The sequence below is a fragment of the Dromaius novaehollandiae genome, chromosome 10, assembly GCF_036370855.1.
Source record: "Dromaius novaehollandiae isolate bDroNov1 chromosome 10, bDroNov1.hap1, whole genome shotgun sequence".
In the NCBI taxonomy this organism is placed as follows: domain Eukaryota; kingdom Metazoa; phylum Chordata; class Aves; order Casuariiformes; family Dromaiidae; genus Dromaius; species Dromaius novaehollandiae.
The window spans coordinates 27,084,067-27,218,358 of record NC_088107.1 but is presented as its reverse complement, the minus strand read 5'-3'; positions in this window follow the sequence as shown (position 1 = coordinate 27,218,358).

Below are 134,292 nucleotides of genomic sequence, written 5' to 3'. Positions count from 1 at the left end.
CTCAGTGCCTCATAGGCCAGTGTCTGGCTCCTGGTTGCTGGCTGTGCTTGTGAGGTCACAGCAGACTCAGTGCCTCATAGGATAGTGGTAACCGCCCTTGCAGGCTATGCTTGTGAGATCACATCAACATCACGGCCTCCTAGGCCAGGGGCAGGCTCCTGGCTGATGGTTGTGCTTTGGAGGTCACAGGAAACTTAGTCCCTCCTAGGGCAGTGGCAGGCTCCTGGCTGCTGGATGTGCTTGTGAGGTCACAGCAGCCTCAGTGCCTCCTAGCTTACTGTTTAGCGCCACCTGCTGGCTGTGCTTGTGAGGTCACAGCAGCCTGAGTGCCTCTGAGGCCAGTGGAAGGCTGATGGCTGCTGTCTGCCCTTGGGAGGTCACAGCAGCCTCAATGCCTCCTGGGTAACTCTGCAGCGCCCCCGGCTGGCTGTGCTTGTGAGGTCGCAGCAGCCTAAGTGCCTCCTAGGCCAGTGGCAGACTCATGGCTGTTGGATGTGCTTGGGAGTTCACAGGAGCCTCAGTGCCTCCCAGGCCAGTGGCAGGTTCACGACTGCTGGCTGTGCTTGTGAGGTCACAGCAGCCTCCGTGCCTCCGAGGCCAGTGCCAGGCTCCTGGTTGCCGGCTGTGCTTGTGAGGTCACAGCAGCCTGAGTGCCTCCTAGGTAACTCTACAGCTTCCCCTGTTGGCTGTGTTTGTGAGGTCACAGCAGCCTGAATGCCTCCTAGGCCAGTGGCAGACTCATGGCTGCTGGCTGTGCTTGTGAGGTCACAGCAGCCTCAGTGCCTCCTAGGCCAGTGTCAGACTCATGGCTGCTGGCTGTGCTTGTGAGGTCACTGCAGACTCAGTGCCTCCTAGGCCAGTGGCAGGCTCATGGCTGCTGGCTGTGCTTGTGAGGTTTCAGCAACCTCAGTGCCTCCTAGGCCATTGGCAGGCTCCTGGTTCCTGGCTGTGCTTGTGAGGTCACAGCAGCCTCAGTGCCTCCGAAGCCAGTTGCAGGCTCATGGCTGCTGGCTGTGCTTGTGAGGTCACAGCAGCCTCAGTGCCTCATAGGCCAATGGCTGGCTCCTGGTTGCTGGCTGTGCTTGTGAGGTCACAGCAGCCTGAATGCCTCCGAGGCCAGTGGCTCATTCATGGCTGCTGGCTGTGCTTGGGAGTTCACAGCAGACTCAGTGCCTCATAGGATAATGGTAAGCGCCCTTGCAGGCTATGCTTGTGAGATCACATCAACATCACGGCCTCCTAGGCCAGGGGCAGGCTCCTGGCTGATGGCTGTGCTTTGGAGGTCACAGGAAACTCAGTCCCTCCTAGGGCAGTGGCAGGCTCCTGGCTGCTGGATGTGCTTGTGAGGTCACAGCAGCCTCAGTGCCTCATATCTTAGTGTTTAGCGCCCCCTGCTGGCTGTGCTTGTGAGGTCACAGCAGCCTGAGTGCCTCTGAGGCCAGTGGAAGGCTGATGGCTGCTGTCTGCCCTTGGGAGGTCACAGCAGCCTCAATGCCTCCTGGGTAACTCTGCAGCGCCCCCGGCTGGCTGTGCTTGTGAGGTCGCAGCAGCCTAAGTGCCTCCTAGGCCAGTGGCAGACTCATGGCTGTTGGCTGTGCTTGGGAGGTCACAGCAGCCTCAGTGCCTCCCAAGCCAGTGGCAGGTTCACGGCTGCTGGCTGTGCTTGTGAGGTCACAGCAGCCTCCGTGCCTTCTGGGTATCTCTGCAGCGCCCCCTACTGGCTGTGCTTGTGAGGTCACAGCAGCCTCAGTGCCTCATAGGTTAGTGGCAAACGCCCGTTCTGGCTTGGCTTGTGAGGTCATAGCAGCCTGAGTGCCTCCTAGGCCAGTGGCAGACTGCTGGCTGCTGGCTGTGCTTGTGAGGTCACAGCAGCCTCAGTGCCTCCTAGGCCAGTGGCAGGTTCATGTCTGCTGGCTGTGCTTGGGAGGTCACAGCAGCCTCAGTGCCTCTGAGGCCAGTGACAGGCTCATGGCTGCTGGCTGTGCTTGGAAGGTCACAGCAGCCTCAGTGCCTCCTACGTTAGTCTACAGCGCCCACTGCTGCCTCTGCTTGTGAGGTCACAGCTGCTTGAATGCCACCTAGGCCAGTGGCAGGCTCCTGGTTGCTGGCTGTGCTTGGGAGTTCACAGCAGCCTCAGTGCCTCATAGATTAGTGGCAAGCGCCCCTGCCGGTTATGCTTGTGAGATCACATCAACATCACGGCCTCCTAGGCCAGTGCCAGGCTCCTGGCTGATGGCTGTGCTTGGGAGGTCACAGCAGCGTGCGTGCCTCCTAGGCCAGTGGCTGGCTCATGGCTGCTGGCTGTGGTTGTGAGCTCACAGCAGCCTCAGTGACTCCCACGTTAGTCTACAGCGCCCCCTGCTGGCTGTGGTTGTGAGGTCACAGCAGCCTCAGTGCCTCCTAAGCCAGGGGCAGCCTCATAGCTGCTGGCTGTGCTTGTCAGGTCACAGCAGCCTCAATGCCTCTTAGCTTAGTGGCAATCACCCCACCTGGCTGTCCTTGTGAGGTCACAGCAGCCTCAGTGCCTCTGAGGTCAGTTGCATACTCATGGCTGCTGGCTGTGCTTGTGAGGTCACAGCAGCCTGAGATCATCTGCGGCCAGTGGCAGGCTCATGGCTGCTGGTGGTGCTTGTAAGGTCACAGCAGCCTCAGTGCCTCATAGGTAAGTGTCTAGCGCCCCCTGCTGGCTGTGCTTGTGAGGTCACAGCAGCCTGAATGCCTCCTAGGCCAGTGGCAGGCTTATGGCTGCTGACTGTGCTTGTGAGGTCACAGCTGCGTCAGTGCCTCTGAGGCCAGTGGCAGGTTCACGGCTGCTGGCTGTGCTTGTGAGGTCACAGCAGCCTGAGTGCCTCATTTGCCAGGGGCAGGCTCCTGGCTGCTGGCTGTGCTTGTGAGATCACAGCATACTCAGTGACTCCGGGGTCAGTGGCATGCTCATGGCTGCTGGCTGTGCTTGGGAGGTCACAGCAGACTCTGTGACTCCTATGTTAGTCTACAGCGCCCAGTGCTGACTGTGCTTGTGAGGTCACAGCAGCCTAACTGCCTCCGAGGTCAGTTGCATGCTCATGGCTGCTGGCTGTGCTTGGGAGGTCACAGCAGCCTCAGTGCCTCCTACGTTAGTCTACAGCGCTCTCTGCTGCCTCTGCTTGTGACGTCACAGCTGCTTGTGTGCCACCTAGGCCAGTGGCAGGCTCCTGGTTGCTGGCTGTGCTTGGGATTTCACAGCAGCCTCAGTGCCTCATAGGTTAGTGGCAAGCACCCCTGCTGGTTATGCTTGTGAGATCACAGCAACATCACGGCCTCCTAGGCCAGGGGCAGGCTCCTGGCTGATGCTTGTTCTTGTGAGGTCACAGCAGCCTAAGTGCCGCCTAGGCCAGTGACAGGCTCATGGCTGCTGGCTGTGTTTGGGATTTCACAGCAGCCTCAGTGCCTCCTAGGCCAGTGGCAGGCGCCTGGCTAATGTCTGTGCTTGTGAGATCATAGCAGCCTTGGTGCCTTCTAGGTGAGCGTCCAGCGCCCCCTACTGGCTGTGCTTGTGACGTCACAGCAACCTCGGTGCCTCCGAGGCCAGTGGCAGGCTCCTGGCTGCTGGCTGTGCTTGGGAGGTCACAGCAGCCTCACTGCCTCCTAGGCCAGAGGCAGGCTCCTGGATGCCTGCTGTGCTTGTGAGGTCAGAGCAGCCTGAGTGCCTCCGAGGCCAGTGGCAGGCCGATGACTGCTGGCTGTGCTTGTGAGGTCACAGCACCATCATAGACTGACAGTTCAGTGGCAGGCTCATGCCTCCTGGCTGTGCTTGTGAGGTCACAGCAGCCTGAGTGCCTGCAAGGCCAGTGGCAGGCTCCTGGCTGCTGGCTGTGCTTGTGAGGTCACAGCACCCTCAATGCCTCACACCTTTATGGCAGGCGCCTGGCTGCTGGCTATGCTTGTGAGGTCACAGCGCCCTCAGTGCCTCCTAGGACAGTGGCATGCTCCTGGCTGCTGGCTGTGCTTGTGAGGTCACAGCAACATCACGGCCTCCTAGGCCAGTGGCAGGCTGCTGGCTGATGGCTGTGCTTCGGAGGTCACAGCAGCCTGAGTGCCTCTAAGGCCAGTGGCAGGCTCCTGGCTGCTGGCTGTGCTTGTGAGGTCACAGGAGCCTGAGTGCCTCCTCGGCCAGTGGCAGGCTTATGGCTGCTGGCTGTTCTTGTGAGGTGACAGCAGCCTCAGTGCCTCTGAGGCCAGTGTCACGCTCCTGCCTTCTGGCTCTGCTTGTGAGGTCAGAGCAGCCTGAGTGCCTCCCAGGCCTCTGACAGGCTCCTGGCTGCTGGCTCTGCTCGTGACATAACAGCAGCCTCAGTGCCTCATAGTTTTGTCTACAGCGACCCCGCTGGCTGTGCTTGTGAGATCACAGCAGCCTTAGTGCGTCCTAGGCCAGTGGCAGGGTCATGCCTGCTGGCTGTGCTTGTGAGCTCACAGCAGGCTCCGTGGCCTCCTAGTTTAGAGTCTAGCACGCTGTGGTGGCTGTGCTTGTGAGTTTACAGCAGCCTGAGTGCCTCCAAAGCCAGTGGCAAGCTCCTGGCTGTTGGCTGTGCTTGGGAGGTCACGGCAGGCTGAATGCCTCCTCGGCCAGTGGCAGGCTCCTAGCTGCTGGCTGTGCTTGGGAGGTCACAGCAGCCTCAGTGACTCCTCGGCCAGTAGCACACTAGTGGCTGCTGGCTGTGCTTGTGAGGTCACAGCAGCCTCAGTCCCTCTGAGGCCAATGTCAGGCTTCTGGCTGCGCTTGTGACTTCACAGCACCCTGAGTGCCTCCGAGGCCTGTGCCAGGCTCATGGCTTCTGGCTGTGCTTGGAAGGTGACAGCAGGCTGAGTGCCTCCTAGGCCAGTGGCAGGCTCATGGCTGCTGGCTGTGCTTGTGAGGTCACAGCAGACGCAGTGACTCCGAGGACAGTGGCAGACTCCTGGCTGCTGGCTGTGCTTGTAGGTAACAGCAGCCTCAGTGCCTCCTAGGCCAGTGGCAGGCTCCTGGCTGCTGGCTGTGGTTGGGAGGTCACAGCAGCCTCAGTGCCTCCGAGGCCAGTGGCAGGCTCCTGGCTGCTGGCTGTGCTTGTGAGGTCACAGCAGCCTCAGTGCCTCCTAGGCCAGTGACAGGCTCCTGGCTGCTGCCTGTGCTTGTGAGGTATCAGCAGGTTGAGTGCCTCCGAGACCAGTGGCAGGCTCCTGGCTGCTGGTTGTGCTTGGAAGGTCAGAGCAGCTGAGTGTCTCCTAGGCCAGTAGCAGGCTAATGGCTGCTGGCGGTGTTTGTTTGGTCACAGCAGCCTCAGTGCCTCATATGCTAATGTGCAGATTCCCCTGCTGGCTGTGCTTGTGAGGTCACATCAGTCTCAGTGCCTCCTAGGCCAGTGGCAGGCTCATGGCTGCTGGCTGTGCTTGTCAGGTCACAGCAGCGTCAGTGCCTCCTAGGCCATTGGCAGGCTCCTGGTTCCTGGCTGTGCTTGTGAGGTCACTGCAGCCTCAGTGCCTCTGAGGCCAGTGGCAGGCTCATGGCTGCTGGCTGTGCTTGTGAGGTCACAGCAGCCTCAGTGCCTCATAGGCCAGTGGCAGGCTCCTGGCTGCTGGCTGTGCTTGTGAGGTCACAGCAGCCTGAATGCCTCTGAGGCCAGTCGCTCATTCATGGCTGCTGGCTGTGCTTGTGAGGTCACAGCAGCCTCAGTGCCTCATAGCATAGTGGTAAGCGCCCTTGCAGGCTATGCTTGTGAGATCACATCAACATCACGGCCTCCTAGGCCAGGGGCAGGCTCCTGGCTGATGGCTGTGCTTTGGAGGTCACAGCAGCCTCGGTGCCTCCTAGGGCAGTGGCAGGCTCCTGGCTGCTGGCTGTGCTTGTGAGGTCACAGCAGCCTCAGTGCCTCATAGCTTAGTGTTTAGCGCCCCCTGCTGGCTATGCTTGTGAGGTCACAGCAGCCTGAGTGCCTCTGAGGCCAGTGGAAGGCTGATGGCTGCTGTCTGCCCTTGGGAGGTCACAGCAGCCTCAATGCCTCCTGGGTAACTCTGCAGCGCCCCCGGCTGGCTGTGCTTGGGAGGTCACAGCAGCCTGAATGCCTGCTAGTCCAGTGGCAGACTCATGGCTGTTGGCTGTGCTTGTGAGGTCACAGCAGCCTCAGTGCCTCTTTTGCCAGGGGCAGGCTCCTGGTTGCTGGCTCTGCTTGTGAGGTCACAGCAAACTCAGTGCCTCCGAGGTCAGTGGCATGCTCCTGCCTGCTGGCTGTGCTTGGGAGGTCACAGCAGCCTCAGTGCCTCCCAGGCCAGTGGCAGGCTCCTGGCTGCTGGCTGTGCTTGTGAGGTCACAGCAAACTCAGTGCCTCCGAGGCCAGTGGCAGGCTCCTAGCTGCTGGCTGTGCTTGTGAGGTCACAGCAAACTCAGTGCCTCTGAGGGCAGTGGCAGGCTCATGGCTGCTGGCTGTGCTTGTGAGGTAACAGCAGCCTCAGTGCCTCTTTTGCCAGTGGCAGGCTCCTGGCTGCTGGCTGTTCTTGTGAGGTCACAGCAAACTCAGTGCCTCCGAGGCCAGTGGCAGGCTCCTAGCTGCTGGCTGTGCTTGTGAGGTCACAGCAGCCTCAGTGCCTCTGAGGCCAGTGGCAGGCTCATGGCTGCTGGCTGTGCTTGTCAGGTCACAGCAGCGTCAGTGCCTCCTAGACCAGTGGCAGGCTCGTGGTTGCTGGCTGTGCTTGTGAGGTCACAGCAGCCTCAGTGCCTCCTATGTTAGTCTACAGCACCCACTGCTGCCTCTGCTTGTGAGGTCACAGCTGCTTGAATGCCACGTAGGCCAGTGGCAGGCTCCTGGTTGCTGGCTGTGCTTGGGAGTTCACAGCCGCCTCAGTGCCTCATAGATTAGTGGCAAGCGCCCCTGCAGGTTATGCTTGTGAGATCACATCAACATCACGGCCTCCTAGGCCAGGGCCAGGCTCCTGGCTGATGACTGTGCTTGGGAGGTCACAGCAGCGTGCGTGCCTCCTAGGCCAGTGGCAGGCTCATGGCTGCTGGCTGTGGTTGTGAGCTCACAGCAGCCTCAGTGACTCCCACGTTAGTCTACAGCGCCCCCTGCTGGCTGTGGTTGTGAGGTCACAGCAGCCTCAGTGCCTCCTAAGCCAGGGGCAGCCTCATAGCTGCTGGCTGTGCTTGTCAGGTCACAGCAGCCTCAGTGCCTCTTAGCTTAGTGACAATCACCCCACCTGGCTGTCCTTGTAAGGTCACAGCAGCCTCAGTGCCTCTGAGGTCAGTTGCATACTCATCATGGCTGCTGGCTGTGCTTGTGAGGTCACAGCAGCCTGAGATCATCTGCGGCCAGTGGCAGGCTCATGGCTGCTGGTGGTGTTTCTAAGGCCACAGCAGACTCAGTGCCTCCGAGGTCAGAGGCATGCTCATGGCTGCTGGTTGTGCTTGGGAGGTCACAGCAGCCTCAGTGCCTCCTACGTTAGTCTACAGTACCCACTGCTGCCTCTGCTTGTGAGGTCACAGCTGCTTTAATGCCACCTAGGCCAGTGACAGGTTCACGGCTGCTGGCTGTGCTTGTGAGGTCACAGCAGCCTGAGTGCCTCATTTGCCAGGGGCAGGCTCCTGGCTGCTGGCTGTGCTTGTGAGATCACAGCATACTCAGTGACTCCGGGGTCAGTGGCATGCTCATGGCTGCTGGCTGTGCTTGGGAGGTCACAGGTGCCTGAGATCATCTGCGGCCTGTGGCAGGCTCCTGGCTGCTGGCTGTGCTTGTGAGGTCACAGCAGCCTCAGTGCCTCCTAGGTAACTCTACAGCGCCCCCTGCTGGCTGTGCTTGGGAGGTCACAGCAGCCTCAGTGCCTCATAGGTTAGTGGCAAGCGCCCCTGCTGCCTATGCGTGTGAGATCACAGCAACATCACGGCCTCCTAGGCCAGTGGCAGGCTGCTGGCTGCTGGCTGTGTTTGGGAGGTCACAGCAGCCTCAGTGCCTCCGAAGCCAGTGGCAGGCTCCTGGCTGCCAGCTGTGCTTGTGAGGTCACAGCAGCCTCAGTGCCTCATAGGTTAGTGTCTAGTGCCCCCTGCTGGCTGTGCTTGTGAGGTCACAGCAGCCTGAGTGCCTCCTCGGTAACTCTACAACACTCCCTGCTGGCTGTGTTTGTGAGGTCATAGCAGCCTCTGTGCCTCTGAGGCCAGTGGCAGGCTCATGGCTGCTGGCTGTGCTTGTGAGGTCAGAGCAGACTCAGTGCCTCCGAAGCCAGTGGCAGGCTCCTGGCTGCTGGCTGTGTTTGGGAGGCCACAGCAGCCTCAGTGCCTCCGAGGTCAGTGGCCGGCGAAAGGCTGCTGGATGTGCTTTTGAGGTGTCAGCAAACTCAGTGCCTCGGAGGCCAGTAGAAGGCTCCTGGCCGCTGGCTGTGCTTGTGAGATCGCAGCAGCCTCAGTGCCTCCGAGGTCAGTTGCATGCTCCTGCCTGCTGGCTGTGCACTGGAGGTCACAGCAGCCTCAGTGACTCCTACGTTAGTCTACAGCGCCCACTGCTGCCTGTGCTTGAGACGTCACAGCAGCCTCAGTGCCTCCGAGGACAGTGGCATACTCATGGCTGCTGGCTGTGCTTGTAGGTAACAGCAGCCTCAGTGCCTCCTAGGCCAGTGACAAGCTCCTGGCTGCTGGCTGTGGTTGGGAGGTCACAGCAGCCTCAGTGCCTCCGAGGCCAGTGGCAGGCTCATGGCTGCTGGCTGTGCTTGTGAGATCACAGCAGCCTCAGTGCCTCCTAGGCCAGTGACAGGCTCTTGGCTGCTGCCTGTGCTTGTGAGGTATCAGCAGGTTGAGTGCCTCCGAGACCAGTGGCAGGCTCATGGCTGCTGGTTGTGCTTGGAAGGTCACAGCAGCCTGAGTGTCTCCTAGGCCAGTAGCAGGCTAATGGCTGCTGGCTGTGCTTGTGTGGTCACAGCAGACTCAGTGCCTCATATGCTAATGTGCAGATTCCCCTGCTGGCTGTGCTTGTGAGGTCACATCAGTCTCAGTGCCTCCTAGGCCAGTGGCAGGCTCATGGCTGCTGGCTGTGCTTGGGAGGTCACAGCAGCCTCAGTGCCTCCTAGGCCAGTGACAGGCTCCTGGTTCCTGGCTGTACTTGTGAGGTCACAGCAGCCTCAGTGCCTCCGAAGCCAGTTGCAGGCTCATGGCTGCTGTCTGTGCTTGTGAGGTCACAGCAGCCTCAGTGCCTCATAGGCCAGTGTCTGGCTCCTGGTTGCTGGCTGTGCTTGTGAGGTCACAGCAGACTCAGTGCCTCATAGGATAGTGGTAAGCGCCCTTGCAGGCTATGCTTGTGAGATCACATCAACATCACGGCCTCCTAGGCCAGGGGCAGGCTCCTGGCTGATGGCTGTGCTTTGGAGGTCACAGGAAACTTAGTCCCTCCTAGGGCAGTGGCAGGCTCCTGGCTGCTGGATGTGCTTGTGAGGTCACAGCAGCCTCAGTGCCTCCTAGCTTACTGTTTAGCGCCACCTGCTGGCTGTGCTTGTGAGGTCACAGCAGCCTGAGTGCCTCTGAGGCCAGTGGAAGGCTGATGGCTGCTGTCTGCCCTTGGGAGGTCACAGCAGCCTCAATGCCTCCTGGGTAACTCTGCAGCGCCCCCGGCTGGCTGTGCTTGTGAGGTCGCAGCAGCCTAAGTGCCTCCTAGGCCAGTGGCAGACTCATGGCTGTTGGATGTGCTTGGGAGTTCACAGGAGCCTCAGTGCCTCCCAGGCCAGTGGCAGGTTCACGGCTGCTGGCTGTGCTTGTGAGGTCACAGCAGCCTCCGTGCCTCCGAGGCCAGTGCCAGGCTCCTGGTTGCCGGCTGTGCTTGTGAGGTCACAGCAGCCTGAGTGCCTCCTAGGTAACTCTACAGCGCCCCCTGTTGGCTGTGTTTGTGAGGTCACAGCAGCCTGAATGCCTCCTAGGCCAGTGGCAGACTCATGGCTGCTGGCTGTGCTTGTGAGGTCACAGCAGCCTCAGTGCCTCCTAGGCCAGTGTCAGACTCATGGCTGCTGGCTGTGCTTGTGAGGTCACTGCAGACTCAGTGCCTCCTAGGCCAGTGGCAGGCTCATGGCTGCTGGCTGTGCTTGTGAGGTTTCAGCAACCTCAGTGCCTCCTAGGCCATTGGCAGGCTCCTGGTTCCTGGCTGTGCTTGTGAGGTCACAGCAGCCTCAGTGCCTCCGAAGCCAGTTGCAGGCTCATGGCTGCTGGCTGTGCTTGTGAGGTCACAGCAGCCTCAGTGCCTCATAGGCCAATGGCTGGCTCCTGGTTGCTGGCTGTGCTTGTGAGGTCACAGCAGCCTGAATGCCTCCGAGGCCAGTTGCTCATTCATGGCTGCTGGCTGTGCTTGGGAGTTCACAGCAGACTCAGTGCCTCATAGGATAATGGTAAGCGCCCTTGCAGGCTATGCTTGTGAGATCACATCAACATCACGGCCTCCTAGGCCAGGGGCAGGCTCCTGGCTGATGGCTGTGCTTTGGAGGTCACAGGAAACTCAGTCCCTCCTAGGGCAGTGGCAGGCTCCTGGCTGCTGGATGTGCTTGTGAGGTCACAGCAGCCTCAGTGCCTCATATCTTAGTGTTTAGCGCCCCCTGCTGGCTGTGCTTGTGAGGTCACAGCAGCCTGAGTGCCTCTGAGGCCAGTGGAAGGCTGATGGCTGCTGTCTGCCCTTGGGAGGTCACAGCAGCCTCAATGCCTCCTGGGTAACTCTGCAGCGCCCCCGGCTGGCTGTGCTTGTGAGGTCGCAGCAGCCTAAGTGCCTCCTAGGCCAGTGGCAGACTCATGGCTGTTGGCTGTGCTTGGGAGGTCACAGCAGCCTCAGTGCCTCCCAAGCCAGTGGCAGGTTCACGGCTGCTGGCTGTGCTTGTGAGGTCACAGCAGCCTCCGTGCCTTCTGGGTATCTCTGCAGCGCCCCCTGCTGCCTGTGCTTGTGAGGTCACAGCAGCCTCAGTGCCTCATAGGTTAGTGGCAAACGCCCGTTCTGGCTTGGCTTGTGAGGTCATAGCAGCCTGAGTGCCTCCTAGGCCAGTGGCAGACTGCTGGCTGCTGGCTGTGCTTGTGACGTCACAGCAGCCTCAGTGCCTCCTAGGCCAGTGGCAGGTTCATGTCTGCTGGCTGTGCTTGGGAGGTCACAGCAGCCTCAGTGCCTCTGAGGCCAGTGACAGGCTCATGGCTGCTGGCTGTGCTTGGAAGGTCACAGCAGCCTCAGTGCCTCCTACGTTAGTCTACAGCGCCCACTGCTGCCTCTGCTTGTGAGGTCACAGCTGCTTGAATGCCACCTAGGCCAGTGGCAGGCTCCTGGTTGCTGGCTGTGCTTGGGAGTTCACAGCAGCCTCAGTGCCTCATAGATTAGTGGCAAGCGCCCCTGCCGGTTATGCTTGTGAGATCACATCAACATCACGGCCTCCTAGGCCAGTGCCAGGCTCCTGGCTGATGGCTGTGCTTGGGAGGTCACAGCAGCGTGCGTGCCTCCTAGGCCAGTGGCTGGCTCATGGCTGCTGGCTGTGGTTGTGAGCTCACAGCAGCCTCAGTGACTCCCACGTTAGTCTACAGCGCCCCCTGCTGGCTGTGGTTGTGAGGTCACAGCAGCCTCAGTGCCTCCTAAGCCAGGGGCAGCCTCATAGCTGCTGGCTGTGCTTGTCAGGTCACAGCAGCCTCAATGCCTCTTAGCTTAGTGGCAATCACCCCACCTGGCTGTCCTTGTGAGGTCACAGCAGCCTCAGTGCCTCTGAGGTCAGTTGCATACTCATGGCTGCTGGCTGTGCTTGTGAGGTCACAGCAGCCTGAGATCATCTGCGGCCAGTGGCAGGCTCATGGCTGCTGGTGGTGCTTGTAAGGTCACAGCAGCCTCAGTGCCTCATAGGTAAGTGTCTAGCGCCCCCTGCTGGCTGTGCTTGTGAGGTCACAGCAGCCTGAATGCCTCCTAGGCCAGTGGCAGGCTTATGGCTGCTGACTGTGCTTGTGAGGTCACAGCTGCGTCAGTGCCTCTGAGGCCAGTGGCAGGTTCACGGCTGCTGGCTGTGCTTGTGAGGTCACAGCAGCCTGAGTGCCTCATTTGCCAGGGGCAGGCTCCTGGCTGCTGGCTGTGCTTGTGAGATCACAGCATACTCAGTGACTCCGGGGTCAGTGGCATGCTCATGGCTGCTGGCTGTGCTTGGGAGGTCACAGCAGACTCTGTGACTCCTATGTTAGTCTACAGCGCCCAGTGCTGACTGTGCTTGTGAGGTCACAGCAGCCTAACTGCCTCCGAGGTCAGTTGCATGCTCATGGCTGCTGGCTGTGCTTGGGAGGTCACAGCAGCCTCAGTGCCTCCTACGTTAGTCTACAGCGCTCTCTGCTGCCTCTGCTTGTGACGTCACAGCTGCTTGTGTGCCACCTAGGCCAGTGGCAGGCTCCTGGTTGCTGGCTGTGCTTGGGATTTCACAGCAGCCTCAGTGCCTCATAGGTTAGTGGCAAGCACCCCTGCTGGTTATGCTTGTGAGATCACAGCAACATCACGGCCTCCTAGGCCAGGGGCAGGCTCCTGGCTGATGCTTGTTCTTGTGAGGTCACAGCAGCCTAAGTGCCGCCTAGGCCAGTGACAGGCTCATGGCTGCTGGCTGTGTTTGGGATTTCACAGCAGCCTCAGTGCCTCCTAGGCCAGTGGCAGGCGCCTGGCTACTGTCTGTGCTTGTGAGATCATAGCAGCCTTGGTGCCTTCTAGGTGAGCGTCCAGCGCCCCCTACTGGCTGTGCTTGTGACGTCACAGCAACCTCGGTGCCTCCGAGGCCAGTGGCAGGCTCCTGGCTGCTGGCTGTGCTTGGGAGGTCACAGCAGCCTCACTGCCTCCTAGGCCAGAGGCAGGCTCCTGGATGCCTGCTGTGCTTGTGAGGTCAGAGCAGCCTGAGTGCCTCCGAGGCCAGTGGCAGGCCGATGACTGCTGGCTGTGCTTGTGAGGTCACAGCACCATCATAGACTGACAGTTCAGTGGCAGGCTCATGCCTCCTGGCTGTGCTTGTGAGGTCACAGCAGCCTGAGTGCCTGCAAGGCCAGTGGCAGGCTCCTGGCTGCTGGCTGTGCTTGTGAGGTCACAGCACCCTCAATGCCTCACACCTTTATGGCAGGCGCCTGGCTGCTGGCTATGCTTGTGAGGTCACAGCGCCCTCAGTGCCTCCTAGGACAGTGGCATGCTCCTGGCTGCTGGCTGTGCTTGTGAGGTCACAGCAACATCACGGCCTCCTAGGCCAGTGGCAGGCTGCTGGCTGATGGCTGTGCTTCGGAGGTCACAGCAGCCTGAGTGCCTCTAAGGCCAGTGGCAGGCTCCTGGCTGCTGGCTGTGCTTGTGAGGTCACAGGAGCCTGAGTGCCTCCTCGGCCAGTGGCAGGCTTATGGCTGCTGGCTGTTCTTGTGAGGTGACAGCAGCCTCAGTGCCTCTGAGGCCAGTGTTACGCTCCTGCCTTCTGGCTCTGCTTGTGAGGTCAGAGCAGCCTGAGTGCCTCCCAGGCCTCTGACAGGCTCCTGGCTGCTGGCTCTGCTCGTGACATAACAGCAGCCTCAGTGCCTCATAGTTTTGTCTACAGCGACCCCGCTGGCTGTGCTTGTGAGATCACAGCAGCCTTAGTGCGTCCTAGGCCAGTGGCAGGGTCATGCCTGCTGGCTGTGCTTGTGAGCTCACAGCAGGCTCCGTGGCCTCCTAGTTTAGAGTCTAGCACGCTGTGGTGGCTGTGCTTGTGAGTTTACAGCAGCCTGAGTGCCTCCAAAGCCAGTGGCAAGCTCCTGGCTGTTGGCTGTGCTTGGGAGGTCACGGCAGGCTGAATGCCTCCTCGGCCAGTGGCAGGCTCCTAGCTGCTGGCTGTGCTTGGGAGGTCACAGCAGCCTCAGTGACTCCTCGGCCAGTAGCACACTAGTGGCTGCTGGCTGTGCTTGTGAGGTCACAGCAGCCTCAGTCCCTCTGAGGCCAATGTCAGGCTTCTGGCTGCGCTTGTGACTTCACAGCACCCTGAGTGCCTCCGAGGCCTGTGCCAGGCTCATGGCTTCTGGCTGTGCTTGGAAGGTGACAGCAGGCTGAGTGCCTCCTAGGCCAGTGGCAGGCTCATGGCTGCTGGCTGTGCTTGTGAGGTCACAGCAGACGCAGTGACTCCTAGGCCAGTGGCAGACTCCTGGCTGCTGGCTGTGCTTGTAGGTAACAGCAGCCTCAGTGCCTCCTAGGCCAGTGGCAGGCTCCTGGCTGCTGGCTGTGGTTGGGAGGTCACAACAGCCTCAGTGCCTCCGAGGCCAGTGGCAGGCTCCTGGCTGCTGGCTGTGCTTGTGAGGTCACAGCAGCCTCAGTGCCTCCTAGGCCAGTGACAGGCTCCTGACTGCTGCCTGTGCTTGTGAGGTATCAGCAGGTTGAGTGCCTCCGAGACCAGTGGCAGGCTCCTGGCTGCTGGTTGTGCTTGGAAGGTCAGAGCAGCTGAGTGTCTCCTAGGCCAGTAGCAGGCTAATGGCTGCTGGCGGTGTTTGTTTGGTCACAGCAGCCTCAGTGCCTCATATGCTAATGTGCAGATTCCCCTGCTGGCTGTGCTTGTGAGGTCACATCAGTCTCAGTGCCCCCTAGGCCAGTGGCAGGCTCCTGGCTGCTGGCTGTGCTTGGCAGGTCACAGCAGCCTCAGTGCCTCCTAGGCCATTGGCAGGCTCCTGGTTCCTGGCTGTGCTTGTGAGGTCACAGCAGCCTCAGTGCCTCCGAAGCCAGTTGCAGGCTCATGGCTGCTGGCTGTGCTTGTGAGGTCACAGCAGCCTCAGTGCCTCATAGGCCAGTGGCTGGCTCCTGGTTGCTGGCTGTGCTTGTGAGGTCACAGCAGCCTCAGTGCCTCATAGGCCAGTCACTCATTCATGGCTGCTGGCTGTGTTTGGGAGTTCACAGCAGACTCAGTGCCTCATAGGATAGTGGTAAGCGCCCTTGCAGGCTATGCTTGTGAGATCACATCAACATCACGGCCTCCTAGGCCAGGGGCAGGCTCCTGGCTGATGGCTGTGCTTGGGAGGTCACAGCAAACTCAGTCCCTCCTAGGGCAGTGGCAGGCTCCTGGCTGCTGGCTGTGCTTGAGAGGTCACAGCAGCCTGAGTGCCTCATTTGCCAGGGGCAGGCTCCTGGCTGCTGGCTGTGCTTGTGAGATCACAGCATACTCAGTGACTCCGGGGTCAGTGGCATGCTCATGGCTGCTGGCTGTGCTTGGGAGGTCACAGGAGCCTGAGATCATCTGCGGCCTGTGGCAGGCTCCTGGCTCCTGGCTGTGCTTGGGAGGTCACAGCAGCCTCAGTGCCTCCTAGGTAACTCTACAGCGCCCCCTGCTGGCTGTGCTTGTGAGGTCACAGCAGCCTAAGTGCCTCCTAGGCCAGTGACAGGCTCATGGTTGCTGGCTGTGCTTGTGAGGTCACAGCAGCCTCAGTGCCTCATACGTTAGTGGCAATCGCCCCACCTGGCTGTCCTTGTGAGGTCACAGGAGCCTCATTGCCTCCTAGGGCCAGTGGCAGGCTCATGGCTGCTGGCTGTGCTTGTGAGGTCACAGCAGCCTCTGTGCTTCGGAGGCCAGTGACAGGCTCCTGGCTGCTGGCTGTTCTTGTGAGGTCACAGCAGCCTGACTGCCTCCCAGGTACCTCTAGAGCACCCCCTGCTCGTTGTCCTTGTGAGGTCACAGCAGCCTCAGTGCCTCCCAGACCAGTGGCAGGTTCCTGGCTGCTAGCTGTGCTTGGGAGGTCACAGCAGCCTGAGTGCCTCCAAGGCCAGTGGCAGGCTCCTGGCTGCTGGCTGTGCTTGTGAGGTCACAGCAGCCTCAGTGCCTCATAGGCCAGTGGCAGGCTCATGGTTGCTGGCTGTGCTTTTGAGGTAACAGCAACCTGAATGCCTCCTAGGCCAGTGGCAGGCTCATGGCTGCTGGCTGTGCTTGGGAGGCCACAGCAGCCTCAGTGCCTCCGAGGTCAGTGGCCGGCGAATGGCTGCTGGCTGTGCTTGTGAGGTGTCAGCAAACTCCGTGCCTCCGAGGCCAGTAGAAGGCTCCTGGCTGCTGGCTGTGCTTGTGAGATCGCAGCAGCCTCAGTGCCTCCGAGGTCAGTTGCATGCTCATGGCTGCTGGCTGTGCTTGTGAGGCCACCGCAACCTCAGTGCCTTCTAGGCCAGTGGCAGGCTCATGGCTGCTGGCTGTGCTTGTGAGATCACAGCAGCCTGAATGCCTGCTAGGTCAGTGGCAGGCTCATGGCTGGGGGCTGTGTTTGTGAGGTCACAGCAGGCTGAATGCCTCCTAGGCCAGTAGCAGGCTCCTGGCTGTTGGCTGTGCTTGTGAGGTCACAGCAGCCTAAGTGTCTCCTCAGCTGGAGGATAGATCATACCTGCTGGCTGTGCTTTGGAGGTCACAGCAGCCTCAGTGCCTCCTAGGCCAGTGGCAGGCTCCTGGCTGCTGGCTGTGCTTGTGAGGTCACAGCAGACTCAGTGCCTCCGAGGCCACTGGCAGGCCACTGGCTGCTGGATGTGCTTGTGAGATAACAGCAGCCTCAGTGCCTCCCAGGCCAGTGGTAGGTTCGCGGCTGCTGGCTGTACTTGTGAGGTCACAGCAGGCTGAGTGCCTCCTAGGCCAGTGGCAGGCTCCTGGTTGCTGGCTGTGCTCGGCAGGTCACAGCAGCCTCAGTGCCTCCTAGGCCAGTGTGAGGCTCCTGGATGCTGGCTGTGCTTGTGAGGTCACAGCAGCCTCAGTGCCTCCTATGGCCAGTGGCAGGCTCCTGGCTGCTGGCTGTGCTTGTGAGGTCACAGCAGCCTCAGTGCCTCCTAGGTAACTCTACATCGCCCCCTGCTGGCTGTGCTTGTGAGGTCACAGCTGCTTAAATGCCCCCTAGGCCAGTGGCAGGCTCCTGGCTGCTGGCTGTGCGTGGCAGGTCACAGCAGCCTCAGTGCCTCATAGGTTAGTGGCAAGCGCCCCTGCTGCCTATGCGTGTGAGATCACAGCAACATCACGGCCTCCTAGGCCAGTGGCAGGTTGCTCGCTGCTGGCTGTGCTTGGGAGGTCACAGCAGCCTCAGTGCCTCCGAGGCCAGTGGCAGGCTCCTGGCTGCCAGCTGTGCTTGTGAGGTCACAGCAGCCTCAGTGCCTCATAGGTTAGTGTCTAGCACCCCCTGCTGGCTGTGCTTGTGAGGTCACAGCAGCCTGAGTGCCTCCTAGGTTACTCTACAGCACCCCCTGCTGGCTGTGTTTGTGAGGTCACAGCAGCCTCAGTGACACCGAGGTCAGTGGCCGGCGAATGGCTGCTGGATGTGCTTGTGAGGTGTCAGCAAACTCAATGCCTCCGAGGCCAGTAGAAGGCTCATGACTCCTTGCTGTGCTTGTGAGATCACAGCAGCCTCAGTGCTCCAAGGCCAATTGCATGCTCATGGCTGCTGGCTGTGAATTGGAGGTCACAGCAGCCTCAGTGACTTCTACGTTAGTCTACAGCGCTGACTGCTGCCTGTGCTTGAGATGTCACAGCAGCCTCAGTGCCTCCGAGGACAGTGGCATACTCATGGCTGCTGGCTGTGCTTGTGAGGTCACAGCAGCCTGAGAGCCTCTGAGGCCAGTGGCAGGCTCATGGTTGCTGGCTGTGCTTGTGAGGTCACAGCAGCCTGACTGCCTCCCAGGTACCTCTAGAGCTCCCCCTGCTCGTTGTCCTTGTGAGGTCACAGCAGCCTCAGTGCCTCACACACCAGTGGCAGGTTCCTGGCTGCTAGCTGTGCTTGGGAGGACACAGCAACATCACTGCCTCCTAGGTCAGGGGCAGGCTCCTGGCTGCTGCCTGTGCTTGTGAGGTCACAGCAGCCTCAGTGCCTCTGAGGCCAGTGGCAGGCTCATGGCTGCTGGCTGTGCTTGTGAGGTCACAGCAGGCTGAATGCCTCCTAGGCCAGTGGCAGGCTCCTGGCTGCTGGCTGTGCTTGGGAGGCCACAGCAGCGTCAGTGCCTCCGATGTCAGTGGCCGGCGAATGGCTGCTGGCTGTGCTTTTGAGGAGTCACAGCAGCCTCAGTGCCTCCTAGGTCAGGGGCAGGCTCATGGCTGCTGGCTGTGCTTGTGAGATCGCAGCAGCCTCAGTGCCTCCAAGGTCAGTTCCATGCTCATGGCTGCTTGCCGTGCTTGTGAGGTCACAGCAACATCACTGCCTCCTAGGTCAGGGGCAGGCTCCTGGATGCTGGCTGTGCTTGTGAGGTCACAGCAGCCTGAATGCCTAGTAGGCCAGCGGTTCATTCATGGCTGCTGGCTGTGCTTGTGAGGTCACAGCAGCTCCAGGGCATCATAGGTTAGTGGCAAGCACACCTGCTGGCTGTGCCTGTGAGGCCACCGCAACCTCAGTGCCTCCGAGGCCAGTGGCAGGCTCATGGCTGCTGGCTGTGCTTGTGAGATCACAGCAGCCTGAATGCCTGCTAGGTCAGTGGCTCAATCATGGCTGGGGGCTGTGCTTGTGAGGTCACAGCAGGCTGAATGCCTCCTAGGCCAGTGGCAGGCTCCTGGCTGCTGGCTGTGCTTGTGAGGCCACAGCAGCCTCAGTACCTCCGAGGCCACTGGCAGGCTACTGGCTGCTGGATGTGCTTGTGAGATAACAGCAGCCGCAGTGCCTCCCAGGCCAGTGGTAGGTTCACGGCTGCTGGCTGTACTTGTGAGGTCACAGCAGCCTCAGTGCCTCCTAGGCCAGTGGCAGGCTCCTGGATGCTGGCTGTGCTCGGCAGGTAACAGCAGCCTCAGTGCCTCCTAGGCCAGTGTGAGGCTCCTGGATGCTGGCTGTGCTTGTGAGGTCACAGCAGCCTCAGTGCCTCTGAGGCCAGTGGCAGGCTCATGGCTGCTGGCTGTTCTTGTGAGGTCACAGCAGCCTCAGTGCCTCCTAGGTAACTCTACAGCTCCCCCTGCTGGCTGTGCTTGTGAGGTCACAGCTGCTTAAATGCCACCTAGGCCAGTGGCAGGCTCCTGGTTGCTGGCTGTGCTTGTGAGCTCACAACAGCCTCCGTGCCTCCTAAATCGGTGTCTAGCATGCCGTGGGGGTGGTGGTTGTGAGGTCACAGCAGCCTCAGTGCCTCCGAGGCCAGTGGCAGGCTCATGGCTGCTGGCTGTGGTTGTGAGGTCACAGCAGGCTCAGGGCCTCGTAGGCCAGTGCCAGGCTTCTGGCTGCTGGCTGTACTTGTGAGGTCACAGCAGCCTCAGTGTCTCCTAGGCCAGTGCCAGGCTCCTGGCTGCTGGCTGTGCTTATGACATCACAGTAGCCTCAGTCCCTCAAAAGTTAGTCTATAGCGCCGCCTGCTGGCTGTGTTTGTGAGGTGCCAGCAACCTGACTGCCACGGAGGCCAGTGGCAGGCACATGGATGTTGGCTGTGCTTTTGAGGTCACAGCAGCCTCAGAGCTTCCAAGGCCAGTGGCAGGTTCATGGCTGCTGGCTGTGCTTGTGAGGTCACAGCAGCCTCACTGCCTCCTAGGCCAGTGGCAAGCTCATGGCTGCTGGCTGTGCTTGTGAGGTCACAGTAGCCTCAGTGCCTCTGAGGCCAGGGGCAGGCTCATGCCTGCTGGCTGTGCTTGTGAGGTCACAGCAGCCTCACTGCCTCCTAGGCCAGTGGCAAGCTCCTGGCTGCTGGCTGTGCTTGTGAGGTCACAGTAGCCTCAGTGCCTCCGAGGCCAGTGGCAGGATCCTGGCTGCTGGTTGTGTTTGTGAGGTCACAGCAGCCTGAGTGCCTCCTAGGCCAGTTGCAGGCTCATGGCTGCTGGCTGTGCTTGGAAGGTGACAGCAGCCTCAGTGTCTCTTAGGACAGTGCCAGGCTCCTGGCTGCTGGCTGTGCTTGTGAGGTCACAGCAGCTTCAGTGCATCTGAGTGCAGTGGCAGGTTCATGGCTGCTGGCTGTGCTTGTGAGCTCACAGCAGCTTCAGTGCCTCATAGGTTAGTGGCAGGCACATGGCTGCTGGCTGGGCTTGTGAGGTCACAGCAAACTCAGTGCCTACTACGCCAATGGCAGGCTTCTGACTGCTGGCTGTACTTGTCAGGTCACAGGAGCCTCAGTGCCTCGGAGACCAATGGTAGTCTCATGGCTGCTGGCTGTGCTTGTGAGGTCACAGGACTATCAGAGAGTGACACTTCAGTGGCAGGCTGATGCCTCCTGGCTGTGCTTGTGAGGTCACAGCAGCCTGAGTGCCTGCAAGGCCAGTGGCAGCCTCCTGGCTGCTGGCTGTGCTTGTGAGGTCACAGCACCCTCAATGCCTCACACCTTAGTAGCAGGCGCCTCGATGCTGGCTATGCTTGTGAGGTCACAGCGCCCTCAGTGCCTCCTAGGCCAGTGTCAGTCTCCTGGCTGCTGGCTGTGCTTGTGAGGTCACAGCAAACTCAGTGCCTCCTAGGCCAATGGCAGGCTCCTGGCTGCTGGCTGTGCTTGTGAGGTCACAGCACCTTGAGTGACTCACAGTTTAATGTGTAGCGCACCCTGCTGGCTGTGCTTGTGAGGTCACAGCAGCCTCACTGCCTCTTGGGTCAGAGGCAGGCTCATGGTTGCTGGCTGTGCTTGTGAGGTCACAGCAGCCTGAGTGCCTCCTAGGCCAGTGTGAGGCTCCTGGCTGCTGGCTGTGCTTGTGAGGTCACAGCACCCTCAATGCCTCACACCTTAGTGGCAGGCTCCTGGCTGCTGGCTCTGCTTGTGAGGTCACAGCGCCCTCAGTGCCTCCTAGGACAGTGGCATGCTCCTGGCTGCTGGCTGTTCTTGTGAGGTCACAGCAGCCTCAGTGCCTCCCAGGCCAGTGTCACGCTCCTGCCTTCTGGCTCTGCTTGTGAGGTCAGAGCAGCCTGAGTGCCTCCCAGGCCTCTGACAGGCTCCTGGCTGCGGCCTCTGCTTGTGACATAACAGCAGACTCAGTGCCTCATAGTTTTGTCTACAGCGGCCCCCGCTGGCTGTGCTTGTGAGATCACAGCAGCCTCAGTGCGTCCTAGGCCAGTGGCAGGGTCATGCCTGCTGGCTGTGCTTGTGAGGTCACAGCAGCCTCCGTGCCTCCTAGTTTAGTGTCTAGCATGCCGTGGTGGCTGTGCTTGTGAGGTCACAGCAGCCTCAGTGCCACCGAGGCCAGTGGCAAGCTGCTAGCTGCTGGCTCTGCTTGTGAGGTCACAGCAGGCTCAGGGCCTCGTAGGCCAGAGCCAGGCTTCTGGCTGCTGGCTGTACTTGTGAGGTCACAGCAGCCTCAGCGTCTCTTCGGCCAGTGCCAGGCTCCTGGCTGCTGGCTGTGCTTATGGCCTCACAGCAGCCTGAGAGCCTCATATGTTCGTCTACAGCGCACCCTGCTGGTTGTCTTTGTGAGGGCACAGCAGCCTCCGTGCTTCCGACGACAGTGGCAGGTTCATTGCTCGCCGCTGTGCTTGTGACATAACAGCAGCCTCAGCGCCTTTTACATTAGTCTACAGTGCCCTCTGCTGGCTGTGCTTGTGAGGTCACAGCAGCCTAAGTGCCTCCTAGGCCAGTGTCAGGCTCCTCGCTGCTGGCTGGGTTTGTGAGGTCACAGCAAACTCAGTGCATCCTAGGCCAGTGGCAGGCTCCTGGCTACTGGCTGTGCTTGTGAGGTCACAGCACCCTCAATGCCTCACACCTTACTGGCAGGCGCCTGGATGCTGGCTGTGCTTGTGAGGTCACAGCACCCTCAGTGCCTCCTAGGACAGTGGCATGCTCCTGGTGCTGGCTGTTCTTGTGAGGTGACAGCAGCCTCAGTGCCTCCCAGGCCAGTGTCACGCTCCTGCCTTCTGGCTCTGCTTGTGAGGTCACAGCAGCCTGAGTTCCTCTCAGGCCCCTGACAGCCTCCTGGCTGCTGGCTCTGCTTGTGACATAACAGCAGCCTCAGTGCCTCATCGTTTTGTCTACAGCGGCCACCGCTGGCTGTGCTTGTGAGATCACAGCAGCCTCAGTGCGTCCTAGGCCAGTGGCAGGGTCATGCCTGCTGGCTGTGTTTGTGAGGTCACAGCAGCCTCCGTGCCTCCTAAATCAGTGTCTAGCACGCCGTGGTGGCTGTGCTTGTGAGGTCACAGCAGCCTCAGTGCCTCCTACGTCAGTTGCATGCTCATGGCTGCTGGCTGTGCTTGGGAGGTCACAGCAGCCTGAAAGCCTAGTAAGCCAGTGGCTCGTTCATGGCTGCTGGCTGTGCTTGTGAGGTCACAGCAGCCCCAGGGCATCATAGGTTAGTGGAAAGCGCACCTGCTGACTGTCCTTCTGAGGTCACCGCAACCTCAATGCCTCCTAGGCCAGTGGCAGGCTCCCTGCGGCTGGCTGTGCTTGTGAGATCACAGCAGCCTCCATGCCTCCTAGGTCAGTGGCTCATTCATGGCTGGGGGCTGTGCCTGTGAGGTCATAGCAGCCTCAGTGCCTCCGAGGTCAGTGGCATGCTCATGGCTGCTGGCTGTTTTTGGAGGTCACAGCAGCCTCAGTGCCTCCGAGGCCAGTGGCAGGCTCATGGCTGCTGGCTGTGGTTGTAAGGTCACGGCAACCTCAGTGCCTCCGAGGCCAGTGGCAGGCTCCTGGCTGCTGCCTGTGCTTGTGAGGTCACAGCAGCCTCAGTGCCTCATAGCTTAGTGTTTAGCGCCCCCTGCTGGTTGTGCTTGTGAGATAACAGCAGCCTCAGTGCCTCTGAGGCCAGTGGCAGGCTCATGGCTGCTGGCTGTGCTTGTGAGGTCACAGCAGCCTGAATGCCTCCTAGCCCAGTTGCAGAGTCATGGCTGCTGGCTGTGCTTCTGAGGTCACAGCAGCCTCACTGCCTCCTAGGCCAGTGGCAGGTTCACGGCTGCTGGCTGTGCTTGTGAGATAACAGCAGCCTCAGTGCCTCTTTTGCCAGGGGCAGGCTCCTGGCTGCTGGCTGTGCTTGTGAGGTCACAGCAGCCTGAATGCCTCCTAGGCCAGTTGCAGACTTATGGCTGTTGGCTGTGCTTGTGAGGTCACAGCAGCCTCAGTGCCTCCCAGGCCAGTGGCACATTCACGGCTGCTGGCTGTGCTTGTGAGGTCACAGTAACCTCAGTGCCTCCTAGGCCAGTTGCAGGCTCCTGGCTGCTGGCTGTGCTTGTGAGGTCACAGCAAACTCAGTGCCTCCTAGGCCAGAGGCAGGCTCATGGCTGCTGGCTGTGCTTGGGAGGTCAGAGCAGACTCAGTGCCTTCTAGGCCAGTGGCAGGCTCATGGCTCCTGGCTGAGCTTGTGAGGTTGCAGCAGCCTCAGTGCCTCCTAGGGCAGTTGCATGCTCATGCCTGCTGGCTGTGCTTGGGAGGTCACAGCAGCCTCCGTGCCTACTAGGCCAGTGGCAGGCTCCTGGATGCTGGCTGTGCTTGTGAGGTCAAGCAGCTTAAGTGCCTGCTCGGCTGGAGGAAAGCTCATACCTGCTGGCTGTGCTTTGGAGGTCACAGCAGCCTCAGTGCCTCCGAGGCCAGTGGCTCGTTCATGGCTGCTGGCTGTGCTTGTGAAGTCACAGCAGCCCCAGGGCATCATAGGTTTGTGGAAAGCGCACCTGCTGACTGCCCTTGTGAGGTCACCGCAGCCTCAATGCCTCCTAGGCCAGTGGCAGGCTCATGGCTGGGGGCTGTGCTTGTGAGATCACAGCAGCCTCAGTGCCTCCTAGGCCAGTGGCCGGCTCCTGGCTGCTGGCTGTGCTTGTGAGGTCACTGCAGCCCCAGTGCCTCTGAGGCCAGTGGCAGGTTCACGGCTGCTGGCTGTGCTTGTGAGGTCACAGCAGCCTCAGTGCCTCTTTTGCCAGGGGCAGGCTCCTGGTTGCTGCCTGTGCTTGGGAGGTCACAGCAGCCTCAGTGACTCCTATGTAAGTCTACAGCGCCCACTGCTGCCTGTGCTTGTGAGGTCACAGCAGCCTCAGTGCCTCCAAGGCCAGTGGCAGACTCCTGGCTGCTGGCTGTGCTTGTGAGGTCACAGCAGCCTCAGTGCCTCATAGGTTAGTGGCAATCGCCCCACCTGGCTGTCCTTGTGAGGTCACAGCAGCCTCAGTGCCTCCTAGGGCCAGTGGCAGTCTCATGGCTGCTGGCTGTGCTTGTGAGGTCACAGCAACCTCAGTGCCTCCTAGGGCAGTTGCATGCTCATGCCTGCTGGCTGTGCTTGTGAAGTCACAGCAGCCTCAGCACGCCCTAGACCAGTGGCAGGCTCCTGGATGCTGGCTGTGCTTGTGAGGTCACAGCAGCCTCAGTGCCTCCGAGGTCAGTGGCCAGCAAATGGCTGCTGGCTGTGCTTGTGAGGTGTCAGCAAGCTCAGTGCCTCCTAGAGCCGTAGAAGGCTCATGGCTGCTGGCTGTGCTTGTGAGGTCACAGCAGCCTCAGTGCCTCCTACGTCAGTTGCATGCTCCTGGATGCTGGCTGTGCTTGGGAGGTCACAGCAGCCTGAATGCCTAGTAGGCCAGTGGCTCGTTCATGGCTGCTGGCTGTGCTTGTGAGGTCACAGCAGCCCCAGGGCATCATAGGTTAGTGGAAAGCCCACCTCCTGGCTGCCCTTCTGAGGTCACCACAGCCTCAATGCCTCCTAGGCCAGTGGCAGGCTCATGGCTGCTGGCTGTGCTTGTGAGATCACAGCAGCCTCCATGCCTCCTAGGTCAGTGGCTCATTCATGGCTGGGGGCTGTGCTTGTGAGGTCATAGCAGCCTCAGTGCCTCCTAGGCCAGTGGCAGGCTCATGGCTGCTGGCTGTGCTTGTGAGGTCACAGCAGCCTCCGTGCCTCCGAGGCCAGTGGCAGGCTCCTGGCTGCTGCCTGTGCTTGTGAGGTCACAGCAGCCTCAGTGCCTCCGAGGTCAGTGGCATGCTCATGGCTGCTGGCTGTTTTTGGGAGGTCACAGCAGCCTCAGTGCCTCTGAGGCCAGTGGCAGGCTCATGGCTGCTGGCTGTGCTTGGGAGGTCACAGCAGCCTGGGTGCCTTCTGGGTAACTCTGCAGCGCCCCCTGCTGGCTGCGCTTGTGAGGTCACAGTAACCTCAGTGCCTCCTAGGCCAGTTGCAGGCGCATGGCTGCTGGCTGTGCTTGTGAGGTCACAGCCTCCTAAGTACCTCCTAGGCCACTGGCAAGCTCCTGCCTGCTGGCTGTGCTTGTGAGGTCACAGCAGCCTCAGTGCCTCCTAGGCCAGTGGCAGGCTCCTGGCTGCTGGCTGTGCTTGTGAGGTCACCGCAGCCTCAGTGCCTCATAGGTTAGTGGCAATCGCCCCACCTGGCTGTCCTTGTGAGGTCACAGGAGCCTCAGTGCCTCCTAGGGCCAGTGGCAGGCTCCTGACTGCTGGCTATGCTTGTGAGGTCACAGCAGCCTAAGTGCCTCCTCGCCTGGAGGAAAGTTCATACCTGCTGGCTGTGCTTTGGAGGTCACAGCAGCCTCAGTGCCTCCGAGGTCAGTGGCCAGCAAAAGGCTGATGGCTGTGCTTGTGGGGTCACAGCAGCCTCAGTGCCTCCTACGTCAGTTGCATGCTCCTGGATGCTGGCTGTGCTTGTGAGGTCACAGCAGCCTCAGTGCCTCCTAGGCCAGTGTCAGGCTCCTGGCTGCTGCCTGTGCTTGTGAGGTCACAGCAGACTCAGTGCCTCATAGCTTAGTGTTTAGCGCCCCCTGCTGGCTGTGCTTGTGAGATAACAGCAGCCTCAGTGCCTCTGTGGCCAGTGGCAGGCTCATGGCTGCTGGCTGTGCTTCTGAGGTCACAGCAGCCTCAGTGCCTCCCAGGCCAGGGGCAGGCTCCTGGCTGCTGGCTGTGCTTGGGAGGTCACAGCAGCCTCAGTGATTCCTACGTTAGTCTACAGCGCCCACTGCTGGCTGTGCTTGTGAGGTCACAGCAGCCTGAAAGTCTCCGTGGTCAGTTGCATGCTCATGGCTGCTGGCTCTGCTTGTGAGGTGATAGCAGCCTCAGTGCCTCCTAGGCCACTGGCAGGCACATGGCTGCCGGCTGTGCTTGTGAGGTGTCTTCAAACTCAGTGCCTCCTAGGCCAGTGGCAGGCTCATGGCTGCTGGCTGTGCTTGTGAGGTCACAGCAGCCTCCGTGCCTCCGAGGCCAGTGGCAGACTCCTGGATGCTGCCTGTGCTTGTGAGGTCACAGCAGCCTCAGTGCCTCCGAGGTCAGTGGCATGCTCATGGCTGCTGGCTGTTTTTGGGAGGTCACAGCAGCCTCAGTGCCTCTGAGGCCAGTGGCAGGCTCATGGCTGCTGGCTGTGCTTGGGAGGTCACAGCAGCCTGGCTGCCTTCTGGGTAACTCTGCAGCGCCCCCTGCTGGCTGCGCTTGTGAGGTCACAGTAACCTCAGTGCCTCCTAGGCCAGTTGCAGGCGCATGGCTGCTGGCTGTGCTTGTGAGGTCACAGCCTCCTAAGTACCTCCTAGGCCACTGGCAAGCTCCTGCCTGCTGGCTGTGCTTGGGAAGTCACAGCAGCCTCAGTGCCTCCTAGGCCAGTGGCAGGTTCCTGGCTGCTGGCTGTGCTTGTGAGGTCACCGCAGCCTCAGTGCCTCATAGGTTTAGTGGCAATCGCCCCACCTGGCTGTCCTTGTGAGGTCACAGGAGCCTCAGTGCCTCCTAGGGCCAGTGGCAGGCTCCTGACTGCTGGCTGTGCTTGGGAGGTCACAGCAGCCTCAGTGCCTCCTAGGCCAGTGGCAGGCGCATGGCTGCTGCCTGTGCTTGTGAGGTCACAGCAGCCTCAGTGCCTCCAAGGCCAGTGGCAGGCTCCTGGCTGCTGGCTGTGCTTGTGAGGTCACAGCAGCCTCAGTGCCTCCTAGGGCCAGTGGCAGGCTCATGACTGCTGGCTGTGCTTGGGAGGTACAGGAGCCTCAGTGCCTCCTAGGGTAGTTGCATGCTCATGGCTGCTGGCTGTGCTTGTGAGGTCACAGCAGCCTAAGTGCCTCCTCGGCTGGAGGAAAGCTCATACCTGCTGGCTGTGCTTTGGAGGTCACAGCAGCCTCAGTGCCTCCGAGGTCAGTGGCCAGCAAAAGGCTGCTGGCTGTGCTTGTGAGGTCACAGCAGCCTCAGTGCCTCCTACGTCAGTTGCATGCTCCTGGATGCTGGCTGTGCTTGGGAGGTCACAGCAGCCTCAGTGCCTCCTAGGCCAGTGGCAGGCTCCTGGCTGCTGCCTGTGCTTGTGAGGTCACAACAGCCTCAGTGCCTCCGAGGCCAGTGGCAGGCTCCTGGCTGCTGGCTGTGCTTGTGAGGTCACAGCAGCCTCAGTGCCTCATAGCTTAGTGTTTAGCGCCCCCTGCTGGCTGTGCTTGTGAGATAACAGCAGCCTCAGTGCCTCTGTGGCCAGTGGCAGGCTCCTGGCTGCTGGCTGTGCTTGGCAGGTCACAGCAGCCTGAGATCTTCTGTGGCCTGTGGCAGCCTCATGGCTGCCGGCAGTGCTTGTGAGATCACAGCAACATCACGGCCTCCTAGGCCAGTGGCAGGCTGCTGGCTGCTGGCTGTGCTTGGGAGGTCACAGCAGCCTGACTGCCTCCTAGGGCCAGTGGCAGGCTCATGGTGGCTGGCTTTGGTTGTGAGGTCACAGCAGCCTCTGTTTTTCGGAGGCCAGTGGCAGGCTCATGGCTGCTGGCTGTGCTTTTGACGTCACAGCAGCCTGAGATCATCTGCGGCCTGTGGCAGGCTCATGGCTGCCGGCTGTGCTTGTGAGGTCACAGCAGCCTCACTGCCTCCTAGGTAACTCTACAGCTCCTCCTGCTGGCTGTGCTTGTGAGGTCAGAGTAGCCTCAGTGCCTCCCAGGCCAGTGGCAGGCTCGTGGCTGCTGGCTGTGCTTGTGAGGTCACAGCAGCCTCAGTGCCTCCTAGGGCACTGTCAGACTCATGGCTGCTGGCTGTGCTTGTGAGGTCACTGCAGCCTCAGTGCCTCTGAGGCCAGCCTCTGTGCCTCCCAGGCCAGTGGCTGGCTCCTGGCTGCTGGCTGTGCTTGTGAGGTCACAGCAGCCTCAGTGCCTCCCAGACCAGTGGCAGGTTCCTGGCTGCTGGCTGTGCTTGTGAGGTCACTGCAGCCTCAGTGCCTCTGAGGCCAGTGGCAGGCTCATGGCTGTTGGCTGTGCTTCTGAGGTCACAGCAGCCTCAGTGCCTCATAGGCCAGTGGCAGGCTCCTGGCTGCTGGCTGTGCTTGTGAGGTCACAGCAGCCTGAATGCCTCTGAGGCCAGTCGCTCATTCATGGCTGCTGGCTGTGCTTGTGAGGTCACAGCAGCCTCAGTGCCTCATAGCATAGTGGTAAGCGCCCTTGCAGGCTATGCTTGTGAGATCACATCAACATCACGGCCTCCTAGGCCAGGGGCAGGCTCCTGGCTGATGGCTGTGCTTTGGAGGTCACAGCAGCCTCGGTGCCTCCTAGGGCAGTGGCAGGCTCCTGGCTGCTGGCTGTGCTTGTGAGGTCACAGCAGCCTCAGTGCCTCATAGCTTAGTGTTTAGCGCCCCCTGCTGGCTATGCTTGTGAGGTCACAGCAGCCTGAGTGCCTCTGAGGCCAGTGGAAGGCTGATGGCTGCTGTCTGCCCTTGGGAGGTCACAGCAGCCTCAATGCCTCCTGGGTAACTCTGCAGCGCCCCCGGCTGGCTGTGCTTGGGAGGTCACAGCAGCCTGAATGCCTGCTAGTCCAGTGGCAGACTCATGGCTGTTGGCTGTGCTTGTGAGGTCACAGCAGCCTCAGTGCCTCTTTTGCCAGGGGCAGGCTCCTGGTTGCTGGCTCTGCTTGTGAGGTCACAGCAAACTCAGTGCCTCCGAGGTCAGTGGCATGCTCCTGCCTGCTGGCTGTGCTTGGGAGGTCACAGCAGCCTCAGTGCCACCCAGGCCAGTGGCAGGCTCCTGGCTGCTGGCTGTGCTTGTGAGGTCACAGCAAACTCAGTGCCTCCGAGGCCAGTGGCAGGCTCCTAGCTGCTGGCTGTGCTTGTGAGGTCACAGCAGCCTCAGTGCCTCTGAGGGCAGTGGCAGGCTCATGGCTGCTGGCTGTGCTTGTGAGGTAACAGCAGCCTCAGTGCCTCTTTTGCCAGTGGCAGGCTCCTGGCTGCTGGCTGTTCTTGTGAGGTCACAGCAAACTCAGTGCCTCCGAGGCCAGTGGCAGGCTCCTAGCTGCTGGCTGTGCTTGTGAGGTCACAGCAGCCTCAGTGCCTCTGAGGCCAGTGGCAGGCTCATGGCTGCTGGCTGTGCTTGTCAGGTCACAGCAGCGTCAGTGCCTCCTAGACCAGTGGCAGGCTCGTGGTTGCTGGCTGTGCTTGTGAGGTCACAGCAGCCTCAGTGCCTCCTATGTTAGTCTACAGCGCCCACTGCTGCCTCTGCTTGTGAGGTCACAGCTGCTTGAATGCCACGTAGGCCAGTGGCAGGCTCCTGGTTGCTGGCTGTGCTTGGGAGTTCACAGCCGCCTCAGTGCCTCATAGATTAGTGGCAAGCGCCCCTGCAGGTTATGCTTGTGAGATCACATCAACATCACGGCCTCCTAGGCCAGGGCCAGGCTCCTGGCTGATGACTGTGCTTGGGAGGTCACAGCAGCGTGCGTGCCTCCTAGGCCAGTGGCAGGCTCATGGCTGCTGGCTGTGGTTGTGAGCTCACAGCAGCCTCAGTGACTCCCACGTTAGTCTACAGCGCCCCCTGCTGGCTGTGGTTGTGAGGTCACAGCAGCCTCAGTGCCTCCTAAGCCAGGGGCAGCCTCATAGCTGCTGGCTGTGCTTGTCAGGTCACAGCAGCCTCAGTGCCTCTTAGCTTAGTGACAATCACCCCACCTGGCTGTCCTTGTAAGGTCACAGCAGCCTCAGTGCCTCTGAGGTCAGTTGCATACTCATCATGGCTGCTGGCTGTGCTTGTGAGGTCACAGCAGCCTGAGATCATCTGCGGCCAGTGGCAGGCTCATGGCTGCTGGTGGTGTTTCTAAGGCCACAGCAGACTCAGTGCCTCCGAGGTCAGAGGCATGCTCATGGCTGCTGGTTGTGCTTGGGAGGTCACAGCAGCCTCAGTGCCTCCTACGTTAGTCTACAGTACCCACTGCTGCCTCTGCTTGTGAGGTCACAGCTGCTTTAATGCCACCTAGGCCAGTGACAGGTTCACGGCTGCTGGCTGTGCTTGTGAGGTCACAGCAGCCTGAGTGCCTCATTTGCCAGGGGCAGGCTCCTGGCTGCTGGCTGTGCTTGTGAGATCACAGCATACTCAGTGACTCCGGGGTCAGTGGCATGCTCATGGCTGCTGGCTGTGCTTGGGAGGTCACAGGTGCCTGAGATCATCTGCGGCCTGTGGCAGGCTCCTGGCTGCTGGCTGTGCTTGTGAGGTCACAGCAGCCTCAGTGCCTCCTAGGTAACTCTACAGCGCCCCCTGCTGGCTGTGCTTGGGAGGTCACAGCAGCCTCAGTGCCTCATAGGTTAGTGGCAAGCGCCCCTGCTGCCTATGCGTGTGAGATCACAGCAACATCACGGCCTCCTAGGCCAGTGGCAGGCTGCTGGCTGCTGGCTGTGTTTGGGAGGTCACAGCAGCCTCAGTGCCTCCGAAGCCAGTGGCAGGCTCCTGGCTGCCAGCTGTGCTTGTGAGGTCACAGCAGCCTCAGTGCCTCATAGGTTAGTGTCTAGTGCCCCCTGCTGGCTGTGCTTGTGAGGTCACAGCAGCCTGAGTGCCTCCTCGGTAACTCTACAACACTCCCTGCTGGCTGTGTTTGTGAGGTCATAGCAGCCTCTGTGCCTCTGAGGCCAGTGGCAGGCTCATGGCTGCTGGCTGTGCTTGTGAGGTCAGAGCAGACTCAGTGCCTCCGAAGCCAGTGGCAGGCTCCTGGCTGCTGGCTGTGTTTGGGAGGCCACAGCAGCCTCAGTGCCTCCGAGGTCAGTGGCCGGCGAAAGGCTGCTGGATGTGCTTTTGAGGTGTCAGCAAACTCAGTGCCTCGGAGGCCAGTAGAAGGCTCCTGGCCGCTGGCTGTGCTTGTGAGATCGCAGCAGCCTCAGTGCCTCCGAGGTCAGTTGCATGCTCCTGCCTGCTGGCTGTGCACTGGAGGTCACAGCAGCCTCAGTGACTCCTACGTTAGTCTACAGCGCCCACTGCTGCCTGTGCTTGAGACGTCACAGCAGCCTCAGTGCCTCCGAGGACAGTGGCATACTCATGGCTGCTGGCTGTGCTTGTAGGTAACAGCAGCCTCAGTGCCTCCTAGGCCAGTGACAAGCTCCTGGCTGCTGGCTGTGGTTGGGAGGTCACAGCAGCCTCAGTGCCTCCGAGGCCAGTGGCAGGCTCATGGCTGCTGGCTGTGCTTGTGAGATCACAGCAGCCTCAGTGCCTCCTAGGCCAGTGACAGGCTCTTGGCTGCTGCCTGTGCTTGTGAGGTATCAGCAGGTTGAGTGCCTCCGAGACCAGTGGCAGGCTCATGGCTGCTGGTTGTGCTTGGAAGGTCACAGCAGCCTGAGTGTCTCCTAGGCCAGTAGCAGGCTAATGGCTGCTGGCTGTGCTTGTGTGGTCACAGCAGACTCAGTGCCTCATATGCTAATGTGCAGATTCCCCTGCTGGCTGTGCTTGTGAGGTCACATCAGTCTCAGTGCCTCCTAGGCCAGTGGCAGGCTCATGGCTGCTGGCTGTGCTTGGGAGGTCACAGCAGCCTCAGTGCCTCCTAGGCCAGTGACAGGCTCCTGGTTCCTGGCTGTACTTGTGAGGTCACAGCAGCCTCAGTGCCTCCGAAGCCAGTTGCAGGCTCATGGCTGCTGTCTGTGCTTGTGAGGTCACAGCAGCCTCAGTGCCTCATAGGCCAGTGTCTGGCTCCTGGTTGCTGGCTGTGCTTGTGAGGTCACAGCAGACTCAGTGCCTCATAGGATAGTGGTAAGCGCCCTTGCAGGCTATGCTTGTGAGATCACATCAACATCACGGCCTCCTAGGCCAGGGGCAGGCTCCTGGCTGATGGTTGTGCTTTGGAGGTCACAGGAAACTTAGTCCCTCCTAGGGCAGTGGCAGGCTCCTGGCTGCTGGATGTGCTTGTGAGGTCACAGCAGCCTCAGTGCCTCCTAGCTTACTGTTTAGCGCCACCTGCTGGCTGTGCTTGTGAGGTCACAGCAGCCTGAGTGCCTCTGAGGCCAGTGGAAGGCTCATGGCTGCTGTCTGCCCTTGGGAGGTCACAGCAGCCTCAATGCCTCCTGGGTAACTCTGCAGCGCCCCCGGCTGGCTGTGCTTGTGAGGTCGCAGCAGCCTAAGTGCCTCCTAGGCCAGTGGCAGACTCATGGCTGTTGGATGTGCTTGGGAGTTCACAGGAGCCTCAGTGCCTCCCAGGCCAGTGGCAGGTTCACGACTGCTGGCTGTGCTTGTGAGGTCACAGCAGCCTCCGTGCCTCCGAGGCCAGTGCCAGGCTCCTGGTTGCCGGCTGTGCTTGTGAGGTCACAGCAGCCTGAGTGCCTCCTAGGTAACTCTACAGCTTCCCCTGTTGGCTGTGTTTGTGAGGTCACAGCAGCCTGAATGCCTCCTAGGCCAGTGGCAGACTCATGGCTGCTGGCTGTGCTTGTGAGGTCACAGCAGCCTCAGTGCCTCCTAGGCCAGTGTCAGACTCATGGCTGCTGGCTGTGCTTGTGAGGTCACTGCAGACTCAGTGCCTCCTAGGCCAGTGGCAGGCTCATGGCTGCTGGCTGTGCTTGTGAGGTTTCAGCAACCTCAGTGCCTCCTAGGCCATTGGCAGGCTCCTGGTTCCTGGCTGTGCTTGTGAGGTCACAGCAGCCTCAGTGCCTCCGAAGCCAGTTGCAGGCTCATGGCTGCTGGCTGTGCTTGTGAGGTCACAGCAGCCTCAGTGCCTCATAGGCCAATGGCTGGCTCCTGGTTGCTGGCTGTGCTTGTGAGGTCACAGCAGCCTGAATGCCTCCGAGGCCAGTGGCTCATTCATGGCTGCTGGCTGTGCTTGGGAGTTCACAGCAGACTCAGTGCCTCATAGGATAATGGTAAGCGCCCTTGCAGGCTATGCTTGTGAGATCACATCAACATCACGGCCTCCTAGGCCAGGGGCAGGCTCCTGGCTGATGGCTGTGCTTTGGAGGTCACAGGAAACTCAGTCCCTCCTAGGGCAGTGGCAGGCTCCTGGCTGCTGGATGTGCTTGTGAGGTCACAGCAGCCTCAGTGCCTCATATCTTAGTGTTTAGCGCCCCCTGCTGGCTGTGCTTGTGAGGTCACAGCAGCCTGAGTGCCTCTGAGGCCAGTGGAAGGCTGATGGCTGCTGTCTGCCCTTGGGAGGTCACAGCAGCCTCAATGCCTCCTGGGTAACTCTGCAGCGCCCCCGGCTGGCTGTGCTTGTGAGGTCGCAGCAGCCTAAGTGCCTCCTAGGCCAGTGGCAGACTCATGGCTGTTGGCTGTGCTTGGGAGGTCACAGCAGCCTCAGTGCCTCCCAAGCCAGTGGCAGGTTCACGGCTGCTGGCTGTGCTTGTGAGGTCACAGCAGCCTCCGTGCCTTCTGGGTATCTCTGCAGCGCCCCCTACTGGCTGTGCTTGTGAGGTCACAGCAGCCTCAGTGCCTCATAGGTTAGTGGCAAACGCCCGTTCTGGCTTGGCTTGTGAGGTCATAGCAGCCTGAGTGCCTCCTAGGCCAGTGGCAGACTGCTGGCTGCTGGCTGTGCTTGTGAGGTCACAGCAGCCTCAGTGCCTCCTAGGCCAGTGGCAGGTTCATGTCTGCTGGCTGTGCTTGGGAGGTCACAGCAGCCTCAGTGCCTCTGAGGCCAGTGACAGGCTCATGGCTGCTGGCTGTGCTTGGAAGGTCACAGCAGCCTCAGTGCCTCCTACGTTAGTCTACAGCGCCCACTGCTGCCTCTGCTTGTGAGGTCACAGCTGCTTGAATGCCACCTAGGCCAGTGGCAGGCTCCTGGTTGCTGGCTGTGCTTGGGAGTTCACAGCAGCCTCAGTGCCTCATAGATTAGTGGCAAGCGCCCCTGCCGGTTATGCTTGTGAGATCACATCAACATCACGGCCTCCTAGGCCAGTGCCAGGCTCCTGGCTGATGGCTGTGCTTGGGAGGTCACAGCAGCGTGCGTGCCTCCTAGGCCAGTGGCTGGCTCATGGCTGCTGGCTGTGGTTGTGAGCTCACAGCAGCCTCAGTGACTCCCACGTTAGTCTACAGCGCCCCCTGCTGGCTGTGGTTGTGAGGTCACAGCAGCCTCAGTGCCTCCTAAGCCAGGGGCAGCCTCATAGCTGCTGGCTGTGCTTGTCAGGTCACAGCAGCCTCAATGCCTCTTAGCTTAGTGGCAATCACCCCACCTGGCTGTCCTTGTGAGGTCACAGCAGCCTCAGTGCCTCTGAGGTCAGTTGCATACTCATGGCTGCTGGCTGTGCTTGTGAGGTCACAGCAGCCTGAGATCATCTGCGGCCAGTGGCAGGCTCATGGCTGCTGGTGGTGCTTGTAAGGTCACAGCAGCCTCAGTGCCTCATAGGTAAGTGTCTAGCGCCCCCTGCTGGCTGTGCTTGTGAGGTCACAGCAGCCTGAATGCCTCCTAGGCCAGTGGCAGGCTTATGGCTGCTGACTGTGCTTGTGAGGTCACAGCTGCGTCAGTGCCTCTGAGGCCAGTGGCAGGTTCACGGCTGCTGGCTGTGCTTGTGAGGTCACAGCAGCCTGAGTGCCTCATTTGCCAGGGGCAGGCTCCTGGCTGCTGGCTGTGCTTGTGAGATCACAGCATACTCAGTGACTCCGGGGTCAGTGGCATGCTCATGGCTGCTGGCTGTGCTTGGGAGGTCACAGCAGACTCTGTGACTCCTATGTTAGTCTACAGCGCCCAGTGCTGACTGTGCTTGTGAGGTCACAGCAGCCTAACTGCCTCCGAGGTCAGTTGCATGCTCATGGCTGCTGGCTGTGCTTGGGAGGTCACAGCAGCCTCAGTGCCTCCTACGTTAGTCTACAGCGCTCTCTGCTGCCTCTGCTTGTGACGTCACAGCTGCTTGTGTGCCACCTAGGCCAGTGGCAGGCTCCTGGTTGCTGGCTGTGCTTGGGATTTCACAGCAGCCTCAGTGCCTCATAGGTTAGTGGCAAGCACCCCTGCTGGTTATGCTTGTGAGATCACAGCAACATCACGGCCTCCTAGGCCAGGGGCAGGCTCCTGGCTGATGCTTGTTCTTGTGAGGTCACAGCAGCCTAAGTGCCGCCTAGGCCAGTGACAGGCTCATGGCTGCTGGCTGTGTTTGGGATTTCACAGCAGCCTCAGTGCCTCCTAGGCCAGTGGCAGGCGCCTGGCTAATGTCTGTGCTTGTGAGATCATAGCAGCCTTGGTGCCTTCTAGGTGAGCGTCCAGCGCCCCCTACTGGCTGTGCTTGTGACGTCACAGCAACCTCGGTGCCTCCGAGGCCAGTGGCAGGCTCCTGGCTGCTGGCTGTGCTTGGGAGGTCACAGCAGCCTCACTGCCTCCTAGGCCAGAGGCAGGCTCCTGGATGCCTGCTGTGCTTGTGAGGTCAGAGCAGCCTGAGTGCCTCCGAGGCCAGTGGCAGGCCGATGACTGCTGGCTGTGCTTGTGAGGTCACAGCACCATCATAGACTGACAGTTCAGTGGCAGGCTCATGCCTCCTGGCTGTGCTTGTGAGGTCACAGCAGCCTGAGTGCCTGCAAGGCCAGTGGCAGGCTCCTGGCTGCTGGCTGTGCTTGTGAGGTCACAGCACCCTCAATGCCTCACACCTTTATGGCAGGCGCCTGGCTGCTGGCTATGCTTGTGAGGTCACAGCGCCCTCAGTGCCTCCTAGGACAGTGGCATGCTCCTGGCTGCTGGCTGTGCTTGTGAGGTCACAGCAACATCACGGCCTCCTAGGCCAGTGGCAGGCTGCTGGCTGATGGCTGTGCTTCGGAGGTCACAGCAGCCTGAGTGCCTCTAAGGCCAGTGGCAGGCTCCTGGCTGCTGGCTGTGCTTGTGAGGTCACAGGAGCCTGAGTGCCTCCTCGGCCAGTGGCAGGCTTATGGCTGCTGGCTGTTCTTGTGAGGTGACAGCAGCCTCAGTGCCTCTGAGGCCAGTGTCACGCTCCTGCCTTCTGGCTCTGCTTGTGAGGTCAGAGCAGCCTGAGTGCCTCCCAGGCCTCTGACAGGCTCCTGGCTGCTGGCTCTGCTCGTGACATAACAGCAGCCTCAGTGCCTCATAGTTTTGTCTACAGCGACCCCGCTGGCTGTGCTTGTGAGATCACAGCAGCCTTAGTGCGTCCTAGGCCAGTGGCAGGGTCATGCCTGCTGGCTGTGCTTGTGAGCTCACAGCAGGCTCCGTGGCCTCCTAGTTTAGAGTCTAGCACGCTGTGGTGGCTGTGCTTGTGAGTTTACAGCAGCCTGAGTGCCTCCAAAGCCAGTGGCAAGCTCCTGGCTGTTGGCTGTGCTTGGGAGGTCACGGCAGGCTGAATGCCTCCTCGGCCAGTGGCAGGCTCCTAGCTGCTGGCTGTGCTTGGGAGGTCACAGCAGCCTCAGTGACTCCTCGGCCAGTAGCACACTAGTGGCTGCTGGCTGTGCTTGTGAGGTCACAGCAGCCTCAGTCCCTCTGAGGCCAATGTCAGGCTTCTGGCTGCGCTTGTGACTTCACAGCACCCTGAGTGCCTCCGAGGCCTGTGCCAGGCTCATGGCTTCTGGCTGTGCTTGGAAGGTGACAGCAGGCTGAGTGCCTCCTAGGCCAGTGGCAGGCTCATGGCTGCTGGCTGTGCTTGTGAGGTCACAGCAGACGCAGTGACTCCGAGGACAGTGGCAGACTCCTGGCTGCTGGCTGTGCTTGTAGGTAACAGCAGCCTCAGTGCCTCCTAGGCCAGTGGCAGGCTCCTGGCTGCTGGCTGTGGTTGGGAGGTCACAGCAGCCTCAGTGCCTCCGAGGCCAGTGGCAGGCTCCTGGCTGCTGGCTGTGCTTGTGAGGTCACAGCAGCCTCAGTGCCTCCTAGGCCAGTGACAGGCTCCTGGCTGCTGCCTGTGCTTGTGAGGTATCAGCAGGTTGAGTGCCTCCGAGACCAGTGGCAGGCTCCTGGCTGCTGGTTGTGCTTGGAAGGTCAGAGCAGCTGAGTGTCTCCTAGGCCAGTAGCAGGCTAATGGCTGCTGGCGGTGTTTGTTTGGTCACAGCAGCCTCAGTGCCTCATATGCTAATGTGCAGATTCCCCTGCTGGCTGTGCTTGTGAGGTCACATCAGTCTCAGTGCCTCCTAGGCCAGTGGCAGGCTCCTGGCTGCTGGCTGTGCTTGGCAGGTCACAGCAGCCTCAGTGCCTCCTAGGCCATTGGCAGGCTCCTGGTTCCTGGCTGTGCTTGTGAGGTCACTGCAGCCTCAGTGCCTCTGAGGCCAGTGGCAGGCTCATGGCTGCTGGCTGTGCTTGTGAGGTCACAGCAGCCTCAGTGCCTCATAGGCCAGTGGCAGGCTCCTGGCTGCTGGCTGTGCTTGTGAGGTCACAGCAGCCTGAATGCCTCTGAGGCCAGTCGCTCATTCATGGCTGCTGGCTGTGCTTGTGAGGTCACAGCAGCCTCAGTGCCTCATAGCATAGTGGTAAGCGCCCTTGCAGGCTATGCTTGTGAGATCACATCAACATCACGGCCTCCTAGGCCAGGGGCAGGCTCCTGGCTGATGGCTGTGCTTTGGAGGTCACAGCAGCCTCGGTGCCTCCTAGGGCAGTGGCAGGCTCCTGGCTGCTGGCTGTGCTTGTGAGGTCACAGCAGCCTCAGTGCCTCATAGCTTAGTGTTTAGCGCCCCCTGCTGGCTATGCTTGTGAGGTCACAGCAGCCTGAGTGCCTCTGAGGCCAGTGGAAGGCTGATGGCTGCTGTCTGCCCTTGGGAGGTCACAGCAGCCTCAATGCCTCCTGGGTAACTCTGCAGCGCCCCCGGCTGGCTGTGCTTGGGAGGTCACAGCAGCCTGAATGCCTGCTAGTCCAGTGGCAGACTCATGGCTGTTGGCTGTGCTTGTGAGGTCACAGCAGCCTCAGTGCCTCTTTTGCCAGGGGCAGGCTCCTGGTTGCTGGCTCTGCTTGTGAGGTCACAGCAAACTCAGTGCCTCCGAGGTCAGTGGCATGCTCCTGCCTGCTGGCTGTGCTTGGGAGGTCACAGCAGCCTCAGTGCCTCCCAGGCCAGTGGCAGGCTCCTGGCTGCTGGCTGTGCTTGTGAGGTCACAGTAACCTCAGTGCCTCCGAGGCCAGTGGCAGGCTCCTAGCTGCTGGCTGTGCTTGTGAGGTCACAGCAAACTCAGTGCCTCTGAGGGCAGTGGCAGGCTCATGGCTGCTGGCTGTGCTTGTGAGGTAACAGCAGCCTCAGTGCCTCTTTTGCCAGTGGCAGGCTCCTGGCTGCTGGCTGTTCTTGTGAGGTCACAGCAAACTCAGTGCCTCCGAGGCCAGTGGCAGGCTCCTAGCTGCTGGCTGTGCTTGTGAGGTCACAGCAGCCTCAGTGCCTCTGAGGCCAGTGGCAGGCTCATGGCTGCTGGCTGTGCTTGTCAGGTCACAGCAGCGTCAGTGCCTCCTAGACCAGTGGCAGGCTCGTGGTTGCTGGCTGTGCTTGTGAGGTCACAGCAGCCTCAGTGCCTCCTATGTTAGTCTACAGCACCCACTGCTGCCTCTGCTTGTGAGGTCACAGCTGCTTGAATGCCACGTAGGCCAGTGGCAGGCTCCTGGTTGCTGGCTGTGCTTGGGAGTTCACAGCCGCCTCAGTGCCTCATAGATTAGTGGCAAGCGCCCCTGCAGGTTATGCTTGTGAGATCACATCAACATCACGGCCTCCTAGGCCAGGGCCAGGCTCCTGGCTGATGACTGTGCTTGGGAGGTCACAGCAGCGTGCGTGCCTCCTAGGCCAGTGGCAGGCTCATGGCTGCTGGCTGTGGTTGTGAGCTCACAGCAGCCTCAGTGACTCCCACGTTAGTCTACAGCGCCCCCTGCTGGCTGTGGTTGTGAGGTCACAGCAGCCTCAGTGCCTCCTAAGCCAGGGGCAGCCTCATAGCTGCTGGCTGTGCTTGTCAGGTCACAGCAGCCTCAGTGCCTCTTAGCTTAGTGACAATCACCCCACCTGGCTGTCCTTGTAAGGTCACAGCAGCCTCAGTGCCTCTGAGGTCAGTTGCATACTCATCATGGCTGCTGGCTGTGCTTGTGAGGTCACAGCAGCCTGAGATCATCTGCGGCCAGTGGCAGGCTCATGGCTGCTGGTGGTGTTTCTAAGGCCACAGCAGACTCAGTGCCTCCGAGGTCAGAGGCATGCTCATGGCTGCTGGTTGTGCTTGGGAGGTCACAGCAGCCTCAGTGCCTCCTACGTTAGTCTACAGTACCCACTGCTGCCTCTGCTTGTGAGGTCACAGCTGCTTTAATGCCACCTAGGCCAGTGACAGGTTCACGGCTGCTGGCTGTGCTTGTGAGGTCACAGCAGCCTGAGTGCCTCATTTGCCAGGGGCAGGCTCCTGGCTGCTGGCTGTGCTTGTGAGATCACAGCATACTCAGTGACTCCGGGGTCAGTGGCATGCTCATGGCTGCTGGCTGTGCTTGGGAGGTCACAGGTGCCTGAGATCATCTGCGGCCTGTGGCAGGCTCCTGGCTGCTGGCTGTGCTTGTGAGGTCACAGCAGCCTCAGTGCCTCCTAGGTAACTCTACAGCGCCCCCTGCTGGCTGTGCTTGGGAGGTCACAGCAGCCTCAGTGCCTCATAGGTTAGTGGCAAGCGCCCCTGCTGCCTATGCGTGTGAGATCACAGCAACATCACGGCCTCCTAGGCCAGTGGCAGGCTGCTGGCTGCTGGCTGTGTTTGGGAGGTCACAGCAGCCTCAGTGCCTCCGAAGCCAGTGGCAGGCTCCTGGCTGCCAGCTGTGCTTGTGAGGTCACAGCAGCCTCAGTGCCTCATAGGTTAGTGTCTAGTGCCCCCTGCTGGCTGTGCTTGTGAGGTCACAGCAGCCTGAGTGCCTCCTCGGTAACTCTACAACACTCCCTGCTGGCTGTGTTTGTGAGGTCATAGCAGCCTCTGTGCCTCTGAGGCCAGTGGCAGGCTCATGGCTGCTGGCTGTGCTTGTGAGGTCAGAGCAGACTCAGTGCCTCCGAAGCCAGTGGCAGGCTCCTGGCTGCTGGCTGTGTTTGGGAGGCCACAGCAGCCTCAGTGCCTCCGAGGTCAGTGGCCGGCGAAAGGCTGCTGGATGTGCTTTTGAGGTGTCAGCAAACTCAGTGCCTCGGAGGCCAGTAGAAGGCTCCTGGCCGCTGGCTGTGCTTGTGAGATCGCAGCAGCCTCAGTGCCTCCGAGGTCAGTTGCATGCTCCTGCCTGCTGGCTGTGCACTGGAGGTCACAGCAGCCTCAGTGACTCCTACGTTAGTCTACAGCGCCCACTGCTGCCTGTGCTTGAGACGTCACAGCAGCCTCAGTGCCTCCGAGGACAGTGGCATACTCATGGCTGCTGGCTGTGCTTGTAGGTAACAGCAGCCTCAGTGCCTCCTAGGCCAGTGACAAGCTCCTGGCTGCTGGCTGTGGTTGGGAGGTCACAGCAGCCTCAGTGCCTCCGAGGCCAGTGGCAGGCTCATGGCTGCTGGCTGTGCTTGTGAGATCACAGCAGCCTCAGTGCCTCCTAGGCCAGTGACAGGCTCTTGGCTGCTGCCTGTGCTTGTGAGGTATCAGCAGGTTGAGTGCCTCCGAGACCAGTGGCAGGCTCATGGCTGCTGGTTGTGCTTGGATGGTCACAGCAGCCTGAGTGTCTCCTAGGCCAGTAGCAGGCTAATGGCTGCTGGCTGTGCTTGTGTGGTCACAGCAGACTCAGTGCCTCATATGCTAATGTGCAGATTCCCCTGCTGGCTGTGCTTGTGAGGTCACATCAGTCTCAGTGCCTCCTAGGCCAGTGGCAGGCTCATGGCTGCTGGCTGTGCTTGGGAGGTCACAGCAGCCTCAGTGCCTCCTAGGCCAGTGACAGGCTCCTGGTTCCTGGCTGTACTTGTGAGGTCACAGCAGCCTCAGTGCCTCCGAAGCCAGTTGCAGGCTCATGGCTGCTGTCTGTGCTTGTGAGGTCACAGCAGCCTCAGTGCCTCATAGGCCAGTGTCTGGCTCCTGGTTGCTGGCTGTGCTTGTGAGGTCACAGCAGACTCAGTGCCTCATAGGATAGTGGTAAGCGCCCTTGCAGGCTATGCTTGTGAGATCACATCAACATCACGGCCTCCTAGGCCAGGGGCAGGCTCCTGGCTGATGGCTGTGCTTTGGAGGTCACAGGAAACTTAGTCCCTCCTAGGGCAGTGGCAGGCTCCTGGCTGCTGGATGTGCTTGTGAGGTCACAGCAGCCTCAGTGCCTCCTAGCTTACTGTTTAGCGCCACCTGCTGGCTGTGCTTGTGAGGTCACAGCAGCCTGAGTGCCTCTGAGGCCAGTGGAAGGCTGATGGCTGCTGTCTGCCCTTGGGAGGTCACAGCAGCCTCAATGCCTCCTGGGTAACTCTGCAGCGCCCCCGGCTGGCTGTGCTTGTGAGGTCGCAGCAGCCTAAGTGCCTCCTAGGCCAGTGGCAGACTCATGGCTGTTGGATGTGCTTGGGAGTTCACAGGAGCCTCAGTGCCTCCCAGGCCAGTGGCAGGTTCACGGCTGCTGGCTGTGCTTGTGAGGTCACAGCAGCCTCCGTGCCTCCGAGGCCAGTGCCAGGCTCCTGGTTGCCGGCTGTGCTTGTGAGGTCACAGCAGCCTGAGTGCCTCCTAGGTAACTCTACAGCGCCCCCTGTTGGCTGTGTTTGTGAGGTCACAGCAGCCTGAATGCCTCCTAGGCCAGTGGCAGACTCATGGCTGCTGGCTGTGCTTGTGAGGTCACAGCAGCCTCAGTGCCTCCTAGGCCAGTGTCAGACTCATGGCTGCTGGCTGTGCTTGTGAGGTCACTGCAGACTCAGTGCCTCCTAGGCCAGTGGCAGGCTCATGGCTGCTGGCTGTGCTTGTGAGGTTTCAGCAACCTCAGTGCCTCCTAGGCCATTGGCAGGCTCCTGGTTCCTGGCTGTGCTTGTGAGGTCACAGCAGCCTCAGTGCCTCCGAAGCCAGTTGCAGGCTCATGGCTGCTGGCTGTGCTTGTGAGGTCACAGCAGCCTCAGTGCCTCATAGGCCAATGGCTGGCTCCTGGTTGCTGGCTGTGCTTGTGAGGTCACAGCAGCCTGAATGCCTCCGAGGCCAGTTGCTCATTCATGGCTGCTGGCTGTGCTTGGGAGTTCACAGCAGACTCAGTGCCTCATAGGATAATGGTAAGCGCCCTTGCAGGCTATGCTTGTGAGATCACATCAACATCACGGCCTCCTAGGCCAGGGGCAGGCTCCTGGCTGATGGCTGTGCTTTGGAGGTCACAGGAAACTCAGTCCCTCCTAGGGCAGTGGCAGGCTCCTGGCTGCTGGATGTGCTTGTGAGGTCACAGCAGCCTCAGTGCCTCATATCTTAGTGTTTAGCGCCCCCTGCTGGCTGTGCTTGTGAGGTCACAGCAGCCTGAGTGCCTCTGAGGCCAGTGGAAGGCTGATGGCTGCTGTCTGCCCTTGGGAGGTCACAGCAGCCTCAATGCCTCCTGGGTAACTCTGCAGCGCCCCCGGCTGGCTGTGCTTGTGAGGTCGCAGCAGCCTAAGTGCCTCCTAGGCCAGTGGCAGACTCATGGCTGTTGGCTGTGCTTGGGAGGTCACAGCAGCCTCAGTGCCTCCCAAGCCAGTGGCAGGTTCACGGCTGCTGGCTGTGCTTGTGAGGTCACAGCAGCCTCCGTGCCTTCTGGGTATCTCTGCAGCGCCCCCTGCTGCCTGTGCTTGTGAGGTCACAGCAGCCTCAGTGCCTCATAGGTTAGTGGCAAACGCCCGTTCTGGCTTGGCTTGTGAGGTCATAGCAGCCTGAGTGCCTCCTAGGCCAGTGGCAGACTGCTGGCTGCTGGCTGTGCTTGTGACGTCACAGCAGCCTCAGTGCCTCCTAGGCCAGTGGCAGGTTCATGTCTGCTGGCTGTGCTTGGGAGGTCACAGCAGCCTCAGTGCCTCTGAGGCCAGTGACAGGCTCATGGCTGCTGGCTGTGCTTGGAAGGTCACAGCAGCCTCAGTGCCTCCTACGTTAGTCTACAGCGCCCACTGCTGCCTCTGCTTGTGAGGTCACAGCTGCTTGAATGCCACCTAGGCCAGTGGCAGGCTCCTGGTTGCTGGCTGTGCTTGGGAGTTCACAGCAGCCTCAGTGCCTCATAGATTAGTGGCAAGCGCCCCTGCCGGTTATGCTTGTGAGATCACATCAACATCACGGCCTCCTAGGCCAGTGCCAGGCTCCTGGCTGATGGCTGTGCTTGGGAGGTCACAGCAGCGTGCGTGCCTCCTAGGCCAGTGGCTGGCTCATGGCTGCTGGCTGTGGTTGTGAGCTCACAGCAGCCTCAGTGACTCCCACGTTAGTCTACAGCGCCCCCTGCTGGCTGTGGTTGTGAGGTCACAGCAGCCTCAGTGCCTCCTAAGCCAGGGGCAGCCTCATAGCTGCTGGCTGTGCTTGTCAGGTCACAGCAGCCTCAATGCCTCTTAGCTTAGTGGCAATCACCCCACCTGGCTGTCCTTGTGAGGTCACAGCAGCCTCAGTGCCTCTGAGGTCAGTTGCATACTCATGGCTGCTGGCTGTGCTTGTGAGGTCACAGCAGCCTGAGATCATCTGCGGCCAGTGGCAGGCTCATGGCTGCTGGTGGTGCTTGTAAGGTCACAGCAGCCTCAGTGCCTCATAGGTAAGTGTCTAGCGCCCCCTGCTGGCTGTGCTTGTGAGGTCACAGCAGCCTGAATGCCTCCTAGGCCAGTGGCAGGCTTATGGCTGCTGACTGTGCTTGTGAGGTCACAGCTGCGTCAGTGCCTCTGAGGCCAGTGGCAGGTTCACGGCTGCTGGCTGTGCTTGTGAGGTCACAGCAGCCTGAGTGCCTCATTTGCCAGGGGCAGGCTCCTGGCTGCTGGCTGTGCTTGTGAGATCACAGCATACTCAGTGACTCCGGGGTCAGTGGCATGCTCATGGCTGCTGGCTGTGCTTGGGAGGTCACAGCAGACTCTGTGACTCCTATGTTAGTCTACAGCGCCCAGTGCTGACTGTGCTTGTGAGGTCACAGCAGCCTAACTGCCTCCGAGGTCAGTTGCATGCTCATGGCTGCTGGCTGTGCTTGGGAGGTCACAGCAGCCTCAGTGCCTCCTACGTTAGTCTACAGCGCTCTCTGCTGCCTCTGCTTGTGACGTCACAGCTGCTTGTGTGCCACCTAGGCCAGTGGCAGGCTCCTGGTTGCTGGCTGTGCTTGGGATTTCACAGCAGCCTCAGTGCCTCATAGGTTAGTGGCAAGCACCCCTGCTGGTTATGCTTGTGAGATCACAGCAACATCACGGCCTCCTAGGCCAGGGGCAGGCTCCTGGCTGATGCTTGTTCTTGTGAGGTCACAGCAGCCTAAGTGCCGCCTAGGCCAGTGACAGGCTCATGGCTGCTGGCTGTGTTTGGGATTTCACAGCAGCCTCAGTGCCTCCTAGGCCAGTGGCAGGCGCCTGGCTACTGTCTGTGCTTGTGAGATCATAGCAGCCTTGGTGCCTTCTAGGTGAGCGTCCAGCGCCCCCTACTGGCTGTGCTTGTGACGTCACAGCAACCTCGGTGCCTCCGAGGCCAGTGGCAGGCTCCTGGCTGCTGGCTGTGCTTGGGAGGTCACAGCAGCCTCACTGCCTCCTAGGCCAGAGGCAGGCTCCTGGATGCCTGCTGTGCTTGTGAGGTCAGAGCAGCCTGAGTGCCTCCGAGGCCAGTGGCAGGCCGATGACTGCTGGCTGTGCTTGTGAGGTCACAGCACCATCATAGACTGACAGTTCAGTGGCAGGCTCATGCCTCCTGGCTGTGCTTGTGAGGTCACAGCAGCCTGAGTGCCTGCAAGGCCAGTGGCAGGCTCCTGGCTGCTGGCTGTGCTTGTGAGGTCACAGCACCCTCAATGCCTCACACCTTTATGGCAGGCGCCTGGCTGCTGGCTATGCTTGTGAGGTCACAGCGCCCTCAGTGCCTCCTAGGACAGTGGCATGCTCCTGGCTGCTGGCTGTGCTTGTGAGGTCACAGCAACATCACGGCCTCCTAGGCCAGTGGCAGGCTGCTGGCTGATGGCTGTGCTTCGGAGGTCACAGCAGCCTGAGTGCCTCTAAGGCCAGTGGCAGGCTCCTGGCTGCTGGCTGTGCTTGTGAGGTCACAGGAGCCTGAGTGCCTCCTCGGCCAGTGGCAGGCTTATGGCTGCTGGCTGTTCTTGTGAGGTGACAGCAGCCTCAGTGCCTCTGAGGCCAGTGTTACGCTCCTGCCTTCTGGCTCTGCTTGTGAGGTCAGAGCAGCCTGAGTGCCTCCCAGGCCTCTGACAGGCTCCTGGCTGCTGGCTCTGCTCGTGACATAACAGCAGCCTCAGTGCCTCATAGTTTTGTCTACAGCGACCCCGCTGGCTGTGCTTGTGAGATCACAGCAGCCTTAGTGCGTCCTAGGCCAGTGGCAGGGTCATGCCTGCTGGCTGTGCTTGTGAGCTCACAGCAGGCTCCGTGGCCTCCTAGTTTAGAGTCTAGCACGCTGTGGTGGCTGTGCTTGTGAGTTTACAGCAGCCTGAGTGCCTCCAAAGCCAGTGGCAAGCTCCTGGCTGTTGGCTGTGCTTGGGAGGTCACGGCAGGCTGAATGCCTCCTCGGCCAGTGGCAGGCTCCTAGCTGCTGGCTGTGCTTGGGAGGTCACAGCAGCCTCAGTGACTCCTCGGCCAGTAGCACACTAGTGGCTGCTGGCTGTGCTTGTGAGGTCACAGCAGCCTCAGTCCCTCTGAGGCCAATGTCAGGCTTCTGGCTGCGCTTGTGACTTCACAGCACCCTGAGTGCCTCCGAGGCCTGTGCCAGGCTCATGGCTTCTGGCTGTGCTTGGAAGGTGACAGCAGGCTGAGTGCCTCCTAGGCCAGTGGCAGGCTCATGGCTGCTGGCTGTGCTTGTGAGGTCACAGCAGACGCAGTGACTCCTAGGCCAGTGGCAGACTCCTGGCTGCTGGCTGTGCTTGTAGGTAACAGCAGCCTCAGTGCCTCCTAGGCCAGTGGCAGGCTCCTGGCTGCTGGCTGTGGTTGGGAGGTCACAACAGCCTCAGTGCCTCCGAGGCCAGTGGCAGGCTCCTGGCTGCTGGCTGTGCTTGTGAGGTCACAGCAGCCTCAGTGCCTCCTAGGCCAGTGACAGGCTCCTGACTGCTGCCTGTGCTTGTGAGGTATCAGCAGGTTGAGTGCCTCCGAGACCAGTGGCAGGCTCCTGGCTGCTGGTTGTGCTTGGAAGGTCAGAGCAGCTGAGTGTCTCCTAGGCCAGTAGCAGGCTAATGGCTGCTGGCGGTGTTTGTTTGGTCACAGCAGCCTCAGTGCCTCATATGCTAATGTGCAGATTCCCCTGCTGGCTGTGCTTGTGAGGTCACATCAGTCTCAGTGCCCCCTAGGCCAGTGGCAGGCTCCTGGCTGCTGGCTGTGCTTGGCAGGTCACAGCAGCCTCAGTGCCTCCTAGGCCATTGGCAGGCTCCTGGTTCCTGGCTGTGCTTGTGAGGTCACAGCAGCCTCAGTGCCTCCGAAGCCAGTTGCAGGCTCATGGCTGCTGGCTGTGCTTGTGAGGTCACAGCAGCCTCAGTGCCTCATAGGCCAGTGGCTGGCTCCTGGTTGCTGGCTGTGCTTGTGAGGTCACAGCAGCCTCAGTGCCTCATAGGCCAGTCACTCATTCATGGCTGCTGGCTGTGTTTGGGAGTTCACAGCAGACTCAGTGCCTCATAGGATAGTGGTAAGCGCCCTTGCAGGCTATGCTTGTGAGATCACATCAACATCACGGCCTCCTAGGCCAGGGGCAGGCTCCTGGCTGATGGCTGTGCTTGGGAGGTCTCAGCAAACTCAGTCCCTCCTAGGGCAGTGGCAGGCTCCTGGCTGCTGGCTGTGCTTGAGAGGTCACAGCAGCCTGAGTGCCTCATTTGCCAGGGGCAGGCTCCTGGCTGCTGGCTGTGCTTGTGAGATCACAGCATACTCAGTGACTCCGGGGTCAGTGGCATGCTCATGGCTGCTGGCTGTGCTTGGGAGGTCACAGGAGCCTGAGATCATCTGCGTCCTGTGGCAGGCTCCTGGCTGCTGGCTGTGCTTGGGAGGTCACAGCAGCCTCAGTGCCTCCTAGGTAACTCTACAGCGCCCCCTGCTGGCTGTGCTTGTGAGGTCACAGCAGCCTAAGTGCCTCCTAGGCCAGTGACAGGCTCATGGTTGCTGGCTGTGCTTGTGAGGTCACAGCAGCCTCAGTGCCTCATACGTTAGTGGCAATCGCCCCACCTGGCTGTCCTTGTGAGGTCACAGGAGCCTCATTGCCTCCTAGGGCCAGTGGCAGGCTCATGGCTGCTGGCTGTGCTTGTGAGGTCACAGCAGCCTCTGTGCTTCGGAGGCCAGTGACAGGCTCCTGGCTGCTGGCTGTTCTTGTGAGGTCACAGCAGCCTGACTGCCTCCCAGGTACCTCTAGAGCACCCCCTGCTCGTTGTCCTTGTGAGGTCACAGCAGCCTCAGTGCCTCCCAGACCAGTGGCAGGTTCCTGGCTGCTAGCTGTGCTTGGGAGGTCACAGCAGCCTGAGTGCCTCCAAGGCCAGTGGCAGGCTCCTGGCTGCTGGCTGTGCTTGTGAGGTCACAGCAGCCTCAGTGCCTCATAGGCCAGTGGCAGGCTCATGGTTGCTGGCTGTGCTTTTGAGGTAACAGCAACCTGAATGCCTCCTAGGCCAGTGGCAGGCTCATGGCTGCTGGCTGTGCTTGGGAGGCCACAGCAGCCTCAGTGCCTCCGAGGTCAGTGGCCGGCGAATGGCTGCTGGCTGTGCTTGTGAGGTGTCAGCAAACTCCGTGCCTCCGAGGCCAGTAGAAGGCTCCTGGCTGCTGGCTGTGCTTGTGAGATCGCAGCAGCCTCAGTGCCTCCGAGGTCAGTTGCATGCTCATGGCTGCTGGCTGTGCTTGTGAGGCCACCGCAACCTCAGTGCCTTCTAGGCCAGTGGCAGGCTCATGGCTGCTGGCTGTGCTTGTGAGATCACAGCAGCCTGAATGCCTGCTAGGTCAGTGGCAGGCTCATGGCTGGGGGCTGTGTTTGTGAGGTCACAGCAGGCTGAATGCCTCCTAGGCCAGTAGCAGGCTCCTGGCTGTTGGCTGTGCTTGTGAGGTCACAGCAGCCTAAGTGTCTCCTCAGCTGGAGGATAGATCATACCTGCTGGCTGTGCTTTGGAGGTCACAGCAGCCTCAGTGCCTCCTAGGCCAGTGGCAGGCTCCTGGCTGCTGGCTGTGCTTGTGAGGTCACAGCAGACTCAGTGCCTCCGAGGCCACTGGCAGGCCACTGGCTGCTGGATGTGCTTGTGAGATAACAGCAGCCTCAGTGCCTCCCAGGCCAGTGGTAGGTTCGCGGCTGCTGGCTGTACTTGTGAGGTCACAGCAGGCTGAGTGCCTCCTAGGCCAGTGGCAGGCTCCTGGTTGCTGGCTGTGCTCGGCAGGTCACAGCAGCCTCAGTGCCTCCTAGGCCAGTGTGAGGCTCCTGGATGCTGGCTGTGCTTGTGAGGTCACAGCAGCCTCAGTGCCTCCTATGGCCAGTGGCAGGCTCCTGGCTGCTGGCTGTGCTTGTGAGGTCACAGCAGCCTCAGTGCCTCCTAGGTAACTCTACATCGCCCCCTGCTGGCTGTGCTTGTGAGGTCACAGCTGCTTAAATGCCCCCTAGGCCAGTGGCAGGCTCCTGGCTGCTGGCTGTGCGTGGCAGGTCACAGCAGCCTCAGTGCCTCATAGGTTAGTGGCAAGCGCCCCTGCTGCCTATGCGTGTGAGATCACAGCAACATCACGGCCTCCTAGGCCAGTGGCAGGTTGCTCGCTGCTGGCTGTGCTTGGGAGGTCACAGCAGCCTCAGTGCCTCCGAGGCCAGTGGCAGGCTCCTGGCTGCCAGCTGTGCTTGTGAGGTCACAGCAGCCTCAGTGCCTCATAGGTTAGTGTCTAGCACCCCCTGCTGGCTGTGCTTGTGAGGTCACAGCAGCCTGAGTGCCTCCTAGGTTACTCTACAGCACCCCCTGCTGGCTGTGTTTGTGAGGTCACAGCAGCCTCAGTGACACCGAGGTCAGTGGCCGGCGAATGGCTGCTGGATGTGCTTGTGAGGTGTCAGCAAACTCAATGCCTCCGAGGCCAGTAGAAGGCTCATGACTCCTTGCTGTGCTTGTGAGATCACAGCAGCCTCAGTGCTCCAAGGCCAATTGCATGCTCATGGCTGCTGGCTGTGAATTGGAGGTCACAGCAGCCTCAGTGACTTCTACGTTAGTCTACAGCGCTGACTGCTGCCTGTGCTTGAGATGTCACAGCAGCCTCAGTGCCTCCGAGGACAGTGGCATACTCATGGCTGCTGGCTGTGCTTGTGAGGTCACAGCAGCCTGAGAGCCTCTGAGGCCAGTGGCAGGCTCATGGTTGCTGGCTGTGCTTGTGAGGTCACAGCAGCCTGACTGCCTCCCAGGTACCTCTAGAGCTCCCCCTGCTCGTTGTCCTTGTGAGGTCACAGCAGCCTCAGTGCCTCACAGACCAGTGGCAGGTTCCTGGCTGCTAGCTGTGCTTGGGAGGACACAGCAACATCACTGCCTCCTAGGTCAGGGGCAGGCTCCTGGCTGCTGCCTGTGCTTGTGAGGTCACAGCAGCCTCAGTGCCTCTGAGGCCAGTGGCAGGCTCATGGCTGCTGGCTGTGCTTGTGAGGTCACAGCAGGCTGAATGCCTCCTAGGCCAGTGGCAGGCTCCTGGCTGCTGGCTGTGCTTGGGAGGCCACAGCAGCGTCAGTGCCTCCGATGTCAGTGGCCGGCGAATGGCTGCTGGCTGTGCTTTTGAGGAGTCACAGCAGCCTCAGTGCCTCCTAGGTCAGGGGCAGGCTCATGGCTGCTGGCTGTGCTTGTGAGATCGCAGCAGCCTCAGTGCCTCCAAGGTCAGTTGCATGCTCATGGCTGCTTGCCGTGCTTGTGAGGTCACAGCAACATCACTGCCTCCTAGGTCAGGGGCAGGCTCCTGGATGCTGGCTGTGCTTGTGAGGTCACAGCAGCCTGAATGCCTAGTAGGCCAGCGGTTCATTCATGGCTGCTGGCTGTGCTTGTGAGGTCACAGCAGCTCCAGGGCATCATAGGTTAGTGGCAAGCACACCTGCTGGCTGTGCCTGTGAGGCCACCGCAACCTCAGTGCCTCCGAGGCCAGTGGCAGGCTCATGGCTGCTGGCTGTGCTTGTGAGATCACAGCAGCCTGAATGCCTGCTAGGTCAGTGGCTCAATCATGGCTGGGGGCTGTGCTTGTGAGGTCACAGCAGGCTGAATGCCTCCTAGGCCAGTGGCAGGCTCCTGGCTGCTGGCTGTGCTTGTGAGGCCACAGCAGCCTCAGTACCTCCGAGGCCACTGGCAGGCTACTGGCTGCTGGATGTGCTTGTGAGATAACAGCAGCCGCAGTGCCTCCCAGGCCAGTGGTAGGTTCACGGCTGCTGGCTGTACTTGTGAGGTCACAGCAGCCTCAGTGCCTCCTAGGCCAGTGGCAGGCTCCTGGATGCTGGCTGTGCTCGGCAGGTAACAGCAGCCTCAGTGCCTCCTAGGCCAGTGTGAGGCTCCTGGATGCTGGCTGTGCTTGTGAGGTCACAGCAGCCTCAGTGCCTCTGAGGCCAGTGGCAGGCTCATGGCTGCTGGCTGTTCTTGTGAGGTCACAGCAGCCTCAGTGCCTCCTAGGTAACTCTACAGCTCCCCCTGCTGGCTGTGCTTGTGAGGTCACAGCTGCTTAAATGCCACCTAGGCCAGTGGCAGGCTCCTGGTTGCTGGCTGTGCTTGTGAGCTCACAACAGCCTCCGTGCCTCCTAAATCGGTGTCTAGCATGCCGTGGGGGTGGTGGTTGTGAGGTCACAGCAGCCTCAGTGCCTCCGAGGCCAGTGGCAGGCTCATGGCTGCTGGCTGTGGTTGTGAGGTCACAGCAGGCTCAGGGCCTCGTAGGCCAGTGCCAGGCTTCTGGCTGCTGGCTGTACTTGTGAGGTCCCAGCAGCCTCAGTGTCTCCTAGGCCAGTGCCAGGCTCCTGGCTGCTGGCTGTGCTTATGACATCACAGTAGCCTCAGTCCCTCAAAAGTTAGTCTATAGCGCCGCCTGCTGGCTGTGTTTGTGAGGTGCCAGCAACCTGACTGCCACGGAGGCCAGTGGCAGGCACATGGATGTTGGCTGTGCTTTTGAGGTCACAGCAGCCTCAGAGCTTCCAAGGCCAGTGGCAGGATCATGGCTGCTGGCTGTGCTTGTGAGGTCACAGCAGCCTCACTGCCTCCTAGGCCAGTGGCAAGCTCATGGCTGCTGGCTGTGCTTGTGAGGTCACAGTAGCCTCAGTGCCTCTGAGGCCAGGGGCAGGCTCATGCCTGCTGGCTGTGCTTGTGAGGTCACAGCAGCCTCACTGCCTCCTAGGCCAGTGGCAAGCTCCTGGCTGCTGGCTGTGCTTGTGAGGTCACAGTAGCCTCAGTGCCTCCGAGGCCAGTGGCAGGATCCTGGCTGCTGGTTGTGTTTGTGAGGTCACAGCAGCCTGAGTGCCTCCTAGGCCAGTTGCAGGCTCATGGCTGCTGGCTGTGCTTGGAAGGTGACAGCAGCCTCAGTGTCTCTTAGGACAGTGCCAGGCTCCTGGCTGCTGGCTGTGCTTGTGAGGTCACAGCAGCTTCAGTGCATCTGAGTGCAGTGGCAGGTTCATGGCTGCTGGCTGTGCTTGTGAGCTCACAGCAGCTTCAGTGCCTCATAGGTTAGTGGCAGGCACATGGCTGCTGGCTGGGCTTGTGAGGTCACAGCAAACTCAGTGCCTACTACGCCAATGGCAGGCTTCTGACTGCTGGCTGTACTTGTCAGGTCACAGGAGCCTCAGTGCCTCGGAGACCAATGGTAGTCTCATGGCTGCTGGCTGTGCTTGTGAGGTCACAGGACTATCAGAGAGTGACACTTCAGTGGCAGGCTGATGCCTCCTGGCTGTGCTTGTGAGGTCACAGCAGCCTGAGTGCCTGCAAGGCCAGTGGCAGCCTCCTGGCTGCTGGCTGTGCTTGTGAGGTCACAGCACCCTCAATGCCTCACACCTTAGTAGCAGGCGCCTCGATGCTGGCTATGCTTGTGAGGTCACAGCGCCCTCAGTGCCTCCTAGGCCAGTGTCAGTCTCCTGGCTGCTGGCTGTGCTTGTGAGGTCACAGCAAACTCAGTGCCTCCTAGGCCAATGGCAGGCTCCTGGCTGCTGGCTGTGCTTGTGAGGTCACAGCACCTTGAGTGACTCACAGTTTAATGTGTAGCGCACCCTGCTGGCTGTGCTTGTGAGGTCACAGCAGCCTCACTGCCTCTTGGGTCAGAGGCAGGCTCATGGTTGCTGGCTGTGCTTGTGAGGTCACAGCAGCCTGAGTGCCTCCTAGGCCAGTGTGAGGCTCCTGGCTGCTGGCTGTGCTTGTGAGGTCACAGCACCCTCAATGCCTCACACCTTAGTGGCAGGCTCCTGGCTGCTGGCTCTGCTTGTGAGGTCACAGCGCCCTCAGTGCCTCCTAGGACAGTGGCATGCTCCTGGCTGCTGGCTGTTCTTGTGAGGTCACAGCAGCCTCAGTGCCTCCCAGGCCAGTGTCACGCTCCTGCCTTCTGGCTCTGCTTGTGAGGTCAGAGCAGCCTGAGTGCCTCCCAGGCCTCTGACAGGCTCCTGGCTGCGGCCTCTGCTTGTGACATAACAGCAGACTCAGTGCCTCATAGTTTTGTCTACAGCGGCCCCCGCTGGCTGTGCTTGTGAGATCACAGCAGCCTCAGTGCGTCCTAGGCCAGTGGCAGGGTCATGCCTGCTGGCTGTGCTTGTGAGGTCACAGCAGCCTCCGTGCCTCCTAGTTTAGTGTCTAGCATGCCGTGGTGGCTGTGCTTGTGAGGTCACAGCAGCCTCAGTGCCACCGAGGCCAGTGGCAAGCTGCTAGCTGCTGGCTCTGCTTGTGAGGTCACAGCAGGCTCAGGGCCTCGTAGGCCAGAGCCAGGCTTCTGGCTGCTGGCTGTACTTGTGAGGTCACAGCAGCCTCAGCGTCTCTTCGGCCAGTGCCAGGCTCCTGGCTGCTGGCTGTGCTTATGGCCTCACAGCAGCCTGAGAGCCTCATATGTTCGTCTACAGCGCACCCTGCTGGTTGTCTTTGTGAGGGCACAGCAGCCTCCGTGCTTCCGACGACAGTGGCAGGTTCATTGCTCGCCGCTGTGCTTGTGACATAACAGCAGCCTCAGCGCCTTTTACATTAGTCTACAGTGCCCTCTGCTGGCTGTGCTTGTGAGGTCACAGCAGCCTAAGTGCCTCCTAGGCCAGTGTCAGGCTCCTCGCTGCTGGCTGGGTTTGTGAGGTCACAGCAAACTCAGTGCATCCTAGGCCAGTGGCAGGCTCCTGGCTACTGGCTGTGCTTGTGAGGTCACAGCACCCTCAATGCCTCACACCTTACTGGCAGGCGCCTGGATGCTGGCTGTGCTTGTGAGGTCACAGCACCCTCAGTGCCTCCTAGGACAGTGGCATGCTCCTGGTGCTGGCTGTTCTTGTGAGGTGACAGCAGCCTCAGTGCCTCCCAGGCCAGTGTCACGCTCCTGCCTTCTGGCTCTGCTTGTGAGGTCACAGCAGCCTGAGTTCCTCTCAGGCCCCTGACAGCCTCCTGGCTGCTGGCTCTGCTTGTGACATAACAGCAGCCTCAGTGCCTCATCGTTTTGTCTACAGCGGCCCCCGCTGGCTGTGCTTGTGAGATCACAGCAGCCTCAGTGCGTCCTAGGCCAGTGGCAGGGTCATGCCTGCTGGCTGTGTTTGTGAGGTCACAGCAGCCTCCGTGCCTCCTAAATCAGTGTCTAGCACGCCGTGGTGGCTGTGCTTGTGAGGTCACAGCAGCCTCAGTGCCTCCGAGGCCAGTGGCAAGCTGCTGCCTGCTGCCTGTGCTTGTGAGGTCACAGCAGCCTCAGTGACTCCTAGGCCAGTGCCAGGCTTCTGGCTGCTGGCTCTACTTGTGAGGTCAGAGCAGCCTCAGTGCCTCCGAGGCCAGTGGCAGGCTCCTGGCTGCTGGCTGTGCTTATGACATCACAGTAGTGTCAGTCCCTCATTGGGTTAGTCTATAGCGCCGCCTGCTGGCTGTGTTTGTGAGGTGCCAGCAACCTGACTGCCACGGAGGCCAGTGGCAGGCACATGGATGTTGGCTGTGCTTTTGAGGTCATAGCAGCCTCAGAGCTTCCGAGGCCAGTGACAGGCTCCTGGCTGCTGGCTGTGCTTGTGAGGTCGCAGCAGCCTCAGGGCCTCCTAGGCCAGTGGCAAGCTCCTGGCTGCTGGCTGTGGTTGTGAGGTCACAGCACCCTCAGTGCCTCTGAGGCCAGTGGCAGGCTCCTGGCTGCTGGTTGTGCTTGTGAAGTCACAGCACCCTCAATGCCTCATACCTTAGTGGCAGGCTCCTGGCTGCTGGCTATGTTTGTGAGGTCACAGTACCCTCAGTGCCTCCTAGGACAGTGGCATGCTCCTGGCTGCTGGCTGTTCTTGTGAGGTCACAGCAGCCTCAGGGCCTCCTAGGACAGTGGCAGGCTCCTGGCTGCTGGCTGTGCTTGTGAGGTCACAGCATCCCCAGTGCCTCCTAGGACAGTGGCATGCTCCTAGCTGCTGGCTGTGCTTGTGAGGTCACAGCAGCTTCAGTGCCTCCGAGGCCAGTGGCAGGTTCATGGCTGCAGGCAGTGCTTGTGAGGTCACAGCAGGCCCAGGGCCTCCTAGTCCAGTGCCAGGCTTCTGGCTGCTGGCTGTTCTTGTGAGGTCACAGCAGCCTCAGTACCTACCAGGCCAGTGTTACGCTCCTGCCTTCTGGCTCTGCTTGTGAGGTCAGAGCAGCCTGAGTGCCTCCCAGTCCTCTGACAGGCTCCTGACTGCTGGCTCTGCTTGTGACATAACAGGAGCCTCAGTGCCTCATAGTTTTGTCTACAGCGGCCCCCGCTGGCTGTGCTTGTGAGATCACAGCAGCCTCAGTGCGTCCTAGGCCAGTGGCAGGGTCATGCCTGCTGGCTGTGCTTGTGAGCTCACAGCAGCCTCCGTGCCTCCTAGTTTAGTGTCTAGCATGCCGTGGTGGCTGTGCTTGTGAGCTCACAGCAGCCTCAGTGCCTCCGAGGCCAGTGGCAAGCTCCTGGCTGCTGCCTGTGCTTGTGAGGTCACAGCAGCCTCAGTGCCTCCTAGGCCAGTGGCAGGCTAATCACTTCTGGCTGTGCTTGTGAGGTCACAGCAGCCTCAGTGCCTCCTAGGCCAGTGGCAGGCTAATCACTTCTGGCTGTGCTTGTGAGGTCACAGCAGCCTCAGTGCCTCATAGGTTAGTGGCAGGGTCATGGCTGCTGGCTGTGCTTGTGAGGTCACAGCAGCCTCAGTGCCTCCAAGGCCAGTGGCAGGTTCATGGTTGCTGGCTGTGCTTGTGAGGTCACAGCAGCCTCACTGCCTCCTAGGCCAGTGCCAGGCTTCTGGCTGCTGGCTGTACTTGTGAGGTCACAGCAGCCTCCGTGCCTCATAGGCCAGTGGCAAGCTCATGGCTGCTGGCTGTGCTTGTGAGGTCACAGCAGCCTCAGTGCCTCATAGGTTAGTGGCAGGGTCATGGCTGCTGCCTGTACTTGTGAGGTCACAGCAACATCACTGCCTCCAAGGCCAGTGGCAGGGTCATGCCTGCTGGCTGTGCTTGTGAGGTCACAGCAGTCTCAGGGCCTCGTAGGCCAGTGCCAGGCTTCTGGCTGCTGGCTGTGCTTATGGCCTCACAGCAGCCTGAGAGCCCCATATGTTCGTCTACAACGCCCCCAGCTGGCTGTGTTTGTGAGGGCACAGCAGCCTCCGTGCTTCCGACGACAGTGGCAGGCTCATTGCTCGCCGCTGTGCTTGTGACATAACAGCAGCCTAAGTGTCTTTTACGTTAGTCTACGGTACCCTCTGCTGGCTGTGCTTGTGAGGTCACAGCAGCCTGAGTGCCTCCCTGGCCAGTGACAGGCTCATGGCTGCTGGTTGTTCTTGTGAGGTCACAGCAGCCTCCATGCCCCTTAGGAAATTGGGGGCCCGTGGCTGATGGCTGTGCTTATGACCTCACAGCAGCCTCAGTGCCTCCTAGGACAGTGGCATGCTCAGGGCTCCTGGCTGTGCTTGTGAGTTCACAGCAGCCTCAGTGCCTCCGAGGCCAGTGGCAGGCTCATGGCTGCTGGCTGTGCTTGTAAGGTCACAGCAGCCTCAGTGCCTCCGAGGCCAGTGGCAAACTGCTAGCTGCTGGCTGTGCTTGTGAGGTCACAGCAGGCTCAGGGCCTCGTAGGCCAGTGCCAGGCTCCTGGCTGCTGGCTGTGCTTATGGCCTCACAGCAGCCTGAGAGCCCCATATGATCGTCTACAGCGCCCCCTACTGGCTGTGCTTTTGAGGGCACAGCAGCCCCCGTGCCTCTGACGACAGTGGCAGGCTCCTTGCTCGTCACTGTGCTTGTGACATAACAGCAGCCTCAGTGCCTTTTACGTTAGTCTACAGTGCCCTCTGCTGGCTGTGCTTGTGAGGTCACAGCAGCATGAGTGACTCACAGTTTAGTGTATAGCGCACCCTGCTGGCTGTGCTTGTCAGGTCACAGCAGACTCAGTGGCTCCTAGGCCAGTGGCAGGCTCCTGGCTGCTGGCTGTGCTTGTGAGGTCACAGCAGCCTCAGTGCCTCTTAGGCCAGGGTGAGGCTCCTGGATGCTGGTTGTGCTTGTGAGGTCAGAGCAGCCTGAGTGCCTCCGAGACCAGTGGCAGGCCGATGACTGCTGGCTGTGCTTGTGAGGTCACAGCACCATCAGAGACTGACAGTTCAGTGGCAGGCTCCTGGCTTCTGGCTCTCCTTGTGAGGTCACAGCAGCCTGAGTGCCTGCAAGGCCAGTGGCATGCTCCAGGCTGCTGGCTGTGCTTGTGAGGTCACAGCACCCTCAATGCCTCATACCTTAGTGGCAGGAGCCTGGCTGCTGGCTATGCTTGTGAGGTCACAGCGCCCTCAGTGCCTCTGAGGCCAGTGGCATGCTCCTCGCTGCTGGCTCTTCTTGTGAGGTGACAGCAGCCTCAGTGCCTCTGAGGCCAGTGGCAAGCTCCTGGCTGCTGGCTGTGCTTGTGAGGTCACAGCAGCCTGAGTGCCTGCGAGGCCAGTGGCAGGCTCCTGGCTGCTAGCTGTGCTTGTGAGGTCACAGCAGCCTCACTGCCTCCTAGGCATGGGGCAGGCTAATCACTTCTCGCTGTTGTTGTGAGGTCACAGCAGCCTCTGTGCATTTGAGGCCAGTGGCAGCCTCATGGCCGCTGGCTGTGCTTGTGAGGTCACAGCAGCCTCAGTGCCTCCGAGGCCAGTGGCAAGCTCCTAGCTGCTGGCTGTGCTTGTGAGGTCACAGCAGCCTCAGGGCCTCGTAGGCCAGTGGCAGACTCCTGGCTGCTGGCTGTGCTTGTGAGGTCAGAGCAACCTGAGTGCCTGCGAGGCCAGTGGCAGCCTCCTGGCTGCTGGCTGTGCTTGTCCGGTCACAGCACCCTCAATGCCTCACACCTTAGTGGCAGGCGCCTGGATGCTGGCTATGCTTTTGAGGTCACAGCGCCGTCAGTGCCTCTGAGGCCAGTGTCACGCTCCTGGCTGCTGGCTGTCCTTGTGAGGTCAGAGCAGCCTGAGAGCCTCCCAGGCCTCTGACAGGCTCCTGGCTGCTGGCTCTGCTTGTGACATAACAGCAGCCTCAGTGCCTCATTGTTTTGTCTACAGCGGCCCCCGCTGGCTGTGCTTCTGAGATCACAGCAGCCTCAGGGCCTCCGAGGCCAGTGGCAAGCTCCTGGCTGCTGGCTGTGCTTGTGAGGTCACAGCAGGCTCAGTGCCTCCTAGGCCAGTGCCAGGCTTCTGGCTGCTGGCTCTACTTGTGAGGTCAGAGCAGCCTCAGTGCCTCCGAGGCCAGTGGCAGGCTCCTGGCTGCTGGCTGTGCTTTTGACATCACAGCAGCCTCAGTCCCTCAAAAGTTACTCTATAGCGCCGCCTGCTGGCTGTGTTTGTGAGGTGCCAGCAGTCTGACTGCCACCGAGGCCAGTGGGAGGCACATGGATTTTGGTTGTGTTTGGGAGGTCACAGAACTCAGTGCTTCCGAGGCCAGTGGCAGGCTCCTGGCTGCTGGCTGTGCTTGTGAGGTCATAGCAGCCTCAACGCCTCCTACGCCAGTGGCAAGCTCCTGGCTGCTGGCTGTGCTTGTGAGGTCACAGCAGCCTCACTGCCTCCTAGGCCAGTGGCAGGCTCCTGGCTGCTGGTTGTGCTTGTGAGGTCAGAGCAGCCTCAGTGCCTCCTAGGCCAGTGCCAGGCTCATGGCTGCTGGCTATGCGTCTGAGGTCACAGCAGCCCCAGTGCCTCCGAGGCCAGTGGCAGGCTCCTGGCTGCTGGCTGTGCTTGTAAGGTCACAGCAGCCTCAGTGCATTGTAGGCCAGTGGCAGGCTCATGGCTGCTGGCTATGCTTCTGAGGTCACAGCAGCCTCAGTGCCTCCGAGGCCAGTGGCAGGCACATGGCTGGCGGCTGTGCTTGTCAGGTCACAGCAGCCTCAGTGCCTCCTAGGCCAGTGGCAGGCTCCTGGCTGCTGGCTGTGCTTGTGAGGTCACAGCAGCCTCAGTGCCTCCGAGGTCAGTGGCTGGCGAATGGCTCCTGGCTGTGCTTGTGAGATGTCAGCAAACTCAGTGCCTCCGAGGCCACTAGAAGGCTCATGGCTGCTGGCTGTGCATGGGAGGTCACAGCAGCCTCAGTGCCTCCTAGGCCAGTTGCATGCACATGGCTGCTGGCTGTGCTAGTGATGTCACAGCAGCCTCAGTGCCTCCGAGGCCAGTGGCAGGCTCTGTGCGGCTGGCTGTGCTTGGGAGGTCACAGCAGCCTGAATGCCTCCTAGGCCAGTGGCGCATTCATGGCTGCTGCCTGTGCTTGTAAGGTCACAGCAGCTCCAGGGCATCATAGGTTAGTGGCAAGCAAACCTGCTGGCTGTCCTTGTGAGGTCACCGCAGCCTCAGTGCCTCCTAGGCCAGTGGCAGGCTCCTGGCTGCTGGCTGTGCTTGTCAGATCACAGCAGCCTCCCTGCCTCCTAACTCAGTGGCTCATTCATGGCTGGGGGCTGTACTTGTGAGGTCACAGCAGCCTCAGTGCCTCATAGGCCAATGGCAGGCTCCTGGCTGCTGGATGTGCTTCTGAGGTCACCGCAGCCTCAGTGCCTCCTAGGCCAGTGGCAGGCTCCTGGCTGCTGGCTGTGCTTGTGAGGTCACAGCAGCCTCACTGCCTCCTAGGCCAGTGGCTGGCTCCTGGCTGCTGGCTGTGCTTGTGAGGTCACAGCAGCCTCAGTGCCTCTGAGGCCAGTGGCAGGCTCCTGGCTGCTGGCTGTGCTTGTGAGGTCACAGCAGCCTCAGTGCCTCCGAGGCCACTGGTAGGCTCATGGCTGTTAGCTGTGCTTGTGAGGTCACAGCAGATTCAGTGCCTCATAGCTTAGAGATTAGCGCCCCCTGCTGGCTGTGCTTGTGAGATCACAGCAGTCTCAGTGCCTCCGAGACCAGTGGTAGGCTCCTGGCTGCTGGTTGTGCTTGTGAGGTCACAGCAGCCTCAGTGCCTGCGAGGCCAGTTGCAGGCTCCTGTCTGCTGGCTGTGCTTGTCAGGTCACAGCAGCCTCAGTGCCTCTGAGGTCAGTGCCAGGCTCATGGCTGCTGACTGTGCTTGTGAGGTCACAGCAGCCTGAGTACATCTGTGGCCAGTGGCAGGATCCTGGCTGCTGGCTGTGCTTGTGAGGTCACAGCAGCCTCAGTGCCTCCGAGGCCAGTGGCAGGCACATGGCTATTGCATGTGCTTGTCATGGCACAGCAGCCCCAGCACCTGCGAGGCCAGTGGCAGGCTCCTGGCTGCTGGCTGTTCTTGTGAGGTCACAGGTGCCTCAATGCCTCATACCTTAGTGGCAGGCTCCTGGCTGCTGGTTATGTTTGTGAGGTCACAGCAGCCTCAGTGCCTCCTCGGCCAGTGGCATGCTCCTGGCTGCTGGCTGTGCTTGTGAGGTCACAGCATCCCCAGTGCCTCCTAGGACAGTGGCATGCTCCTAGCTGCTGGCTGTGCTTGTGAGGTCACAGCAGCTTCAGTGCCTCCGAGGCCAGTGGCAGGTTCATGGCTGCAGGCAGTGCTTGTGAGGTCACAGCAGGCTCAGGGCCTCGTAGGCCAGTGCCAGGCTTCTGGCTGCTGGCTGTGCTTATGAGGTCACAGCAGCCTCAGTGTCTCTTAGGCCAGTGCCAGGCTCCTGGCTGCTGGCTGTGCTCATGGCCTCACAGCAGCCTGAGAGCCGCATATGTTCGTCCACAGCGCATCCTGCTGGTTGTCTTTGTGAGGGCACAGCAGCCTCCGTGCTTCCGACGACAGTGGCAGACTCTTGCTCGTCGCTGTGCTTGTGACATAACAGCAGCCTCAGTCCCTTTTACATTAGTCTACAGTGCCCTCTGCTGGCTGTGCTTGTGAGGTCACAGCAGCCTAAGTGCCTCCTAGGCCAGTGTCAGGCTCCTCGCTGCTTGCTGTGCTTGTGAGGTCACAGCAAACTCAGTGCCTCCTAGGCCAATGGCAGGCTCCTGGCTGCTGGCTGTGCTTGTGAGGTCACAGCAGCTTGAGTGACTCAAAGTTTAGTGTATAGCGCACCCTGCTGGCTGTGCTTGTGAGGTCACAACAGCCTCACTGCCTCTTAGGCCAGTTGCAGGCTCATGCCTGCTGGCTGTGCTTGTCAGGTCACAGCAGCCTGAGTGCCTGCGAGGCCAGTGGCAGGCTCCTGGCTGCTGGCTGTGCTTGTGAGGTCATAGCACCCTCAATGGCTCACACGTTAGTGGCAGGCGCCTGGATGCTGGCTATGCTAGTGAGGTCTCAGCGCCCTCAGTGCCTCCTAGGCCAGTGGCATGCTTCTGGCTCCTGGCAGTTCTTGTGAGGTCAGGGCAGCCTGAGTGCCTCCCAGGCCTCTGACAGGCTCCTGGCTGCTGGCTCTGCTTGTGACATAACAGCAGCCTCAGTGCCTCATCGCTTTGTCTACAGCGGCCCCCCGCTGGCTGTGCTTGTGAGATCACAGCAGCCTCAGTGCGTCCTAGGCCAGTGGCAGGGTCATGCCTGCTGGCTGTGCTTGTGAGGTCAGAGCAGCCTCCGTGCCTCCTAGTTTAGTGTCTAGCATGCCGTGGTGGCTGTGCTTGTGACGTCAGAGCAGTTTCAGTGTCTGCTAAGCCAATGGCAGGCTCCTGGCTGCTGGCTGTGCTTGTGAGGTCACAGCTGCCCCAGTTCCTCCAAGACCAGTGTCAGGCTCCTGGCTGCTGGCTGTGCTTGTGAGGTCACAGCAGCCTCAGTGCCTCCTAGGCCAGTGGCAGGCTCCTGGCTGCTGGCTGTGCTTGTGAGGTCAGAGCAGCCTCCATGCCTCCGAGGCCAGTGGCAGGGTCATGGCTGGTAGCTGTGCTAGTGAGGTCACAGCATCCTGAGTGACTCCAAGGCCAGTGTTAGGCTGCTGGGTGCTGGCTGTGGTTATGAGGTCACAGCAGCCTCAGTGCCTCCGAGACCAGTGGCAGGCTCATGGCTGCTGGCTGTGCTTGTGAGGTCACAGCAGCCTCAGTGCCTCCTAGGACAGTGGCAGGCACATGGCAGCGGGCTGTGCTTGTGAGGTCACAGCTGCCCCAGTGCCTCCAAGACCAGTGGCAGACTCCTGGCTGCTGGCTGTGCTTGTGACGTCACAGCAGCCTCAGAGCCTCCGAGGCCAGTGGCAGGCGCCTGGCTGCTGGCTGTGATTGCGAGGTCACAGCAGCCTCAGTGCCTCATACATTAGTGTGCAGCGCCCCCTGCTGGCTGTGCTTGTCAGGTCACAGCAGCCTCAGTGCCTCCTAGGCCAGTGGCAGGCTGCAGGCTGCTGGCTGCTGGCTGTGCTTGTGAGGCCACAGCAGCCTCAGTGCCTCCTAGGCCTGTGCCAGGCTCCTGGCTGGTGGCTGTGCTTGTGAGGTCACAGCAGCCTGAGTGCCTCCTAGGCCAGCGGCAGGCTCCTGGCTGCTGGCTGTGCTTGTGAGGTCACAGCATCCTTGGTGCCTCCTAGGCCAGTGGCAGGCTCCTGGCTGCTGGCTTTTCTTGTGAGGTCACAGCAGCCTCCGTGCCTCCTAGGCCAGTGGCAGGCTCCTGGCTGCTGGCTGTGCTTGTGAGGTCACAGCAGCCTCAGTGCCTCCGAGGCCAGTGGCAGGCTCCTGGCTGCTGGCTGTGCTTGAGAGGTCACAGCAGCCTCAGTGCCTCGTAGGACAGTGGCAGGCTCCTGGCTGCTGGCTGTGCTTGTGAGGTCACAGCTGCCTGAGAGCCTCCGAGGCCAGTGGCAGGCTCCTGGCTGATGACTGTGCTGGTGAGGTCACAGCTGCCTCAGTGCCTCCTAGGCCAGTGGCAGGCTCATGGCTGCTGCCTGTGCTTGTCAGGTCACAGCAGCCTCCGTGCCTCCTAGGACAGTGGCAGGCTCATGGCTGCTGGCTTTGTTTGTGAGGACACAGCATCCTTAGTGTCTCCTAGGCCAGTGGCAGGCTCCTGGCTGCTGGCTGTGCTTGTGAGCGCACAGCAGCCTGAGTGCCTCCTAGTCCAGTGGCAGGCTCCTGGCTGCTGGCTGTGCTTGTGAGGTCACAGCAGCCTCAGTGCCTCCTAGGCCAGTGGCAGGCTCATGGCTGCTGCCTGTGCTTGTGAGGTGAGAGCAGCCTCCGTGCCTCCTAGGCCAGTGGCAGGCTGCTGGCTGTGTTTGTGATGTCACAGCAGCCTCAGTGTCACCTGGGCCAGTGGCAGGCTCCTGGCTGCTGGCTGTGCTTGAGAGGTCACAGCAGCCTCAGTGCCTCGTAGGACAGTGGCAGGCTCCTGGCTGGTGGCTGTGCTTGTCAGGTCACAGCAGCCTCAGTGCCTCCTAGGCCAGTGGCAGGCTCATGGCTGCTGGCTGTGCATGTGACGTCACAGCTGCCGCAGTGTCTCCTAGGACCGTGTCAGGCTCCTGGCTGCTGGCTGTGCTTGTGAGGTCTGAGCAGCCTGAGCGCCTCCGAGGCCAGTGGCAGGCTCCTGGCTGCTGGCTGTGCTTGTGAGGTCACAGCATCCTGAGTGACTCCAAGGCCAGTGTTAGGCTCCTGGGTGCTGGCTGTGCTTGTGAGGTCACAGCAGCCTGAGTGCCTCCTAGTCCAGTGGCAGGCTCATGGCTGCTGGCTGTGCTTGTGAGGTCACAGCAGCCTCCGTGCCTCCGAGGCTAGTGGCAGGCTCCTGGCTGCTGGCTGTGCTTGTGAGGTCACAGCATCCCCAGTGCCTCCTAGGCCAGTGGCAGGCTCCTGGCTGCTGGCTGTGCTTGTGAGGTCACAGCAGCCTCGGTGCCTCCTAGGCCAGTGGCAGGCTCCTGGCTGCTGGATGTGGTTGTGAGGTCATAGCAGCCTCAGTGCCTCCTAGGCCAGTGGCAGGCTGCTGGCTGCTGTCTGTGCTTGTGAGGTCACTGCAGCCTCAGTGCCTCTGAGGCCAGTGGCAGGCTCATGGCTGCTGGCTGTGCTTGTGAGGTCAGAGCAGCCTCAGTGCCTCCTAGGCCAGTGGCAGGGTCCTGGCTGCTGGTTGTGCTTGTGAGGTCACAGTAGCCTCAGTGCCTCCTACCAGTGGCAGGCTCATGGCTGCTGGCTGTGCTTGTGAGGTCACAGCTTCCTTGGTGCCTCATAGGCCAGTGGCAGGCTCCTGGTTGCTGGCTGTGCTTGTGAGGTCAGAGCAGCCTCAGTGCCTCGTAGGTCAGTGGCAGGCTCCTGGCTCCTGGCTGTGCTTGTGAGGTCACAGCAGGATGACTGCCTCCGAGGCCAGTGGCAGGCTCATGGCTGCTGGCTGTGCTTGGGAGGTCACAGCAGCCTCAGTGCCTCCTAGGACAGTGGCAGGCACATGGCAGCGGGCTGTGCTTGTGAGGTCACAGCTGCCCCAGTGCCTCCAAGACCAGTGGCAGGCTCCTGGCTGCTGGCTGTGCTTGTGACGTCACAGCAGCCTGAGAGCCTCCGAGGCCAGTGGCAGGCGCCTGGCTGCTGGCTGTGATTGCGAGGTCACAGCACCCTCAGTGCCTCATACATTAGTGTGCAGCGCCCCCTGCTGGCTGTGCTTGTGAGGTCACAGCAGCCTCAGTGCCTCCTAGGCCAGTGGCAGGCTGCAGGCTGCTGGCTGCCGGCTGTGCTTGTGAGGCCACAGCAGCCTCAGTTCCTCCGAGGCCTGTGCCAGGCTTCTGGCTGGTGGCTGTGCTTGTGAGGTCACAGCAGCCTGAGTGCCTCCTAGGCCAGCGGCAGGCTCCTGGCTGCTGGCTGTGCTTGTGAGGTCACAGCAGCCTCAGTGCCTCCTAAAACTGTGGCAGGGTCCTGGCTGCTGGCTGTGCTTGAGAGGTCACAGCAGCCTCAGTGCCTCCTAGGACAGTGGCAGGCACATGGCAGCGGGCTGTGCTTGTGAGGTCACAGCTGCCCCAGTGCCTCCAAGACCAGTGGCAGGCTCCTGGCTGCTGGCTGTGCTTGTGAGGTCACAGCAGCCTCCGTGCCTCCTAGGCCAGTGGCAGGCTCATGGCTGCTGGCTGTGCTTTTCAGGTCACAGCATCCTTGGTGCCTCCTAGTCCAGTGGCAGGCTCCTGGTTGCTGGCTGTGCTTGTGAGGTCAGAGCAGCCTCAGTGCCTCGTAGGTCAGTGGCAGGCTCCTGGCTCCTGGCTGTGCTTGTGAGGTCACAGCAGCCTGTGTGTCTCCCAGGCCAGTGGCAGGCTCCTGGCTGCTGGCTGTGCTTGTCAGGTCACAGCAGCCTCAGTGCCTCCTAGGCCAGTGGCAGGCTCCTGGCTGCTGGCTGTGCTTGTGAGGTCACAGCATCCCCAGTGCCTCCTAGGCCAGTGGCAGGCTCCTGCCTGCTGGCTGTGTTTTTGAGGTCACAGCAGCCTCGGTGCCTCATAGGCCAGTGGCAGGCTCCTGGCTCCTGGCTGTGCTTGTGAGGTCATAGCAGCCTGAGTGCCTCCTAGGCCAGTGGCAGGCTGCTGGCTGCCGGCTGTGCTTGTGAGGTCAGAGCAGCCTCAGTGCCTCCTAGGCCAGTAGCAGGGTCCTGGCTGCTGGCTGTGCTTGTGAGCTCACAGCAGCCTGAGTGCCTCCCAGGCCAGTGGCAGGCTCCTGGCTGCTGGCTGTGCTTGTGAGGTCACAGCTGCCCCAGTGCCTCCAAGACCAGTGGCAGGCTCCTGGCTGCTGGCTGTGCTTGTGAGGTCACAGCAGCCTCAGTGCCTCCTAGGCCAGTGGCAGGCTCCTGGCTGCTGGCTGTGCTTGTGAGGTCACAGCAGCCTCCGTGCCTCCTAGGCCAGTGGCAGGGTCATGGCTGGTAGCTGTTCTAGTGAGGTCACAGCATCCTGAGTGACTCCAAGGCCAGTGTTAGGCTGCTGGGTGCTGGCTGTGGTTATGAGGTCACAGCAGCCTCAGTGCCTCCGAGACCAGTGGCAGGCTCATGGCTGCTGGCTGTGCTTGGGAGGTCACAGCAGCCTCAGTGCCTCCTAGGACAGTGGCAGGCACATGGCAGCGGGCTGTGCTTGTGAGGTCACAGCTGCCCCAGTGCCTCCAAGACCAGTGGCAGGCTCCTGGCTGCTGGCTGTGCTTGTGAGGTCACAGCAGCCTCAGAGCCTCCGAGGCCAGTGGCAGGCGCCTGGCTGCTGGCTGTGATTGCGAGGTCACAGCAGCCTCAGTGCCTCATATATGAGTGTGCGGCGCCCCCTGCTGGCTGTGCTTGTGAGGTCACAGCAGCCTCAGGGCCTCCGAGGCCTGTGCCAGGCTCCTGGCTGGTGGCTGTGCTTGTGAGGTCACAGCAGCCTGAGTGTCTCCTAGGCCAGTGGCAGGCTCCTGGCTGCTGGCTTTTCTTGTGAGGTCACAGCAGCCTCCGTGCCTCCTAGGCCAGTGGCAGGCTCCTGGCTGCTGGCTGTGCTTGTGAGGTCACAGCAGCCTCAGTGCCTCCTAGGCCAATGGCATGCTCCTGGCTGCTGGCTGTGCTTGAGAGGTCACAGCAGCCTCAGTGCCTCGTAGGACAGTGGCAGGCTCCTGGCTGGTGGCTGTGCTTGTCAGGTCACAGCAGCCTCAGTGCCTCCTAGGCCAGTGGCAGGCTCATGGCTGCTGGCTGTGCATGTGACGTCACAGCTGCCGCAGTGCCTCCTAGGACCGTGTCAGGCTCCTGGCTGCTGGCTGTGCTTGTGAGGTCTGAGCTGCCTGAGCGCCTCCGAGGCCAGCGGCAGGCTCCTGGCTGCTGGCTGTGCTTGTGAGGTCACAGCATCCTGAGTGGCTCCAAGGCCAGCGTTAGGCTCCTGGGTGCTGGCTGTGGTTGTGACGTCACAGCAGCCTCAGTGCCTCCGAGACCAGTGGCAGGCTCCTGGTTGCTGGCTGTGCTTGTGAGGTCACAGTAGCCTGAGAGTCTCCTAGGCCAGTGGCAGGCTCATGGCTGCTGGCTGTGCCTGTGACATCAGAGCAGCCTCAGTGCCTCCTAGGCCTGTGGCAGGCTCCTGGCTGCTGGCTGTGCCTGTGAGGTCACAGCTGCCTGAGAGCCTCCGAGGCCAGCGGCAGGCTCATGGCTGCTGGCTGTGCTGGTGAGGTCACAGCAGCCTCCGTGCCTCCTAGGCCAGTGGCAGGCTCATGGCTGCTGGCTGTGCTTGTCAGGTCACAGCAGCCTCCGTGCCTCCTAGGACAGTGGCAGGCTCATGGCTGTTGGCTTTGTTTGTGAGGACACAGCATCCTTAGTGTCTCCTAGGCCAGTGGCAGGCTCCTGGCTGCTGGCTGTGCTTGTGAGCGCACAGCAGCCTGAGTGCCTCCTAGTCCAGTGGCAGGCTCCTGGCTGCTGGCTGTGCTTGTGAGGTCACAGCAGCCTCACTGCCTCCTAGGCCAGTGGCAGGCTCCTGGCTGCTGACTGTGCTTGTGAGGTGAGAGCAGCCTCCGTGCCTCCTAGGCCAGTGGCAGGCTCCTGGCTGCTGGCTGTGCTTGTGATGTCACAGCAGCCTCAGTGTCACCTGGGCCAGTGGCTGGCTCCTGGCTGCTGGCTGTGCTTGTGAGGTCACAGCAGCCTCAGTGCCTCCTAGGCCAGTGACAGGCTCATGGCTGCTGCCTGTGCTTTTCAGGTCACAGCAGCCTCACTGCCTCCGAGGCCAGTGGCAGGCTCATGGCTGCTGGCTGTGTTTGGGAGGTCACAGCAGCCTGAATGCCTGCTAGGCCAGTGGCAGGCTCCTGGCTGCTGGCTGTGCTTGTGAGGTCACGGCAGCCTCAGTGCCTCCTAGGCCAGTGGCAGGCTCCTGGCTGCTGACTGTGCTTGGAAGGTCACAGCAGCCTCAGTGCCTCCTACGCCAGTGGCATGCTCCTAGCTGCTGGCTGTGCTTTTGTGGTCACAGCAGCCGCAGTGCCTCCTAGTCCAGTGGCAGGCACCTTGCTGCTGGCTGTGCTTGTGATCTCACAGCAGCCTCAGTACCTCCTAGGACAGTGGCAGGCTCCTGGCTGCTGGCTGTGCTTGTGAGGACCCAGCATCCCCAGTGCCTCCTAGGCCAGTGGCAGGCTCCTGGCTGCTGGCTGTGCTTGTGAGGTCACAGCATCCTTGGTGCCTCATAGGCCAGTGGCAGGCTCCTGGTTGCTGGCTGTGCTTGTGAGGTCAGAGCAGCCTCAGTGCCTCGTAGGTCAGTGTCAGGCTCCTGGCTCCTGGCTGTGCTTGTGAGGTCACAGCAGCCTGTGTGTCTCCCAGGCCAGTGGCAGGCTCATGGCTGCTGGCTGTGCTTATGAGGTCACAGCTGCCACAGTGCCTCCTAGCCCAGTGGCAGGCTCCTGGCTGCTGGCTGTGCTTGTGAGGTCACAGCATCCCCAGTGCCTCCTAGGCCAGTGTCAGGCTCCTGGCTGCTGGCTTTTCTTGTGAGGTCACAGCAGCCGCAGTGCCTCCTAGGCCAGTGGCAGGCTCCTGGCTGCTGGCTGTGCTTGTCAGGTCATAGCAGCCTGAGTGCCTCCTAGGCCAGTGGCAGGCTCATGGCTGCTGGCTGTGCATGTGATGTCACAGCTGCCGTAGTGCCTCCTAGGACCGTTTCAGGCTCCTGGCTGCTGGCTGTGCTTGTGAGGTCTGAGCTGCCTGAGTGACTCCAAGGCCAGTGTTAGGCTCCTGCGTGCTGGCTGTGGTTGTGACGTCACAGCAGCCTCAGTGCCTCCGAGACCAGTGGCCGGCTCCTGGTTGCTGGCTGTGCTTGTGAGGTCACAGTAGCCTGAGAGTCTCCTAGGCCAGTGGCAGGCTCATGGCTGCTGGCTGTGCCTGTGACATCACAGCAGCCTCAGTACCGCCTACGCCTGTGGCAGGCTCTTGGCTGCTGGCTGTGCTTGTGAGGTCACAGCTGCCTGAGAGCCTCTGAGGCCAGCGGCAGGCTCATGGCTGCTGGGTGTGCTGGTGAGGTCACAGCAGCCTCAGTGCCTCCTAGGGCAGTGGCAGGCTCATGGCTGCTGCCTGTGCTTGTCAGGTCACAGCAGCCTCCGTGCCTCCTAGGCTAGTGGCAGGCTCATGGCTGCTGGCTTTGTTTGTGAGGACACAGCATCCTTAGTGTCTCCTAGGCCAGTGGCAGGCTCCTGGCTGCTGGCTGTGCTTGTGAGCGCACAGCAGCCTGAGTGCCTCCTAGTCCAGTGGCAGGCGCCTGGCTGCTGACTGTGCTTGTGAGGTGAGAGCAGCCTCCGTGCCTCCTAGGCCAGTGGCAGGCTGCTGGCTGTGCTTGTGATGTCACAGCAGCCTCAGTGTCACCTGGGCCAGTGGCAGGCTCCTGGCTGCTGGCTGTGCTTGTGAGGTCACAGCAGCCTCAGTGCCTCCTAGGCCAGTGACAGGCTCATGGCTACTGCCTGTGCTTGTGAGGTCACAGCAGCCTCAGTGCCTCCGAGGCCAGTGGCAGGCTCCTGGCTGCTGCCTGTGCTTGTGAGGTCACAGCAGCCTCAGTGCCTCCTAGGCCAGTGTCAGGCTCCTGGCTGATGGCTGTGCTTGTGAGGTCACAGCAGCCTCAGTGCCTCCTAGGCCAGTGGCAGGCTCCTGGCTCCTAGGTGTGCTTGTGAGGTCACAGCTGCCACAGTGCCTCCAAGACCAGTGGCAGGCTCCTGGCTGCTGACTGTGCTTGTGAGGTCACAGCAGGCTCTGTGCCTCATTGGCCAGTGGCAGGCTCCTGCCAGCTGGCTGTGCCTGTGAGGTCACAGCAGCCTCCGTGCCTCCGAGGCCAGTGGCAGGCTCATGGCTGCTGGTTGTGCTTGTGAGGTCACAGCACCCTCAGTGCCTCCGAGGCCAGTGGCAGGCTCCTGTCTGCTGCCTGTGCTTGTGAGGACCCAGCATTCCCAGTGCCTCCTAGGCCAGTAGCAGGCTCCTGGCTGCTGGCTGTGCTTGTGAGGTCACAGCATCCTTGGTGCCTCCTAGGCCAGTGGCAGGCTCCTGGTTGCTGGCTGTGCTTGTGAGGTCAGAGCAGCCTCAGTGCCTCGTAGGTCAGTGGCAGGCTCCTGGCTCCTGGCTGTGCTTGTGAGGTCACAGCAGCCTGTGTGTCTCCCAGGCCAGTGGCAGGCTCATGGCTGCTGGCTGTGCTTATGAGGTCACAGCTGCCACAATGCCTCCTAGGCCAGTGGCAGGCTCCTGGCTGCTGGCTGTGCTTGTGAGGTCACAGCATCCCCAGTGCCTCCTAGGCCAGTGGCAGGCTCATGGCTGCTGGCTGTGCTTGGGAGGTCACAGCAGCCTCCGTGCCTCCTAGGACAGTGGCAGGCTCATGGCTGCTGGTTGTGCTTGTGAGGTCACAGCAGCCTCAGTGCCTCCTTGGACAGTGGCAGGCTCCTGGCTGCTGGCTGTGCTTGTGAGGACCCAGCATCCCCAGTGCCTCCTAGGCCAGTGGCAGGCTCCTGGCTGCTGGCTGTGCTTGTGAGGTCACAGCATCCTTGGTGCCTCATAGGCCAGTGGCAGGCTCCTGGCTGCTGGCTGTGCTTGTGAGGTCACAGCAGCCTCAGTGCCTCCTATGCCAGTGGCAGGCTCCTGGCTGATGACTGTGCTTGTGAGGTGAGAGCAGCCTCCGTGCCTCCTAGGCCAGTGGCAGGCTGCTGGTTGTGCTTGTGATGTCACAGCCTCCCCAGTGTCACCTAGGCCAGTGGCAGGCTCCTGGCTGCTGGCTGTGCTTGTGAGGTCACAGCAGCCTCAGTGCCTCCTACGCCAGTGACAGGCTCATGGCTGCTGGCTATGCTTGTGAGGTCACAGCAGCCTCAGTGCCTCCTAGGCCAGTGGCAGGCTCCTGGCTGCTGCCTGTGCTTTTCAGGTCACAGCAGCCTCACTGCCTCCGAGGCCAGTGGCAGGCTCCTGGCTGCTGGCTGTGCTTGTGAGGTCAGAGCAGCCTTAGTGCCTCCTAGGCCAGTGGCAGGCTCCTGGCTGCTGGCTGTGCTTGTGAGGTCACGGCAGCCTCAGTGCCTCCGAGGCCAGTGGCAGGCTCCTGGCTGCTGGCTGTGCTTGTGAGGTCACAGCAGCCTCAGTGCCTCCTACGCCAGTGGCATGCTCCTAGCTGCTGGCTGTGCTTTTGTGGTCACGGCAGCCTCAGTGCCTCCGAGGCCAGTGGCAGGCTCCTGGCTGCTGACTGTGCTTGGAAGGTCACAGCAGCCTCAGTGCCTCCTACGCCAGTGGCATGCTCCTAGCTGCTGGCTGTGCTTTTGTGGTCACAGCAGCCGCAGTGCCTCCTAGGCCAGTGGCAGGCACCTTGCTGCTGGCTGTGCTTGTGATCTCACAGCAGCCTCAGTACCTCCTAGGACAGTGGCAGGCTCCTGGCTGCTGGCTGTGCTTGTGAGGACCCAGCATCCCCAGTGCCTCCTAGGCCAGTGGCAGGCTCCTGGCTGCTGGCTGTGCTTGTGAGGTCACAGCATCCTTGGTGCCTCATAGGCCAGTGGCAGGCTCCTGGTTGCTGGCTGTGCTTGTGATTTCAGAGCAGCCTCAGTGCCTCGTAGGTCAGTGTCAGGCTCCTGGCTCCTGGCTGTGCTTGTGAGGTCACAGCAGCCTGTGTGTCTCCCAGGCCAGTGGCAGGCTCATGGCTGCTGGCTGTGCTTATGAGGTCACAGCTGCCACAGTGCCTCCTAGCCCAGTGGCAGGCTCCTGGCTGCTGGCTGTGCTTGTGAGGTCACAGCATCCCCAGTGCCTCCTAGGCCAGTTGCAGGCTCATGCCTGCTGGCTGTGCTTGGGCGGTCACAGCAGCCTCCGTGCCTCCTAGGCCAGTGGCAGGCTCATGGCTGCTGGCTGTGCTTGTGAGGTCACATCAGCCTCAGTGCCTCCTTGGACAGTGGCAGGCTCCTGGCTGCTGGCTGTGCTTGTGAGGACCCAGCATCCCCAGTGCCTCCTAGGCCAGTGGCAGGATCCTGGCTGCTGGCTGTGCTTGTGAGGTCACAGCATCCCCAGTGCCTCCTATGCCAGTGGCAGGCTCCTGATTGCTGGCTGTGCTTGTGAGGTCAGAGCAGCCTCAGTGCCTCCTAGGCCAGTGGCAGGCTCCTGGCTGCTGGCTGTGCTGGTGAGGTCACAGCAGCCTGTGTGCCTCCTAGGCCAGTGGCAGGCTCATGGCTGCTGCCTGTGCTTGTGGGGTCACAGCAGCCTCAGTGCCTCATAGATAGTTAGCAGCAGCCCGTGTTGTCTGTGCTTGTGAGGTCACAGCAGCCTCGGTGCCTCCTCGGCCAGTGGCAGGCTCCTGGCTGCTGGCTGTGCTTGTGAGGTCACAGCAGCCTCAGTGCCTCCTAGGCCAGTGGCATGCTCCTAGCTGCTGGCTGTGCTTTTGTGGTCACGGCAGCCTCAGTGCCTCCGAGGCCAGTGGCAGGCTCCTGGCTGCTGACTGTGCTTGGAAGGTCACAGCAGCCTCAGTGCCTCCTACGCCAGTGGCATGCTCCTAGCTGCTGGCTGTGCTTTTGTGGTCACAGCAGCCGCAGTGCCTCCTAGGCCAGTGGCAGGCACCTTGCTGCTGGCTGTGCTTGTGATCTCACAGCAGCCTCAGTACCTCCTAGGACAGTGGCAGGCTCCTGGCTGCTGGCTGTGCTTGTGAGGACCCAGCATCCCCAGTGCCTCCTAGGCCAGTGGCAGGCTCCTGGCTGCTGGCTGTGCTTGTGAGGTCACAGCATCCTTGGTGCCTCATAGGCCAGTGGCAGGCTCCTGGTTGCTGGCTGTGCTTGTGATTTCAGAGCAGCCTCAGTGCCTCGTAGGTCAGTGTCAGGCTCCTGGCTCCTGGCTGTGCTTGTGAGGTCACAGCAGCCTGTGTGTCTCCCAGGCCAGTGGCAGGCTCATGGCTGCTGGCTGTGCTTATGAGGTCACAGCAGCCTCAGTGCCTCCTAGCCCAGTGGCAGGCTCCTGGCTGCTGGCTGTGCTTGTGAGGTCACAGCAGTCTGTGTGCCTCCTAGGCCAGTGGCAGGCTCATGGCTGCTAGCTGTGCTTGGGAGGTCACAGCAGCCTCCGTGCCTCCTAGGCCAGTGGCAGGCTGCTGGCTGATGACTGTGCTTGTGAGGTGAGAGCAGCCTCCGTGCCTCCTAGGCCAGTGGCAGGCTGCTGGTTGTGCTTGTGATGTCACAGCCTCCCCAGTGTCACCTAGGCCAGTGGCAGGCTCCTGGCTGCTGGCTATGCTTGTGAGGTCACAGCAGCCTCAGTGCCTCCTAGGCCAGTGGCAGGCTCCTGGCTGCTGCCTGTGCTTTTCAGGTCACAGCAGCCTCACTGCCTCCTAGGCCAGTGGCAGGCTCATGGCTGCTGTCTGTGCTTGTGAGGTCACAGCAGCCTCAGTGCCTCCTAGGCCAGTGGCAGGCTCCTGGCTGCTGGCTGTGCTTGTGAGGTCACGGCAGCCTCAGTGCCTCCGAGGCCAGTGGCAGGCTCCTGGCTGCTGACTGTGCTTGGAAGGTCACAGCAGCCTCAGTGCCTCCTAGGCCAGTGGCATGCTCCTAGCTGCTGGCTGTGTTTTTGTGGTCACAGCAGCCGCAGTGCCTCCTAGGACAGTGGCAGGCTCCTGGCTGCTGGCTGTGCTTGTGAGGTCACATCAGCCTCAGTGCCTCCTTGGACAGTGGCAGGCTCCTGGCTGCTGGCTGTGCTTGTGAGGACCCAGCATCCCCAGTGCCTCCTAGGCCAGTGGCAGGCTCCTGGCTGCTGGCTGTGCTTGTGAGGTCACAGCATCCTTGGTGCCTCCTAGGCCAGTGGCAGGGTCCTGGTTGCTGGCTGTGCTTGTCAGGTCACAGCAGCCTCAGTGCCTCCTAGGACAGTGGCAGGCTCCTGGCTGCTGGCTGTGCTGGTGAGGTCACAGCAGCCTGTGTGCCTCCTAGGCCAGTGGCAGGCTCATGGCTGCTGGCTGTGGTTGTGGGGTCACAGCAGCCTCAGTGCCTCATAGATAGTGAGCAGCAGCCCCTGTTGTCTGTGCTTGTGAGGTCACAGCAGCCTCGGTGCCTCCTCGGCCAGTGGCAGGCTCCTGGCTGCTGGCTGTGCTTGTGAGGTGAGAGCAGCCTCCGTGCCTCCTAGGCCAGTGGCAGGCTGCTCGTTGTGCTTGTGATGTCACAGCCTCCCCAGTGTCACCTAGGCCAGTGGCAGGCTCCTGGCTGCTGGCTATGCTTGTGAGGTCACAGCAGCCTCAGTGCCTCCTATGCCAGTGGCAGGCTCCTGGCTGATGACTGCGCTTGTGAGGTGAGAGCAGCCTCCGTGCCTCCTAGGCCAGTGGCAGGCTGCTGGTTGTGCTTGTGATGTCACAGCCTCCCCAGTGTCACCTAGGCCAGTGGCAGGCTCCTGGCTGCTGGCTATGCTTGTGAGGTCACAGCAGCCTCAGTGCCTCCTAGGCCAGTGGCAGGCTCCTGGCTGCTGCCTGTGCTTTTCAGGTCACAGCAGCCTCACTGCCTCCGAGGCCAGTGGCAGGCTCATGGCTGCTGGCTGTGCTTGTGAGGTCACAGCAGCCTCAGTGCCTCCTACGCCAGTGGCATGCTCCTAGCTGCTGGCTGTGCTTTTGTGGTCACGGCAGCCTCAGTGCCTCCGAGGCCAGTGGCAGGCTCCTGGCTGCTGACTGTGCTTGGAAGGTCACAGCAGCCTCAGTGCCTCCTACGCCAGTGGCATGCTCCTAGCTGCTGGCTGTGCTTTTGTGGTCACAGCAGCCGCAGTGCCTCCTAGGCCAGTGGCAGGCACCTTGCTGCTGGCTGTGCTTGTGATCTCACAGCAGCCTCAGTACCTCCTAGGACAGTGGCAGGCTCCTGTCTGCTGGCTGTGCTTGTGAGGACCCAGCATCCCCAGTGCCTCCTAGGCCAGTGGCAGGCTCCTGGCTGCTGGCTGTGCTTGTGATTTCAGAGCAGCCTCAGTGCCTCGTAGGTCAGTGTCAGGCTCCTGGCTCCTGGCCGTGCTTGTGAGGTCACAGCAGCCTGTGTGTCTCCCAGGCCAGTGGCAGGCTCATGGCTGCTGGCTGTGCTTATGAGGTCACAGCAGCCTCAGTGCCTCCTAGCCCAGTGGCAGGCTCCTGGCTGCTGGCTGTGCTTGTGAGGTCACAGCATCCCCAGTGCCTCCTAGGCCAGTGGCAGGCTCATGGCTGCTGGCTGTGCTTGGGAGGGCACAGCAGCCTCCGTGCCTCCTAGGCCAGTGGCAGGCTCCTGGCTGATGACTGTGCTTGTGAGGTGAGAGCAGCCTCCGTGCCTCCTAGGCCAGTGGCAGGCTGCTCGTTGTGCTTGTGATGTCACAGCCTCCCCAGTGTCACCTAGGCCAGTGGCAGGCTCCTGGCTGCTGGCTATGCTTGTGAGGTCACAGCAGCCTCAGTGCCTCCTAGGCCAGTGGCAGGCTCCTCCTGGCTGCTGCCTGTGCTTTTCAGGTCACAGCAGCCTCACTGCCTCCTAGGCCAGTGGCAGGCTCATGGCTGCTGGTTGTGCTTGTGAGGTCACAGCAGCCTCAGTGCCTCCTAGGCCAGTGGCAGGCTCCTGGCTGCTGGCTGTGCTTGTGAGGTCACGGCAGCCTTAGTGCCTCCGAGGCCAGTGGCAGGCTCCTGGCTGCTGACTGTGCTTGGAAGGTCACAGCAGCCTCAGTGCCTCCTAGGCCAGTGGCATGCTCCTAGCTGCTGGCTGTGTTTTTGTGGTCACAGCAGCCGCAGTGCCTCCTAGGACAGTGGCAGGCTCATGGCTGCTGGCTGTGCTTGTGAGGTCACATCAGCCTCAGTGCCTCCTTGGACAGTGGCAGGCTCCTGGCTGCTGGCTGTGCTTGTGAGGACCCAGCATCCCCAGTGCCTCCTAGGCCAGTGGCAGGCTCCTGGCTGCTGGCTGTGCTTGTGAGGTCACAGCATCCTTGGTGCCTCCTAGGCCAGTGGCAGGGTCCTGGTTGCTGGCTGTGCTTGTCAGGTCACAGCAGCCTCAGTGCCTCCTAGGACAGTGGCAGGCTCCTGGCTGCTGGCTGTGCTGGTGAGGTCACAGCAGCCTGTGTGCCTCCTAGGCCAGTGGCAGGCTCATGGCTGCTGGCTGTGGTTGTGGGGTCACAGCAGCCTCAGTGCCTCATAGATAGTGAGCAGCAGCCCCTGTTGTCTGTGCTTGTGAGGTCACAGCAGCCTCGGTGCCTCCTCGGCCAGTGGCAGGCTCCTGGCTGCTGGCTGTGCTTGTCAGGTCACAGCAGCCTCAGTGCCTCCTAGGCCAGTGGCAGGCTCCTGGCTGATGACTGTGCTTGTGAGGTGAGAGCAGCCTCCGTGCCTCCTAGGCCAGTGGCAGGCTGCTGGTTGTGCTTGTGATGTCACAGCCTCCCCAGTGTCACCTAGGCCAGTGGCAGGCTCCTGGCTGCTGGCTATGCTTGTGAGGTCACAGCAGCCTCAGTGCCTCCTATGCCAGTGGCAGGCTCCTGGCTGATGACTGCGCTTGTGAGGTGAGAGCAGCCTCCGTGCCTCCTAGGCCAGTGGCAGGCTGCTGGTTGTGCTTGTGATGTCACAGCCTCCCCAGTGTCACCTAGGCCAGTGGCAGGCTCCTGGCTGCTGGCTATGCTTGTGAGGTCACAGCAGCCTCAGTGCCTCCTAGGCCAGTGGCAGGCTCCTGGCTGCTGCCTGTGCTTTTCAGGTCACAGCAGCCTCACTGCCTCCGAGGCCAGTGGCAGGCTCATGGCTGCTGGCTGTGCTTGTGAGGTCACAGCAGCCTCAGTGCCTCCTACGCCAGTGGCATGCTCCTAGCTGCTGGCTGTGCTTTTGTGGTCACGGCAGCCTCAGTGCCTCCGAGGCCAGTGGCAGGCTCCTGGCTGCTGACTGTGCTTGGAAGGTCACAGCAGCCTCAGTGCCTCCTACGCCAGTGGCATGCTCCTAGCTGCTGGCTGTGCTTTTGTGGTCACAGCAGCCGCAGTGCCTCCTAGGCCAGTGGCAGGCACCTTGCTGCTGGCTGTGCTTGTGATCTCACAGCAGCCTCAGTACCTCCTAGGACAGTGGCAGGCTCCTGTCTGCTGGCTGTGCTTGTGAGGACCCAGCATCCCCAGTGCCTCCTAGGCCAGTGGCAGGCTCCTGGCTGCTGGCTGTGCTTGTGATTTCAGAGCAGCCTCAGTGCCTCGTAGGTCAGTGTCAGGCTCCTGGCTCCTGGCTGTGCTTGTGAGGTCACAGCAGCCTGTGTGTCTCCCAGGCCAGTGGCAGGCTCATGGCTGCTGGCTGTGCTTATGAGGTCACAGCAGCCTCAGTGCCTCCTAGCCCAGTGGCAGGCTCCTGGCTGCTGGCTGTGCTTGTGAGGTCACAGCATCCCCAGTGCCTCCTAGGCCAGTGGCAGGCTCATGGCTGCTGGCTGTGCTTGTGAGGTCACAGCAGCCTCCGTGCCTCCTAGGCCAGTGGCAGGCTCCTGGCTGATGACTGTGCTTGTGAGGTGAGAGCAGCCTCCGTGCCTCCTAGGCCAGTGGCAGGCTGCTCGTTGTGCTTGTGATGTCACAGCCTCCCCAGTGTCACCTAGGCCAGTGGCAGGCTCCTGGCTGCTGGCTATGCTTGTGAGGTCACAGCAGCCTCAGTGCCTCCTAGGCCAGTGGCAGGCTCCTCCTGGCTGCTGCCTGTGCTTTTCAGGTCACAGCAGCCTCACTGCCTCCTAGGCCAGTGGCAGGCTCATGGCTGCTGGTTGTGCTTGTGAGGTCACAGCAGCCTCAGTGCCTCCTAGGCCAGTGGCAGGCTCCTGGCTGCTGGCTGTGCTTGTGAGGTCACGGCAGCCTCAGTGCCTCCGAGGCCAGTGGCAGGCTCCTGGCTGCTGACTGTGCTTGGAAGGTCACAGCAGCCTCAGTGCCTCCTAGGCCAGTGGCATGCTCCTAGCTGCTGGCTGTGCTTTTGTGGTCACAGCAGCCGCAGTGCCTCCTAGGACAGTGGCAGGCTCATGGCTGCTGGCTGTGCTTGTGAGGTCACATCAGCCTCAGTGCCTCCTTGGACAGTGGCAGGCTCCTGGCTGCTGGCTGTGCTTGTGAGGACCCAGCATCCCCAGTGCCTCCTAGGCCAGTGGCAGGCTCCTGGCTGCTGGCTGTGCTTGTGAGGTCACAGCATCCTTGGTGCCTCCTAGGCCAGTGGCAGGGTCCTGGTTGCTGGCTGTGCTTGTGAGGTCACAGCAGCCTCAGTGCCTCCTAGGCCAGTGGCATGCTCCTAGCTGCTGGCTGTGCTTTTGTGGTCACAGCAGCCGCAGTGCCTCCTAGGACAGTGGCAGGCTCATGGCTGCTGGCTGTGCTTGTGAGGTCACATCAGCCTCAGTGCCTCCTAGGACAGTGGCAGGCTCCTGGCTGCTGGCTGTGCTTGTGAGGACCCAGCATCCCCAGTGCCTCCTAGGCCAGTGGCAGGCTCCTGGCTGCTGGCTGTGCTTGTGAGGTCACAGCATCCTTGGTGCCTCCTAGGCCAGTGGCAGGGTCCTGGTTGCTGGCTGTGCTTGTCAGGTCACAGCAGCCTCAGTGCCTCCTAGGACAGTGGCAGGCTCCTGGCTGCTGGCTGTGCTGGTGAGGTCACAGCAGCCTGTGTGCCTCCTAGGCCAGTGGCAGGCTCATGGCTGCTGTCTGTGGTTGTGGGGTCACAGCAGCCTCAGTGCCTCATAGATAGTAAGCAGCAGCCCCTTTTGTCTGTGCTTGTGAGGTCACAGCAGCCTCGGTGCCTCCTCGGCCAGTGGCAGGTTCCTGGCTGCTGGCTGTGCTTGTCAGGTCACAGCAGCCTCAGTGCCTCCTAGGCCAGTGGCAGGCTCCTGGCTGATGACTGTGCTTGTGAGGTGAGAGGAGCCTCCGTGCCTCCTAGGCCAGTGGCAGGCTGCTCGTTGTGCTTGTGATGTCACAGCTTCCCCAGTGTCACCTAGGCCAGTGGCAGGCTCCTGGCTGCTGGCTATGCTTGTGAGGTCACAGCAGCCTCAGTGCCTCCTAGGCCAGTGGCAGGCTCCTGGCTGATGACTGTGCTTGTGAGGTGAGAGCAGCCTCCGTGCCTCCTAGGCCAGTGGCAGGCTGCTGGTTGTGCTTGTGATGTCACAGCCTCCCCAGTGTCACCTAGGCCAGTGGCAGGCTCCTGGCTGCTGGCTATGCTTGTGAGGTCACAGCAGCCTCAGTGCCTCCTAGGCCAGTGGCAGGCTCCTGGCTGCTGCCTGTGCTTGTGAGGTCACAGCAGCCTCACTGCCTCCGAGGCCAGTGGCAGGCTCATGGCTGCTGGCTGTGCTTGTGAGGTCACAGCAGCCTCAGTGCCTCCTACGCCAGTGGCATGCTCCTAGCTGCTGGCTGTGCTTTTGTGGTCACGGCAGCCTCAGTGCCTCCGAGGCCAGTGGCAGGCTCCTGGCTGCTGACTGTGCTTGGAAGGTCACAGCAGCCTCAGTGCCTCCTACGCCAGTGGCATGCTCCTAGCTGCTGGCTGTGCTTTTGTGGTCACAGCAGCCGCAGTGCCTCCTAGGCCAGTGGCAGGCACCTTGCTGCTGGCTGTGCTTGTGATCTCACAGCAGCCTCAGTACCTCCTAGGACAGTGGCAGGCTCCTGTCTGCTGGCTGTGCTTGTGAGGACCCAGCATCCCCAGTGCCTCCTAGGCCAGTGGCAGGCTCCTGGCTGCTGGCTGTGCTTGTGAGGTCACAGCATCCTTGGTGCCTCATAGGCCAGTGGCAGGCTCCTGGTTGCTGGCTGTGCTTGTGATTTCAGAGCAGCCTCAGTGCCTCGTAGGTCAGTGTCAGGCTCCTGGCTCCTGGCTGTGCTTGTGAGGTCACAGCAGCCTGTGTGTCTCCCAGGCCAGTGGCAGGCTCATGGCTGCTGGCTGTGCTTATGAGGTCACAGCATCCCCAGTGCCTCCTAGGCCAGTGGCAGGCTCATGGCTGCTGGCTGTGCTTGGGAGGTCACAGCAGCCTCCGTGCCTCCTAGGCCAGTGGCAGGCTCCTGGCTGATGACTGTGCTTGTGAGGTGAGAGCAGCCTCCGTGCCTCCTAGGCCAGTGGCAGGCTGCTGGTTGTGCTTGTGATGTCACAGCCTCCCCAGTGTCACCTAGGCCAGTGGCAGGCTCCTGGCTGCTGGCTATGCTTGTGAGGTCACAGCAGCCTCAGTGCCTCCTAGGCCAGTGGCAGGCTCCTGGCTGCTGCCTGTGCTTTTCAGGTCACAGCAGCCTCACTGCCTCCTAGGCCAGTGGCAGGCTCATGGCTGCTGTCTGTGCTTGTGAGGTCACAGCAGCCTCAGTGCCTCCTAGGCCAGTGGCAGGCTCCTGGCTGCTGGCTGTGCTTGTGAGGTCACGGCAGCCTCAGTGCCTCCGAGGCCAGTGGCAGGCTCCTGGCTGCTGACTGTGCTTGGAAGGTCACAGCAGCCTCAGTGCCTCCTAGACCAGTGGCATGCTCCTAGCTGCTGGCTGTGCTTTTGTGGTCACAGCAGCCGCAGTGCCTCCTAGGACAGTGGCAGGCACCTTGCTGCTGGCTGTGCTTGTGATCTCACAGCAGCCTCAGTACCTCCTAGGACAGTGGCAGGCTCCTGTCTGCTGGCTGTGCTTGTGAGGACCCAGCATCCCCAGTGCCTCCTAGGCCAGTGGCAGGCTCCTGGCTGCTGGCTGTGCTTGTGAGGTCACAGCATCCTTGGTGCCTCATAGGCCAGTGGCAGGCTCCTGGTTGCTGGCTGTGCTTGTGATTTCAGAGCAGCCTCAGTGCCTCGTAGGTCAGTGTCAGGCTCCTGGCTCCTGGCTGTGCTTGTGAGGTCACAGCAGCCTGTGTGTCTCCCAGGCCAGTGGCAGGCTCATGGCTGCTGGCTGTGCTTATGAGGTCACAGCATCCCCAGTGCCTCCTAGGCCAGTGGCAGGCTCATGGCTGCTGGCTGTGCTTGGGAGGTCACAGCAGCCTCCGTGCCTCCTAGGCCAGTGGCAGGCTCCTGGCTGATGACTGTGCTTGTGAGGTGAGAGCAGCCTCCGTGCCTCCTAGGCCAGTGGCAGGCTGCTGGTTGTGCTTGTGATGTCACAGCCTCCCCAGTGTCACCTAGGCCAGTGGCAGGCTCCTGGCTGCTGGCTATGCTTGTGAGGTCACAGCAGCCTCAGTGCCTCCTAGGCCAGTGGCAGGCTCCTGGCTGCTGCCTGTGCTTTTCAGGTCACAGCAGCTTCACTGCCTCCTAGGCCAGTGGCAGGCTCATGGCTGCTGTCTGTGCTTGTGAGGTCACAGCAGCCTCAGTGCCTCCTAGGCCAGTGGCAGGCTCCTGGCTGCTGGCTGTGCTTGTGAGGTCACGGCAGCCTCAGTGCCTCCGAGGCCAGTGGCAGGCTCCTGGCTGCTGACTGTGCTTGGAAGGTCACAGCAGCCTCAGTGCCTCCTAGGCCAGTGGCATGCTCCTAGCTGCTGGCTGTGCTTTTGTGGTCACAGCAGCCGCAGTGCCTCCTAGGACAGTGGCAGGCTCATGGCTGCTGGCTGTGCTTGTGAGGTCACATCAGCCTCAGTGCCTCCTTGGACAGTGGCAGGCTCCTGGCTGCTGGCTGTGCTTGTGAGGACCCAGCATCCCCAGTGCCTCCTAGGCCAGTGGCAGGCTCCTGTCTGCTGGCTGTGCTGGTGAGGTCACAGCAGCCTCAGTGCCTCCTAGGACAGTGGCAGGCTCATGGCTGCTGGCTGTGCTGGTGAGGTCACAGCAGCCTGTGTGCCTCCTAGGCCAGTGGCAGGCTCATGGCTCCTGGCTGTGGTTGTGGGGTCACAGCAGCCTCAGTGCCTCATAGATAGTGAGCAGCAGCCCCTGTTGTCTGTGCTTGTGAGGTCACAGCAGCCTCGGTGCCTCCTCGGCCAGTGGCAGGCTCCTGGCTGCTGGCTGTGCTTGTCAGGTCACAGCAGCCTCACTGCCTCCTAGGCCAGTGGCAGGCTCCTGGCTGATGACTGTGCTTGTGAGGTGAGAGCAGCCTCAGTGCCTCCTAGGCCAGTGGCAGGCTGCTCGTTGTGCTTGTGATGTCACAGCATCCCCAGTGTCACCTAGGCCAGTGGCAGGCTCCTGGCTGCTGGCTGTGCTTGTGAGGTCACAGCAGCCTCAGTGCCTCCTAGGCCAGTGTCAGGCTCCTGGCTGCTGCCTGTGGTTTTCAGGTCACAGCAGCCTCACTGCCTCCGAGGCCAGTGACAGGCTCATGGCTGCTGGCTATGCTTGTGAGGTCACAGCAGCCTCAGTGCCTCCTAGGCCAGTGGCAGGCTCCTGGCTGCTGGCTGTGCTTGTGAGGTCACAGCAGCCTCAGTGCCTCCTATGCCAGTGGCAGGCTCCTGGCTGATGACTGTGCTTGTGAGGTGAGAGCAGCCTCCGTGCCTCCTAGGCCAGTGGCAGGCTGCTGGTTGTGCTTGTGATGTCACAGCCTCCCCAGTGTCACCTAGGCCAGTGTCAGGCACCTGGCTGCTGCCTGTGCTTTTCAGGTCACAGCAGCCTCACTGCCTCCGAGGCCAGTGGCAGGCTCATGGCTGCTGGCTGTGCTTGTGAGGTCACAGCAGCCTCAGTGCCTCCTACGCCAGTGGCATGCTCCTAGCTGCTGGCTGTGCTTTTGTGGTCACGGCAGCCTCAGTGCCTCCGAGGCCAGTGGCAGGCTCCTGGCTGCTGACTGTGCTTGGAAGGTCACAGCAGCCTCAGTGCCTCCTAGGCCAGTGGCATGCTCCTAGCTGCTGGCTGTGCTTTTGTGGTCACAGCAGCCGCAGTGCCTCCTAGGCCAGTGGCAGGCACCTTGCTGCTGGCTGTGCTTGTGATCTCACAGCAGCCTCAGTACCTCCTAGGACAGTGGCAGGCTCCTGGCTGCTGGCTGTGCTTGTGAGGACCCAGCATCCCCAGTGCCTCCTAGGCCAGTGGCAGGCTCCTGGCTGCTGGCTGTGCTTGTGAGGTCACAGCATCCTTGGTGCCTCATAGGCCAGTGGCAGGCTCCTGGTTGCTGGCTGTGCATGTGATTTCAGAGCAGCCTCAGTGCCTCGTAGGTCAGTGTCAGGCTCCTGGCTCCTGCCTGTGCTTGTGAGGTCACAGCAGCCTCAGTGCCTCCTAGGCCAGTGGCAGGCTCCTGGTTGCTGGCTGTGCATGTGATTTCAGAGCAGCCTCAGTGCCTCGTAGGTCAGTGTCAGGCTCCTGGCTCCTGGCTGTGCTTGTCAGGTCACAGCAGCCTCAGTGCCTCCTAGGCCAGTGGCATGCTCCTAGCTGCTGGCTGTGCTTTTGTGGTCACAGCAGCCGCAGTGCCTCCTAGGACAGTGGCAGGCTCATGGCTGCTGGCTGTGCTTGTGAGGTCACATCAGCCTCAGTGCCTCCTTGGACAGTGGCAGGCTCCTGGCTGCTGGCTGTGCTTGTGAGGACCCAGCATCCCCAGTGCCTCCTAGGCCAGTGGCAGGCTCCTGGCTGCTGGCTGTGCTTGTGAGGTCACAGCATCCTTGGTGCCTCCTAGGCCAGTGGCAGGGTCCTGGTTGCTGGCTGTGCTTGTCAGGTCACAGCAGCCTCAGTGCCTCCTAGGACAGTGGCAGGCTCCTGGCTGCTGGCTGTGCTGGTGAGGTCACAGCAGCCTGTGTGCCTCCTAGGCCAGTGGCAGGCTCATGGCTGCTGGCTGTGGTTGTGGGGTCACAGCAGCCTCAGTGCCTCATAGATAGTGAGCAGCAGCCCCTGTTGTCTGTGCTTGTGAGGTCACAGCAGCCTCGGTGCCTCCTCGGCCAGTGGCAGGCTCCTGGCTGCTGGCTGTGCTTGTGAGGTCACAGCAGCCTCAGTGCCTCCTAGGCCAGTGGCAGGCTCCTGGCTGATGACTGTGCTTGTGAGGTGAGAGCAGCCTCAGTGCCTCCTAGGCCAGTGGCAGGCTGCTCGTTGTGCTTGTGATGTCACAGCATCCCCAGTGTCACCTAGGCCAGTGGCAGGCTCCTGGCTGCTGGCTGTGCTTGTGAGGTCACAGCAGCCTCAGTGCCTCCTAGGCCAGTGTCAGGCTCCTGGCTGCTGCCTGTGGTTGTGAGGTCACAGCAGCCTCACTGCCTCCGAGGCCAGTGACAGGCTCATGGCTGCTGGCTATGCTTGTGAGGTCACAGCAGCCTCAGTGCCTCCTAGGCCAGTGGCAGGCTCCTGGCTGCTGCCTGTGCTTTTCAGGTCACAGCAGCCTCAGTGCCTCCTAGGCCAGTGGCAGGCTCCTGGCTGCTGGCTGTGCTTGTGAGGTCACAGCAGCCTCAGTGCCTCCTACGCCAGTGGCATGCTCCTAGCTGCTGGCTGTGCTTTTGTGGTCACGGCAGCCTCAGTGCCTCCGAGGCCAGTGGCAGGCTCCTGGCTGCTGACTGTGCTTGGAAGGTCACAGCAGCCTCAGTGCCTCCTACGCCAGTGGCATGCTCCTAGCTGCTGGCTGTGCTTTTGTGGTCACAGCAGCCGCAGTGCCTCCTAGGCCAGTGGCAGGCACCTTGCTGCTGGCTGTGCTTGTGATCTCACAGCAGCCTCAGTACCTCCTAGGACAGTGGCAGGCTCCTGGCTGCTGGCTGTGCTTGTGAGGACCCAGCATCCCCAGTGCCTCCTAGGCCAGTGGCAGGCTCCTGGCTGCTGGCTGTGCTTGTGAGGTCACAGCATCCTTGGTGCCTCATAGGCCAGTGGCAGGCTCCTGGTTGCTGGCTGTGCTTGTGAGGTCAGAGCAGCCTCAGTGCCTCGTAGGTCAGTGTCAGGCTCCTGGCTCCTGGCTGTGCTTGTGAGGTCACAGCAGCCTGTGTGTCTCCCAGGCCAGTGGCAGGCTCATGGCTGCTGGCTGTGCTTATGAGGTCACAGCTGCCACAGTGCCTCCTAGCCCAGTGGCAGGCTCCTGGCTGCTGGCTGTGCTTGTGACGTCACAGCATCCCCAGTGCCTCCTAGGACAGTGGCAGGCTCATGGCTGCTGGCTGTGCTTGGGAGGTCACAGCAGCCTCCGTGCCTCCTAGGCCAGTGGCAGGCTCCTGGCTGATGACTGTGCTTGTGAGGTGAGAGCAGCCTCACTGCCTCCTTGGACAGTGGCAGGCTCCTGGCTGCTGGCTTTGCTTGTGAGGACCCAGCATCCCCAGTGCCTCCTAGGCCAGTGGCAGGCTCCTGGCTGCTGGCTGTGCTTGTGAGGTCAGAGCATCCTTGGTGCCTCCTAGGCCAGTGGCAGGCTCCTGATTGCTGGCTGTGCTTGTGAGGTCAGAGCAGCCTCAGTGCCTCCGAGGCCAGTGGCAGGCTCATGGCTGCTGGCTGTGCTGGTGAGGTCACAGCAGCCTGTGTGCCTCCTAGGCCAGTGGCAGGCTCATGGCTGCTGCCTGTGCTTGTGGGGTCACAGCAGCCTCAGTGCCTCATAGATAGTTAGCAGCAGCCCCTGTTGTCTGTGCTTGTGAGGTCACAGCAGCCTCGGTGCCTCCTCGGCCAGTGGCAGGCTCCTGGCTGCTGGCTGTGCTTGTCAGGTCACAGCAGCCTCAGTGCCTCCTAGGCCAGTGGCAGGCTCCTGGCTGATGACTGTGCTTGTGAGGTGAGAGCAGCCTCCGTGCCTCCTAGGCCAGTGGCAGGCTGCTGGTTGTGCTTGTGATGTCACAGCCTCCCCAGTGTCACCTAGGCCATGGGCAGGCTCCTGGCTGCTGGCTATGCTTGTGAGGTCACAGCAGCCTCAGTGCCTCCTACGCCAGTGACAGGCTCATGGCTGCTGGCTATGCTTGTGAGGTCACAGCAGCCTCAGTGCCTCCTAGGCCAGTGGCAGGCTCCTGGCTGCTGCCTGTGCTTTTCAGGTCACAGCAGCCTCCGTGCCTCCTAGGCCAGTGGCAGGCTCATGGCTGCTGGCTGTGCTTGTGAGGTCACAGCAGCCTGAATGCCTGCTAGGCCAGTGGCAGGCTCCTGACTGCTGGCTGTGCTTGTGAGGTCACGGCAGCCCCAGTGCCTCCTAGGCCAGTGGCAGGCTCCTGGCTGCTGACTGTGCTTGGAAGGTCACAGCAGCCTCAGTGCCTCCTACGCCAGTGGCATGCTCCTAGCTGCTAGCTGTGCTTTTGTGGTCACAGCAGCCGCAGTGCCTCCTAGGACAGTGGCAGGCACCTTGCTGCTGGCTGTGCTTGTGAGGTCACAGCAGCCTGTGTGTCTCCGAGGCCAGTGGCAGGCTCATGGCTGCTGGCTGTGCTTATGAGGTCACAGCTGCCACAGTGCCTCCTAGCCCAGTGGCAGGCTCATGGCTGCTGGCTGTGCTTGTGAGGTCACAGCAGCCTCAGTGCCTCCTAGGACAGTGGCAGGCTCATGGCTGCTGGCTGTGCTTGTGAGGTCACATCAGCCTCAGTGCCTCCTAGGACAGTGGCAGGCTCCTGGCTGCTGGCTGTGCTTGTGAGGACCCAGCATCCCCAGTGCCTCCTAGGCCAGTGGCAGGCTCCTGGCTGCTGGCTGTGCTTGTGAGATCACAACATCCTTGGTGCCTCATAGGCCAGTGGCAGGCTCCTGGTTGCTGGCTGTGCTTGTGAGGTCAGAGCAGCCTCAGTGCCTCGTAGGTAAGTGGCAGGCTCCTGGCTCCTGGCTGTGCTTGTGAGGTCACAGCAGCCTGTGTGTCTCCCAGGCCAGTGGCAGGCTCATGGCTGCTGGCTGTGCTTATGAGGTCACAGCTGCCACAGTGCCTCCTAGCCCAGTGGCAGGCTCCTGGCTGCTGCCTGTGCTTGTGAGGTCACAGCATCCCCAGTGCCTCCTAGGCCAGTGTCAGGCTCCTGGCTGCTGGCTTTTCTTGTGAGGTCACAGCAGCCTCCGTGCCTCCTAGGCCAGTGGCAGGCTCCTGGCTGCTGGCTGTGCTTGTCAGGTCATAGCAGCCTGAGTGCCTCCTAGGCCAGTGGCAGGCTCATGGCTGCTGGCTGTGCATGTGATGTCACAGCTGCCGTAGTGCCTCCTAGGACCGTTTCAGGCTCCTGGCTGCTGGCTGTGCTTGTCAGGTCTGAGCTGCCTGAGCGCCTCGGAGGCCAGTGGCAGGCTCCTGGCTGCTGGCTGTGCTTGTGAGGTCACAGCATCCTGAGTGACTCCAAGGCCAGTGTTAGGCTCCTGGGTGCTGGCTGTGGTTGTGACGTCACAGCAGCCTCAGTGCCTCCGAGACCAGTGGCAGGCTCCTGGTTGCTGGCTGTGCTTGTGAGGTCACAGTAGCCTGAGAGTCTCCTAGGCCAGTGGCAGGCTCATGGCTGCTGGCTGTGCCTGTGACATCACAGCAGCCTCAGTACCTCCTACGCCTGTGGCAGGCTCCTGGCTGCTGGCTATGCTTGTGAGGTCACAGCAGCCGCAGTGCCTCCTAGGCCAGTGGCAGGCTCCTGGCTGCTGGCTGTGGTTGTGAGCGCACAGCAGCCTGAGTGCCTCCTAGTCCAGTGGCAGGCTCCTGGCTGCTGACTGTGCTTGTGAGGTGAGAGCAGCCTCCGTGCCTCCTAGGCCAGTGGCAGGCTGCTGGCTGTGCTTGTGATGTCACAGCAGCCTCAGTGTCACCTGGGCCAGTGGCAGGCTCCTGGCTGCTGGCTGTGCTTGTGAGGTCACAGCAGCCTGAGTGCCTCCTAGGCCAGTGACAGGCTCCTGGCTGCTGCCTGTGCTTGTGAGGTCACAGCAGCCTCAGTGCCTCCGAGGCCAGTGGCAGGCTCCTGGCTGCTGCCTGTGCTTGTGAGGTCACAGCAGCCTGAGTGCGTCCTAGGCCAGTGTCAGGCTCCTGGCTGCTGGCTGTGCTTGTGAGGTCACAGCAGCCTCAGTGCCTCCTAGGCCAGTGGCAGGCTCCTGGCTCCTGGCTGTGCTTGTGAGGTCACAGCTGCCACAGTGCCTCCAAGACCAGTGGCAGGCTCCTGGCTGCTGATTGTGCTTGTGAGGTCACAGCAGGCTCTGTGCCTCATTGGCCAGTGGCAGGCTCCTGGCAGCGGGCTGTGCCTGTGAGGTCACAGCAGCCTCCGTGCCTCCGAGGCCAGTGGCAGGCTCATGGCTGCTGGTTGTGCTTGTGAGGTCACAGCACCCTCAGTGCCTCCGAGGCCAGTGGCAGGCTCCTGGCTGCTGGCTGTGCTTGTGAGGACCCAGCATCCCCAGTGCCTCCTAGGCCAGTGGCAGGGTCCTGGTTGCTGGCTGTGCTTGTGAGGTCACAGCATCCTTGGTGCCTCCTAGGCCAGTGGCAGGCTCCTGGTTGCTGGCTGTGCTTGTGAGGTCAGAGCAGCCTCAGTGCCTCGTAGGTCAGTGTCAGGCTCCTGGCTCCTGGCTGTGCTTGTGAGGTCACAGCAGCCTGTGTGTCTCCCAGGCCAGTGGCAGGCTCATGGCTGCTGGCTGTGCTTGGGAGGTCACAGCTGCCACAGTGCCTCCTAGCCCAGTGGCAGGCTCCTGGCTGCTGGCTGTGCTTGTGACGTCACAGCATCCCCAGTGCCTCCTAGGCCAGTGGCAGGCTCCTGGCTGCTGGCTATGCTTGTGAGGTCACAGCACCCTCAGTGCCTCCTAGGCCAGTGGCAGGCTCCTGGCTGCTGCCTGTGCTTTTCAGGTCACAGCAGCCTCACTGCCTCCTAGGCCAGTGGCAGGCTCATGGCTGCTGTCTGTGCTTGTGAGGTCACAGCAGCCTCAGTGCCTCCTAGGCCAGTGGCAGGCTCCTGGCTGCTGGCTGTGCTTGTGAGGTCACGGCAGCCTCAGTGCCTCCTAGGCCAGAGGCAGGCTCATGGCTGCTGGCTGTGCTGGTGAGGTCACAGCAGCCTGTGTGCCTCCAAGGCCAGTGGCAGGCTCATGGCTGCTGGCTGTGCTTGTGGGGTCACAGCAGCCTCAGTGCCTCATAGATAGTGAGCAGCAGCCCCTGTTGTCTGTGCTTGTGATGTCACAACATCCCCAGTGTCACCTAGGCCAGTGGCAGGCTGCTGGCTGTGCTTGTGACGTCACAGCAGCCTCAGTGCCTCCTAGGCCAGTGGCAGGCTCCTGGCTGCTGGCTATGCTTGTGAGGTCACAGCAGCCTCAGTGCCTCCTAGGCCAGTGGCAGGCTCCTGGCTGCTGGCTGTGCTTGTGAGGTCACAGCATCCTGAGTGCCTCCTAGGCCAGTGGCAGGCTCATGGCTGCTGGCTGTGCTTGTGAGGTCACAGCAGCCTGAATGCCTGCTAGGCCAGTGGCAGGCTCCTGGCTGCTGGCTGTGCTTGTGAGGTCACGGCAGCCTCAGTGCCTCCTAGGCCAGTGGCAGGCTCCTGGCTGCTGACTGTGCTTGGAAGGTCACAGCAGCCTCAGTGCCTCCTACGCCAGTGGCATGCTCCTAGCTGCTGGCTGTGCTTTTGTGGTCACAGCAGACGCAGTGCCTCCTAGGACAGTGGCAGGCTCCTGGCTGCTGGCTGTGCTTGTGAGGTCACAGCAGCCTCAGTGCCTCCTACGCCAGTGGCATGCTCCTAGCTGCTGGCTGTGTTTTTGTGGTCACAGCAGCCGCAGTGCCTCCTAGGACAGTGGCAGGCACCTTGCTGCTGGCTGTGCTTGTGATCTCACAGCAGCCTCAGTACCTCCTAGGACAGTGGCAGGCTCCTGGCTGCTGACTGTGCTTGTGAAGTGAGAGCAGCCTCCGTGCCTCCTAGGCCAGTGGCAGGCTGCTGACTGTGCTTGTGATGTCACAGCATCCCCAGTGTCACCTAGGCCAGTGGCAGGCTCCTGGCTGCTGGCTGTGCTTGTGAGGTCACAGCAGCCTCAGTGCCTCCTAGGCCAGTGACAGGCTCATGGCTGCTGCCTGTGCTTGTGAGGTCACAGCAGCCTCAGTGCCTCCTAGGCCAGTGGCAGGCTCCTGGCTGCTGGCTGTGCTTGTGACGTCACAGCAGCCTTTGTCCCTGCGCTGCCAGTAGCAGGTTCCTGGCTGCTGGCTGTGCTTGTGAGGTCACAGCAGCTTGAAGGCCTCCTAGGCCAGTGGCAGACTCATGGCTGCTGGCTGTGCTTGTGAGGTCACAGCAGCCTCAGTGCCTCCTAGGCCAGTGGCAGGCTCCTAGCTGCTGGCTGTGCTTGTGAGGTCATAGCAGCCTGAGTGCCTCCTAGGCCAGTGGCAGGCTCCTGCCTGATGGCTGTGCTTGTGAGGTCACAGCAGCCTCAGTGCCTCTGAGACCAGTGGCAGGCTCAGGGCTGCTGGCTGTGCTTGTCAGGTCACAGTTGCCTCAGTGCCTCCTAGGGCAGTGGCAGGATCCTGGCTGCTGGCTGTGCTTGTGAGGTCACAGCAGCCTCAGTGCCTCCTAGGCCAGTGGCAGGCTCATGGCTGCTGGCTGTGCATGTGAGGTCACAGCTGCCGCAGTGCCTCCTAGGACAGTGGCAGGCTCATGGCTGCTGGCTGTGCTTGGGAGGTCACAGCAGCCTCCGTGCCTCCTAGGCCAGTGGCAGGCTCATGGCTGCTGGTTGTGCTTGTGAGGTCACTTCAGCCTCAGTGCCTCCTTGGACAGTGGCAGTATCATGGCTGCTTGCTGTGCTTGTGAGGACCCAGCATCCCCAGTGCCTCCTAGGCCAGTGGCAGGCTCCTGGCTGCTGGCTGTGCTTGTGAGGTCACAGCATCCTTGTTGCCTCCTAGGCCAGTGGCAGGCTCCTGGTTGCTGGCTGTGCTTGTGAGGTCAGAGCAGCCTCAGTGCCTCCTAGGCCAGAGGCAGGCTCATGGCTGCTGGCTGTGCTTGTGAGGTCACAGCAGCCTGTGTGCCTCCTAGGACAGTGGCAGGCACCTTGCTGCTGGCTGTGCTTGTGATCTCACAGCAGCCTCAGTACCTCCTAGGACAGTGGCAGGCTCCTGGCTGCTGACTGTGCTTGTGAAGTGAGAGCAGCCTCCGTGCCTCCTAGACCAGTGGCAGGCTGCTGGTTGTGCTTGTGATGTCACAGCATCCCCAGTGTCACCTAGGCCAGTGGCAGGCACCTGGCTGCTGGCTGTGCTTGTGAGGTCACAGCAACCTCAGTGCCTCCTAGGCCAGTGACAGGCTCCTGGCTGCTGCCTGTGCTTGGGAGGTCACAGCAGCCTCAGTGCCTCCTAGGCCAGTGGCAGGCTCATGGCTGCTGGCTGTGCTTGTGAGGTCACAGCTGCCACAGAGCCTCCAAGACCAGTGGCAGGCTACTGGTTGCTGGCTGTGCTTGTGACGTCACAGCAGCCTTTGTCCCTGCGATGCCAGTAGCAGGTTCCTGGCTGCTGGCTGTGCTTGTGAGGTCACAGCAGCTTGAAGGCCTCCTAGGCCAGTGGCAGGCTCCTGGCTGCTGGCTGTGCTTGTGAGGTCACAGCAGCCTCAGTGCCTCCTAGGCCAGCGGCAGGCTCCTGGCTGCTGGCTGTGTTTTTCAGGTCACAGCAGCCTCGGTGCCTCCTAGGCCAGTGGCAGGCTCCTGCCTGATGGCTGTGCTTGTGAGGTTACAGCAGCCTCAGTGCCTCTGAGACCAGTGGCAGGCTCCTGGCTGCTGGCTGTGCTTGTCAGGTCACAGCAGCCTCGGTGCCTCCTAGGCCAGTGGCAGGCTCCTGGCTGCTGGCTGTGCTTGTGACGTCACAGCAGCCTCAGTGCCTCCTAGGACCGTAGCAGGCTCATGGCTGCTGGCTGTGCTTGGAAGGTCACAGCAGTCTGTGTGCCTCCTAGCCCAGTGTCAGGCTGCTGGCTGCTGGCTGTGCTTGTGAGGTCACAGCAGCCTCAGTGCCTCATAGGTAGTGAGCAGCGCCCCTGCTCCCTGTGCTTGTGAGGTCACAGCTGCCTGAGAGCCTCCGAGGCCAGCGGCAGGCTCCTGGCTGCTGGCTGTGCTTGTCAGGTCACAGCAGCCTCAGTGCCTCCTAGGGCAGTGGCAGGCTCATGGCTGCTGGCTGTGCATGTGACGTCACAGCTGCCGCAGTGCCTCCTAGGACCGTGTCAGGCTCCTGGCTGCTGGCTGTGCTTGTGAGGTCTGAGCTGCCTGAGCGCCTCCTAGGCCAGCGGCAGGTTCCTGGCTGCTGGCTGTGCTTGGAAGGTCACAGCAGCCTCAGTGCCTCCTAGGCCAGTGGCAGGCTCCTGGCTGCTGTGTCTGCTTGTGATGTTACAGCAGCCTCAGTGACTCCTAGGCCAGTGGCAGGCTCATGGCTGCCGGCTGTGCTTGTGGGGTCACAGCAGCCTGAGTGCCTCATAGGCCTGTGCCAGGCTCCTGGCTGCTGGCTGTGATTGTGGGGCCACAGCAGCCTCAGTGCCTCCTAGGCCAGTGGCAGGCTCCTGGCTGCTGGCTGTGCTTGTAAGGTCACATCAGTTTCAGGGTCTGCTAAGCCAATGGCAGGCTCCTGGCTGCTGGCTGTGTTTGTGAGGTCACAGCTGCCCCAGTGCCTCCAAGACCAGTGGCAGGCTCCTGGCTGCTGCCTGTGCTTGTGACGTCACAGCAGCCTTTGTCCCTGCGATGCCAGTAGCAGGCTCCTGGCTGCTGGCTGTGCTTGTGAGGTCACAGCAGCCTCAGTGCCTCCTAGGCCAGTGGCAGGCTCCTGGCTGCTGTCTGTGCTTGTGAGCTCACAGCAGCCTTAGTGCCCCCGAACCAGCGGCAGGGTCCTAGCTGCTGGCTGTGCTTGTGACGTCACAGCAGCCTCAGTGCCTCTGAGACCAGCGGCAGGCTCCTGGCTGCTGGCTGTGCTTGTGAGGTCACAGCAGCCTCCGTGCCTCCTAGGCCAGTGGCAGGCTCATGGCTGCTGTCTGTGCTTGTGAGGTCACAGCAGCCTCAGTGCCTCCTAGGCCAGTGGCAGGCTCCTGGCTGCTGGCTGTGTTTGTGAGGTCACAGCAGCCTCAGTGCCTCCTAGGCCAGTGGCAGGCTCCTGGCTGCTGGCTGTGCTTGTGAGGTTACAGCATCCTTGCTGCCTCCTAGGCCAGTGGCAGGGTCATGGCTGGTAGCTGTGCTTGTGAGGTCACAGCATCCTGAGTGACTCCAAGGCCAGTGTTAGGCTGCTGGGTGCTGGCTGTGGTTATGAGGTCACAGCAGCCTCAGTGCCTCCGAAACCAGTGGCAGGCTCATGGCTGCTGGCTGTGCTTGTGAGGTCACAGCAGCCTCAGTGCCTCCTAGGACAGTGGCAGGCACATGGCAGCGGGCTGTGCTTGTGAGGTCACAGCTGCCCCAGTGCCTCCAAGACCAGTGGCAGGCTCCTGGCTGCTGGCTGTGATTGCGAGGTCACAGCAGCCTCAGTGCCTCATACATTAGTGTGCAGCGCCCCCTGCTGGCTGTGCTTGTGAGGTCACAGCAGCCTCAGTGCCTCCTAGGCCAGTGGCAGGCTGCAGGCTGCTGGCTGCCGGCTGTGCTTGTGAGGCCACAGCAGCCTCAGTGCCTCTGAGGCCAGTGGCAGGCTCCTGGCTGCTGGCTGTGCTTGTGAGGTCACAGCAGCCTCAGTGCCTCCTAGGCCAGCGGCAGGCTCCTGGCTGCTGGCTTTTCTTGTGAGGTCACAGCAGCCTCAGTGCCTCCTTGGACAGTGGCAGGCTCCTGGCTGCTGGCTGTGCTTGTGAGGTCACAGCAGCCTCAGTGCCTCCTAGGCCAGTACAGGCTCCTGGCTCCTGGCTGTGCTTGAGAGGTCACAGCAGCCTGTGTGTCTCCCAGGCCAGTGGCAGGCACATGGCAGCGGGCTGTGCTTGTGAGGTCACAGCTGCCACAGTGCCTCCAAGACCAGTGGCAGGCTCCTAGCTGCTGCCTGTGCTTGTGAGGTCACAGCAGCCTCAGTGCCTCCTAGGCCAGTGGCAGGCTCCTGGCTGCTGGCTGTGCTTGTGAGGTCACAGCAGCCCCAGTGCCTCCTAGGCCAGTGGCAGGCTCCTGGCTGCTGGCTGTGCTTGTGAGGTCACAGCTGCCACAGTGCCTCCAAGACCAGTGGCAGGCTCCTGGCTGCTGGCTGTGCTTGTGAGGTCACAGCACCCTCAGTGCCTCCTTGGACAGTGGCAGGCTCCTGGCTGCTGGCTGTGCTTGTGAGGACCCAGCATCCCCAGTGCCTCCTAGGCCAGTGGCAGGCTCCTGGCTGCTGGCTGTGCTGGTGAGGTCAGAGCAGCCTCAGTGCCTCGTAGGCCAGTGGCAGGCTCCTGGTTGCTGGCTGTGCTTGTGAGGTCACAGCAGCCTGTGTGCCTCCCAGGCCAGTGGCAGGTTCATGGCTGCTGTCTGTGCTTGTGAGGTCACAGCAGCCTCAGTGCCTCCTAGGCCAGTGGCAGGCTCCTGGCTGCTGGCTGTGTTTGTGAGGTCACAGCAGCCTGAGTGCCTCGTAGGCCAGTGGCAGGCTCCTGGCTCCTGGCTGTGCTTGTGAGGTTACAGCAGCCTCCGTGCCTCCTAGCCAAGTGGCAGGGTCATGGCTGGTAGCTGTGCTTGTGAGGTCACAGCGTCCTGAGTGACTCCAAGGCCAGTGTTAGGCTGCTGGGTGCTGGCTGTGGTTATGAGGTCAAAGCAGCCTCAGTGCATCCGAGACCAGTGGCAGGCTCCTGGCTGCTGGCTATGCTTGTGAGGTCACAGCAGCCTCAGTGCCTCCTAGGACAGTGGCAGGCACATGGCAGCGGGCTGTGCTTGTGAGGTCACAGCTGCCCCAGTGCCTCCAAGACCAGTGGCAGGCTCCTGGCTGCTGACTGTGCTTGGAAGGTCACAGCAGCCTCAGTGCCTCCTACGCCAGTGGTATGCTCCTAGCTGCTGGCTGTGCTTTTGTGGTCACAGCAGCCGCAGTGCCTCCTAGGCCAGTGGCAGGCACCTTGCTGCTGGCTGTGCTTGTGATCTCATAGCAGCCTCAGTATCTCCTAGGACAGTGGCAGGCTCCTGGCTGCTGGCTGTGCTTGTGAGGTCACAGCATCCTTGGTGCCTCATAGGCCAGTGGCAGGCTCCTGGTTGCTGGCTGTGCTAGTGATTTCAGAGCAGCCTCAGTGCCTCGTAGGTCAGTGGCAGGCTCCTGGCTCCTGGCTGTGCTTGTGAGGTCACAGCAGCCTGTGTGTCTCCCAGGCCAGTGGCAGGCTCATGGCTGCTGGCTGTGCTTATGAGGTCACAGTTGCCACAGTGCCTCCTAGCCCAGTGGCAGGCTCCTGGCTGCTGGCTGTGCTTGTGAGGTCACAGCATCCCCAGTGCCTCCTAGGCCAGTGGCAGGCTCATGGCTGCTGGCTGTGCTTGTGAGGTCACAGCAGCCTCCGTGCCTCCTAGGCCAGTGGCAGGCTCCTGGCTGCTGGCTGTGCTTGTGAGGTCACATCAGCCTCAGTGCCTCCGAGGCCAGTGGCAGGCTCCTGGCTGCTGCCTGTGCTTGTGAGGACCCAGCATCCCCAGTGCCTCCTAGGCCAGTGGCAGGCTCCTGGCTGCTGGCTGTGCTTGTGAGGTCACAGCATCCTAGGTGCCTCCTAGGCCAGTGGCAGGCTCCTGGTTGCTGGCTGTGCTTGTGAGGTCAGAGCAGCCTCAGTGCCTCCTAGGCCAGTGGCAGGCTCATGGCTGCTGGCTGTGCTGGTGAGGTCACAGCAGCCTGTTTGCCTCCTAGGCCAGTGGCAGGCTCCTGGCTGCTGGCTGTGCTTGTGGGGTCACAGTAGCCTCAGTGCCTCATAGATAGTGAGCAGCAGCCCCTGTTGTCTGTGCTTGTGAGGGCACAGCAGCCTCGGTGCCTCCTCGGCCAGTGACAGGCTCATGGCTGCTGGCTATGCTTGTGAGGTCACAGCAGTCTCAGTGCCTCCTAGGCCAGTGGCAGGCTCCTGGCTGCTGGCTGTGCTTGTGAGGTCACAGCAGCCTCTGTGCCTCCTAGGCCAGTGACAGGCTCATGGCTGCTGACTATGCTTGTGAGGTCACAGCAGCCTCTGTGCCTCCTAGGCCAGTGGCAGGCTCCTGGCTGCTGCCTGTGCTTTTCAGGTCACAGCAGCCTCACTGCCTCCGAGGCCAGTGGCAGGCTCCTGGCTGCTGGCTGTGCTTGTGAGGTCACAGCAGCCTGAATGCCTGCTAGGCCAGTGGCAGGCTCCTGGCTGCTGGCTGTGCTTGTGAGGTCACGGCAGCCTCAGTGCCTCCTAGGCCAGTGGCAGGTTCCTGGCTGCTGGCTGTGCTTGTGAGGTCACAGCAGCCTCAGTGCCTCCTAGGCCAGTGGCAGGCTCCTGGCTGCTGTGTCTGCTTGTGATGTTACAGCAGCCTCAGTGACTCCTAGGCCAGTGGCAGGCTCATGGCTGCCGGCTGTGCTTTTGGGGTCACAGCAGCCTCAGTGCCTCCGAGGCCTGTGCCAGGCTCCTGGCTGCTGGCTGTGCTTGAGAGGTCACAGCAGCCTGAGTGCCTCATAGGCCAGTGACAGCCTCATGGCTGCTAGCTGTGACTGTGGGGCCACAGCAGCCTCAGTGCCTCCCAGGCCAGTGGCAGGCTCCTGGCTGCTGGCTGTGCTTGAGAGGTCACAGCATCCTGAGTGTTTCCTACCCCAGTTTCAGGCTGCTGGCTGCTGGCTGTGCTTGTGAGGTCACATCAGTTTCAGGGTCTGCTAAGCCAATGGCAGGCTCCTGGCTGCTGGCTGTGCTTGTGAGGTCACAGCAGCCTCAGTGCCTCCGAGGCCAGTGGCAGGCTCATGGCTGCTGGCTGTGCTTGTGACGTCAGAGCAGTTTCAGTGTCTGCTAAGCCAATGGCAGGCTCCTGGCTGCTGGCTGTGCTTGTGAGGTCACAGCTGCCCCAGTGCCTCCAAGACCAGTGGCAGGCTCCTGGCTGCTGGCTGTGCTTGTGAGGTCACAGCATCCTCAGTGCCTCCTAGGCCAGTGGCAGGCTCCTGGCTGCTGGCTGTGCTTGGAAGGTCACAGCAGCCTCACTGCTTCCTAGGCCAGTGGCAGGCTCCTGGCTGCTGGCTGTGCTTGTGAGGTCACAGCAGCCTCGGTGCCTCTGAGGCCAGTGGCAGGCTCCTGGCTGCTGGCTGTGGTTGTGAGGTCATAGCAGCCTGAGTGCCTCCTAGGCCAGTGGCAGGCTGCTGGCTGCCGGCTGTGCTTGTGAGGTCACAGCAGCCTCAGTGCCTCTGAGGCCAGTGGCAGGCTCATGGCTGCTGGCTGTGCTTGGGAGGTCAGAGCAGCCTCAGTGCCTCCTAGGCCAGTAGCAGGGTCCTGGCTGCTGGCTGTGCTTGTGAGGTCACAGCAGCCTGAGTGCCTCCAAGACCAGTGGCAGGCTCCTGGCTGCTGGCTGTGCTTGTGAGGTCACAGGAGCCTCAGTGCCTCCTAGGCCAGTGGCAGGCTCCTGGCTGCTGGCTGTGCTTGTGAGGTTACAGCAGCCTCCGTGCCTCCTAGGCCAGTGGCAGGGTCATGGCTGGTGGCTGTGCTTGTGAGGTCACAGCATCCTGAGTGACTCCAAGGCCAGTGTTAGGCTGCTGGGTGCTGGTTGTGGTTATGAGGTCACAGCAGCCTCAGGGCCTCTGAGGCCAGTGGCAGGCGCCTGGCTGCTGGCTGTGATTGCGAGGTCACAGCTGCCTCAGTGCCTCATACATTAGTGTGCAGCGCCCCCTGCTGGCTGTGCTTGTGAGGTCACAGCAGCCTCAGTGCCTTCTAGGCCAGTGGCAGGCTGCAGGCTGCTGGCTGCCGGCTGTGCTTGTGAGGTCACAGCAGCCTCAGTGCCTCCGAGGCCTGTGCCAGGCTCCTGGCTGGTGGCTGTGCTTGTCAGGTCACAGCAGCCTGAGTGCGTCCTAGGCCAGCGGCAGGCTCCTGGCTGCTGGCTTTTCTTGTGAGGTCACAGCAGCCTCAGTGCCTCCTAAAACAGTGGCAGGCTCATGGCTGCTGGCTGTGCTTGTGAGGTCACAGCAGCCTCACTGCCTCCGAGGACAGTGGCATACTCATGGCTGCTGGCTGTGCTTGTAGGTAACAGCAGCCTCAGTGCCTCCTAGGCCAATGACAAGCTCCTGGCTCCTGGCTGTGCTTGAGAGGTCACAGCAGCCTCAGTGCCTCCTAGGACAGTGGCAGGCACATGGCAGCGGGCTGTGCTTGTGAGGTCACAGCTGCCCCAGTGCCTGCAAGACCAGTGGCAGGCTCCTGGCTGCTGCCTGTGCTTGGGAGGTCACAGCAGCCTCCGTGCCTCCTAGGCCAGTGGCAGGCTCATGGCTGCTGGCTGTGCTTGTGAGGTCACAGCAGCCTCAGTGCCTCCTAGGCCAGTGGCAGGCTCCTGGCTGCTGGCTGTGCTGGTGAGGTCACAGCAGCCTGTGTGCCTCCTAGGCCAGTGGCAGGCTCCTGGCTGCTGGCTGTGCTTGTGGGGTCACAGCAGCCTCAGTGCCTCATAGATAGTGAGCAGCAGCCCCTGTTGTCTGTGCTTGTGAGGGCACAGCAGCCTCGGTGCCTCCTCGGCCAGTGGCAGGCTCCTGGCTGCTGGCTGTGCTTGTGAGGTCACAGCACCCTCAGTGCCTCCTAGGCCAGTGGCAGGCTCCTGGCTGATGACTGTGCTTGTGAGGTGAGAGCAGCCTCAGTGCCTCCTAGGCCAGTGGCAGGCTGCTGGTTGTGCTTGTGATGTCACAGCATCCCCAGTGTCACCTAGGCCAGTGGCAGGCTCCTGGCTGCTGGCTGTGCTTGTGAGGTCACAGCAGTCTCAGTGCCTCCTAGGCCAGTGGCAGGCTCCTGGCTGCTGCCTGTGCTTTTCAGGTCACAGCAGCCTCACTGCCTCCGAGGCCAGTGGCAGGCTCCTAGCTGCTGGCTGTGCTTGTGAGGTCACAGCAGCCTGAATGCCTGCTAGGCCAGTGGCAGGCTCCTGGCTGCTGGCTGTGCTTGTGAGGTCACGGCAGCCTCAGTGCCTCCGAGGCCAGTGGCAGGCTCCTGGCTGCTGACTGTGCTTGGAAGGTCACAGCACCCTCAGTGCCTCCTAGGCCAGTGGCATGCTCCTAGCTGCTGGCTGTACTTTTGTGGTCGCAGCAGCCGCAGTGCCTCCTAGGACAGTGGCAGGCACCTTGCTGCTGGCTGTGCTTGTGATCTCACAGCAGCCTCAGTACCTCCTAGGACAGTGGCAGGCTCCTGGCTGCTGGCTGTGCTTGTGAGGTCACAGCAGCCTCCGTTCCTCCTAGGCCAGTGGCAGGCTGCTGGTTGTGCTTGTGATGTCACAGCATCCCCAGTGTCACCTAGGCCAGTGGCAGGCTCCTGGCCGCTGGCTGTGCTTGTGAGGTCACAGCAGCCTCAGTGCCTCCTAGACCAGTGGCAGGCTCCTGGCTGCTGGCTGTGCTTGTGACGTAACAGCAGCCTCAGTGCCTCCTAAAACAGTGGCAGGCTCATGGCTGCTGCCTGTGCTTGTGAGATCACAGCTGCCACAGAGCTTCCAAGACCAGTGACAGGCTACTGGCTGCTGGCTGTGCTTGTGACGTCACAGCAGCCTTTGTCCCTGCGATGCCAGTAGCTGGATCCTGGCTGCTGCCTGTGCTTGTGAGGTCACAGCAGCTTGAAGGCCTCCTAGGCCAGTGGCAGGCTCATGGCTGCTGGCTGTGCTTGTGAGGTCACAGCAGCCTCAGTGCCCCCTAGGCCAGCGGCAGGCTCCTAGCTGCTGGCTGTGCTTGTGAGGTCACAGCAGCCTCAGTGCCTCCTAGGCCAGTGGCAGGCTCCTGCCTGATGGCTGTGCTTGTGAGGTCACAGCAGCCTCAGTGCCTCTGAGACCAGTGGCAGGCTCCTGGCTGCTGGCTGTGCTTGTGAGGTCACAGCTGCCTCAGTGCCTCCTAGGACAGTGGCAGGATCCTGGCTGCTGGCTGTGCTTGTGAGGTCACAGCAGCCTGAGTGCCTCCTAGGCCAGCGGCAGGCTCCTGGCTGCTGGCTGTGCTTGTGAGGTCACAGCAGCCTCGGTGCCTCCTAGGCCAGTGGCAGGCTCCTGGCTGCTGGCTGTGCTTGTGACGTCACAGCAGCCTCAGTGCCCCCTAGGACCGTAGCAGGCTCCTGGCTGCTGGCTGTGCTTGGAAGGTCACAGCAGTCTGTGTGCCTCCTAGCCCAGTGTCAGGCTGCTGGCTGCTGGCTGTGCTTGTGAGGTCACAGCAGCCTCAGTGCCTCATAGTTAGTGAGCAGCGCCCCTGCTCCCTGTGCTTGTGAGGTCACAGCTGCCTGAGAGCCTCCGAGGCCAGCGGCAGGCTCCTGGCTGCTGGCTGTGCTTGTCAGGTCACAGCAGCCTCAGTGCCTCCTAGGCCAGTGGCAGGCTCATGGCTGCTGGCTGTGCATGTGACGTCACAGCTGCCGCAGTGCCTCCTAGGACCGTGTCAGGCTCCTGGCTGCTGGCTGTGCTTGTGAGGTCTGAGCTGCCTGAGCGCCTCCTAGGCCAGTGGCAGGTTCCTGGCTGCTGGCTGTGCTTGGAAGGTCACAGCAGCCTCAGTGCCTCCTAGGCCAGTGGCAGGCTCCTGGCTGCTGTGTCTGCTTGTGATGTTACAGCAGCCTCAGTGCCTCCTAGGCCAGTGGCAGGCTCATGGCTGCCGGCTGTGCTTGTGGGGTCACAGCAGCCTCAGTGCCTCCGAGGCCTGTGCCAGGCTCCTGGCTGCTGGCTGTGCTTGAGAGGTCACAGCAGCCTGAGTGCCTCATAGGCCAGTGACAGCCTCATGGCTGCTGGCTGTGATTGTGGGGCCACAGCAGCCTCAGTGCCTCCCAGGCCAGTGGCAGGCTCCTGGCTGCTGGTTGTGCTTGAGAGGTCACAGCATCCTGAGTGTTTCCTACCCCAGTTTCAGGCTGCTGGCTGCTGGCTGTGCTTGTGAGGTCACATCAGTTTCAGGGTCTGCTAAGCCAATGGCAGGCTCCTGGCTGCTGGCTGTGCTTGTGAGGTCACAGCAGCCTCAGTGCCTCCGAGGCCAGTGGCAGGCTCATGGCTGCTGGCTGTGCTTGTGACGTCAGAGCAGTTTCAGTGTCTGCTAAGCCAATGGCAGGCTCCTGGCTGCTGGCTGTGCTTGTGAGGTCACAGCTGCCCCAGTGCCTCCAAGACCAGTGGCAGGCTCCTGGCTGCTGGCTGTGCTTGTGAGGTCACAGCATCCTCAGTGCCTCCTAGGCCAGTGGCAGGCTCCTGGCTGCTGGCTGTGGTTGTGAGGTCATAGCAGCCTGAGTGCCTCCTAGGCCAGTGGCAGGCTGCTGGCTGCCAGCTGTGCTTGTGAGGTCACAGCAGCCTCAAGTGCCTCTGAGGCCAGTGGCAGGCTCATGGCTGCTGGCTGTGCTTGGGAGGTCAGAGCAGCCTCAGTGACTCCTAGGCCAGTAGCAGGGTCCTGGCTGCTGGCTGTGCTTGTGAGGTCACAGCAGCCTGAGTGCCTCCAAGACCAGTGGCAGGCTCCTGGCTGCTGGCTGTGCTTATGAGGTCACAGCAGCCTCAGTGCCTCCTAGGCCAGTGGCAGGCTCCTGGCTGCTGGCTGTGCTTGTGAGGTTACAGCAGCCTCCGTGCCTCCTAGGCCAGTGGCAGGGTCATGGCTGGTGGCTGTGCTTGTGAGGTCACAGCATCCTGAGTGACTCCAAGGCCAGTGTTAGGCTGCTGGGTGCTGGTTGTGGTTATGAGGTCACAGCAGCCTCAGGGCCTCTGAGGCCAGTGGCAGGCGCCTGGCTGCTGGCTGTGATTGCGAGGTCACAGCTGCCTCAGTGCCTCATACATTAGTGTGCAGCGCCCCCTGCTGGCTGTGCTTGTGAGGTCACAGCAGCCTCAGTGCCTCCTAGGCCAGTGGCAGGCTGCAGGCTGCTGGCTGCCGGCTGTGCTTGTGAGGTCACAGCAGCCTCAGTGCCTCCTAAAACAGTGGCAGGCTCATGGCTGCTGGCTGTGCTTGTGAGGTCACAGCAGCCTCAGTGCCTCCGAGGCCAGTGTCAGGCTCCTGGCTCCTGGCTGTGCTTGAGAGGTCACAGCAGCCTCAGTGCCTCCTAGGACAGTGGCAGGCACATGGCAGCGGGCTGTGCTTGTGAGGTCACAGCTGCCCCAGTGCCTGCAAGACCAGTGGCAGGCTCCTGGCTGCTGCCTGTGCTTGTGAGGTTACAGCAGCCTCAGTGCCTCCTAGGCCAGTGGCAGGGTCCTGGCTGCTGGCTGTGCTTGTGAGGTCACAGCATCCTGAGTGACTCCAAGGCCAGTGTTAGGCTCCTGGGTGATGGCTGTGGTTGTGACATCACAGCAGCCTCAGTGCCTCCGAGACCAGTGGCAGTCTCCTGGCTGCTGGCTGTGCTTGTGAGGTCACAGTAGCCTGAGAGTCTCCTCGGCCAGTGGCAGGCTCATGGCTGCTGGCTGTGCCTGTGACATCACAGCAGCCTCAGTGCCTCCTAGGCCAGTGGCAGGCTCCTGGCTGCTGGCTGTGCTTGTGAGGTCACAGCAGCCTCAGTGCCTCCTAGGCCAGTGGCAGTCTGCTGGTTGTGCTTGTGCTGTCACAGCATCCCCAGTGTCACCTAGGCCAGTGGCAGGCTCCTGGCTGCTGGCTGTGCTTGTGAGGTCACAGCAGCCTCAGTGCCTCCTAGGCCAGTGGCAGGCTCCTGGCTGCTGGCTATGCTTGTGAGGTCACAGCAGCCTCAGTGCCTCCTAGGCCAGTGGCAGGCTCCTGGCTGCTGCCTGTGCTTTTCAGGTCACAGCCGCCTCACTGCCTCCGAGGCCAGTGGCAGGCTCATGGCTGCTGGCTGTGCTTGTGAGGTCACAGCAGCCTGAATGCCTGCTAGGCCAGTGGCAGGCTCCTGGCTGCTGGCTGTGCTTGTGAGGTCACGGCAGTCTCAGTGCCTCCTAGGCCAGTGGCAGGCTCCTGGCTGCTGGCTGTGCTTTTGTGGTCACAGCAGCCTCAGTGCCTCCTACGCCAGTGGCATGCTCCTAGCTGCTGGCTGTGCTTTTGTGGTCACAGCAGCCGCAGTGCCTCCTAGGCCAGTGGCAGGCACCTTGCTGCTGGCTGTGCTTGTGATCTCACAGCAGCCTCAGTACCTCCTAGGACAGTGGCAGGCTCCTGGCTGCTGACTGTGCTTGTGAAGTGAGAGCAGCCTCCGTGCCCCCTAGGCCAGTGGCAGGCTGCTGGTTGTGCTTGTGATGTCACAGCATCCCCAGTGTCACCTAGGCCAGTGGCAGGCTCCTGGCTGCTGGCTGTGCTTGTGAGGTCACAGCAGCCTCAGTGCCTCCTAGGCCAGTGACAGGCTCATGGCTGCTGCCTGTGCTTGTGAGGTCACAGCAGCCTCAGTGCCTCCTAGGCCAGTGGCAGGCTCCTGGCTGCTGGCTGTGCTTGTGAGGTCACATCAGTTTCAGTGCCTCCTAGACCAGTGGCAGGCTCCTGGCTGCTGGCTGTGCTTGTGACGTAACAGCAGCCTCAGTGCCTCCTAAAACAGTGGCAGGCTCATGGCTGCTGGCTGTGCTTGTGAGGTCACAGCTGCCACAGAGCTTCCAAGACCAGTGGCAGGCTACTGCCTGCTGGCTGTGCTTGTGACGTCACAGCAGCCTTTGTCCCTGCGATGCCACTAGCAGCTTCCTGGCTGCTGCCTGTGCTTGTGAGGTCACAGCAGCTTGAAGGCCTCCTAGGCCAGTGGCAGGCTCCTGGCTGCTGGCTGTGCTTGTGAGGTCACAGCAGCCTCAGTGCCTCCTAGGCCAGCGGCAGGCTCCTAGCTGCTGGCTGTGCTTGTGAGGTCACAGCAGCCTGAGTGCCTCCTAGGCCAGTGGCAGGCTCCTGCCTGATGGCTGTGCTTGTGAGGTCACAGCAGCCTCAGTGCCTCTGAGACCAGTGGCACGCTCCTGGCTGCTGGCTGTGCTTGTCAGGTCACAGCTGCCTCAGTGCCTCCTAGGACAGTGGCAGGATCCTGGCTGCTGGCTGTGCTTGTGAGGTCACAGCAGCCTGAGTGCCTCCTAGGCCAGCGGCAGGCTCCTGGCTGCTGGCTGTGCTTGTGAGGTCACAGCAGCCTCGGTGCCTCCTAGGCCAGTGGCAGGCTCCTGGCTGCTGGCTGTGCTTGTGACGTCACAGCAGCCTCAGTGCCTCCTAGGACCGTAGCAGGCTCCTGGCTGCTGGCTGTGCTTGGAAGGTCACAGCAGTCTGTGTGCCTCCTAGCCCAGTGTCAGGCTGCTGGCTGCTGGCTGTGCTTGTGAGGTCACAGCATCCTCAGTGCCTCATAGTTAGTGAGCAGCGCCCCTGCTCCCTGTGCTTGTGAGGTCACAGCTGCCTGAGAGCCTCCGAGGCCAGCGGCAGGCTCCTGGCTGCTGGCTGTGCTTGTCAGGTCACAGCAGCCTCAGTGCCTCCTAGGCCAGTGGCAGGCTCATGGCTGCTGGCTGTGCATGTGACGTCACAGCTGCCGCAGTGCCTCCTAGGACCGTGTCAGGCTCCTGGCTGCTGGCTGTGCTTGTGAGGTCTGAGCTGCCTGAGCGCCTCCTAGGCCAGTGGCAGGTTCCTGGCTGCTGGCTGTGCTTGGAAGGTCACAGCAGCCTCAGTGCCTCCTAGGCCAGTGGCAGGCTCCTGGCTGCTGTGTCTGCTTGTGATGTTACAGCAGCCTCAGTGCCTCCTAGGCCAGTGGCAGGCTCATGGCTGCCGGCTGTGCTTGTGGGGTCACAGCAGCCTCAGTGCCTCCGAGGCCTGTGCCAGGCTCCTGGCTGCTGGCTGTGCTTGAGAGGTCACAGCAGCCTGAGTGCCTCATAGGCCAGTGACAGCCTCATGGCTGCTGGCTGTGATTGTGGGGCCACAGCAGCCTCAGTGCCTCCCAGGCCAGTGGCAGGCTCCTGGCTGCTGGCTGTGCTTGAGAGGTCACAGCATCCTGACTGTTTCCTACCCCAGTTTCAGGCTGCTGGCTGCTGGCTGTGCTTGTGAGGTCACATCAGTTTCAGGGTCTGCTAAGCCAATGGCAGGCTCCTGGCTGCTGGCTGTGCTTGTGAGGTCACAGCAGCCTCAGTGCCTCCGAGGCCAGTGGCAGGCTCATGGCTGCTGGCTGTGCTTGTGACGTCAGAGCAGTTTCAGTGTCTGCTAAGCCAAATGCAGGCTCCTGGCTGCTGGCTGTGCTTGTGAGGTCACAGCTGCCCCAGTGCCTCCAAGACCAGTGGCAGGATCCTGGCTGCTGGCTGTGCTTGTAAGGTCACAGCATCCTCAGTGCCTCCTAGGCCAGTGGCAGGCTCCTGGCTGCTGGCTGTGCTTATGAGGCCACAGCAGCCGCAGTGCCTCCTAGGACAGTGGCAGGCTCCTGGCTGCTGGCTGTGTTTTTGAGGTCACAGCAGCCTCGGTGCCTCCGAGGCCAGTGGCAGGCTCCTGGCTGCTGGCTGTGGTTGTGAGGTCATAGCAGCCTGAGTGCCTCCTAGGCCAGTGGCAGGCTGCTGGCTGCCGGCTGTGCTTGTGAGGTCACAGCAGCCTCAGTGCCTCTGAGGCCAGTGGCAGGCTCCTGGCTGCTGGCTGTGCTTGGGAGGTCAGAGCAGCCTCAGTGCCTCCTAGGCCAGTAGCAGGGTCCTGGCTGCTGGCTGTGCTTGTGAGGTCACAGCAGCCTGAGTGCCTCCAAGACCAGTGGCAGGCTCCTGGCTGCTGGCTGTGCTTGTGAGGTCACAGCAGCCTCAGTGCCTCCTAGGCCAGTGGCAGGCTCCTGGCTGCTGGCTGTGCTTGTGAGGTTACAGCAGCCTCCGTGCCTCCTAGGCCAGTGGCAGGGTCATGGCTGGTGGCTGTGCTTGTGAGGTCACAGCATCCTGAGTGACTCCAAGGCCAGTGTTAGGCTGCTGGGTGCTGGTTGTGGTTATGAGGTCACAGCAGCCTCAGGGCCTCTGAGGCCAGTGGCAGGCGCCTGGCTGCTGGCTGTGATTGCGAGGTCACAGCTGCCTCAGTGCCTCATACATTAGTGTGCAGCGCCCCCTGCTGGCTGTGCTTGTGAGGTCACAGCAGCCTCAGTGCCTCCTAGGCCAGTGGCAGGCTGCAGGCTGCTGGCTGCCGGCTGTGCTTGTGAGGTCACAGCAGCCTCAGTGCCTCCGAGGCCAGCGGCAGGCTCCTGGCTGCTGGCTTTTCTTGTGAGGTCACAGCAGCCTCAGTGCCTCCTAAAACAGTGGCAGGCTCATGGCTGCTGGCTGTGCTTGTGAGGTCACAGCAGCCTCAGTGCCTCCGAGGCCAGTGTCAGGCTCCTGGCTCCTGGCTGTGCTTGAGAGGTCACAGCAACCTCAGTGCCTCCTAGGCCAGTGGCAGGCTCCTGGCTGCTGGCTGTGCTTGTGAGGTCACAGCTGCCCCAGTGCCTGCAAGACCAGTGGCAGGCTCCTGGCTGCTGCCTGTGCTTGTGAGGTTACAGCAGCCTCAGTGCCTCCTAGGCCAGTGGCAGTCTCCTGGCTGCTGGCTGTGCTTGTGAGGTCACAGCATCCTGAGTGACTCCTCGGCCAGGGGCAGGCTCATGGCTGCTGGCTGTGCCTGTGACATCACAGCAGCCTCAGTGCCTCCTAGGCCAGTGGCAGGCTCCTGGCTGCTGGCTGTGCTTGTGAGGTCACAGCTGCCTGAGAGCCTCCGAGGCCAGCGGCAGGCTCATGGCTGCTGGCTGTGCTGGTGAGGTCACAGCAGCCTCAGTGCCTCCTAGGCCAGTGGCAGGCTCATGGCTGCTGGCTGTGCTTGTCAGGTCACAGCAGCCTCCGTGCCTCCAAGACCAGTGGCAGGCTCATGGCTGCTGACTTTGTTTGTGAGGACACAGCATCCTTAGTGTCTCCTAGTCCAGTGGCAGGCTCCTGGCTGCTGGCTGTGCTTATGAGGTCATAGCAGCCTCCGTGCCTCCGAGGCCAGTGGCAGGCTCCTGGCTGCTGGCTGTGCTTGTGAGGTCACAGCAGCCTCAGTGCCTCCGAGGCCAGTGGCAGGCTCCTGGCTGCTGACTGTGCTTGTGAAGTGAGAGCAGCCTCCGTGCCTCCTAGGCCAGTGGCAGGCTGCTGGTTGTGCTTGTGATGTCACAGCATCCCCAGGGTCACCTAGGCCAGTGGCAGGCTCCTGGCTGCTGGCTGTGCTTGTGAGGTCACAGCAGCCTCAGTGCCTCCTAGGCTAGTGACAGGCTCATGGCTGCTGGCTGTGCTTGTGAGGTCACAGCAGCCTCAGTGCCTCCTAGGCCAGTGGCAGGCTCCTGGCTGCTGGCTGTGCTTGTGAGGTCACAGCAGCCTCAGTGCCTCCTAGGCCAGTGACAGGCTCATGGCTGCTGCCTGTGCTTGTGAGGTCACAGCAGCCTCAGTGCCTCCTAGGCCAGTGGCAGGCTCCTGGCTGCTGGCTGTGCTTGTGAGGTCACATCAGTTTCAGTGTCTGCTAAGCCAGTGGCAGGCTCATGGCTGCTGGCTGTGGTTGTGAGGTCACAGCAGCCTCAGTGCCTCCAAGACCAGTGGCAGGCTCCTGGCTGCTGGCTGTGCTTGTGACGTCACAGCAGCCTTTGTCCCTGCGATGCCAGTAGCAGGTTCCTGGCTGCTGGCTGTGCTTGTGAGGTCACAGCAGCTTGAAGGCCTCCTAGGCCAGTGGCAGGCTCCTGGCTGCTGGCTGTGCTTGGGACGTCACAGCAGCCTCAGTGCCTCCTAGGCCAGCGGCAGGCTCCTGCCTGATGGCTGTGCTTGTGAGGTCACAGCAGCCTCAGTGCCTCTGAGACCAGTGGCAGGCTCCTGGCTGCTGGCTGTGTTTTTGAGGTCACAGCAGCCTCGGTGCCTCCTGGGCCAGTGGCAGGCTCCTGCCTGATGGCTGTGCTTGTGAGGTCACAGCAGCCTCAGTGCCTCTGAGACCAGTGGCAGGCTCCTGGCTGCTGACTGTGCTTGTCAGGTCACAGCTGCCTCAGTGCCTCCTAGGCCAGCTGCAGGCTCCTGGTTGCTGGCTGTGCTTGTGAGGTCAGAGCAGCCTCAGTGCCTCCTAGGCCAGAGGCAGGCTCATGGCTGCTGGCTGTGCTGGTGAGGTCACAGCAGCCTGTGTGCCTCCTAGGCCAGTGGCAGGCTCATGGCTGCTGGCTGTGCTTGGAAGGTCACAGCAGTCTGTGTGCCTCCTAGCCCAGTGTCAGGCTGCTGGCTGCTGGCTGTGCTTGTGAGGTCACAGCATCCTCAGTGCCTCATAGGTAGTGAGCAGCGCCCCTGCTCCCTGTGCTTGTGAGGTCACAGCTGCCTGAGAGCCTCCGAGGCCAGCGGCAGGCTCCTGGCTGCTGGCTGTGCTTGTGAGGTCACAGCAGCCTCAGTGCCTCCTAGGCCAGTGGCAGGCTCATGGCTGCTGGCTGTGCATGTGAGGTCAAAGCTGCCGCAGTGCCTCCTAGGACAGTGGCAGGCTCCTGGCTGCTGCCTGTGCTTGTGAGGTCACAGCAGCCTAAGTGCCTCCTAGGCCAGTGGCAGGCTCATGGCTGCTGGTTGTGCTTGTGAGGTCACATCAGCCTCAGTGCCTCCTTGGACAGTGGCAGTATCATGGCTGCTGGCTGTGCTTGTGAGGACCCAGCATCCCCAGTGCCTCCTAGGCCAGTGGCAGGCTCCTGGCTGCTGGCTGTGCTTGTGAGGTCACAGCATCCTTGGTGCCTCCTAGGCCAGTGGCAGGCTCCTGGCTGCTGGCTGTGCTTGTGAGGTCAGAGCAGCCTGTGTGCCTCCAAGGCCAGTGGCAGGCTCCTGGCTGCTGGCTGTGCTTGTGAGGTCACAGCATCCTTGGTGCCTCCTAGGCCAGAGGCAGGCTCATGGCTGCTGGCTGTTCTTGTGAGGCCACAGCAGCCTGTGTGCCTCCAAGGCCAGTGGCAGGCTCATGGCTGCTGGCTGTGCTTGTGGGGTCACAGCAGCCTCAGTGCCTCATAGATAGTGAGCAGCAGCCCCTGTTGTCTGTGGTTGTGAGGTCACAGCAGCCTCGGTGCCTCCTCGGCCAGTGGCAGGCTCTTGGCTGCTGGCTGTGCTTGTGAGGTGAGAGCAGCCTCCGTGCCTCCTAGGCCAGTGGGAGGCTGCTGGTTGTGCTTGTGATGCCACAGCATCCCCAGTGTCACCTAGGCCAGTGGCAGGCTCCTGGCTGCTGGCTGTGCTTGTGAGGTCACAGCAGCCTCAGTGCCTCCTAGGCCAGTGGCAGGCTCCTGGCTGCTGCCTGTGCTTGTGAGGTCACAGCAGCCTCCATGCCTCCGAGGCCAGTGGCAGGCTCATGGCTGCTGGCTGTGCTTGTGAGGTCACAGCAGCCTGAATGCCTGCTGGGCCAGTGGCAGGCTCCTGGCTGCTGGCTGTGCTTGTGAGGTCACGGCAGCCTCAGTGCCTCCTAGGCCAGTGGCAGGCTCCTGGCTGCTGACTGTGCTTGGAAGGTCACAGCAGCCTCAGTGCCTCCTACGCCAGTGGCAGGCACCTTGCTGCTGGCTGTGCTTTTGTGGTCACAGCAGCCGCAGTGCCTCCTAGGCCAGTGGCAGGCAACTTGCTGCTGGCTGTGCTTGTGATCTCACAGCAGCCTCAGTACCTCCTAGGCCAGTGGCAGGCTCCTGGCTGCTGACTGTGCTTGTGAAGTGAGAGCAGCCTCCGTGCCTCCTAGACCAGTGGCAGACTGCTGGCTGTGCTTGTGATCTCACAGCAGCCTCAGTACCTCCTAGGCCAGTGGCACGCTCCTGGCTGCTGGCTGTGCTTGTGAGGTCACAGCAGCCTCAGTGCCTCCTAGGCCAGTGACAGGCTCATGGCTGCTGCCTGTGCTTGTGAGGTCACAGCAGCCTCAGTGCCTCCTAGGCCAGTGGCAGGCTCCTGGCTGCTGGCTGTGCTTGTGAGGTCACATCAGTTTCAGTGTCTGCTAAGCCAGTGGCAGGCTCATGGCTGCTGGCTGTGGTTGTGAGGTCACAGCTGCCACAGAGCCTCCAAGACCAGTGGCAGGCTCCTGGCTGCTGGCTGTGCTTGTGACGTCACAGCAGCCTTTGTCCCTGCGATGCCAGTAGCAGGTTCCTGGCTGCTGGCTGTGCTTGTCAGGTCACAGCTGCCTCAGTGCCTCCTAGGCCAGTGGCAGGCTCCTGGCTGCTGGCTGTGCTTGTCAGGTCACAGCAGCCTCGGTGCCTCCTAGGCCAGTGGCAGGCTGCTGGCTGCTGGCTGTGCTTGTGAGGTCACAGCAGCCTCAGTGCCTCCTAGGACCGTAGCAGGCTCATGGCTGCTGGCTGTCCTTGGAAGGTCACAGCAGTCTGTGTGCCTCCTAGCCCAGTGTCAGGCTGCTGGCTGCTGGCTGTGCTTGTGAGGTCACAGCAGCCTCAGTGCCTCATAGGTAGTGAGCAGCGCCCCTGCTCCCTGTGCTTGTGAGGTCACAGCTGCCTGAGAGCCTCCAAGGCCAGCGGCAGGCTCCTGGCTGCTGGCTGTGCTTGTGAGGTCACAGCAGCCTCCGTGCCTCCTAGGGCAGTGGCAGGCTCATGGCTGCTGGCTGTGCATGTGACGTCACAGCTGCCGCAGTGCCTCCTAGGACCGTGTCAGGCTCATGGCTGCTGGCTGTGCTTGTGAGGTCTGAGCTGCCTGAGCGCCTCCGAGGCCAGCGGCAGGTTCCTGGCTGCTTGCTGTGCTTGGAAGGTCACAGCAGCCTCAGTGCCTCCTAGGCCAGTGGCAGGCTCCTGGCTGCTGTGTCTGCTTGTGATGTTACAGCAGCCTCAGTGCCTCCTAGGCCAGTGGCAGGCTCCTGGCTGCCGGCTGTGCTTGTGGGGTCACAGCAGCCTCAGTGCCTCCGAGGCCTGTGCCAGGCTCCTGGCTGCTGGCTGTGCTTGAGAGGTCACAGCAGCCTGAGTGCCTCATAGGCCAGTGGCAGGCTCCTGGCTGCTGGCTGTGATTGTGGGGCCACAGCAGCCTCAGTGCCTCCTAGGCCAGTGGCAGGCTCCTGGCTGCTGGCTGTGCTTGTAAGGTCACATCAGTTTCAGGGTCTGCTAAGCCAATGGCAGGCTCCTGGCTGCTGGCTGTGTTTGTGAGGTCACAGCTGCCCCAGTGCCTCCAAGACCAGTGGCAGGCTCCTGGCTGCTGCCTGTGCTTGTGACGTCACAGCAGCCTTTGTCCCTGCGATGCCAGTAGCAGGTTCCTGGCTGCTGGCTGTGCTTGTGAGGTCACAGCAGCCTCAGTGCCTCCTAGGCCAGTGGCAGGCTCCTGGCTGCTGTCTGTGCTTGTGAGCTCACAGCAGCCTTAGTGCCACCGAACCAGCGGCAGGCTCCTAGCTGCTGGAAGTGGTTGTGAGGTCACAGCAGCTTGAAGGCCTCCTAGGCCAGTGGCAGGCTCCTGGCTGCTGGCTGTTCTTGTGAGGCCACAGCAGCATCAGTGCCTCCTAGGCCAGTGGCAGGCTCGTGGTTGCTGGCTGTGCTTGTAAGGACACAGCAGCCTCAGTGCCTCCTAAAACAGTGGCAGGCTCCTGGCTGCTGGCTGTACTTGTGAGGTCACAGCAGCATCAGTGCCTCATAGGTAAATGTGCAGCGCCCCCTGCTGGCTGTGATTGTGAGGTCACAGCAGTCTCAGTGCCTCCTAGGCCAGTAGCAAGCTCCTGGCTGCCGGCTGTGTTTGTCAGGACACAGCAGCCTCAGTGCCTCCTAGGCCAGTGGCAGGCTCCTGGGTGCAGGCTGTGCTTGTCAGGTCACAGCAGCCTCCGTGTCTCCAAGGACAGTGGCAGGCTCCTGGCTGCTGGCTGTGCTTGTGAGGTCATAGCAGACTCAGTGCCTCCTAGGCCAGTGGCAGGCTCCTGGGTGCTGGCTGTGCTTGTGAGGTCACAGCAGCCTGAGTGCCTCCTAGGACAGTGGCAGGCTCCTGGTTGCAGGCTGTGCTTGTGAGATCACAGCAGGCTGAGTTCCTGCTAGGCCTGTGGCAGGTTCCTGGCTGCTGGCTGTGCTTGTGAGGTCCCAGCAGCCTCAGTGCCTCCTAGGACAATGGCAGGCTCATGGTTGCTAGCTGTGCTTGTGAGGTCACAGCAGCCTCTCTGCCTCATAGGTAGTGAGGAGCGAACCCTGCTGGCTGGGTTTCTGAGCTCACAGCAGCCTCAGTGCCTCCTAGGCCAGTGGCAGGCTCCTGGCTGCTGGCTGTGCTTGTGAGGTCACAGCAGCCTCAGTGCCTCCTAGGCCAGTGGCAGGCTCCTGGCTGCTGGCTGTGCTTGTGAGTCCACAGCAGCATCAGGGCCTCCTAGGCAAGTAGCAAGCTTCTGGCTGCTGGCTGTGCTTGTGAGGCCACAGCAGCATCAGGGCCTCCTAGGCAAGTAGCAAGCTCCTGGCTGCTGGCTGTGTTTGTGAGGTCATAGCAGCCTCTGTGCCTCCTAGGCCAGTGGCAGGCTCCTGGCTGCTGGCTGTGCTTGTCAGGTCACATCAGCCTCCGTGTCTCCAAGGACAGTGGCAGGCTCCTGGCTGCTGGCTGTGCTTGTGAGGTCACAGCAGCCTCAGTGCCTCATAGGTTAGTGTGCAGCGCCCCCTGCTGGCTGTGGTTGTGAGGTCTCAGCTGCCTGAGGGCCTCCTAGGCCAGCGGCAGGCTCCTGGCTGCTGGCTGTGCTTGTCAGGACACAGCAGCCTCAGTGCCTCCTAAAACAGTGGCAGGCTCCTGGCTGCTGGCTGTGCTTGTGAGGTCAGAGCAGCCTCATTGCCTGCGAGGCCAGTGGCAGGCTCATGGTTGCTAGCTGTGCTTGTGAGGTCATAGCAGCCTCACTGCCTCATAGGTAGTGAGCAGCGAACCCTGCTGGCTGGGTTTCTGAGCTCACAGCAGCCTCAGTGCCTCCTAGGCCAGTGGCAGGCTCCTGGCTGCTGGCTGTGCTTGTGAGGTCACAGCAGCCTCAGTGCCTCCTAGGCCAGTGGCAGGCTGCTGGCTGCTGGCTGTGCTTGTAAGGCCACAGCAGCATCAGGGCCTCCTAGGCAAGTAGCAAGCTCCTGGCTGCTGGCTGTGCTTGTGAGGTCATAGCAGCCTCTTTGCCTCCTAGGCCAGTGGCAGGCTCCTGGCTGCTGGCTGTGCTTGTCAGGTCACATCAGCCTCCGTGTCTCCAAGGACAGTGGCAGGCTCCTGGCTGCTGGCTCTACTTGTGAGGTCACAGCAGCGTCAGTGCCTCATAGGTTAGTGTGCAGCGCCCCCTGCTGGCTGTGGTTGTGAGGTCTCAGCTGCCTGAGGGCCTCCTAGGCCAGCGGCAGGCTCCTGGCTGCTGGCTGTGCTTGTCAGGACACAGCAGCCTCAGTGCCTCCTAAAACAGTGGCAGGCTCCTGGCTGCTGGCTGTGCTTGTGAGGTCACAGCAGCCTCATTGCCTGCGAGGCCAGTGGCAGGCTCCTGGCTGCTGGCTGTGCTTGTGTGGTCACAGCAGCCTCAATGCCTCATAGGTAGTGAGCAGTGGCCCCTGCTGTCTGTGCTTGTGAGGTCACAGCAGCCTCAGTGCCTCCTAGGCCAGTGGCAGGCTCATGGCTGCTGCTGGCTGTGCTTGTGAGGTCACAGCAGGCTCTGTGCCACCTACACCAATGGCAGGCTCCTGGCTGCTGGCTGTGCTTGGGAGGTCACAGCAGCCTCAGTGTCTCCTAGCCCAGTGGCAGGCTCATGGCTGCTGGCTGTGCTTGTGAGGTCACAGCAGCCTCAGTGCCTCCTAGGCCAGTGGCAGGCTCCTGGCTGCTGGCTGTGCTTGTGAGGCCACAGCAGTATCAGTGCCTCCTAGGCCAGTAGCAAGCTCCTGGCTGCTGGTTGTGCTTGTGAGGTCACAGCAGCCTCCGTGCCTCCTAGGCCAGTGGAAGGCTCATGGCTGCTGGCTCTGCTTGTCAGGTCACAGCAGTCTCAGTGCCTCCTAGGCCAGCTGCACGGTCCTGGCTGCTGGTTGTGGTTGTGAGGTCACAGCAGCCTCAGTGCCTCCTAGGCCAGTGGCAGGCTCCTGGCTGCTGGCTGTGCTTGTGAGGTCACAGCACCCTCAGTGCCTCCGAGGCCAGTGGCAGGCTCCTGGCTGCTGGCTGTGCTTGTGAGGTCACAGCAGCCTCAGTGCCTCCTAGGCCAGTGGCAGGCTCATGGCTGCTGGCTGTGCTTGTGAGGTCACAGCAGCCTCAGTGCCTCCAAGGCCAGTGGCAGGCTCCTGGCTGCTGGCTGTGCCTGTGAGGACAGAGCAGCCTCCGTGCCTCCTTGGACAGTGGCAGGCTCATAGCTGCTGGCTGTGCTTGTGAGGTCACAGCAGCCTCAGTGCCTCCTAGGCCAGCTGCAGCCTCCTGACTGCTGGTTTCGGTTGTGAGGTCACAGCAGCCTCGGTGCCTCCTAGGACAGTGGCAGGATCCTGGCTGCTGTCTGTGCTTGTGAGGTCACAGCAGCCTCAGTGCCTCCTAGGCCAGTGGCAGGCTCCTGGCTGCTGGCTGTGCTTGTGAGGTCACAGCAGCCTCCGTGCCTCCAAGGCCAGTGGCAGGCTCCTGGCTGCTGGCTCTACTTGTGAGGTCACAGCAGCGTCAGTGTGTCATACGTTAGTTTGCAGCGCCCCCTGCTGGCAGTGGTTGTGAGGTCTCAGCTGCCTGAGAGCCTCCGAGGCCAGTGGCAGGCTCCTGGCTGCTGGCTGTGCTTGTAAGGACACAGCAGCCTCAGTGCCTCCTAAAACAGTGGGAGGCTCCTGGCTGCTGGCTGTGCTTGTGAGGTCACAGCAGCCTCATTGCCTGCGAGGCCAGTGGCAGGCTCCTGGCTGCTGGCTGTGCTTGTGTGGTCACAGCAGCCTCAATGCCTCATAGGTAGTGAGCAGTGGCCCCTGCTGGCTGTGCTTGTGAGGTCACAGCATCCTCAGGGCCTCCTAGGCCAGTGGCAGGCTCATGGCTGCTGCTGGCTGTGCTTGTGAGGTCACAGCAGGCTCTGTGCCACCTACACCAATGGCAGGCTCCTGGCTGCTGGCTGTGCTTGGGAGGTCACAGCAGCCTCAGTGTCTCCTAGGCCAGTGGCAGGCTCATGGCTGCTGGCTGTGCTTGTGAGGTCACAGCAGCCTCAGTGCCTCCTTGGACAGTGGCAGGCTCCTGGCTGCTGGCTGTGCTTGTGAGGCCACAGCAGTATCAGTGCCTCCTAGGCCAGCAGCAAGCTCCTGGCTGCTGGCTGTGCTTGTGAGGTCACAGCAGACTGACAGCGTCCGAGGCCAGTGGTAGGCTCCTGACTGCTGCCTGTGCTTGTGAGGTCACAGCAGCCTCAGTGCCTCCGAGGCCAGCTGTAGGCTCCTGGCTGCTGGCTGTGCTTGTGAGGCCACAGCAGCCTCATTGTCTCCTAGGCCAGTGGCAGGCTCCTGGCTGCTGGCTGTGCTTCTGAGGTCACAGCAGCCTCAGTGCCTCGTAGCCCAGTGGCAGGCTCATGGCTGCTGGCTGTGCTTGTGAGGTCAGAGCAGCCTCACTGCCTCCTAGGCCAGTGGCTGGCTCCTGGCTGCTGGCTGTGCTTGTGAGTACAGAGCAGCCTCCGTGCCTCCTAGGCCAGTGGCAGGCTCCTGGCTGCTGGCTGTGCTTGTGCGGTCACCGCAGCCTCAGTGCCTCCTAGGCCAGTGGCAGGCTCCTGGCTGCTGGCTGTGCTTGTGAGGTCACAGCAGCCTCAGTGCCTCCTAGGCCAGTGGCAGGCTCCTGGCTGCTGGCTGTGCTTGTGAGGTCACAGCAGCCTCAGTGCCTCCTAGGCCAGCGGCAGGCTCCTGGCTGCTGGCTGTGCTTGTGAGGTCACAGCAGCCTCAGTGCCTCCAAGGCCAGTGGCAGGCTCCTGGCTGCTGGCTGTGCCTGTGAGGACAGAGCAGCCTCCGTGCCTCCTTGGACAGTGGCAGGCTCATAGCTGCTGCCTGTGCGTGTGAGGTCACAGCAGCCTCAGTGCCTCCTAGGCCAGCTGCAGTCTCCTGACTGCTGGTTGCGGTTGTGAGGTCACAGCAGCCTCAGTGCCTCCTAGGACAGTGGCAGGATCCTGGCTGCTGGCTGTGCTTGTGAGGTCACATCATCCTTGGTGCCTCCTAGGCCAGTGGTAGGCCCCTGGCTGCTGCCAGTGCATGTGAGGTCGCAGCAGCCTCACTGTCTCCTAGGCCAGTGGCAGGCTCCTGGCTGCTGGCTGTGCTTGTGAGGTCACAGCAGCCTCAATGCCTCATAGGTAGTGAGCAGTGGCCCCTGCTGGCTGTGCTTGTGACGTCACAGAATCCTCCGTGCCTCCGAGGCCAGTGGCAGGCTCCTGGCTGCTGGCTGTGCTTGTTGGGCCACAGCAGGCTGATAGCCTCCGAGGCCAGTGGTAGGCTCCTGACTGCTGCCTGTGTTTGTCAGGACACAGCAGCCTCAGTGCCTGCTAGGCCAGTGGCAGGCTCCTGGCTGCTGGCTGTGCTTGTGAGGTCACAGCAGCCTCAGTGCCTCCAAGGACAGTGGCAGGCTCCTGGCTGCTGGCTGTACTTGAGAGGTCACAGCAGCGTCAGTGCCTCATAGGTTAGTGTGCAGCGCCCCCTGCTGTCTCTGGTTGTGAGGTCTCAGCTGCCTGAGAGCCTCCTAGGCCAGCGGCAGGATCCTGGTTGCGGGCTGTGCTTGTGAGGTCACAGCAGCCTCAGTGCCTCCTAGGCCAGTGGCAGGCTGCTGGCTGTGTTTGTCAGGACACAGCAGCCTCAGTGCCTCCTAGGCCAGTGGCAGGCTCCTGGGTGCTGGCTGTGCTTGTGAGGTCACAGCAGCCTCCGTGTCTCCAAGGACAGTGGCAGGCTCCTGGCTGCTGGCTGTACTTGTGAGGTCACAGCAGCCTCAGTGCCTCATACGTTAGTGTACAGCGCCCCCTGCTGGCTGTGGTTGTGAGGTCTCAGCTGCCTGAGGGCTTCCTAGGCCAGTAGCAAGCTCCTGACTGCTGCCTGTGTTTGTCAGGACACAGCAGCCTCAGTGCCTGCTAGGCCAGTGGCAGGCTCCTGGCTGCTGGCTGTACTTGTGAGGTCACAGCAGCGTCAGTGCCTCATAGGTTAATGTGCAGCGCCCCCTACTGGCTGTGGTTGTGAGGTCTCAGCTGCCTGAGAGCCTCCTAGGCCAGTGGCAGGCTCCTGGCTGCTGGCTGTGCTTGTGAGGTCACAGCAGCCTCAATGCCTCATAGGTAGTGACCAGTGCCTCCTTCTGGCTGTGCTTGTGAGGTCACAGCAGCCTCAGTGCCTCCCCGGCCAGTGGCAGGCTCCTGGCTGCTGGCTGTGCTTGTCAGGACACAGCAGCCTCAGTGCCTCCTAGGCCAGTTTCAGGCTCCTGGCTGCTGGCTGTGCTTGTGAGGTCACAGCAGCCTCAATGCCTCATAGGTAGTGAGCAGTGGCCCCTGCTGGCTGTGCTTGTGAGGTGACAGCAGCCTCAGTCCCTCCTAGGCCAGTGGTAGGCTCATGGCTGCTGCCAGTGCATGTGAGGTCACAGCAGCCTCAGTGCCTCCTAGGCCAGTGGCAGGCTCCTGGCTGCTGGCTGTGCTTGTGAGGTCACAGCAGCCTCAGTGCCTCATACATTAGTGTGCACCGCTGCCTGCTGGCTGTGCTTGTGAGGTCACAGCATTCTCACTGTCTCCTAGCCCAGTGGCAGGCTCCTGGCTGCTGGCTGTGCTTGTGAGGCCACAGCAGGCTGATAGCCTCCGAGGCCAGTGTTAGGCTTCTGACTGCTGCCTGTGTTTGTCAGGACACAGCAGCCTCAGTTCCTGCTAGGCCAGTGGCAGGCTCATGGCTGCTGCCTGTGCTTGTGAGGTCACAGCAGCCTCACTGTCTCCTAGGCCAGTGGCAGGCTCCTGGCTGCTGGCTGTGCTTATGAGGTCACAGCATCCTGATTGCCTCCTAGGCCAGTGGCAGGCTGCTGGCTGCTGGCTGTGCTTATGAGGTCACAGCAGCCTCAGTGCCTCCTAGGCCAGTGGCAGGCTCATGGCTGCTGGCTGTGCTTGTGAGGTCACAGCAGCCTCAGTGCCCCCGAGGACAGTGGCAGGCTCCTGGCTGCTGGCTGTGCTTGTGAGGTCACAGCAGCCTCAGTGCCTCCTAGGCCAGTGGCAGGCTCCTGGCTGCTGGCTGTGCTTGTGAGGTCACAGCAGGCTGAGTGCCACCTAGACCAATGCCAGGCTCCTGGCTGCTGGCTGTGCTTGTGAGGTCACATCATCCTTGGTGCCTCCTAGGCCAGTGGCAGGCTCCTGGCTGCTGGCTGTGCTTGTGAGGTCATAGCAGCCTGAGTGCCTCCGAGACCAGTGCCAGGCTGCCGGCTGCTGGCTCTGCTTGTGAGGTCACAGCAGCCTCAGTGCCTGCTAGGCCAGAAGCAAGAACCTGGCTGCTGGCTGTGCTTGTGAGGTCACAGCAGCCTCAGTGCCTCCTAGGCCAGTGGCAGGCTCCTGGCTGCTGGCTGTGCTTGTGAATACAGAGCAGCCTCCGTGCCTCCTAGGCCAGTGGCAGGCTCCTGGCTGCTGGCTGTGCTTGTGAGGTCACAGCAGCCTCAGTGCCTCCTAGGCCAGTGGCAGGCTCCTGGCTGCTGGCTGTGCTTGTGAGGTCACAGCAGCCTCAGTGCCTCCTAGGCCAGTGGCAGGCCCCTGGTGCTGGCTGTGCTTGTCAGGTCACAGCAGCCTGCGTGCCTCCAAGGACAGTGGCAGGCTCCTGGCTGCTGGCTGTACTTGTGAGGTCACAGCAGCGTCAGTGCCTCAGACGTTAGTGTGCACCGCTGCCTGCTGGCTGTGCTTGTGAGGTCACAGCATTCTCACTGTCTCCTAGCCCAGTGGCAGGCTCCTGGCTGCTGGCTGTGCTTGTGAGGTCACAGCAGGCTGATAGCCTCCGAGGCCAGTGTTAGGCTCCTGACTACTGCCTGTGTTTGTCAGGACACAGCAGCCTCAGTTCCTGCTAGGCCAGTGGCAGGCTCCTGGGTGCTGGCTGTGCTTGTGAGGTCCCAGCAGCCTCAGTGCATCCTAGGCCAGTGGTAGGCCCCTGGCTGCTGCCTGTGCATGTGAGGTCGCAGAAGCCTCAGTGCCTCCTAGGACAGTGGCAGGCTCCTGGCTGCTGGCTGTGCTTGTGAGGTCACAGCAGCCTCAGTACCTCATACATTAGTGTGCAGCGGTCCCTGCTGGCTGTGCTTGTGAGGTCACAGCAGCCTCACTGTCTCCTAGGCCAGTGGCAGGCTGCTGGCTGCTGGCTGTGCTTATGAGGTCACAGTATCCTGATTGCCTCCTAGACCAGTGCCAGGCTGCCGGCTGCTGGCTCTGCTTGTGAGGTCACAGCAGCCTCAGTGCCTCCTAGGCCAGCTGCAGGCTCCTGGCTGCTGGTTGTGGTTGTGAGGTCACAGCAGCCTCAGTGCCTCCTAGGCCAGTGGCAGGCTCCTGGCTGCTGGCTGTGCTTGTGAGGTCACAGCAGCCTGAGTGCCTCCTAGGCCAGTGGCAGGCTCCTGGCTGCTGGCTGTGTTTGTGAGGTCACAGCAGCCTGAGTGCCTCCTAGGCCAGTGGCAGGCTCCTGGCTGCTGGCTGTGTTTGTCAAGACACAGCAGCCTCAGTGCCTCCGAGGCCAGTGGCAGGCCCCTGGTGCTGGCTGTGCTTGTCAGGTCACAGCAGCCTCCGTGCCTCCAAGGACAGTGGCAGGCTCCTGGCTGCTGGCTGTACTTGTGAGGTCACAGCAGCGTCAGTGCCTCAGACGTTAGTGTGCATCGCCCCCTGCTGGCTGTGGTTGTGAGGTCTCAGCTGCCTGAGAGCCTCCTAGGCCAGCGGCATGCTCCTGGCTGCTTGCTGTGCTTGTCAGGACACAGCAGCCTCAGTGCCTCCTACGCCAGTGGCAGGCTCCTGGCTGCTGGCTCTGCTACTGAGGTCACAGCAGCCTCAGTGCCTCCTAGGCCAGTGGCAGGCTCCTGGCTGCTGCCTCTGCAACTGAGATCACAGCAGCCTCAGTACCTCCTAGGCCAGTGGCAGGCTCATGGCTGCTGGTTGTGCTTGTGAGGTCACAGCAGCCTCAGTGCCTCCTAGGCCAGAAGCAACAACCTGGCTGCTGGCTGTGCTTGTGAGGCCACAGCAGCCTGAGTGCCTCCTAGGCCAGTGGCAGGCTCCTGGCTGCTGACTGTGGTTGGGACGTCACAGCAGCCTCCGTGCCTCCAAGGCCAGTGGCAGGCTCATGGTTGTTCCTGTGCTTGTGAGGTCACAGCAGCCGCAGTGCCTCCTAGGCCAGTGCCAGGCTCCTGGCTGCTGGCTGTGCCTGTGAGGTCACAGCAGCCTCAATGCCTCATAGGTAGTGAGCAGTGGCCCTTGCTGGCTGTGCTTGTGAGGTCACAGCAGCCTCACTGTCTCCTAGGCCAGTGGCAGGCTCCTGGCTGCTGGCTGTGCTTATGAGGTCACAGCATCCTGATTGCCTCCTAGGTCAGTGGCAGGCTCCTGGCTGCTGGCTGTGCTTGTGAGGTCACAGCAGCCTCAGTGCCTCCTAGGCCAGTGGCAGGCTCCTGGCTGCTGGCTGTGCTTGTGAGGTCACAGCAGCCTCAGTGCCTCCTAGGCCAGTGGCAGGCTCCTGGCTGCTGGCTGTGCTTGTGAGGTCACAGCAGCCTCAGTGCCTCCTAGGCCAGTGGCAGGCTCCTGGCTGCTGGCTGTGCTTGTGAGGTCACAGCAGCCTCAGTGCCTCCTAGGCCAGTGGCAGGCTCCTGGCTGCTGGCTGTGCTTGTGAGGTCACAGCAGGCTCAGTGCCTCCTAGGCCAGTGGCAGGCTCCTGGCTGCTGGCTGTGCTTGTGACGTCACAGAATCATCCATGCCTCCGAGGCCAGTGGCAGGCTCATGGCTGCTGGCTGTGCTTGTGACGTCACAGCAGCCTCAGTGCCTCATACATTAGAGTGCACCGCTGCCTGCTGGCTGTGCTTGTGAGGTCACAGCATTCTCACTGTCTCCTAGCCCAGTGGCAGGCTCCTGGCTGCTGGCTGTGCTTGTGAGGTCACAGCAGGCTGATAGCCTCCGAGGCCAGTGTTAGGCTCCTGACTGCTGCCTGTGTTTGTCAGGACACAGCAGCCTCAGTTCCTGCTAGGCCAGTGGCAGGCTCCTGGGTGCTGGCTGTGCTTGTGAGGTCCCAGCAGCCTCAGTGCATCCTAGGCCAGTGGTTGGCCCCTGGCTGCTGCCTGTGCATGTGAGGTCGCAGAAGCCTCAGTGCCTCCTAGGACAGTGGCAGGCTCCTGGCTGCTGGCTGTGCTTATGAGGCCACAGTATCCTGATTGCCTCCTAGACCAGTGCCAGGCTGCGGGCTGCTGGCTCTGCTTGTGAGGTCACAGCAGCCTGAGTGCCTCCTAGGCCAGAAGCAAGAACCTGGCAGCTGGCTGTGCTTGTGAGGTCACAGCAGCCTCAGTGCCTCCTAGGCCAGTGTCAGGCTCATGGCTGCTGCCTGTGCTTGTGAGGTCACAGCAACCTCAGTGCCTCCTAGGCCAGTGGCAGGCTCCTGGCTGCTGCCTGTGCTTGTGAGGTCACAGCAGCCTCAGTGCCTCCTAGGCCAGTGGCAGGCTCATGGCTGGTGGCTGTGCTTGTGAGGTCTCAGCTGCCTGGAAACCTCCTAGGCCAGTGGCAGGCTCCTGGCTGCTGGCTGTGCTTGCGAATACAGAGCAGCCTCCGTGCCTCCTAGGCCAGTGGCAGGCTCCTGGCTGCTGGCTGTGCTTGTGAGGTCACAGCAGCCTCAGTGCCTCCTAGGCCAGTGGCAGGCTCATGGCTGCTGCCTGTGCTTGTCAGGTCACTGCTGCATCAGTGCCTCCTAGGCCAGTGGCAGGCTCCTGGCTGCTGGCTGTGCTTGTGAGGTCACAGCAGCCTCAGTGCCTCCTAGGCCAGTGGCAGGCTCATGGCTGCTGGCTGTGCTTGTGAGGTCACAGCAGCCTCAGTGCCTCCTAGGCCAGTGGCAGGCTCCTGGCTGCTGGCTGTGCTTTTGTGGTCACAGCAGCCTCAATGCCTCATAGGTAGTGAGCAGTGGCCCTTGCTGGCTGTGCTTGTGAGGTCACAGCAGCCTCACTGTCTCCTAGGCCAGTGGCAGGCTCCTGGCTGCTGGCTGTGCTTATGAGGTCACAGCATCCTGATTGCCTCCTAGGTCAGTGGCAGGCTCCTGGCTGCTGCCTGTGCTTGTGAGGTCACAGCAGCCTCAGTGCCTCCTAGGCCAGTGGCAGGCTCATGGCTGCTGCCTGTGCTTGTGAGGTCACAGCAGCCTCAGTGCCTCCTAGGCCAGTGGCAGGCTCCTGGCTGCTGGCTGTGCTTGTGAGGTCACAGCAGCCTGAGTGCCACCTAGACCAATGGCAGGCTCCTGGCTGCTGGCTGTGCTTGTGAGGTCACAGCAGCCTCAGTGCCTCCGAGGACAGTGGCAGGCTCCTGGCTGCTGACTGTGCTTGTGAGGTCACAGCAGCCTGAGTGCCTCCTAGACCAGTGGCAGGCTCCTGGCTGCTGGCTGTGCTTGTGAGTTCACAGCAGCCTGAGTGCCTCCTAGGACAGTGGCAGGCTCCTGGCTGCTGGCTGTGGTTGTGAGGCCACAGCAGCCGCAGTGCCTCCTAGGACAGTGGCAGGCTCCTGGCTGCTGGCTGTGCTTGTGAGGTCACAGCAGCCTCAGTGCCTCCTAGGCCAGTGGCAGGCTCCTGGCTGCTGGCTGTGCTTGTGAGGTCACAGCAGCCTGAGTGCCTCCTAGGCCAGTGGCTGGCTCATGGCTGCTGGTTGTTCTTGTGAGGTCACAGCAGCCTCAGTGCCTCCTAGGCCAGAAGCAACAACCTGGCTGCTGGCTGTGCTTGTGAGGTCACAGCAGCCTGAGTGCGTCCTAGGCCAGTGGCAGGCTCCTGGCTGCTGGCTGTCCTTGTCAGGTCACAGCAGCCTCAGTACCTCCAGGACAGTGGCAGGCTCCTGGCTGCTGGCTGTGCTTGTGAGATCACAGCAGCGTCAGTGCCTCATACGTTAGTGTGCATCGCCACCTGCTGGCTGTGGTTGTGAGGTCACACCATCCTCACTGTCTCCTAGGCCAGTGGCAGGCTCCTGGCACCTGGCTGTGCTTGTGAGGTCACAGCAGCCTCAGTGCATGCCAGGCCAGTGGCAGGCTCCTGGCTGCTGCCTGTGCTTGTGAAGTCACAGCAGCCTCAATGCCTCATAGGTAGTGAGCAGTGGCCCCTGCTGGCTGTGCTTGTGAGGTCACACCATCCTCACTGTCTCGTAGCCCAGTGGCAGGCTCCTGGGTGCTGGCTGTGCTTGTGAGGTCACAGCAGCCTGCGTGCCTCCTAGGCCAATGGCAGGCTCCTGGGTGCTCGCTGTGCTTGAGAGGTCACAGCAGCCTCCGTGCCTCCGAGGCCAGTGGCAGGCTCCTGGCTGCTGGCTGTGCTTGTGAGGTCACAGCAGCCTCAGTGCCTCCTAGGCCAGTGGCAGGCTCCTGGCTGCTGGCTGTGCTTGTGAGGTCACAGCAGCCTCAGTGCCTCCTAGGCCAGCTGCAGGCTCCTGGCTGCTGGTTGTGGTTGTGAGGTCACAGCAGCCTCAGTGCCTCCTAGGCCAGTGGCAGGCTCCTGGCTGCTGGCTGTGCTTGTGAGGTCACAGCAGCCTCAGTGCCTCCTAGGCCAGTGGCAGGCTCCTGGCTGCTGGCTGTGTTTGTCAAGACACAGCAGCCTCAGTGCCTCCGAGGCCAGTGGCAGGCCGCTGGTGCTGGCTGTGCTTGTCAGGTCACAGCAGCCTCCGTGCCTCCAAGGACAGTGGCAGGCTCCTGGCTGCTGGCTGTACTGGTGAGGTCACAGCAGCGTCAGTGCCTCAGACGTTAGTGTGCATCGCCGCCTGCTGGCTGTGGTTGTGAGGTCTCAGCTGCCTGAGAGCCTCCTAGGCCAGCGGCATGCTCCTGGCTGCTTGCTGTGCTTGTCAGGACACTGCAGCCTCAGTGCCTCCTACGCCAGTGGCAGGCTCCTGGCTGCTGGTTCTGCTACTGAGGTCACCGCAGCCTCAGTGCCTCCTAGGCCAGTGGCAGGCTCCTGGCTGCTGCCTCTGCAACTGAGATCACAGCAGCCTCAGTGCCTCCTAGGCCAGTGGCAGGCTCATGGCTGCTGGTTGTGCTTGTGAGGTCACAGCAGCCTCAGTGCCTCCTAGGCCAGAAGCAACAACCTGGCTGCTGGCTGTGCTTGTGAGGTCACAGCAGCCTCAGTGCCTCCTATGGCAGTGGCAGGCTCCTGGCTGCTGGCTGTGCTTGGGACGTCACAGCAGCCTCCGTGCCTCCAAGGCCACTGGCAGGCTCATGGTTGCTCCTGTGCTTGTGAGGTCACAGCAGCCTCCGTGCCTCCGAGGCCAGTGGCAGGCTCCTGGCTGCTGGCTGTGCCTGTGAGGTCACAGCAGCCTCAATGCCTCATAGGTAGTGAGCAGTGGCCCTTGCTGGCTGTGCTTGTGAGGTCACAGCAGCCTCACTGTCTCCTAGGCCAGTGGCAGGCTCCTGGCTGCTGGCTGTGCTTGTGAGGTCACAGCAGCCTCAGTGCCTCCTAGGCCAGTGGCAGGCTCCTGGCTGCTGGCTGTGCTTGTGAGGTCACAGCAGCCTCAGTGCCTCCTAGGCCAGTGGCAGGCTCCTGGCTGCTGGCTGTGCTTGTGAGGTCACAGCAGCCTCAGTGCCTCCTAGGCCAGTGGCAGGCTCCTGGCTGCTGGCTGTGCTTGTGAGGTCACAGCAGCCTCAGTGCCTCCTAGGCCAGTGGCAGGCTCCTGGCTGCTGGCTGTGCTTGTGAGGTCACAGCAGCCTCAGTGCCTCCTAGGCCAGTGGCAGGCTCCTGGCTGCTGGCTGTGCTTGTGAGGTCACAGCAGCCTCAATGCCTCATAGGTAGTGAGCAGTGGCCCCTGCTGGCTGTGCTTGTGAGGTCACAGCAGCCTCAGTGCCTCCTAGGCCAGTGGCAGGCTCCTGGCTGCTGGCTGTGCTTGTGACGTCACAGAATCTTCCATGCCTCCGAGGCCAGTGGCAGGCTCATGGCTGCTGGCTGTGCTTGTGACGTCACAGCAGCCTCAGTGCCTCATACATTAGTGTGCACCGCTGCCTGCTGGCTGTGCTTGTGAGGTCACAGCATTCTCACTGTCTCCTAGGCCAGCGGCAGGCTCCTGGCTGCTGGCTGTGCTTGTGAGGTCACAGCAGGCTGATAGCCTCCGAGGCCAGTGTTAGGCTCCTGACTGCTGCCTGTGTTTGTCAGGACACAGCAGCCTCAGTTCCTGCTAGGCCAGTGGCAGGCTCCTGGGTGCTGCCTGTGCTTGTGAGGTCCCAGCAGCCTCAGTGCATCCTAGGCCAGTGGTAGGCCCCTGGCTGCTGCCTGTGCATGTGAGGTCGCAGAAGCCTCAGTGCCTCCTAGGACAGTGGCAGGCTCCTGGCTGCTGGCTGTGCTTGTGAGGTCACAGCAGCCTCAGTACCTCATACATTAGTGTGCAGCGGTCCCTGCTGGCTGTGCTTGTGAGGTCACAGCATCCTCACTGTCTCCTAGGCCAGTGGCAGGCTCCTGGCTGCTGGCTGTGCTTATGAGGTCACAGTATCCTGATTGCCTCCTAGACCAGTGCCAGGCAGCCGGCTGCTGGCTCTGCTTGTGAGGTCACAGCAGCCTGAGTGCCTCCTAGGCCAGAAGCAAGAACCTGGCAGCTGGCTGTGCTTGTGAGGTCACAGCAGCCTCAGTGCCTCCTAGGCCAGTGGCAGGCTCATGGCTGCTGGCTGTGCTTGTGAGGTCACAGCAGCCTCAGTGCCTCCTAGGCCAGTGGCAGGCTCCTGGCTGCTGGCTGTGTTTGTGAGGTCACAGCAGCCTCAGTGCCTCCTAGGCCAGTGGCAGGCTCATGGCTGCTGCCTGTGCTTGTGAGGTTACAGCAGCCTCCGTGCCTCCTAGGCCAGTGGCAGGGTCATGGCTGGTAGCTGTGCTTGTGAGGTCACAGCATCCTGAGTGACTCCAAGGCCAGTGGCAGGCTCATGGCTGCTGGCTGTGCTTGTGAGGTCTCAGCTGCCTGGAAACCTCCTAGGCCAGTGGCAGGCTCCTGGCTACTGGCTGTGCTTGCGAATACAGAGCAGCCTCCGTGCCTCCTAGGCCAGTGTCAGGCTCCTGGCTGCTGGCTGTGCTTGTGAGGTCACAGCAGCCTCAGTGCCTCCTAGGCCAGCTGCAGGCTCCTGGATGCTGGTTGTGCTTGTGAGGTCACAGCAGCCTCAGTGCCTCCTAGGCCAGTGGCAGGCTCATGGCTGCTGGCTGTGCTTGTGAGGTCACTGCTGCATCAGTGCCTCCTAGGCCAGTGGCAGGCTCCTGGCTGCTGGCTGTGCTTGTGAGGTCACAGCAGCCTCAGTGCCTCCTAGGCCAGTGGCAGGCTCATGGCTGCTGGCTGTGCTTGTGAGGTCACAGCATCCTGAGTGCCTCGTAGGCCAGTGGCAGGCTCCTGGCTGCTGGATGTGATTGTGAGGTCACAGCAGCCTCAATGCCTCATAGGTAGTGAGCAGTGGGCCTTGCTGGCTGTGCTTGTGAGGTCACAGCAGCCTCACTGTCTCCTAGGCCAGTGGCAGGCTCCTGGCTGCTGGCTGTGCTTATGAGGTCACAGCATCCTGATTGCCTCCTAGGTCAGTGGCAGGCTCATGGCTGCTGCCTGTGCTTGTGAGGTCACAGCAGCCTCAGTGCCTCCTAGGCCAGCTGCAGGCTCCTGGCTGCTGGTTGTGCTTGTGAGGTCACAGCAGCCTCAGTGCCTGCTAGGCCAGTGGCAGGCTCCTGGCTGCTGGCTGTGCTTGTGAGGTCACAGCAGCCTCAGTGCCTCCTAGGCCAGTGGCAGGCTCCTGGCTGCTGGCTGTGGTTGTGAGGTCACAGCAGCCTGAGTGCCACCTAGACCAATGGCAGGCTCCTGGCTGCTGGCTGTGCTTTTGAGGTCACAGCAGCCTCAGTGCCTCCGAGGACAGTGGCAGGCTCCTGGCTCCTGGCTGTGGTTGTGAGGTCACAGCAGCCTGAGTGCCTCCTAGACCAGTGGCAGGCTCCTGGCTGCTGCCTGTGCTTGTGAGGTCACAGCAGCCTGAGTGCCTCCTAGGACAGTGGCAGGCTCCTGGCTGCTGGCTGTGGTTGTGAGGCCACAGCAGCCGCAGTGCCTCCTAGGCCAGTTGCAGGGTCCTGGCTGCTGGCTGTGCTTGTGAGGTCACCGCAACCTCAGTGCCTCCTAGGACAGTGGCAGGCTCCTGGCTGCTGGCTGTGCTTGTGAGGTCACAGCAGCCTCAGTGCCTCCTAGGCCAGTGGCAGGCTCATGGCTGCTGGTTGTGCTTGTGAGGTCACAGCAGCCTCAGTGCCTCCTAGGCCAGAAGCAACAACCTGGCTGCTGGCTGTGCTTGTGAGGTCACAGCAGCCTGAGTGCGTCCTAGGCCAGTGGCAGGCTCCTGGCTGCTGGCTGTGCTTGTGAGGTCACAGCAGCCTGAGTACCTCCAGGACAGTGGCAGGCTCCTGGCTGCTGGCTGTGCTTGTGAGATCACAGCAGCGTCAGTGCCTCATACGTTAGTGTGCATCGCCACCTGCTGGCTGTGGTGGTGACGTCACACCATCCTCACTGTCTCCTAGGCCAGTGGCAGGCTCCTGGCTCCTGGCTGTGCTTGTGAGGTCACAGCAGCCTCAGTGCATGCCAGGCCAGTGGCAGGCTCCTGGCTACTGGCTGTGCTTGTGAGGTCACAGCAGCCTCAATGCCTCATAGGTAGTGAGCAGTGGCCCCTGCTGGCTGTGCTTGTGAGGTCACACCATCCTCACTGTCTCGTAGCCCAGTGGCAGGCTCCTGGGTGCTGGCTGTGCTTGAGAGGTCACAGCAGCCTCCGTGCCTCCTAGGCCAGTGGCAGTCTCATGGCTGCTGGCTGTGCTGGTGAGGTCACAGCAGCCTCAGTGCCTCGTAGGCCAGTGGCAGGCTCCTGGCTCCTGGCTGTGCTTGTGAGGTCACAGCAGCCTCAGTGCCTCCGAGACCTGTGCCAGGCTCCTGGCTGCTGGCTGTGCTTGTGAGGTCACAGCAGCCTCAGTGCCTCTGAGGCCAGTGGCAGGCTCCTGGGTGCTGGCTGTGCTTGTGAGGTCACAGCAGCCTCCGTGCCTCCTAGGCCAGTGGCAGTCTCATGGCTGCTGGCTGTGCTGGTGAGGTCACAGCATCCTGAGTGCCTCGTAGGCCAGTGGCAGGCTCCTGGCTCCTGGCTGTGCTTGTGAGGTCACAGCAGCCTCAGTGCCTCCGAGACCTGTGCCAGGCTCCTGGCTGCTGGCTGTGCTTGTGAGGTCACAGCAGCCTCAGTGCCTCTGAGGCCAGTGGCAGGCTCATGGCTGCTAGCTGTGCTTGTGAGGTCACAGCAGACTGATGGTGTCCGAGGCCAGTGGCAGGCTCCTGGCTGATGACTGTGCTTGTGAGGTCACAGCAGCCTCGGTGCCTCCTAGGCCAGTGGCAGGCTCCTGGCTGCTGCCTGTGCTTGTGAGGTCTCAGCAGCCTCAGTGCCTCATGTCTTAGTCAGCAGCGTCTCCTGCTGGCTGTGCTTGTGAGGTCACAGCAGCCTGAGTGCCTCCTAGGCCAGTGGAAGGCTCATGGCTGCTGGCTCTGCTTGTCAGGTCACAGTACCCTCAGTGCCTCCGAGGCCAGTGGCAGGCTCCTGGCTGCTGGCTGTGGTTGTGAGGTCACAGCAGCCTCACTGTCTCCTAGGCCAGTGGCAGGCTCCTGGCTGCTGGCTGTGCTTGTGAGGTCACAGCAGCCTCAGTGCCTCCTAGGCCAGTGGCAGGCTCCTGGCTGCTGGCTGTGCTTGTGGGGTCACAGCAGCCTCAGTGCCTCCTAGGCCAGTGGCAGGCTCCTGGCTGCTGCCTGTGCTTGTGAGGTCACAGCAGCATCAGTGCCTCCTAGGCCAGTGGCAGGCGCCTGTCTGCTGGCTGTGCTTGTGAGTACAGAGCACCCTTAGTGCCTCCTAGGCCAGTGGCAGGCCCCTGGCTGCTGGCTGTGCTTGTGAGGTCACAGCACCCTCAGTGCCTCCTAGGCCAGTGGCAGGCTCCTGGCTGCTGGCTGTGCTTGTGAGGTCACAGCAGCCTCAGTGCCTCCTAGGCCAGTGGCAGGCTCCTGGCTGCTGGCTGTGCTTGTGAGGTCACAGCAGCCTCAGTGCCTCCTAGGCCAGTGGCAGGCTCCTGGCTGCTGGCTGTGCTTGTGAGGTCACAGCAGCCTCAGTGCCTCCTAGGCCAGTGGCAGGCTCCTGGCTGCTGGCTGTGCTTGTGAGGTCACAGCAGCCTCAGTGCCTCGTAGGCCAGTGGCAGGCTCCTGGCTGCTGGCTGTGCTTGTGAGGTCACAGCAGCCTCAATGCCTCATAGGTAGTGAGCAGTGGCCCCTGCTGGCTGTGCTTGTGAGGTCACAGCAGCCTCAGTGCCTCCTAGGCCAGTGGCAGGCTCCTGGCTGCTGGCTGTGCTTGTGACGTCACAGAATCTTCCATGCCTCCGAGGCCAGTGGCAGGCTCATGGCTGCTGGCTGTGCTTGTGACGTCACAGCAGCCTCAGTGCCTCATACATTAGTGTGCACCGCTGCCTGCTGGCTGTGCTTGTGAGGTCACAGCATTCTCACTGTCTCCTAGGCCAGCGGCAGGCTCCTACTGCTGGCTGTGCTTGTGAGGTCACAGCAGGCTGATAGCCTCCGAGGCCAGTGTTAGGCTCCTGACTGCTGCCTGTGTTTGTCAGGACACAGCAGCCTCAGTTCCTGCTAGGCCAGTGGCAGGCTCCTGGGTGCTGCCTGTGCTTGTGAGGTCCCAGCAGCCTCAGTGCATCCTAGGCCAGTGGTAGGCCCCTGGCTGCTGCCTGTGCATGTGAGGTCGCAGAAGCCTCAGTGCCTCCTAGGACAGTGGCAGGCTCCTGGCTGCTGGCTGTGCTTGTGAGGTCACAGCAGCCTCAGTACCTCATACATTAGTGTGCAGCGGTCCCTGCTGGCTGTGCTTGTGAGGTCACAGCATCCTCACTGTCTCCTAGGCCAGTGGCAGGCTCCTGGCTGCTGGCTGTGCTTATGAGGTCACAGTATCCTGATTGCCTCCTAGACCAGTGCCAGGCAGCCGGCTGCTGGCTCTGCTTGTGAGGTCACAGCAGCCTGAGTGCCTCCTAGGCCAGAAGCAAGAACCTGGCAGCTGGCTGTGCTTGTGAGGTCACAGCAGCCTCAGTGCCTCCTAGGCCAGTGGCAGGCTCATGGCTGCTGGCTGTGCTTGTGAGGTCACAGCAGCCTCAGTGCCTCCTAGGCCAGTGGCAGGCTCCTGGCTGCTGGCTGTGTTTGTGAGGTCACAGCAGCCTCAGTGCCTCCTAGGCCAGTGGCAGGCTCCTGGCTGCTGGCTGTGCTTGTGAGGTTACAGCAGCCTCCGTGCCTCCTAGGCCAGTGGCAGGGTCATGGCTGCTGGCTGTGCTTGTGAGGTCACAGCATCCTGAGTGACTCCAAGGCCAGTGGCAGGCTCATGGCTGCTGGCTGTGCTTGTGAGGTCTCAGCTGCCTGGAAACCTCCTAGGCCAGTGGCAGGCTCCTGGCTACTGGCTGTGCTTGCGAATACAGAGCAGCCTCCGTGCCTCCTAGGCCAGTGTCAGGCTCCTGGCTGCTGGCTGTGCTTGTGAGGTCACAGCAGCCTCAGTGCCTCCTAGGCCAGCTGCAGGCTCCTGGATGCTGGTTGTGCTTGTGAGGTCACAGCAGCCTCAGTGCCTCCTAGGCCAGTGGCAGGCTCATGGCTGCTGGCTGTGCTTGTGAGGTCACTGCTGCATCAGTGCCTCCTAGGCCAGTGGCAGGCTCCTGGCTGCTGGCTGTGCTTGTGAGGTCACAGCAGCCTCAGTGCCTCCTAGGCCAGTGGCAGGCTCCTGGCTGCTGGCTGTGCTTGTGAGGTCACAGCAGCCTCAGTGCCTCGTAGGCCAGTGGCAGGCTCCTGGCTGCTGGCTGTGATTGTGAGGTCACAGCAGCCTCAATGCCTCATAGGTAGTGAGCAGTGGGCCTTGCTGGCTGTGCTTGTGAGGTCACAGCAGCCTCACTGTCTCCTAGGCCAGTGGCAGGCTCCTGGCTGCTGGCTGTGCTTATGAGGTCACAGCATCCTGATTGCCTCCTAGGTCAGTGGCAGGCTCATGGCTGCTGCCTGTGCTTGTGAGGTCACAGCAGCCTCAGTGCCTCCTAGGCCAGCTGCAGGCTCCTGGCTGCTGGTTGTGCTTGTGAGGTCACAGCAGCCTCAGTGCCTGCTAGGCCAGTGGCAGGCTCCTGGCTGCTGGCTGTGCTTGTGAGGTCACAGCAGCCTCAGTGCCTCCTAGGCCAGTGGCAGGCTCCTGGCTGCTGGCTGTGGTTGTGAGGTCACAGCAGCCTGAGTGCCACCTAGACCAATGGCAGGCTCCTGGCTGCTGGCTGTGCTTTTGAGGTCACAGCAGCCTCAGTGCCTCCTAGGCCAGTGGCAGGCTCCTGGCTGCTGGCTGTGCTTGTGAGGTCACAGCAGCCTGAGTGCCTCCTAGACCAGTGGCAGGCTCCTGGCTGCTGCCTGTGCTTGTGAGGTCACAGCAGCCTGAGTGCCTCCTAGGACAGTGGCAGGCTCCTGGCTGCTGGCTGTGGTTGTGAGGCCACAGCAGCCGCAGTGCCTCCTAGACCAGTTGCAGGGTCCTGGCTGCTGGCTGTGCTTGTGAGGTCACCGCAACCTCAGTGCCTCCTAGGACAGTGGCAGGCTCCTGGCTGCTGGCTGTGCTTGTGAGGTCACAGCAGCCTCAGTGCCTCCTAGGCCAGTGGCAGGCTCATGGCTGCTGGTTGTGCTTGTGAGGTCACAGCAGCCTCAGTGCCTCCTAGGCCAGAAGCAACAACCTGGCTGCTGGCTGTGCTTGTGAGGTCACAGCAGCCTGAGTGCGTCCTAGGCCAGTGGCAGGCTCCTGGCTGCTGGCTGTGCTTGTGAGGTCACAGCAGCCTGAGTACCTCCAGGACAGTGGCAGGCTCCTGGCTGCTGGCTGTGCTTGTGAGATCACAGCAGCGTCAGTGCCTCATACGTTAGTGTGCATCGCCACCTGCTGGCTGTGGTGGTGACGTCACACCATCCTCACTGTCTCCTAGGCCAGTGGCAGGCTCCTGGCTCCTGGCTGTGCTTGTGACGTCACAGCAGCCTCAGTGCATGCCAGGCCAGTGGCAGGCTCCTGGCTACTGGCTGTGCTTGTGAGGTCACAGCAGCCTCAATGCCTCATAGGTAGTGAGCAGTGGCCCCTGCTGGCTGTGCTTGTGAGGTCACACCATCCTCACTGTCTCGTAGCCCAGTGGCAGGCTCCTGGGTGCTGGCTGTGCTTGAGAGGTCACAGCAGCCTCCGTGCCTCCTAGGCCAGTGGCAGTCTCATGGCTGCTGGCTGTGCTGGTGAGGTCACAGCATCCTGAGTGCCTCGTAGGCCAGTGGCAGGCTCCTGGCTCCTGGCTGTGCTTGTGAGGTCACAGCAGCCTCAGTGCCTCCGAGACCTGTGCCAGGCTCCTGGCTGCTGGCTGTGCTTGTGAGGTCACAGCAGCCTCAGTGCCTCTGAGGCCAGTGGCAGGCTCCTGGGTGCTGGCTGTGCTTGTGAGGTCACAGCAGCCTCCGTGCCTCCTAGGCCAGTGGCAGTCTCATGGCTGCTGGCTGTGCTGGTGAGGTCACAGCATCCTGAGTGCCTCGTAGGCCAGTGGCAGGCTCCTGGCTGCTGGCTGTGCTTGTGAGGTCACAGCAGCCTCAGTGCCTCCGAGACCTGTGCCAGGCTCCTGGCTGCTGGCTGTGCTTGTGAGGTCACAGCAGCCTCAGTGCCTCTGAGGCCAGTGGCAGGCTCATGGCTGCTAGCTGTGCTTGTGAGGTCACAGCAGACTGATGGTGTCCGAGGCCAGTGGCAGGCTCCTGGCTGATGACTGTGCTTGTGAGGTCACAGCAGCCTCAGTGCCTCCGAGGACAGTGGCAGGCTCCTGGCTCCTGCCTGTGGTTGTGAGGTCACAGCAGCCTGAGTGCCTCCTAGACCAGTGGCAGGCTCCTGGCTGCTGGCTGTGCTTGTGAGTTCACAGCAGCCTGAGTGCCTCCTAGGACAGTGGCAGGCTCCTGGCTGCTGGCTGTGGTTGTGAGGCCACAGCAGCCGCAGTGCCTCCTAGGACAGTGGCAGGCTCCTGGCTGCTGGCTGTGCTTGTGAGGTCACAGCAGCCTCAGTGCCTCCTAGGCCAGTGGCAGGCTCCTGGCTGCTGGCTGTGCTTGTGAGGTCACAGCAGCCTGAGTGCCTCCTAGGCCAGTGGCTGGCTCATGGCTGCTGGTTGTTCTTGTGAGGTCACAGCAGCCTCAGTGCCTCCTAGGCCAGAAGCAACAACCTGGCTGCTGGCTGTGCTTGTGAGGTCACAGCAGCCTGAGTGCGTCCTAGGCCAGTGGCAGGCTCCTGGCTGCTGGCTGTCCTTGTCAGGTCACAGCAGCCTCAGTACCTCCAGGACAGTGGCAGGCTCCTGGCTGCTGGCTGTGCTTGTGAGATCACAGCAGCGTCAGTGCCTCATACGTTAGTGTGCATCGCCACCTGCTGGCTGTGGTTGTGAGGTCACACCATCCTCACTGTCTCCTAGGCCAGTGGCAGGCTCCTGGCACCTGGCTGTGCTTGTGAGGTCACAGCAGCCTCAGTGCCTCTGAGGCCAGTGGCAGGCTCCTGGCTGCTGCCTGTGCTTGTGAAGTCACAGCAGCCTCAATGCCTCATAGGTAGTGAGCAGTGGCCCCTGCTGGCTGTGCTTGTGAGGTCACACCATCCTCACTGTCTCGTAGCCCAGTGGCAGGCTCCTGGGTGCTGGCTGTGCTTGTGAGGTCACAGCAGCCTGCGTGCCTCCTAGGCCAATGGCAGGCTCCTGGGTGCTCGCTGTGCTTGAGAGGTCACAGCAGCCTCCGTGCCTCCGAGGCCAGTGGCAGGCTCCTGGCTGCTGGCTGTGCTTGTGAGGTCACAGCAGCCTCAGTGCCTCCTAGGCCAGTGGCAGGCTCCTGGCTGCTGGCTGTGCTTGTGAGGTCACAGCAGCCTCAGTGCCTCCTAGGCCAGCTGCAGGCTCCTGGCTGCTGGTTGTGGTTGTGAGGTCACAGCAGCCTCAGTGCCTCCTAGGCCAGTGGCAGGCTCCTGGCTGCTGGCTGTGCTTGTGAGGTCACAGCAGCCTCAGTGCCTCCTAGGCCAGTGGCAGGCTCCTGGCTGCTGGCTGTGTTTGTCAAGACACAGCAGCCTCAGTGCCTCCGAGGCCAGTGGCAGGCCGCTGGTGCTGGCTGTGCTTGTCAGGTCACAGCAGCCTCCGTGCCTCCAAGGACAGTGGCAGGCTCCTGGCTGCTGGCTGTACTTGTGAGGTCACAGCAGCGTCAGTGCCTCAGACGTTAGTGTGCATCGCCGCCTGCTGGCTGTGGTTGTGAGGTCTCAGCTGCCTGAGAGCCTCCTAGGCCAGCGGCATGCTCCTGGCTGCTTGCTGTGCTTGTCAGGACACTGCAGCCTCAGTGCCTCCTACGCCAGTGGCAGGCTCCTGGCTGCTGGTTCTGCTACTGAGGTCACCGCAGCCTCAGTGCCTCCTAGGCCAGTGGCAGGCTCCTGGCTGCTGCCTCTGCAACTGAGATCACAGCAGCCTCAGTGCCTCCTAGGCCAGTGGCAGGCTCATGGCTGCTGGTTGTGCTTGTGAGGTCACAGCAGCCTCAGTGCCTCCTAGGCCAGAAGCAACAACCTGGCTGCTGGCTGTGCTTGTGAGGTCACAGCAGCCTCAGTGCCTCCTATGGCAGTGGCAGGCTCCTGGCTGCTGGCTGTGCTTGGGACGTCACAGCAGCCTCCGTGCCTCCAAGGCCACTGGCAGGCTCATGGTTGCTCCTGTGCTTGTGAGGTCACAGCAGCCTCCGTGCCTCCGAGGCCAGTGGCAGGCTCCTGGCTGCTGGCTGTGCCTGTGAGGTCACAGCAGCCTCAATGCCTCATAGGTAGTGAGCAGTGGCCCTTGCTGGCTGTGCTTGTGAGGTCACAGCAGCCTCACTGTCTCCTAGGCCAGTGGCAGGCTCCTGGCTGCTGGCTGTGCTTATGAGGTCACAGCATCCTGATTGCCTCCTAGGTCAGTGGCAGGCTCCTGGCTGCTGGCTGTGCTTGTGAGGTCACAGCAGCCTCAGTGCCTCCTAGGCCAGTGGCAGGCTCCTGGCTGCTGGCTGTGCTTGTGAGGTCACAGCAGCCTCAGTGCCTCCTAGGCCAGTGGCAGGCTCCTGGCTGCTGGCTGTGCTTGTGAGGTCACAGCAGCCTCAGTGCCTCCTAGGCCAGTGGCAGGCTCCTGGCTGCTGGCTGTGCTTGTGAGGTCACAGCAGCCTCAGTGCCTCCTAGGCCAGTGGCAGGCTCCTGGCTGCTGGCTGTGCTTGTGAGGTCACAGCAGCCTCAATGCCTCATAGGTAGTGAGCAGTGGCCCCTGCTGGCTGTGCTTGTGAGGTCACAGCAGCCTCAGTGCCTCCTAGGCCAGTGGCAGGCTCCTGGCTGCTGGCTGTGCTTGTGACGTCACAGAATCTTCCATGCCTCCGAGGCCAGTGGCAGGCTCATGGCTGCTGGCTGTGCTTGTGACGTCACAGCAGCCTCAGTGCCTCATACATTAGTGTGCACCGCTGCCTGCTGGCTGTGCTTGTGAGGTCACAGCATTCTCACTGTCTCCTAGGCCAGCGGCAGGCTCCTGGCTGCTGGCTGTGCTTGTGAGGTCACAGCAGGCTGATAGCCTCCGAGGCCAGTGTTAGGCTCCTGACTGCTGCCTGTGTTTGTCAGGACACAGCAGCCTCAGTTCCTGCTAGGCCAGTGGCAGGCTCCTGGGTGCTGCCTGTGCTTGTGAGGTCCCAGCAGCCTCAGTGCATCCTAGGCCAGTGGTAGGCCCCTGGCTGCTGCCTGTGCATGTGAGGTCGCAGAAGCCTCAGTGCCTCCTAGGA